Consider the following 139,367-nt stretch of genomic DNA (forward strand, 5'->3'; position numbering starts at 1 on the left):
CCTCCACTCACTCGCCCACCATCCCCTCCACTCCCCTCGCCCAACTTCCCCTCCACTCCCTCACCCACCATCCCCTCCATACCCTCGCCCACCATCCCCTGCACTCCCTCACACTCCATCCCCTCCCTCGCCCATCCTCCCCTCCACTCCCTCGCCCGCCATGCTCTCCACCCCCTCGACCACCATCCCCTCCACTCCCTCGCCCATCATCCCCTCCACTCCCTCGCCCACCATCCCCTCCACTCCCTCGCCCACCATCCCCTCCACTCTCTCGCCCTCCATTGCCTCACCCACCATCCACTCCACTCACTCGCCCACCATCCCCTCCAGTCCCTCGCCCATCCTCCCCTCCACTCGCTCGCCCACCATCCCCTCCACTCCCTCGCCCACTATCCCCCCTCCACTCCCCTCGCCCACCCATCCCCTCCACTTCCTCACCCACCATCCCCTCCACTCCCTCGCCCATCCTCCCCTCCACTCCCTCGCCCACCATCCCCTCCACTCCCTCGCCCACCATCCCCTCCACTCCGTCGGCCACCATCCCCTCCACTCCCTAGCCCATCCTCCCCTCCACTCCCTCGCCCACCATTCCCTCCACTCCCCCGCCCACCATCCCCTCCACTCCCTCGCCCATCATCCCCTCCACTCCCTCACCCACCATCCCCTCCACTCCCTTGCCCTCCATCCCCTCCACTCCCTCGCCCTCCATCCCCTCCACTCCCTCGCCCATCCTGTCCTCCACTCCCTCGCCCTCCATCCTCTCCACTCCCTCGCCCACCATCCCCTCCACTCCCTCACCCACCATCCCCTCCACTCCCTCACCCAGCATCCCCTCCACTCCCTCGCCCACCAAGCCCTCCACTCCCTCGCCCACCAACCCCTCCACTCCCTCACACACCAACCCCTCCACTCCCTCGCCCATCCTCCCCTCCACTCCCTCGCCCACAAACCCCTCCACTCCCTCGCCCATCCTCCCCTCCACTCCTTCGCCACCATCCCCTCCACTCCCTCGCCCACCAACCCCTCCACTCCCTCGCCCACCAACCCCTCCACTCCCTCGCCCACCAACCCCTCCACTCCCTCGCCCACCATCCCCCTCCACTCCCTCGCCCATCCTCCCCTCCACACCCTCACCCACCATCCCCTCCACTCCCTCACCCCACCTTCCCCTCCACTCCCTCGTCCTCCATCCCATCCACTCCCTCGCCCATCCTCCCCTCCACACCCCTCGCCCACCCTCCCCTCCACTCCCTCACCCACCGACCCCTCCATTCCCTCACCCACCAACCCCTCCACTCCCTCGCCCACCATCCCCTCCACTCCCTCGCCCATCCTCCCCCCCACTCCCCTCACCCACCATCCCCTCCACACACTCGCCCATCCTCCCCTCCACACCCTCGCCGACCATCCCCTCCACTCCCTCGCCCACCCTCCCCACCACTTCCCTCACCCACCATCCCCTCCACTCCCTCACCCACCATCCCCTCCACTCACTCACCCACCATCCCCTCCACTCCCTCGACCACCATCCCCTCCACTCCCTCGACCACCATCCCCTCCACTCCCTCACCCACCATCCCCTCCACTCCCTCACCCACCATCCCCTCCACTCCCTCTCCCACCATCCCCTCCTCTTCCTCGCCCATCCTCCCCTCCACTCCCTCACCCACCAACCCCTCCACTCCCTCACCCACCAACCCCTCCACTCCCTCGCCCATCCTCCCCTCCACACCCTCACCCACCATCCCCTCCACTCCCTCGCCCACCATCCCCTCCACTCCCTCACCCACCATCCCCTCCACTCCCTCGCCCATCCTCCCCTCCACTCCCTCACCCACCAAACCCTCCACTCCCTCACCCACCAACCCCTCCACTCCCTCGCCCATCCTCCCCTCCACACCCTCACCCACCATCCCCACCACTCCCTCGCCCATCCTCCCCTCCACTCCCTCACCCACCAAACCCTCCACTCCCTCACCCACCAACCCCTCCACTCCCTCGCCCATCCTCCCCTCCAAACCCTCACCCACCATCCCCACCACTCCCTCGCCCACCATCCCCTCCACTCCCTCACCCACCATCCCCTCCACTCCCTCGCCCATCCTCCCCTCCACTCCCTCACCCACCAACCCCTCCACTCCCTCGCCCATCCTTCCCTCCACTCCCTCGCCCACCATCCCCTCCACTCCCTCACCCACCAACTCCTCCACTCCCTCGCCCACCATCCCCTCCACTCCCTCGCCCACCAACCCCTCCACTCCCTCACCCACCATCCCCTCCACTCCCTCGCCCACCATCCCCTCCACTCCCTCGCCCATCATCCCCCTCCACTCCCTCGCCCACCATCCCCTCCACTCCCTCGCCCACCATCCCCTCCACTCCCTCGCCCATCCTCCCCTCCACTCCCTCGCCAACCCTCCCCTCCACTCCTTCGCCCACCATCCCCTCCACACTCCCTCGCCCACCATCCCCTCCACTCCCTCGCCCACCATCCCCTCCACTCCCTCGCCCACCATCCCCTCCACTCCCTCGCCCACCATCCCCTCCACTCCCTCGCCCACCATCCCCTCCACTCCCTCGCCCACTATCCCCACCACTCCCTTGCCCATCATCCCCTCCACTCCCTCGCCCACCCTCTCCTCCACTCCCTCACCCACCACCCCCCTCCCTCGGCCACCATCCCCCTCCACTCCCTCACCCACCACTCCCTCGCCGACCATCCCCTCCACACCCTCGCCCACCATCCCCTCCACTCCCTCGCCCACCACCCCCATCGCCCACCACCCCCTCCACTCCCTCGCCCACCATCCCCTCCACTCACACTCCCTCCACTCCCTCGCCCACCATCCCCTCCACTCCCTCGCCCTTCCATCCACTCCCTCGCCCTTCCATCCCCTCCACTCCCTCGCCCACCATCCCCTCCACTCCTTCGCCCACCATCCCCTCCACTCCTTCGCCCATCCTCCCCCTCGTCTCCCTCGCCCATCCACCCCTCCACTCCCTCGCCCACCATCCTCTCCACTCCCTCGCCCATCCTCCCCTCCACTCCCTCGCCCATCCTCCCCTCCACTCCCTCGCCCACCATCCCCTCCACTCCCTCGCCAATCCACCCCTCCACTCCCTCACCCACCTTCCCCTCCGCTCCCTCACCCTCCATCCCCTCCACTCCCTCACCCACCATCCCCTCCCTCGGCCACCATCCCTTCCCTCGGCCACCATCCCCTCCACTCCCTCGCCGACCATCCCCCACCACTCCCTTGCCCACCATCACCCTCCACTCCCTCGCCCACCCTCCCCTCCGCTCCCTCACCCTCCATCCCCTCCACTCCCTCACCCACCATCCCCTCCCTCGGCCACCATCCCCTCCACTCCCTCACCCACCATCCCCTTCCTCGCCCATCCTCCCCCCCACTCCCTCAGCCACCATCCCCTCCACTCCCTCGCCGACCATCCCCACCACTCCCTCGCACACCATCCCCTCCACTCCCTCGCCCACCCTCCCCTCCACTCCCTCACCCACCACCCCCTCCCTCGGCCACCATCCCCTCCACTCACTCGCCCACCATCCCCTCCACTCCCTCGCCCAACTTCCCCTCCACTCCCTCACCCACCATCCCCTCCATACCCTCGCCCACCATCCCCTGCACTCCCTCACACTCCATCCCCTCCCTCGGCCACCATCCCCTCCACTCCCTCGCCCATCCTCCCCTCCACTCCCTCGCCCGCCATGCTCTCCACCCCCTCGACCACCATCCCCTCCACTCCCTCGACCACCATCCCCTCCACTCCCTCGCCCATCATCCCCTCCACTCCCTCGCCCACCATCCCCTCCACTCCCTCGCCCACCATCCCCTCCACTCTCTCGCCCTCCATTCCCTCACCCACCATCCACTCCACTCACTCGCCCACCATCCCCTCCAGTCCCTCGCCCATCCTCCCCTCCACTCGCTCGCCCACCATCCCCTCCACTCCCTCGCCCACTATCCCCTCCACTCCCTCGCCCACCATCCCCTCCACTCCCTCGCCCACGAGCCCCTCCAGTCCCTAGCAAATCCTCCCCTCCACTTCCTCACCCACCATCCCCTCCACTGCCTCGCCCATCCTCCCCTCCACTCCCTCGCCCACCATCCCCTCCACTCCCTCGCCCACCATCCCCTCCACTCCGTCGCCCACCATCCCCTCCACTCCCTAGCCCATCCTCCCCTCCACTCCCTCGCCCACCATTCCCTCCACTCCCTCGCCCACCATCCCCTCCACTCCCTCGCCCATCATCCCCTCCACTCCCTCACCCACCATCCCCTCCACTCCCTCGCCCTCCATCCCCTCCACTCCCTCGCCCTCCATCCCCTCCACTCCCTCGCCCATCCTGTCCTCCACTCCCTCGCCCTCCATCCTCTCCACTCCCTCGCCCACCATCCCCTCCACTCCCTCACCCACCATCCCCCTCCACTCCCTCGCCCTCCATCCCCTCCACTCCCTCGCCCTCCATCCCCTCCACTCCCTCGCCCATCCTGTCCTCCACTCCCTCGCCCCTCCATCCTCTCCACTCCCTCGCCCATCCTCCCCTCCACTCCCTCGCCCTCCATCCCATCATCCCCTCCACTCCCTCGCCTACCATGCCCTCCACCCCCTCGCCCACCATCCCCTCCACTCCCTCGCCCATCATCCCCTCCACTCCCTCGCCCATCATCCCCTCCACTCACTCGCCCTCAATCCCCTCAACTCCCTCACCCTCCATCCCCTCCACTCCCTCACCCACCATCCCCTCCACTCCCTCGCCCATCGTGTCCTCCACTCCCTCACCCCACCATCCCCTCCACTCCGTCGCCCATCCTCCCCTCCACTCCCTCGCCCATCATCCCCTCCACTCCCTCGCCCACCATCCCCTCCACTCCCTCGCCCTCCATCCCCTCCACTCCCTCACCCTCCACTCCCTCGTCCATCATCCCCTCCACTCCCTCGCCCACCATGCCCTCCACCCCCTCGCCCACCATGCCCTCCACCCCCTCGCCCACCATCCCCTCCACTCCCTCGCCCATCATCCCCTCCACTCCCTCGCCCATCATCCCCTCCACTCCCTCGCCCATCATCCCCTCCACTCCCTCACCCATCAGCCCCTCCATTCCCTCGCCTATCATGCTCATAATCATTATTCTCCCCTCCACTTTCTCCCCTGCAATCCCCTCCCCACTCCCTCACTATCTTTGAATGAGATGGGAGAGAGAGAGAGACACCAGTCAGTGTACAGATATCTCCCTGAGAGAGAGGGGACTGAGAGACACCAGTCAGTGTACAGATATCTCCCTGAGAGAGAGGGGGGACTGAGAGACACCAGTCTGTACAGATATCCCCCTGAGAGAGAGAGAGGGGACTGAGAGACACCAGTCAGTGTACAGATATCTCCGAGAGAGAGGGGGGACTGAGAGACACCAGTCAGTGTACAGGTATCTCCCTGAGAGAGAGAGGACTGAGAGACACCAGTCAGTGTACAGATATCTCCCTGAGAGAGAGAGGGGACTGAGAGAGACCAGTCAGTGTACAGATATCTCCCTGAGAGAGAGAGGACTGAGAGACACCAGTCAGTGTACAGATATCTCCCTGAGAGAGAGAGGGGACTGAGAGACACCAGTCAGTGTACAGATATCTCCCTGAGAGAGAGAGGGGACTGAGAGACGCCAGTCAGTGTACAGCTAACTCTCTGAGAGAGAGAGGGGACTGAGAGACACCAGTCAGTGTACAGATATCTCCCTGAGAGAGAGGGAACTGAGTGACACCAGTCAGTGTACAGATATCTCCCTGAGAGAGAGAGGACTGAGAGACACCAGTCAGTGTACAGATATGTCCCTGAGAGAGAGAGGGGACTGACAGACACCAGTCAGTGTACAGCTATCTCCCTGAGAGAGAGAGGGGACTGAGAGACATTAGTCAGTACAGATATCTCCCTGAGAGAGAGGGGACTGAGAGACACCAGTCAGTGTACAGATATCTCCCTGAGAGAGAGGGGACTGAGAGACACCAGTCAGTGTACAGATATCTCCCTGAGAGAGAGGGGACTGAGAGACACCAGTCAGTGCACAGATGCCTCCCTGAGAGAGAGAGGACTGAGAGAGACCAGTCAGTGTACAGATATCTCCCTGAGAGAGAGATGGGACTGAGAGACACCAGTCAGTGTACAGATATCTCCCTGAGAGAGAGAGGGGACTGAGAGACATTAGTCAGTACAGATATCTCCCTGAGAGAGAGAGGACTGAGAGACACCAGTCAGTGTACAGATATCTCCCTGAGAGAGAGGGGACTGAGAGACACCAGTCAATGTACAGATAGCTCCCTGAGAGAGAGGGGGACTGAGAGACACCAGTCAGTGTACAGATATCTCCCTGAGAGAGAGAGGGGACTGAGAGACACCAGTCAGTGTACAGATATCTCCCTGAGAGAGAGGGGACTGAGAGACACCAGTCAGTGTACAGATATCTCCGAGAGAGAGGGGGGACTGAGAGACACCAGTCAGTGTACAGATATCTCCCTTAGAGAGAGGGGACTGAGAGACACCAGTCAGTGTACAGATATCTCCCTGAGAGAGAGGGGACTGAGAGACACCAGTCAGTGTACAGATATCTCCCTGAGAGAGAGGGGACTGAGAGACACCAGTCAGTGTACAGATATCTCCCTTAGAGAGAGGGGACTGAGAGACACCAGTCAGTGTACAGATATCTCCCTGAGAGAGAGGGGACTGAGAGACACCAGTCAGTGTACAGATATCTCCCTGAGAGAGAGGGGACTGAGAGACACCAGTCAGTGTACAGATTTCTCCCTGAGAGAGAGGGGGGACTGAGAGACACCAGTCAATGTACAGATATCTCCCTGAGAGAGAGATGGGACTGAGAGACACCAGTCAGTGTACAGATATCTCCCTGAGAGAGAGAGGACTGAGAGACACCAGTCAGTGTACAGATATCTCCCTGAGAGAGAGGGGACTGAGAGACACCAGTCAGTGTACAGATATCTCCCTGAGAGAGAGATGGGACTGAGAGACACCAGTCAGTGTACAGATATCTCCCTGAGAGAGAGGGGACTGAGAGACACCAGTCAATGTACAGATATCTCCCTGAGAGAGAGAGGGGACTGAGAGACACCAGTCAGTGTACAGATATCTCCCTGAGAGAGAGAGGGGACTGAGAGACATTAGTCAGTACAGATATCTCACTGAGAGAGAGGGGACTGAGAGACACCAGTCAATGTACAGATATCTCCGAGAGAGAGAGGGGACTGAGAGACACCAGTCAGTGTACAGGTATCTCCCTGAGAGAGAAGGGACTGACAGAGACCAGTCAGTGTACAGATATCTCCCTGAGAGAGAGAGAGGGGACTGAGAGACACCAGTCAGTGTACAGATATCTGCCTGAGAGAGAAGGGACTGACAGAGACCAGTCAGTGTACAGATATCTCCCTGAGAGAGAGAGAGGGGACTGAGAGACACCAGTCAGTGTACATATATCTCCCTGAGAGAGAGGGGACTGAGAGACACCAGTCAGTGTACAGATATCTCACTGAGAGAGAGGGGACTGAGAGACACCAGTCAGTGTACAGATATCTCCCTGAGAGAGAGAGGGGACTGAGAGACACCAGTCAGTGTACAGCTATCTGCCTGAGAGAGAAGGGACTGACAGAGACCAGTCAGTGTACAGATATCTCCCTGAGAGAGAGAGAGGGGACTGAGAGACACCAGTCCGTGTACATATATCTCCCTGAGAGAGAGGGGACTGAGAGGAGACACCAGTCAGTGAACAGATATCTCCCTGAGAGAGAGGGGACTGAGAGACACCAGTCAGTGTACAGATATCTCCCTGAGAGAGAGAGGGGACTGAGAGACACCAGTCAGTGTACAGATATCTCCCTGAGAGAGAGGGGACTGAGAGACACCAGTCAGTGTACAGATATCTCCCTGAGAGAGAGAGGGGGGACTGAGAGACACCAGTCAGTGTACAGATATCTCCCTGAGAGAGAGATGGGACTGAGAGACACCAGTCAGTGTACAGATATCTCCCTGAGAGAGAGAGGGGACTGAGAGACACCAGTCAATGTACAGATATCTCCCTGAGAGAGAGAGGACTGAGAGACACCAGTCAGTGTACAGATATCTCCCTGAGAGAGAGGGGACTGAGAGACACCAGTCAGTGTACAGATATCTCCCTGAGAGAGAGGGGACTGAGAGACACCAGTCTGTACATATATCCCCCTGAGAGAGAGAGAGGGGACTGAGAGACACCAGTCAGTGTACAGATATCTCCCTGAGAGAGAGGGGACTGAGAGACACCAGTCAGTGTACAGATATCTCCCTGAGAGAGGGGACTGAGAGACACCAGTCAGTGTACAGATATCTCCCTGAGAGAGGGGACTGAGAGACACCAGTCAGTGTACAGATATCGCCCTGAGAGAGAGAGGGGACTGAGAGACACCAGTCAGTGTACAGATATCCCCCTGAGAGAGAGATGGGACTGAGAGACACCAGTCAGTGTACAGATATCTCCCTGAGAGAGAGAGGACTGAGAGACACCAGTCAGTGTACAGATATCTCCCTGAGAGAGAGGGGACTGAGAGACACCAGTCAATGTACAGATATCTCCCTGAGAGAGAGATGGGACTGAGAGACACCAGTCAGTGTACAGATATCTGCCTGAGAGAGAAGGGACTGACAGAGACCAGTCAGTGTACAGATATGTCCCTGAGAGAGAGGGGACTGAGAGACACCAGTCAGTGTACAGATATCTCCCTGAGAGAGAGGGGACTGAGAGACACCAGTCAGTGTACAGATATGTCCCTGAGAGAGAGGGGACTGAGAGACACCAGTCAGTGTACAGATATCTCCCTGAGAGAGAGGGGACTGAGAGACGCCAGTCTGTGTACCGATATCTCGTTGGGAGTAAATGGGAGATTACGGTGCGTGCACATTTAAATATAATTGTTTCACTCTCCCCCCGTACACTGGGACTGCACGGGAGCTCAGTCCTGTTACTCGGATACTCACAGTGAAGTCACATCCAGTACTTTTCTGGATATCTTCAACAGTCACTCCTTCGAATAGTTCAATCAGTGTCAACCCTTTCTTCCGATCAACATCAAAGACTGCCTGTAAATGTTTAAACAGATGTTACATAATCACACCTCCTGTAGTCTGACAATGTTAGGCAGCAAGCGTATCGACAGGACAGAATCAAACAGGCTCCAAGCTTCCGTAATCCTGTCACACATCCCATAATTTGACAATTAACTGCTTCATAGAACCATGTACAATTGAAGCAAAGCCCAAACTGTCTGCATTCTCTCGGGACGTTTCCACACTCACTGACCGCCCAGGTGTCATTTCCAACAATCCTTCACAATCCGCTCTCCCCCCTGACTTTTCAATATTCTTGATGTGGGTGTCGCTGGCTAGCCCAGCATTTATTGCCCATCCCTAGTTGCCCTTCAGAAGGTGGGGGTGAGCTGCCTTCTTGAACCGCTGCAGTCCCTGAGGTGTAGGTACACCCACTGTGATGTTAGGGAGTGAGTTCCAGGGTGTTGCCCCAGCGACAGTGAAGGAACGGCCGATATATTTCCCACTCAGGGTGGTGAGTGACTCGGAGGGGAATCTCCAGGTGGTGGGGTTCCCAGGTATCTGCTGCTCTTGTCCTTCTAGATGGGAGTGGTCGTGGGTTTGGGAGGTGCTGACTAAGGAACCTTGGTGAGTTGCTGCAGTGCATCTTGTTGATGGTGCACACGGCTGTCACTGTGCGTCGGGGGTGGAGGGAGTGAATGTCTGTGGAAGGGGAGCAATCAAACGGGGCTGCTTTGTCCTGGATGGTGTCGAGCTTCTTGAGTGTTGTTGGAGCTGCGCTCACCCAGGCAAATGGAGAGTATTCCATCACACTCCTGACTTGTGCCTTGTCGATGGTGGACAGGCTTTGGGGGGTCAGGAGGTGAGTTACTCGCAGTAGGAGTTCTAGCCTTTGACCTGCCCAGGTAGCCACAGTATTAATGTGGCTGGGTCCGGTTCAGTTTCTGATCAATGGTAACCCCCAGGGTGTTGATCGTGGGGGATTCAGCGATGGTAATGCCATTGAATGTCAAGGGGCGGTGGTTAGATCCTCTCTTGCCTGGAACTTGTAAAGTAAATAATCTTTATTGTCACAAGTACGCTTACATTAACACTGCAATGAAGTTACTGTGAAAAGCCCCTAGTCGTCACACTCCGGCGCCTGTTCGGGTACACAGAGGGAGAATTCAGAATGTCCAATTCACCTAATAAACACATCTTTGGATTGTGGGAGGAAACCGGAGCACCCGGAGGAAACCCACGCAGACACGGGGAGAACGTGCAGACTCCGCACAGACAGTGACCCAGCGGGGAATCAAACTCATGTTTCTGATCAAGCACCGGCGGCGAGCACCAGCAGCAGTGCCGGGCAGGGGAGTGCCGGGTATGGAGTGCCGGGTATGGAGTGCCGGGTATGGAGTGCCGGGTATGGAGTGCAGGGGATGGAGTGCCGGGGATGGGAGTGCCGGGGAGGAGTGCCGGGGATGGGAGCGCCGGGGGTGGAGTGCCGGGGAGGGGAGTGCCGGGGAGGGGAGTGCCGGGATGGAGTGTCGGAATGGTAGTGCTGTGGAGGGGAGTGCAGGGGATGGAGTGCCGGGGAGGGGAGTGCCGGGGAGGGGAGTGCCGGGGAGGGGAGTGCCGGGGATGGAGTGCCGGGGATGGAGTGCCAGGGATGGAGTGCCGGGGATGGAGTGCCGGGATGGAGTGTCGGAATGGTAGTGCCGGGGAGGGGAGTGCCGGGGAGGGGAGTGCCGGGGATGGGAGTGCAGGGGATGGAGTGCCGGGAAGGGGAGTGCCGAGGAGGGGAGTGCCGGGGAGGGGGCGCTGGGATGGAGTGCCGGGGAAGGAGCGCCGGGGAAGGAGCACCGGGGATGGAGTGCCGGGGAAGGAGCGCCGGGGAAGGAGCACCGGGGATGGAGTGCCGGGGAGGGGAGTGCCGGGGATGGAGTGCCGGGGATGGAGTGCCGGGGAGGGGAGTGCCGGGGAGGGGAGTGCCGGGGAGGGGAGTGCCGGGGATGGAGTGCCGGGAATGGAGTGCCGGGGATGGGAGTGCCGGGGATGGGAGTGCCAGGGATGGGAGTGCCGGGGATGAAGTACCGGGGATGGAGTGCCGGGATGGAGTACCGGGGATGGGAGTACCGGGGATGGGAGTGCAGGGGATGGAGTGCCGGGGAGGGGAGTGCCGGGATGGAGTGCCGGGGATGGAGTGCCGGGGAGGGGAGTGCCGGGGAGGGGAGTACCGGGATGGAGTGCCGGGGATGTAGTGCCAGGGAGGGGAGTGCCGGGGAGGGGAGTGCCGGGGAGGGGGCGCTGGGACGGAGTGCCGGGGATGGGGCACCGGGGATAGAGTGCCGGGGATGGAGTGCCGGGATGGAGTGCCGGGGAAGGAGCGCCGGGGAAGGAGCGCCGGGGATGGAGTGCCGGGGAGGGGAGTGCCGGGGATGGAGTGCCGGGGAGGGGAGTGCCGAGATGGAGTGCCGGGGAGGGGAGTGCCGGGATGGAGTGCCGGGTATGGAGTGCCGGGGATGGAGTGCCGGGGATGGAGTGCCGTGGAGGGGAGTGCCGGGGATGGAGTGCCGGGGATGAAGTACCGGGGATGGAGTGCCGGGATGGAGTGCCGGGGATGGAGTACCGGGGATGGGAGTACCGGGGATGGGAGTGCAGGGGATGGAGTGCCGGGGAGGGGAGTGCCGGGGAGGAGAGTGCCGGGATGGAGTGACGGGGATGGAGTGCCGTGGAGGGGAGTGCCGGGGATGGAGTGCCGGGGAGGGGAGTGCCGGGGAGGGGAGTGCCGGGGAGGGGAGTGCCGGGGAGGGGAGTGCAGGGGAGGGGAGTGCTGGGAATGGAGTGCCGGGGATGGGAGTGCCGAGGAGGGGAGTGCCGGGGATGGGGAGTGCCGGGGAGGGGAGTGCCGGGGAGGGGAGTGCCGGGGATGGAGTGCCGGGGAGGGGAGTGCCGGGGAGGGGAGTGCCGGGGAGGGGAGTGCAGGGGAGAGGAGTGCTGGGAATGGAGTGCCGGGGATGGGAGTGCCGAGGAGGGGAGTGCCGGGGAGGGGAGTGCAGGGGAGGGGAGTGCTGGGAATGGAGTGCCGGGGATGGGAGTGCCGAGGAGGGGAGTGCCGGGGATGGGGAGTGCCGGGGAGGGGAGTGCCGGGGAGGGGAGTGCCGGGGAGGGGAGTGCCGGGGAGGGGAGTGCCGGGGAGGGGAGTGCCGGGGAGGGGAGTGCCGGGGAGGGGAGTGCCGGGGAGGGGAGTGCCGGGGAGGGGAGTGCCGGGGAGGGGAGTGCCGGGGAGGGGAGTGCCGGGGATGGGAGTGCCGGGGATGGAGTGCCGGGGAGGGGAGTGCTGGGAATGGAGTGCCGAGGAGGGGAGTGCCGGGGATGGAGTGCCGGGGATGGAGTGCCGGGGAGGGGAGTGCTGGGAATGGAGTGCCGAGGAGGGGAGTGCCGGGGATGGAGTGCCGGGGATGGAGTGCCAGGGATGGAGTGCCGGGGATGGAGTGCCGGGGATGGAGTGCCGGGATGGAGTGTCGGAATGGTAGTGCCGGGGAGGGGAGTGCCGGGGAGGGGAGTGCCGGGGATGGGAGTGCAGGGGATGGAGTGCCGGGAAGGGGAGTGCCGAGGAGGGGAGTGCCGGGATGGAGTGCCGGGGAAGGAGCGCCGGGGAAGGAGCACCGGGGATGGAGTGCCGGGGAGGGGAGTGCCGGGGATGGAGTGCCGGGGATGGAGTGCCGGGGAGGGGAGTGCCGGGGATGGAGTGCCGGGGATGGAGTGCCGGGAATGGAGTGCCGGGGATGGGAGTGCCGGGGATGGGAGTGCCAGGGATGGGAGTGCCAGGGATGGGAGTGCCGGGGATGAAGTACCGGGGATGGAGTGCCGGGATGGAGTACCGGGGATGGGAGTACCGGGGATGGGAGTGCAGGGGATGGAGTGCCGGGGAGGGGAGTGCCGGGATGGAGTGCCGGGGATGGAGTGCCGGGGAGGGGAGTGCCGGGGAGGGGAGTACCGGGATGGAGTGCCAGGGAGGGGAGTGCCGGGGAGGGGAGTGCCGGGGAGGGGAGTGCCGGGGAGGGGGCGCTGGTACGGAGTGCCGGGGATGGGGCACCGGGGATGGAGTGCCGGGATGGAGTGCCGGGGAAGGAGCGCCGGGGAAGGAGCGCCGGGGATGGAGTGCCGGGGAGGGGAGTGCCGGGGATGGAGTGCCGGGGATGGAGTGCCGGGGATGGAGTGCCGGGGAGGGGAGTGCCGAGATGGAGTGCCGGGGAGGGGAGTGCCGGGATGGAGTGCCGGGTATGGAGTGCCGGGGATGGAGTGCCGGGGATGGAGTGCCGGGGATGGAGTGCCGTGGAGGGGAGTGCCGGGGATGGAGTGCCGGGGATGAAGTACCGGGGATGGAGTGCCGGGATGGAGTGCCGGGGATGGAGTACCGGGGATGGGAGTACCGGGGATGGGAGTGCAGGGGATGGAGTGCCGGGGATGGAGTGCCGGGGAGGGGAGTGCCGGGGAGGAGAGTGCCGGGATGGAGTGACGGGGATGGAGTGCCGGGGAGGGGAGTGCCGGGGATGGAGTGCCGGGGAGGGGAGTGCCGGGGAGGGGAGTGCCGGGGAGGGGAGTGCCGGGGAGGGGAGTGCAGGGGAGGGGAGTGCTGGGAATGGAGTGCCGGGGATGGGAGTGCCGAGGAGGGGAGTGCCGGGGATGGGGCACCGGGGATAGAGTGCCGGGGATGGAGTGCCGGGATAGAGTGCCGGGGAAGGAGCGCCGGGGATGGAGTGCCGGGGATGGAGTGCCGGGTATGGAGTGCCGTGGAGGGGAGTGCCGGGGAGGGAGTGCCGGGGATGGAGTGCCGGGGATGGAGTGCCGGGGAGGGGAGTGCCGGGATGGAGTGCCGGGGATGGAGTAGCGGGGAGGGGAGTGCCGGGGAGAGGAGTGCCGGGATGTAGCGCCAGGGATGGAATGTCGGAATGGTAGTGCTGTGGAGGGGAGTGCAGGGGATGGAGTGCCGGGGAGGGGAGTGCCGGGATGGAGTGCCGGGGATGGAGTGCCGGGGAGGGGAGTGCCGGGGAGGGGAGTACCGGGATGGAGTGCCAGGGAGGGGAGTGCCGGGGAGGGGAGTGCCGGGGAGGCGAGTGCCGGGGAGGGGGCGCTGGTACGGAGTGCCGGGGATGGGGCACCGGGGATGGAGTGCCGGGATGGAGTGCCGGGGAAGGAGCGCCGGGGAAGGAGCGCCGGGGATGGGAGTGCCGGGGATGGAGTGCCGGGGATGGAGTGCCGGGGATGGAGTGCCGGGGAGGGGAGTGCCGAGATGGAGTGCCGGGGAGGGGAGTGCCGGGATGGAGTGCCGGGTATGGAGTGCCGGGGATGGAGTGCCGTGGAGGGGAGTGCCGGGGATGGAGTGCCGGGGATGAAGTACCGGGGATGGAGTGCCGGGATGGAGTGCCGGGGATGGAGTACCGGGGATGGGAGTACCGGGGATGGGAGTGCAGGGGATGGAGTGCCGGGGATGGAGTGCCGGGGAGGGGAGTGCCGGGGAGGAGAGTGCCGGGATGGAGTGACGGGGATGGAGTGCCGGGGAGGGGAGTGCCGGGGATGGAGTGCCGGGGAGGGGAGTGCCGGGGAGGGGAGTGCCGGGGAGGGGAGTGCCGGGGAGGGGAGTGCCGGGGAGGGGAGTGCAGGGGAGGGGAGTGCTGGGAATGGAGTGCCGGGGATGGGAGTGCCGAGGAGGGGAGTGCCGGGGATGGGGCACCGGGGATAGAGTGCCGGGGATGGAGTGCCGGGATAGAGTGCCGGGGAAGGAGCGCCGGGGATGGAGTGCCGGGGATGGAGTGCCGGGTATGGAGTGCCGTGGAGGGGAGTGCCGGGGAGGGAGTGCCGGGGATGGAGTGCCGGGGATGGAGTGCCGGGGAGGGGAGTGCCGGGATGGAGTGCCGGGGATGGAGTAGCGGGGAGGGGAGTGCCGGGGAGAGGAGTGCCGGGATGTAGCGCCAGGGATGGAATGTCGGAATGGTAGTGCTGTGGAGGGGAGTGCAGGGGATGGAGTGCCGGGGAGGGGAGTGCCGGGATGGAGTGTCGGAATGGTAGTGCTGTGGAGGGGAGTGCAGGGGATGGAGTGCCGGGGAGGGGAGTGCCGGGGAGGGGAGTGCCGGGATGGAGTGTCAGAATGGTAGTGCTGTGGAGGGGAGTGCTGGGAATGGAGTGCCGGGGATGGGAGTGCTGAGGAGGGGAGTGCCGGGGAGGGGGCACCGGGATGGAGTGCCGGGGAATGGAGCGCCGGGGAGGGGAGTGCCGGGGATGGGAGTGCCGGGGATGGGAGTGCCGGGGATGGGAGTGCCGGGGATGGGAGTGCCGGGGATGGGAGTGCCGGGGATGGGAGTGCCGGGGATGGGAGTGCCGGGGATGGGAGTGCCGGGGATGGGAGTGCCGGGGATGGGAGTGCCGGGGATGGGAGTGCCGGCGAGTGGAGTGCCGGGGAGTGGAGTGCCGGGGAGGGGAGTGCCGGGGAGGGGAGGGCCGGGGAGGGGAGGGCCGGTGAGGGGAGTGCCGGGGAGGGGAGTGCCGGGGAGGGGAGTGCCGGGGAGGGGAGTGCCGGGGAGGGGAGTGCCGGGGAGGGGAGTGCCGGGGAGGGGAGTGCCGGGGAGGGGAGTGCCGGGGAGGGGAGTGGCGGGGAGGGGAGTGCCGGGGATGGGAGTGCCGGGGATGGAGTGCCGGGGATGGAGTGCCGGGGAGGGGAGTGCTGGGAATGGAGTGCCGGTGATGGGAGTGCTGAGGAGGGGAGTGCCGGGGAGGGGGCGCCGGGATGGAGTGCCGGGGATGGGGCGCCGGAGATAGAGTGCCGGGGAATGGAGCGCCGGGGATGGAGCGCCGAGGAGGGGAGTGCCGGGGATGGAGTGCCGGGGATGGAGTGCCGGGGAGGGGAGTGCCGGGTATGGAGTGCCGGGTATGGAGTGCCGGGTATGGAGGGCCGGGGAGGGGAGTGCCGCGATGGAGTGCCGGGTATGGAGGGCCGGGGAGGGGAGTGCCGGGGATGGGGTGCCGGGGAGGGGAGTGCCGGGGAGGGGAGTGCCGGGGAGGGGAGTGCCGAGGAGGGGAGTGCCGGGGAGGGGAGTGCCGGGGAGGGGAGTGCCGGGGAGGGGAGTGCCGGGGAGGGGAGTGCCGGGGAGGGGAGTGCCGGCGAGGGGAGTACCGGGGGTGGGAGTGCCGGGGGTGGGAGTGCCGGGGGTGGGAGTGCCGGGGGTGGGAGTGCCGGGGGTGGGAGTGCCGGGGATGGGAGTGCCGGGGATGGGAGTGCCGGGGAGGGGAGTGCCGGGGAGGGGAGTGCCGGGGAGGGGAGTGCCGGGGAGGGGAGTGCCGGGGAGGGGAGTGCCGGGGAGGGGAGTGCCGGGGAGGGGAGTGCCGGGGAGGGGAGTGCCGGGGAGGGGAGTGCCGGGGAGGGGAGTGCCGGGGATGGGAGTGCCGGGGATGGAGTGCCGGGGAGGGGAGTGCTGGGAATGGAGTGCCGAGGAGGGGAGTGCCGGGGATGGAGTGCCGGGGATGGAGTGCCGGGGATGGAGTGCCGGGGATGGAGTGCCGGGATGGAGTGTCGGAATGGTAGTGCCGGGGAGGGGAGTGCCGGGGAGGGGAGTGCCGGGGAGGGGAGTGCCGGGTATGGGAGTGCAGGGGATGGAGTGCCGGGAAGGGGAGTGCCGAGGAGGGGAGTGCCGGGGAGGGGGCGCTGGGATGGAGTGCCGGGGAAGGAGCGCCGGGGAAGGAGCACCGGGGATGGAGTGCCGGGGAGGGGAGTGCCGGGGATGGAGTGCCGGGGATGGAGTGCCGGGGAGGGGAGTGCCGGGGATGGAGTGCCGGGAATGGAGTGCCGGGGATGGAGTGCCGGGAATGGAGTGCCGGGGAGGGGAGTGCCGGGGATGGAGTGCCGGGGATGGAGTGCCGGGAATGGGAGTGCCGGGAATGGGAGTGCCGGGGATGGGAGTGCCAGGGATGGGAGTGCCAGGGATGGGAGTACCGGGGATGAAGTACCGGGGATGGAGTGCCGGGGATGGAGTGCCGGGGATGGAGTACCGGGGATGGGAGTACCGGGGATGGGAGTGCAGGGGATGGAGTGCCGGGGAGGGGAGTGCCGGGATGGAGTGCCGGGGATGGAGTGCCGGGGAGGGGAGTGCCGGGGAGGGGAGTGCCGGGATGGAGTGCCGGGGATGGAGTGCCAGGGAGGGGAGTGCCGGGGAGGGGAGTGCCGGGGAGGGGAGTGCCGGGGATGGGAGTGCCGAGGAGGGGAGTGCCGGGGAGGGGGCGCTGGGACGGAGTGCCGGGGATGGGGCACCGGGGATAGAGTGCCGGGGATGGAGTGCCGGGGAAGGAGCGCCGGGGAATGAGCGCCGGGGATGGAGTGCCGGGGAGGGGAGTGCCGGGGATGGAGTACCGGGGATGGAGTGCCGGGGAGGGGAGTGCCGAGATGGAGTGCCGGGGAGGGGAGTGCCGGGATGGAGTGCCGGGTATGGAGTGCCGGGGATGGAGTGCCGGGGATGGAGTGCCGTGGAGGGGAGTGCCGGGGATGGAGTGCCGGGGATGAAGTACCGGGGATGGAGTGCCGGGATGGAGTGCCGGGGATGGAGTACCGGGGATGGAGTACCGGGGATGGGAGTACCGGGGATGGGAGTGCAGGGGATGGAGTGCCGGGGAGGGGAGTGCCGGGGAGGAGAGTGCTGGGATGGAGTGACGGGGATGGAGTGCCGGGGAGGGGAGTGCCGGGGATGGAGTGCCGGGGAGGGGAGTGCCGGGGAGGGGAGTGCAGGGGAGGGGAGTGCTGGGAATGGGAGTGCCGGGGATGGGAGTGCCGAGGAGGGGAGTGCCGGGGATGGGGCACCGGGGATAGAGTGCCGGGGATGGAGTGCCGGGATGGAGTGCCGGGGAAGGAGCGCCGGGGAAGGAGCGCCGGGTATGGAGTGCCGGGGATGGAGTGCCGGGGATGGAGTGCCGTGGAGGGGAGTGCCGGGGAGGGAGTACCGGGGATGGAGTACCGGGGATGGAGTACCGGGGATGGAGTGCCGGGGAGGGGAGTGCCGGGATGGAGTGCCGGGGATGGAGTAGCGGGGAGGGGAGTGCCGGGGAGAGGAGTGCCGGGATGAAGCGCCAGGGATGGAGTGTCGGAATGGTAGTGCTGTGGAGGGGAGTGCAGGGGATGGAGTGCCGGGGAGGGGTGTCCCGGGATGGAGTGCCGGGGAAGGAGCGCCGGGGATGGAGTGCCGGGGATGGAGTGCCGGGGATGGAGTGCCGGGTATGGAGTGCCGGGTATGGAGTGCCGGGGATGGAGTGCCGTGGAGGGGAGTGCCGGGGAGGGAGTGCCGGGGATGAAGTACCGGGGATGGAGTGCCGGGGATGGAGTGCCGGGGAGGGGAGTGCCGGGATGGAGTGCCGGGGATGGAGTAGCGGGGAGGGGAGTGCCGGGGAGTGGAGTGCCGGGATGTAGCGCCAGGGATGGAGTGTCGGAATGGTAGTGCTGTGGAGGGGAGTGCAGGGGATGGAGTGCCGGGGAGGGGAGTGCCGGGGAGGGGAGTGCCGGGATGGAGTGTCAGAATGGTAGTGCTGTGGAGGGGAGTGCTGGGAATGGAGTGCCGGGGATGGGAGTGCTGAGGAGGGGAGTGCCGGGGAGGGGGCACCGGGATGGAGTGCCGGGGAATGGAGCGCCGGGGAGGGGAGTGCCGGGGATGGGAGTGCCGGGGATGGGAGTGCCGGGGATGGGAGTGCCGGGGATGGGAGTGCCGGGGATGGGAGTGCCGGGGATGGGAGTGCCGGGGATGGGAGTGCCGGGGATGGGAGTGCCGGGGATGGGAGTGCCGGGGATGGGAGTGCCGGGGATGGGAGTGCCGGGGATGGGAGTGCCGGGGATGGGAGTGCCGGGGATGGGAGTGCCGGGGATGGGAGTGCCGGGGAGTGGAGGGCCGGGGAGGGGAGGGCCGGGGAGGGGAGGGCCGGGGAGGGGAGGGCCGGTGATGGGAGTGCCGGGGAGGGGAGTGCCGGGGAGGGGAGTGCCGGGGAGGGGAGTGCCGGGGAGGGGAGTGCCGGGGAGGGGAGTGCCGGGGAGGGGAGTGCCGGGGAGGGGAGTGCCGGGGAGGGGAGTGCCGGGGAGGGGAGTGCCGGGGAGGGGAGTGCCGGGGAGGGGAGTGGCGGGGAGGGGAGTGCATGGGAGGGGAGTGCCGGGGATGGAGTGCCGGGGAGGGGAGTGCTGGGAATGGAGTGCCGGCGATGGGAGTGCTGAGGAGGGGAGTGCCGGGGAGGGGGCGCCGGGATGGAGTGCCGGGGATGGGGCGCCGGAGATAGAGTGCCGGGGAATGGAGCGCCGGGGATGAAGCGCCGAGGAGGGGAGTGCCGGGGATGGAGTGCCGGGGATGGAGTGCCGGGGAGGGGAGTGCCGGGTATGGAGTGCCGGGTATGGAGTGCCGTGTATGGAGGGCCGGGGAGGGGAGTGCCGCGATGGAGTGCCGGGTATGGAGGGCCGGGGAGGGGAGTGCCGGGGATGGGGTGCCGGGGAGGGGAGTGCCGGGGAGGGGAGTGCCGGGGAGGGGAGTGCCGGGGAGGGGAGTGCCGGGGAGGGGAGTGCCGGGGAGGGGAGTGCCGGGGAGGGGAGTGCCGGGGAGGGGAGTGCCGGGGAGGGGAGTGCCGGGGAGGGGAGTGCCGGGGAGGGGAGTGCCGGGGAGGGGAGTGCCGGGGAGGGGAGTGCCGGGGAGGGGAGTGCCGGGGAGGGGAGTGCCGGGGAGGGGAGTGCCGGGGAGGGGAGTGCCGGGGAGGGGAGTGCCGGGGAGGGGAGTACCGGGGGTGGGAGTGCAGGGGATGGGAGTGCCGGGGATGGGAGTGCCGGGGATGGGAGTGCCGGGGATGGGAGTGCCGGGGATGGGAGTGCCGGGGAAGGAGCGCCGGGGATGGAGTGCCGGGGAGGGGAGTGCCGGGGAGGGGGCGCCGGGATGGAGTGCCGGGGATGGGGCGCCGGAGATAGAGTGCCGGGGAATGGAGCGCCGGGGATGGAGCGCCGAGGAGGGGAGTGCCGGGGATGGAGTGCCGGGGATGGAGTGCCGGGGAGGGGAGTGCCGGGTATGGAGTGCCGGGTATGGAGTGCCGGGTATGGAGGGCCGGGGAGGGGAGTGCCGGGTATGGAGTGCCGGGTATGGAGTGCCGGGTATGGAGTGCCGCGATGGAGTGCCGGGTATGGAGGGCCGGGGAGGGGAGTGCCGGGGATGGGGTGCCGGGGAGGGGAGTGCCGGGGAGGGGAGTGCCGGGGAGGGGAGTGCCGGGGAGGGGAGTGCCGGGGAGGGGAGTGCCGGGGAGGGGAGTGCCGGGGAGGGGAGTGCCGGGGAGGGGAGTGCCGGGGAGGGGAGTGCCGGGGAGGGGAGTGCCGGGGAGGGGAGTGCCGGGGAGGGGAGTGCCGGGGAGGGGAGTGCCGGGGAGGGGAGTGCCGGGGAGGGGAGTGCCGGGGAGGGGAGTACCGGGGGTGGGAGTGCAGGGGATGGGAGTGCCGGGGATGGGAGTGCCGGGGATGGGAGTGCCGGGGATGGGAGTGCCGGGGATGGGAGTGCCGGGGATGGGAGTGCCGGGGATGGGAGTGCCGGGGATGGGAGTGCCGGGGAAGGAGCGCCGGGGATGGAGTGCCGGGGAGGGGAGTGCCGGGGAGGGGAGTGCCGGGGATGGAGTGCCGGGGATGGAGTGCCGGGGAGGGGAGTGCCGGGGATGGGAGTACCGGGGATGGGAGTGCAGGGGATGGAGTGCCGGGGAGGGGAGTGCCGGGGAGGAGAGTGCCGGGATGGAGTGACGGGGATGGAGTGCCGGGGAGGGGAGTGCCGGGGCTGGAGTGCCAGGGAGGGGAGTGCCGGGGAGGGGAGTGCAGGGGAGGGGAGTGCTGGGAATGGAGTGCCGGGGATGGGAGTGCCGAGGAGGGGAGTGCCGGGGATGGGGCACCGGGGATAGAGTGCCGGGGATGGAGTGCCGGGATGGAGTGCCGGGGAAGGAGCGCAGGGGAAGGAGCGCCGGGGATGGAGTGCCGGGTATGGAGTGCCGGGGATGGAGTGCCGGGGATGGAGTGCCGTGGAGGGGAGTGCCGGGGAGGGAGTGCCGGGGATGAAGTACCGGGGATGGAGTGCCGGGGATGGAGTGCAGGGGAGGGGAGTGCCGGGATGGAGTGCCGGGGATGGAGTAGCGGGGAGGGGAGTGCCGGGGAGAGGAGTGCCGGGATGTAGCGCCAGGGATGGAGTGTCGGAATGGTAGTGCTGTGGAGGGGAGTGCAGGGGATGGAGTGCCGGGGAGGGGTGTGCCGGGATGGAGTGTCGGAATGGTAGTGCTGTGGAGGGGAGTGCAGGGGATGGAGTGCCGGGGAGGGGAGTGCCGGGGAGGGGAGTGCCGGGATGGAGTGTCAGAATGGTAGTGCTGTGGAGGGGAGTGCTGGGAATGGAGTGCCGGGGATGGGAGTGCTGAGGAGGGGAGTGCCGGGGAGGGGGTACCGGGATGGAGTGCCGGGGAATGGAGCGCCGGGGAGGGGAGTGCTGGGGATGGGAGTGCTGGGGATGGGAGTGCCGGGGATGGGAGTGCCGGGGATGGGAGTGCCGGGGATGGGAGTGCCGGGGATGGGAGTGCCGGGGATGGGAGTGCCGGGGATGGGAGTGCCGGGGATGGGAGTGCCGGGGATGGGAGTGCCGGGGATGGGAGTGCCGGGGATGGGAGTGCCGGGGAGTGGAGTGCCGGGGAGTGGAGTGCCGGGGAGTGGAGTGCCGGGGAGTGGAGTGCCGGGGAGGGGAGGGCCGGGGATGGGAGTGCCGGTGATGGGAGTGCTGGGGATGGGAGTGCCGGGGAGAGGAGTGCCGGGGATTGGAGCGCCGGGGATGGAGTACCGGGGATGGGAGTGCAGGGGATGGAGTAGCGGGGAGGGGAGTGCCGGGGAGAGGAGTGCCGGGATGTAGCGCCAGGGATGGAGTGCCGGGGATGGGAGCGCCGGGGGTGGAGTGCCGGGGAGGGGAGTGCCGGGATGGAGTGTCGGAATGGTAGTGCTGTGGAGGGGAGTGCAGGGGATGGAGTGCCGGGGAGGGGAGTGCCGGGATGGAGTGTCGGGGAGGGGAGTGCCGGGGAGGGGAGTGCCGGGGATGGGAGTGCCGGGGATGGGAGTGCCGGGGATGGGAGTGCCGGGGATGGGAGTGCCGGGGATGGGAGTGCCGGGGATGGGAGTGCCGGGGATGGGAGTGCCGGGGATGGGAGTGCCGGGGATGGGAGTGCCGGGGATGGAGTGCCGGGGATGGAGTGCCGGGGAGGGGAGTGCTGGGAATGGAGTGCCGGGGATGGGAGTGCCGAGGAGGGGAGTGCCGGGGAGGGGTGTGCCGGGGATGGAGTGCCGGGATGGAGTGCCGGGGATGGAGTGCCGGGGAGGGGAGAGCCGGGGAGGGGAGTGCCGGGGAGGGGAGTGCCGGGAAGGGGAGTGCCGGGATGGAGTGCCGGGGAGGGGAACGCTGGCGATGGAGTGCCGGGGAGGGAAGTGCCGGGGAGGGGAGTGCCGGGGATGGAGTGCCGGGGAGGGGAGTACCGGGGAGGGGAGTGCCGGGGAGGGGAGTGCCGGGGATGGAGTGTCGGGGATGGGAGTGCTGGGGATGGGAGCGCTGGCAATGGAGTGACGGGGAGGGGAGTACCGGGATGGAGTGCCAGGGATGGAGCGCCGGGGATGGAGCGCCTGGGATGGAGCGCCGGGGATGGGAGTGCTGGGGATGGGAGTGCCGGGGATGGGAGTGCCGGGGATGGACTGCCGGGGAGGGGAGTGCCGGGGAGGGGAGCGCTGGCGATGGAGTGCCGGGGAGGGGAGTTCCGGGGATGGAGTGCCGGGGAGGGGAGTGCAGGGGAGGGGAGTGCTGGGGATGGAGTGCCGGGGGGGGGGAGTGCCGGGGAGGGGAGTGCCGGGGAGGGGAGTGCCGGGGAGGGGAGTGCCGGGGATGGAGTGCCGGTGATGGAGCGCCGGGGATGGGAGTGCCGGGGATGGGAGTGCCGGAGATGGGAGTGCCGGGGATGGAGTGCCGGGGAGGGGAGTGCCGGGGAGGGGAGCGCTGGCGATGGAGTGCCGGGGAGGGGAGTTCCGGAGATGGAGTGCCGGGGAGGGGAGTGCTGGGGATGGGAATGCCGGGCAGGGGAGTGCCGGGGATGGAGTGCCGGGGATGGAGTGCCGGGGAGGGGAGTGCTGGGAATGGAGTGCCGGGGATGGGAGTGCTGAGGAGGGGAGTGCCGGGGAGGGGGTACCGGGATGGAGTGCCGGGGAATGGAGCGCCGGGGAGGGGAGTGCTGGGGATGGCAGTGCCGGGGATGGGAGTGCCGGGGATGGGAGTGCCGGGGATGGGAGTGCCGGGGATGGGAGTGCCGGGGATGGGAGTGCCGGGGATGGGAGTGCCGGGGATGGGAGTGCCGGGGATGGGAGTGCCGGGGATGGGAGTGCCGGGGAGTGGAGTGCCGGGGAGTGGAGTGCCGGGGAGGGGAGGGCCGGGGAGGGGAGGGCCGGGGATGGGAGTGCCGGTGATGGGAGTGCTGGGGATGGGAGTGCCGGGGAGAGGAGTGCCGGGGATTGGAGCGCCGGGGATGGAGTACCGGGGATGGGAGTGCAGGGGATGGAGTAGCGGGGAGGGGAGTGCCGGGGAGAGGAGTGCCGGGATGTAGCGCCAGGGATGGAGTGCCGGGGATGGGAGCGCCGGGGGTGGAGTGCCGGGGAGGGGAGTGCCGGGATGGAGTGTCGGAATGGTAGTGCTGTGGAGGGGAGTGCAGGGGATGGAGTGCCGGGGAGGGGAGTGCCGGGATGGAGTGCCGGGGATGGGAGTGTCGGGGAGGGGAGTGCCGGGGAGGGGAGTGCCGGGGATGGGAGTGCCGGGGATGGGAGTGCCGGGGATGGGAGTGCCGGGGATGGGAGTGCCGGGGATGGGAGTGCCGGGGATGGGAGTGCCGGGGATGGGAGTGCCGGGGATGGGAGTGCCGGGGATGGGAGTGCCGGGGATGGGAGTGCCGGGGATGGGAGTGCCGGGGATGGGAGTGCCGGGGATGGGAGTGCCGGGGATGGAGTGCCGGGGATGGAGTGCCGGGGAGGGGAGTGCTGGGAATGGAGTGCCGGGGATGGGAGTGCCGAGGAGGGGAGTGCCGGGGAGGGGTGTGCCGGGGATGGAGTGCCGGGGATGGAGTGCCGGGGAGGGGAGAGCCGGGGAGGGGAGAGCCGGGGAGGGGAGTGCCGGGCAGGGGAGTGCCGGGAAGGGGAGTGCCGGGATGGAGTGCCGGGGAGGGGAACGCTGGCGATGGAGTGCCGGGGAGGGAAGTGCCGGGGAGGGGAGTGCCGCGGATGGAGTGCCGGGGAGGGGAGTACCGGGGAGGGGAGTGCCGGGGAGGGGAGTGCCGGGGATGGAGTGTCGGGGATGGGAGTGCTGGGGATGGGAGCGCTGGCAATGGAGTGACGGGGAGGGGAGTACCGGGATGGAGTGCCAGGGATGGAGCGCCGGGGATGGAGCGCCTGGGATGGAGCGCCGGGGATGGGAGTGCCGGGGATGGGAGTGCCGGGGATGGGAGTGCCGGGGATGGACTGCCGGGGAGGGGAGTGCCGGGGAGGGGAGCGCTGGCGATGGAGTGCCGGGGAGGGGAGTTCCGGGGATGGAGTGCCGGGGAGGGGAGTGCAGGGGAGGGGAGTGCTGGGGATGGAGTGCCGGGGGGGGGGAGGGCCGGGGAGGGGAGTGCCGGGGAGGGGAGTGCCGGGGAGGGGAGTGCCGGGGATGGAGTGCCGGTGATGGAGCGCCGGGGATGGGAGTGCTGGGGATGGGAGTGCCGGAGATGGGAGTGCCGGGGATGGAGTGCCGGGGAGGGGAGTGCCGGGGAGGGGAGCGCTGGCGATGGAGTGCCGGGGAGGGGAGTTCCGGAGATGGAGTGCCGGGGAGGGGAGTGCTGGGGATGGGAATGCCGGGGAGGGGAGTGCCGGGGATGGAGTGCCGGGGAGGGGAGTGCTGGGGATGGAGTGCCGGGGGGGGGGGGGGGGAGGGCTGGGGATGGAATGCCGGGGGGTGGGGGGGAGTGCCGGGGAGGGGAGTGCCGGGGAGGGGAGTGCCGGGGAGGGGAGTGCCGGGGAGGGGAGTGCCGGGGAGGGGAGCGCTGGCGATGGAGTGCCGGGGAGGGGAGTGCCGGGGAGGGGAGTTCCGGGGAGGGGAGTGCGGGGGATGGAGTGCCGGGGGGTGGGGGGGGGGGGAGGGCCGGGGAGGGGAGTGCCGGGGAGGGGAGTGTCGGGGAGGGGAGTGCCGGGGAGGGGAGTGCCGGGGAGGGGAGTGCCGGGGAGGGGAGTGCCGGGGACGGAGTGCCGGGGACGGAGTGCCGGGGAGGGGAGTGCCGGGGAGGGGAGTGCCGGGGAGGGGAGTGCCGGGGAGGGGAGTGCCGGGGAGTGGAGTGCCGGGGAGAGGAGTGCCGGGATGGTGTGCCGGGGAGAGGAGTGCCGGCGATGGGAGTGCCGGGGATGGGAGTGCCGGGGATGGGAGTGCCGGGGAGGGGAGTGCCGGGGATGGAGTGCCGGGGATGGAGTGCCGGGATGGAATGCCGGGGAGGGGAGTGCCGGGGATAGGGCGCCGGGGATAGAGTGCCGGGGATGGAGTGCCGGGGATGGAGTGCCGGGGATGGAATGCCGGGGATGGAATGCCGGGGAGGGGAGTGCCGGGGAGGGGAGTGCCGGGGAGGGGAGTGCCGGGGAGGGGAGTGCCGGGGAGGGGAGTGCCGGGGAGGGAAGTGCCGGGGAGGGGTGTGCCGGGGAGGGGAGTGCCGGGGAGGGGAGTGCCGAGGAGGGGAGTGCCGGGGAGGGGAGTGCCGGGGAGGGGAGTGCCGGGGAGGGGAGTGCCGGGGAGGGGAGTGCCGGGGAGGGGAGTGCCGGGGATGGAGTGCCGGGGATGGAGTGCCGGGGATGGAGTGCCGGGGATGGAGTGCCGGGGATGGAGTGCCGGGGATGGAGTGCCGGGGAGGGGAGTGCCGGGGAGGGGAGTGCCGGGGAGGGGAATGCAGGGGAGGGGAGTGCTGGGCATGGAGTGCCGGGGATGGAATGCCGGGGATGGAGTGCCGGGGATGGAATGCCGGGGAGGGTGTGCCGGGGATGGAGAGCCGTGGAGGAGAGTGCCGGGGATGGAATGCCGGGGATGGAGTGCCGGGGAGGGGAGTGCCGGGGATGGGGAGTGCCGGGATGGGGAGTGCCGGGATGAGGAGTGCCGGGATGGGGAGTGCCGTGATGGAGTGTCGGAATGGGAGTGCCGGGGATGGGAGTGCCGGGGATGGAGTGCCGGTGATGGAGTGCCGGGGAGGGGAGTGCCGGGGAGGGGAGTGCCGGGGAGGGGAGTGCCGGGGAGGGGAGTGCCGGGGAGTGGAGTGCCGGGGAGAGGAGTGCCGGGATGGTGTGCCGGGGAGAGGAGTGCCGGCGATGGGAGTGCCGGGGATGGGCGTGCCGGGGATGGGAGTGCCGGGGAGGGGAGTGCCGGGGATGGAGTGCCGGGGATGGAGTGCCGGGATGGAATGCCGGGGAGGGGAGTGCCGGGGATAGGGCGCCGGGGATGGAGTGCCGGGGATGGAGTGCCGGGGATGGAATGCCGGGGATGGAATGCCGGGGAGGGGAGTGCCGGGGAGGGGAGTGCCGGGGAGGGGAGTGCCGGGGAGGGAAGTGCCGGGGAGGGGTGTGCCGGGGAGGGGAGTGCCGGGGAGGGGAGTGCCGAGGAGGGGAGTGCCGGGGAGGGGAGTGCCGGGGAGGGGAGTGCCGGGGGATGGAGTGCCGGGGAGGGGAGTGCCGGGGAGGGGAGTGCAGGGGAGGGGAATGCAGGGGAGGGGAGTGCTGGGCATGGAGTGCCGGGGATGGAATGCCGGGGATGGAGTGCCGGGGATGGAATGCCGGGGAGGGTGTGCCGGGAATGGAGTGCCGTGGAGGGGAGTGCCGGGGATGGAATGCCGGGGATGGAATGCCGGGGATGGAATGCCGGGGAGGGTGTGCCGGGAATGGAGTGCCGTGGAGGGGAGTGCCGGGGATGGAATGCCGGGGATGGAATGCCGGGGATGGAATGCCGGGGATGGAATGCCGGGGATGGAGTGCCGGGGAGGGGAGTGCCGGGGATGGGGAGTGCCGGGATGGGGAGTGCCGGGATGGGGAGTGCCGTGATGGAGTGCCGTGATGGGGAGTGCCGGGATGGGGAGTGCCGGGATGGGGAGTGCCGGGATGGGGAGTGCCGTGATGGGGAGTGCCGGGGAGGGAACTGCTGGGGACGGAGAGCCGGGATGGAGTGTCGGAATGGGAGTGCCGGGGAGGGGAGTGCCGAAAATGGAGTGCCGGGGATGGGAGTGCCGGGGATAGAGCGCCAGGGATGGGAGTGCCGGGAAGGGGAGTGCCCGGGAGGGGAGTGCCCGGGAGGGGATTGCCGGGGAGGGGAGTGCCGGGGAGGGGAGCGCCGGGGAGGGGAGTGCCGGGGATAGAGTGCCGGTGATGGAGTGCCGGGGATGGAGCGCCAGGGATGGGAGTGCCGGGGATGGGAGTGCCGGGGATGGACTGCCGGGGAGGGGAGCGCTGGCGATGGAGTGCCGGGGAGGGGAGTTCCGGGGATGGAGTGCCGGGGAGGGGAGTGCAGGGGAGGGGAGTGCCGGGGAGGGGAGTGCCGGGGATGGAGTGCCGGGGATGGAGCGCCGGGGATGGGAGTGCTGGGGATGGGAGTGCCGGAGATGGGAGTGCCGGGGATGGAGTGCCGGGGAGGGGAGTGCCGGGGAGGGGAGTGCCGGGGAGGGGAGCGCTGGCGATGGAGTGCCGGGGAGGGGAGTTCCGGAGATGGAGTGCCGGGGAAGGGAGTGCTGGGGATGGGAGTGCCGGGGATGGGAGTGCCGGGGAGGGGAGTGCCGGGGATGGAGTGCCGGGGAGGGGAGTGCTGGGGATGGAGTGCCGGGGGGGGGGGGGGGGGGGAGGGCTCGGGAAGGAATGCCGGGGGGGGGGGGAGGGCCGGGGAGGGGAGTGCCGGGGAGGGGAGTGCCGGGGAGGGGAGTGCCGGGGAGGGGAGCGCTGGCGATGGAGTGCCGGGGAGGGGAGTTCCGGGGATGGAGTGCCGGGGGGTGGGGGGGGGGGGGAGGGCCGGGGCGGGGAGTGCCGGGGAGGGGAGTGCCGGGGAGAGGAGTGCCGGGGAGAGGAGTGCCGGGGAGAGGAGTGCCGGCGATGGGAGTGCCGGGGATGGGAGTGCCGGGGATGGGAGTGCCGGGGATAGAGTGCCGGGGAGGGGAGTGCCGGGGATGGAGTGCCGGGGATGGAGTGCCGGGGATGGAGTGCCGGGGATGGAATGCCGGGGATGGAATGCCAGGGAGGGGAGTGCCGGGGAGGGGAGTGCCGGGGAGGGGAGTGCCGGGGAGGGGAGTGCCGGGGAGGGAAGTGCCGGGGAGGGAAGTGCCGGGGAGGGAAGTGCCGGGGAGGGGTGTGCCGGGGAGGGGAGTGCCGAGGAGGGGAGTGCCGAGGAGGGGAGTGCCGGGGAGGGGAGTGCCGGGGAGGGGAGTGCCGGGGATGGAGTGCCGGGGATGGAGTGCCGGGGATGGAGTGCCGGGGAGGGGAGTGCAGGGGAGGGGAATGCAGGGGAGGGGAGTGCTGGGCATGGAGTGCCGGGGATGGAATGCCGGGGATGGAGTGCCGGGGATGGAATGCCGGGGAGGGTGTGCCGGGAATGGAGTGCCGTGGAGGGGAGTGCCGTGGAGGGGAGTGCCGGGGTTGGAATGCCGGGGATGGAATGCCGGGGATGGAATGCCGGGGAGGGTGTGCCGGGGATGGAGAGCCGTGGAGGGGAGTGCCGGGGATGGGGAGTGCCGGGGATGGGGAGTGCCGGGATGGGGAGTGCCGGGGATGGGGAGTGCCGGGATGGGGAGTGCCGGGATGGGGAGTGCCGGGATGGGGAGTGCCGTGATGGAGTGCCGTGATGGAGTGCCGGGGAGGGAACTGCTGGGGACGGAGAGCCGGGATGGAGTGTCGGAATGGGAGTGCCGGGGAGGGGAGTGCCGAAAATGGAGTGCCGGGGATGGAGCGCCAGGGATGGGAGTGCCGGGAAGGGGAGTGCCCGGGAGGGGATTGCCGGGGAGGGGAGTGCCGGGGAGGGGAGCGCCGGGGAGGGGAGCGCCGGGGATGGAGCGCCGAGGATGGGAGTGCCGGGGAGGGGGGAGTGCCGGGGAGGGGAGTGCCGGGGAGGGGAGTGCCGAGGAGGGGGGAGTGCCGGGGAGGGGGGAGTGCCGGGGAGGGGGGAGTGCCGGGGAGGGGGGAGTGCCGGGGAGGGGGGAGTGCCGGGGAGGGGGGAGTGCCGGGGAGGGGGGAGTGCCGGGGAGGGGGGAGTGCCGGGGAGGGGAGTGCCGGGGAGGGGAGTGCCGAGGAGGGGAGTGCCGGGGAGGGGAGTGCCGGGGAGGGGAGTGCCGGGGATGGAGTGCTGGGGATGGAGTGCTGGGGATGGAGTGCCGGGGATGGGGCGCCGGGGATAGAGCGCCGGGGATGGGAGTGCCGGGGATGGAGTGCCGGGGATGGGAGCGCCGGGAAGGGGAGTGCCCGGGAGGGGATTGCCGGGGAGGGGAGTGCCGGGGAGGGGAGCGCCGGGGAGGGGAGCGCCGGGGAGGGGAGCGCCGGGGATGGAGCGCCGAGGATGGGAGTGCCGGGGAGGGGAGTGCCGGGGAGGGGAGTGCCGAGGAGGGGAGTGCCGGGGAGGGGAGTGCCGGGGATGGAGTGCTGGGAATGGAGTGCCGGGGATGGGGCGCCAGGGATAGAGCGCCGGGGATGGAGCGCCGGGGATGGAGCGCCGGGGATGGGAGTGCCGGGGATGGAGTGCCGGGGATGGAGTGCCGGGGAGGGGAGTGTCGGGGATGGAGTGCCGAGGAGGGGAGTGCCGGGATCGCGGAGTGCCAGGAGGCAGTACATTGCCGGGGGCAGTGCAGCAAAGTGTCCGGGGGGAGGGGGCAGCACGGTAGCATTGTGGATAGCACAATTGCTTCACAGCTCCAGGGTCCCAGGTTCGATTCCGGCTTGGGTCACTGTCTGTGCGGAGTCTGCACGTCCTCCCCGTGTCTGCGTGGGTTTCCTCCGGGTGCTCCGGTTTCCTCCCACATTCCAAAGATGTGCACGTTAGGTGGATTGGCCGTGATAAATTGCCCTTAGTGTTGGGTGGGGTTACTGGGTTATGGGGATAGGGTGGAGGTGTTGACCTTGGGTAGGGTGCTCTTTCCAAGAGTCGGTGCAGACTCGATGGGCCGAATGGCCTCCTGCGGCACTGTAAATTCTATGTTAAACAGGGTCCCAGTGGTATCTCAGTGAATGACTGGAGACTGTGTGAGAAAGTGTGTGAGAGAGGGGAGCTGAAGAGGCATGAGGGCAGGTGTGCGATGGAGGCCTTCTCTGCACTGTCCCCATCACTCCCAGGGCAGCTACAGCACGGGGTTGGATGTAGATTACAAGATGTTAAATTAAAATGTTAATGGCTGATTAAGAACAGTGGGCTAAACAGCTGGTTTGCAATGCACATCAAGGCAGCAGCACGGTTCAATACCCGTACCAGCCTCCCCGAACAGGCGCCGGAATGTGGCGACTAGGGGCTTTTCACAGTAACTTCATTGAAACCTACTTGTGACAATAAGCAATTATTATTATGAAAGAAATGAATTGTCGGCCTGTGTGGGATGTGTATTTCTGAGTGATTGTAAATTCTCAGCCAGCAGAAATGTTGGTTTAATTTGTGAGGGGAAAGAGGCAGTTAGAGTTTAAATCATTGCATCATCACCAGCAGGTCAGGCGATGGACAAAGTGACAGATTCTAAGAAATGGACAGAGAAAGGTGGAAAAATGGAAGATAAATATCTTGGAGCGCATGAGAACAATAGGAAAGAAAGAATGTTTCGGGAAAGGACGATATTCAGAGAGTGAGAGAGAGAGAGTGCCAATTAAACCAAAATGGAGAAAGTGGGCGTCATTCTCCGGCCCCCCGCCGGGTTGGAGAATCGCCGGGGGCCGCCGTGAATCCCGCCCCTTGCCGAATTCTCCGGTACCGGATATTCGGCGGGGGCGGGAATCGGGCCGCGCCGGTTGGCGGGCCCCCCCGCTCGATTCTCCGGCCCGGATGGGCCGAAGTCCCGCCGATAAATTGCCTGTCCCGCCGGCGTAAATTAAAGCTGGTATTTACCGGCGGGACAAGGCGGCGTGGGCGGGCTCCGGGGTCCTGGGGGGGGCGCGGGGCGATCTGACCCCGGGAGGTGCCCCCACGGTGGCCTGGCCCACGATCAGGGCCCACCGATCCGCGGGCGGGCCTGTGCCGTGGGGGCACTCTTTCCCTTCCGCCTCCGTCACGGCCTCCACCATGGCGGAGGCGGAAGAGACTCTCCCCACTGCGCATGTGCGGGAAACTGTCAGCGGCCGCTGACGCTTCCGCGCATGCGCCGCCCGGAGATGTCATTTCCGCGCCAGCTGGCGGGGCAACAAAGGCCGTTTCCGCCAGCTGGCGGGGCGGAAATTCCTCCGGCGTCGGCCTAGCCCCTCAATGTTGGGGCTCGGCCCCCAAAGACGCGGAGCATTCCGCACCTTTGGGGCGGCGCGATGCCCGTCTGATTGGCGCCGTTTGGGGCGCCAGTCGGCGGACATCGCACCGTTTGGGGAGAATTTCGCCCAGTGTTACTGGCAGAGAGATAAAACACAGAAAACGAGAGGACAACAGAGCGATACAGCAGATAAATGGATTTGGGTGCGGAGAAATGTGTGAAAGAGAGAGAATCAACAAGGAGACATAGGTGGACAAATGAAGTACAGGTCCAAACTAATTCTGGGACTTTCTCTTCAACCTTGAAATGTCCTTCAGCAGCACAGCCAGAATGCTTGGCGGCAGTCTCTGCTGTCACACCGTCAAAACAGCAGCTGGCAATGCCCATGCTGGCAAACTGCTTCACAAACCCACTCATTCAACACAGTGCTGACTCCCTCTGCACTTTTCTGCTCTTAAAGCAGACAGTCATTGCCCAGCCCCAGCTACACTTTATACAAATGGAGAGGGGGGAGGTGAGCCCAGCTGCTACACAGTGAGGGTATAGGAATGGGACAGGGGGTCATTCAGCGCTTCGCACCTGTCCATCAGGAGATTGGTTAAACATCGAGCATAATTCCACTGTTCCAATTATTTCGCCCTGATTAGGAGGGCGAGGAGGGGTCATGAAACGTCCTTGGCAATTAGGATTAAGGTGAATCCCAAAGCTTTTTCTTCAAATGTAAAAAGCAAGAGGGTGGCCAGGGAAAGGATTGGGCTAGTTAAAGACAGTGGGAGGAATCTATGTGTTGAGGCAGAGGAAATGGGCGAGGTACTAAATGAGTACTTCGCATCAGTGTTCACCAGGGAAAGGGACTTTGTGGAAGATGATTCTTGGGTCGGGTGTGTGGACAGTCTGGGTCGTGTTAACATCGAAAAGGAGGAGGTGTTGGGTTCTTTACAAGATATTAAGGTAGATAAGTCTCCTGGGCCGGATGGGATTTACCCCAGAATACTGAGGGAAGCAAGGGAGGAAATTGCTGGGGCTGGGGCCTTGACTGACATCTTTGTATCCTCATTGGTTACAGGTGAGATCCCAGAGGACTGGAGAATAGCTAATGTGGTACCACTGGTAAGGCCGGTGAGCCTTACTTCAGTGGTAGGGAAATTACTGGAGAGAATTCTTCGAGACAGGATCTACTCCCACTTGGAAGCAAATGGACGTATTAGTGAGAGGCAGCACGGTTTTGTGAAGGGGAGGTCGTGTCTCACTAACTTGATAGAGTTTTTCGAGGAGGTCACTAAGATGATTGATGCAGGTAGGGCAGTGGATGTTGTCTATATGGACTTCAGTAAGGCCTTTGACAAGGTCCCTCATGGTAGACTAGTACAAAAGGTGAAGTCACAAGGGATCAGGGGTGAGCTGGCAAGGTGGATACAGAACTGGCTAGGTCATAGAAGGCAGAGAGTAGCAATGGAAGGATGCTTTTCTCATTGGAGGGCTGTGACCAGTGGTGTTCCACAGGGATCAGTGCTGGGACCTTTGCTCTTTGTAGTATATATAAATGATTTGGAGGAAAATGTAACTGGTCTGTTTAGTAAGTTTGCAGACGACACAAAGGTTGGTGGAATTGCGGATAGCGATGAGGACTGTCAGAGGATACAGCAGGATTTAGATTGTCTGGAGACTTGGGCGGAGAGATGGCAGATGGAGTTTAATCCGGACAAATGTGAGGTAATGCATTTTGGAAGGTCTAATGCAGGTAGGGAATATACAGTGAATGGTAGAACCCTCAAGAGTATTGAAAGTCAAAGAGATCTAGGAGTACAGGTCCACAGGTCATTGAAAGGGGCAACACAGGTGGAGAAGGTAGTCAAGAAGGCATACGGCATGCTTGCCTTCATTGGCCGGGGCATTGAGTATAAGAATTGGCAAGTCATGTTGCAGCTGTATCGCACCTTAGTTATGCCACACTTGGAGTATAGTGTTCAATTCTGGTCGCCACACTACCAGAAGGATGTGGAGGCTTTAGAGAGGGTGCAGAAGAGATTTACCAGAATGTTGCCTGGTATGGAGGGCATTAGCTATGAGGAGCGGTTGAATAAACTTGGTTTGTTCTCACTGGAACGAAGGAGGTTGAGGGGAGACCTGATAGAGGTACACAAAATTATGAGGGGCATAGACAGAGTGGATAGTCAGAGGCTTTTCCCCAGGGTAGAGGGGTCAATTACTAGGGGGCATAGGTTTAAGGTGAGAGGGGCAAGGTTTAGAGTAGATGTACGAGGCAAGTTTTTTACGCAGAGGGTAGTGGGTGCCTGGAACTCGCTACCGGAGGAGGTGGTGGAAGCAGGGACGATAGTGACATTTAAGGGGCATCTTGACAAATACATGAATAGGATGGGAATAGAGGGATACGGACCCAGGAAGTGTAGAAGATTGTAGTTTAGTCGGGCAGCATGGTCGGCACGGGCTTGGAGGGCCGAAGGGCCTGTTCCTGTGCTGTACATTTCTTTGTTCTTTGTTTGTTTAAGAAAGGCAGCAGGGATAATCCTGGAAACTATAGGGCGGTGAGCCTCACGTCAGTAGTAGGTAAATTATTGGGGAGAATTCTCAGGGATAGGATTTATACCCATTTGGAAACAAATGGACGTATTAGTGAGAGGCAGCACGGTTTTGTGAAGGGGCGATCGTGTCTCACTAACTTGATAGAGTTTTTTGAGGAGGTGACAAAGATGATTGATACAGGTAGGTCAGTGGATGTTGTCTATATGGACTTCAGTAAGGCCTTTGACAAGGTCCCTCATGGTAGACTAGTACAAAAGGTGAAGTCACACGGGATCAGGGGTGAGCTGGCAAGGTGGATACAGAACTGGCTAGGTCATAGAAGGCAGTGGGTAGCAGCAGGAGGGTGGTTTTCTGAATGGAGGGTTGTGACTCGTGGAATTGAAGGCACTGTTGCTAAGTTTGCAGGGGGGGGATGAAGAAGGACTTGGACAGACTAGGAGAGTGGGCAAAGAAGTGGCAGGTTGAATACAGTGTGAAAAAGAATGAGGTTATGCACTTTGGAAAGAGGAATGGAGGCACAGACTATTTTATAAATGGGAAAATGCTTAGGAAAGCAGAAGCACAAAGGGACTTGGGAGTCCTTGTTCACGATTCTCTGAAGGTTAACGTGCAGGTTCAGTCAGCAGTTCGGAAGGCAAATGCAATGTGAGCATTCATGTCAAGAGGGCTAGAATACAAGACCAGGGATGTACTTCTGAGGCTGTATAAGGCTCTGGTCAGACCCCATTTGGAGTATTGTCATAGATTATCATAGAATTTACAGTGCAGGAGGACAACATTCGGCCCATCGAGTCTGCACTGGCTCTTGGAAAGAGCACCCTACCCAAGGTCAACACCTCCACCCTATCCCCATAACCCAGTAACCCCACCCAACACTAAGGGCAATTTGGTCACGAAGGGTAATTTATCATGACCAATCCACCTAACCTGCACATCTTTGGACTGTGGGAGGAAACCGGAGCACCCGGAAGAAACCAACGCACACACGGGGAGGATGTGCAGACTCCGCACAGACAGTGGCCCAGCGGGGAATCGAACCTGGGACCCTGGAGCTGTGAAGCAATTGTGCTAACCACTGTGCTACCGTGCTGCCCCGTATCTAAGGAAGGATGTGCTGCCCTTGGAAAGGGTCCAGAGGAGGTTCACAAGAATGATCCCTGGAATGAAGAGCTTGTTGTATGAGGAACGGTTGAGGACTCTGGGTCTGAACTCGTTGGAGTTTAGAGGGGCTCTTATTGAAACTTACAGGATACTGCGAGGCCTGGATAGAGTGGATGTGGAGAGGATGTTTCCACTTGTAGGAAAAACTAGAAGCAGAGGACACCATCTCAGACTAAAGGGACGATCCTTTAAAACTGAGATGAGGAGGAATTTCTTCAGCCAGAGGGTGGTGAATCTGTGGAACTCATTGCCGCAGAAGGCTGTGGAGGCCAAATCACTGAGTGCCTTTAAGACAGAGATAGATCGGTTCTTGATGAATAAGGGGATCAGGGGTTATGGGGAGAAGGCAGGAGAATGGGGATGAGAAAATATCAGCCATGATTGAATGGCGGAGCAGACTCGATGGGCCGAGTGGCCTAATCCTGCTCCTATGTCTTATGGTCTTAAGGGAGTACTTAACATCAAACTTTTATCAGTAAAAGTGGGCTCAATGAGACTAAATGCACCATGAAGATGCTCAGAGAAGGAAAGTCAAACTGCAAAAGATGCCCATAGACTTAGCTGATTTCAGTTCGCCGGGTTACTCACCCATATACATCAGGCAAGTACTTCAAATCTCCCAAAGCCTCTTCCCGGTGCATTAACTCTCACATAACAACTTTATTATCCCTTTTTTTGCATCCCTTTGGAAGCATTGGAAAGGGTGCAGAGGAGATTTACCAGAATGTTGCCTGGTATGGAGGGAAGATCTGATGAGGAAAGGCGGAGGGACTTGAGGCTGTTTTCGTTAGAGAGAATAAGGTTAAGAGGTGACTTAATTGAGGCATACAAGATGATCAGAGGATTGGATTTGGTGGACAGTGAGAGTCTTTTTCCTCGGATGGTGATGTCTAGCACGAGGGGACATAGCTTTAAATTGAGGGGAGATAGATATAGGACAGATGTCAGAGGTAGGTTCTATACTCAGAGAGTAGTAAGGGCGTGGAATGCCGTGCCTGCAACAGTAGTGGACTCGCCAACACTAAGGACATTCAAATGGTCATTGGATAGACATATGGACGATAAGGGAATAGTGTAGATGGGCTTTAGAGTGATTTCACAGGTCGGCGCAACATCGAGGGCCGAAGGGCCTGTACTGCGCTGTAATGTTCTATGTTTATCATTATTAATTACATCTTGATTGGTTAATCTTTTCAAATCTTCCATACATATTGAGTGAATTCTTCTTGGATATTTGTGTCGCTCCTATTTTACCGTCTCAGTTTCAAGGAGAAATTCAGAATATGTTCTGGATATTAATGATCCCTGCATGAGTCTTATTCCCCTCTCCTTTCAGCGTCCCGAAGGGGCTGGGGGACCCACAAACTCACGTAGAAATCGGGGCAACCTTTCAAAATGGTGGCTCGTTCTCGGAGTCCAGCTCCCCGGCGATGTGGGCTAAACTGGCGAGAAAGTGCCCAGGGCCCAGAAAAGTGACCAAGTGTCATTGAATAGCGATTGGGAACTCCCAGCAAAACCCACAACAAGTGACACTTAGACACTTTTTCTTAGATCGTGCCCAGAGTCTGGAGAAGGAGATGGCAGGTGAATTGAACAGGTATTTTGCGGCAATCTTCACCATAAAGGACACAAGTGAAATCCCAGAAATAGCTGAAAATCAGGCAATGGAAGGGAGGGAGGAACTCGGGGAAAGTACAGTCACCAGAGAAGTGGTACTGAGTAAATTGTTGGAGCTGCGAGCTGACAAGCCCCCAGGTCCTGGTGGACTTCATCTTCGGGTCTTGAAAGAAGTGTCTCGTGAGATAGTTGATGCACTGGTCTTAATTTTCCAAAACTCCCCAGATTGGACTGAAGGCTGGCAAATGTAACTCCATTATTCAATGGGAGAGGGAGGCAGAGAGTGGGAAACTACAGGCCAGTTGGTTTGGCATTTGTCACAGGGAAATTGTTCGAAGCTATTATAAAAATAAATTATCGCAGAGTGGTTGCATAAGCTTAAGGTAATCAGGCAGAGTCAACATGGTTTTGTGAAAGGGAAATTATGTTTAACCAATGTATTGGAGTTGTTTGAGGGAGTCACATGTGCTGTAAATAAAGGGGAACCGGTGGATATACTGTACTTAGATTTGATAAACTGATTAATGGTAATTAGGGAAAATAAAAACACATGTTATAAAGGCTAACATATTGGCGTGTATAGATAATTGGTTGGCTAACAGGAAGCAGAGAGTAGGCATAAATGGGTATTTTTCAGGTTGGCAAGATATAACGAGATGTAAAAAAAATATATTTTATTGAGGCATTTATATAATATACATCAAACCAAACCAAACCAAACCATCAAAAGCAAGCAAACAGGAATGTAAATAATCAACAACATAAAATATCTAACACCCCACCGCCCCACCTCCTTTTTTAGCCCCACGCCCCTACTGCTGACATCTTAACTGTTTTCTAAGGAGTCGATGAACGGCTGCTATCTCCTGGAACCCCCCCCCCCACAGACCCTCTCAAGGTGAACTTTATCTTCTCCGGCCTGGCAGGTCGCTCACCCACACCCCCGGTTTCGGGCCCCCCAGTCCCTCCATTCCAATAAGATCCATCTCCGGGCTACCAGGCAGGCAAAGGCCAGGACATCAATCAGCCTCTCTCGCCCCTGGACCTCCGGGTCTGCCGACACTCCAAAGATCTCCACCTCCAGACTCGGGACCACCTTCACCTTCAGAGCCTCTGACATAATGTCAGCAAACCCCTGGCAGACTCCCCCAAGCTTCGGACACGCCCAAAACCTGTGCAAAAGGTTCAGTGCCCCCCCCCTGCTCACCGCTCACACCTATCCTCCATCCCTTCAAAAAACCTGCTCCTCCTGACCACAGTCATGTCGTGCCCTGTGGACCGCCTGGAACTGAACAAGGCTGAGCCTCGCCATGAAGAGGATGCATTCACTCTCCTCAGAGCCTCCTCCCACACCCCAGCCTCCACCTCCCTCCCCAACTCTTCCTCCCACCGCCGCTTCACTCCCCTATCGGGGCTCCCTCCCAACCCATCAGCTCTTTATGGATTATGGTGCGACCTCCCTAGGAGCACTCTGGGTGTACCTACACGACATGGACTACAGCGGCTCTAGAAGGCAGCAGTATCTTCTCATGGGAAATAAACCCTGTCCTCGCCAGCAAAGCTTACATTATAAAGGAGTGAGTATATTGTTAAATGTCTGAGGTAGGGACCTTTACCTTTTCGGTGATGATGCGATTCACACATTGTTTCCCAGTCAGGGGTAAATTACACTTCTCCAGGATCTTGTGGGCCCCGCTCTGTGGTACAGACATAGTGCTTCATTTAAGTCTCTGTACAGTTAGCAGGTCACTGTTGCCTGTTACATTTCGCATTGACCTCCGGTTGCTTAGCTGTAATTCCAGGGCCGGGATTCTCCCCTACCCGGCGGGGTGGGGGGGGTTCCCGGCGGGACGAAGTGGCGGGAACCACTCCGGCGTCGGGCCGCCCCAAAGGTGCGGAAGTCTCCGCACCTTTAGGGGCCAACCCCCACCTTGAGGGGCTAGGCCCGCGCCGGAGTGATTTCCGCTCCACCGGCTGGCGGGAAAGGCCTTTGGCGCCACTCCAGCCGGGGCCGAAAGGTCTTCGCCGGGCGACACATGCGCGGGAGCATCAGCGGACGCTCACGGCTTCCCCGCGCATGCGCAGGGGAGGGGGTCTCTTCCGCCTCCGCCATAGTGAAGACCATGGCGGAGGCGGAAGAAAAAGAGTGGCCCCACGGCACAGGCCCGCGGATCGGTGGGCCCCCCATCGCGGGCCAGGCCACCGTGGGGGAATCCCCCGGGGCCAGATCACCCCGCGGCCCCCCACCCCAGGACCCCGGAGCCTGCCCGCGCCGCCTTGTCCCGCCGTTCAAAAGGAGGTTTAATCCACGCCGGCGGGCGAGGGTTGACAGCGGCGGGACTTCGGCCCATCGCGGGCCGGAGAATCGCCGGGGGTGGGCCCGCCGACCGGCGCAATTCCCGCCCCCGCCGAATCTCTGGTGGCGGTGAATTCGGGACACGGCGGGGGCGGGATTCACGCCAGCCCCCGGCGATTCTCCGACCCGGTGGGGGGTCGGAGAAACGCGCCCCAGGTCCCTGGAGGCTGTGACAAGGTGCGAGCACTCAGGGACACATTGTCATCGAGGAGGACAACAGGTGCTGAATACCGTTCAGGAAACCTCTGTCAAGAAGATACGGTTCTGGGGATAAGGCGGGAAAGTGGAGTTGAGGATTGTCACATCAGATCAGTCATGATCTCATTGAACGATGGAGCAGACTCGATGGGCCGAATGGCCCACTTCTGCTCCTACCTTATGCTCTGTTATGACTCCTTGTCAAGGTTCTGCCACAGACGGCCCCTCATGGCCTCTTCCCTCAGGATTCCAATGAAGACACTGTCCCCAGTTCAGTTTCCACAGGAGAGATGTGGATGGCGAGATGGCCTTGATCAAAGTTTCGATTGCATCATTTCATCTTTCAATTAAAGACGCTCCGTGCAGGGCGGCGTAGTGGTTAGCACCGCGGCCTCACGCCGCCAATCACCCGGGTTCGATCTCAGCCACGGGTCACTGTCCGTGTGGAGTTTGCACATTCTCCCCGCGTCTGCGTGGGTCTCACCCCCACAACCCAGAGATGTGCAGGGGAGGTGGATTGACCACGCTAAATTGCCCCTCAATTGGAAAAAAAAAGATGCTCTGTTCACGTCCCAGTTGCTGCAGAGAACTCCTCAGCCACAGTCACCAGGACAGGGAAGCAAACATCAGTAAAAGTGACATTAAAAACCTCACGGCCTCACTAAGGTCCTTTAGGGAAGGAGAGTTGCTTTCTTTACAAAGTCTGAGCTACATCTGGGGCGGGATTCTCCGACCCCACGCCGGGTCGGAGAATCGCCGGGGGCTGGCGTGAATCCCGCCCCCGCCGTGTCCCGAGGTCACCGCCACCAGAGATTCGGCGGGGGCGGAAATCACTCCGGCGCGGGCCTAGCCCCTCAAGGTGAGGCCTTGGGGGGCGGCCCGATGCCGGAGTGGTTCCCGCCGCTCCATCCCGCCGGGACCCCCCCCCCCCCGCCCCGCCGGGTAGGGGAGAATCCCGCCCATGATTCCAGACCTACATCTGAAACCGCTCTCAGAGCTGGCCCAGGCAGCATTGCGACTAAACACGAGGAACGCTCGCTCGCGTTGCCCACAACCAGAACCTTCGTTTCAGCCTATCTGGAGAATATCCGGCCGATTTCAATGTAACGTCGCTGCGGGTGTGAGACAAGATGTGAGCAGCACCCAGGAAGGGCATCCTCGCGCTCTCCCCCATCCCCCCTGCCGTCCCCCAGGCAAACGTTACCTTAGCAGAGTGCTCCATGGTAACCACTACTTTTGTGTCAGCGCTCGCCACCAGGTCCATGGCTCCACCCATTCCCTTGACCATCTTCCCCTGCAACAGGAAACAGATCATGGCCGACACAGCAATGGGAAAATAAAACAAACTCCTAAAAATAAATTTGTGATGCAGGATGTCTAAAAAAAAAAAAGATGTGACCTTGAGAAGGCTGCCAGCTAATTGCGTGCATGAGGTACACGCCCCAGGGAGCGAGACCGTCTGATACAGAGAGCAGCCTCTTACCAAATGGAAATAAAGCTTCCGGCCCCGCCTGCAAACCTCACTGTCACTGGATAATTGCTGATACATTCGAGAATAACAAGTGACTCAAATCATCGCCTGAACCCAAACACATCTAAAAGCAGCTATCTGGGCAGCACGGTTCCGCAGTGGGTTAGCACTGCTGCCTCACGGCGCCGAGGTCCCGGGTTCGATCCCGGCCCCGGGTCACTGTCCGTGTGGAGTTTGCACATTCTCCCCGTGTCTGCGTGGGTTTCGCCCCCACAACCCAAAGATGTGCAGGGCAGGTGGGTTGGCCACACTAAATTGCCCCTTAATTGGAAAGGAATAATTGGGTACTCGAAATGTATTAAAAATATAAAAATTAAAACAGCTTTCTTCCCAATGACTAGTATCTCCCTGTCCCCTCGGGGGGTGTCTGCCCATGACGGGTATCTCCCTGTCCCCTCGGGGGGTGTCTGCCCATGACGGGTATCTCCCTGTCCCCTCGGGGGGTGTCTGCCCATGACGGGTATCTCCCTGTCCCCTCGGGGGGTGTCTGCCCATGACGGGTATCTCCCTGTCCCCTCGGGGGGTGTCTGCCCATGACGGGTATCTCCCTGTCCCCTCGGGGGGGTCTGCCCATGACGGGTATCTCCCTGTCCCCTCGGGGGGTGTCTGCCCATGACGGGTATCTCCCTGTCCCCTCGGGGGGTGTCTGCCCATGACGGGTATCTCCCTGTCCCCTCGGGGGGGTCTGCCCATGACGGGTATCTCCCTGTCCCCTCGGGGGGTGTCTGCCCATGACGGGTATCTCCCTGTCCCCTCGGGGGGTGTCTGCCCATGACGGGTATCTCCCTGTCCCCTCGGGGGGTGTCTGCCCATGACGGGTATCTCCCTGTCCCCTCGGGGGGTGTCTGCCCATGACGGGTATCTCCCTGTCCCCTCGGGGGGTGTCTGCCCATGACGGGTATCTCCCTGTCCCCTCGGGGGGTGTCTGCCCATGACGGGTATCTCCCTGTCCCCTCGGGGGGTGTCTGCCCATGACGGGTATCTCCCTGTCCCCTCGGGGGGTGTCTGCCCATGACGGGTATCTCCCTGTCCCCTCGGGGGGTGTCTGCCCATGACGGGTATCTCCCTGTCCCCTCGGGGGGTGTCTGCCCATGACAGGTATCTCCCTGTCCCCTCGGGGGGTGTCTGCCCATGACGGGTATCTCCCTGTCCCCTCGGGGGGTGTCTGCCCATGACGGGTATCTCCCTGTCCCCTCGGGGGGTGTCTGCCCATGACGGGTATCTCCCTGTCCCCTCGGGGGGTGTCTGCCCATGACGGGTATCTCCCTGTCCCCTCGGGGGGTGTCTGCCCATGACGGGTATCTCCCTGTCCCCTCGGGGGGTGTCTGCCCATGACAGGTATCTCCCTGTCCCCTCGGGGGGTGTCTGCCCATGACGGGTATCTCCCTGTCCCCTCGGGGGGTGTCTGCCCATGACGGGTATCTCCCTGTCCCCTCGGGGACTATAAAAACGTGCAGGTATATGAAACGTCCCATGGTGCTTCAGAAAGGTGCGACAAAGCGAAACATGACACTGAGCTGCGGGAAGATATTTTAGGGCAGGTTTGGTGAAGGGGCAGGCTCCAAGCATCATCTTAAAAGACGCAAACAAAGGAGGCCGAGATTTTAAGCTTGTGAACCTGGAGGATAAGGGACCTCGGCAGCTGGAGGTGGAGCAATTAAACCTCAAAGTCTCATACGGTCAGAATTAGAGGAACGTAGCTATCGCGAGAGGAAGGCAGCGCAGGCGGAGATTAGACAGATAGGGACGGATGAGGCCATGGAGGCATTTGAAAATGAAGCACTGTTTAACCAGGACCCCACATAGATCAACAACCACATTGGATAATGGGGGGGCACGGCACTGTCGCTTCACAGCTCCAGGGTCCCAGGTTCGATTCCCGGCTTGGGTCACTGTCTGTGCGGAGTCTGCACGTTCTCCCCGCGACTGCGTGGGTTTCCTCCGGGTGCTCCGCTTTCCTCCCACAAGTCCCGAAAGACGTGCTGTTAGGTGAATTGGACATTCTGGATTCTCCCTCTGTGTACCCGAACAGGCGCCGGAATGTGGCGACGAGGGGCTTTTCACAGTCACTTCATTGCAGGGTTAATGTATTGAAGCCACACTGCGGGCCCTGCTCTGCATCACAAACCAGCCAAACCGGCTCCCGTGTCTCGAATGACCGAAGGAATGAGTGGGGGTTTCAGCAATAGATGAGGTGGGACTGGAAAATCCATCCCAGTTAAATAAAATGAGATAACACACCCCCATGTGTCACATGGCCAGCTCCTGGTTTACCCAAGTCACGGATTAATGGCGCCTCACCATTGGATGGTTTAGCAAAGTGGGCTAAATACCTGGCTTGTAACGCAGACCAAGGCCAGCAGCGCGGGTTCAATTCCCGTACCAGCCTCCCCGAACAGGCGCCGGAATGTGGCGACTAGGGGCTTTTCACAGTAACCTCATTTGAAGCCTACTCGTGAGAAAAAGCGATTTTCATTTCATCATTGCTCTATCAGTATGACAATTACATCTGGGATACCACTAACTAGTTTACCGGACAGCGGACTATCAGAGAATCTCGGAGTATGTTCAACAACAGCGAATATGACATCGAAAGGAATTTACCGGAATCATCCAATTGGCCAAATCCCCAAACTTCGAAACCTGCATCCCGCCAAGCATCGTCATATCCACATGGCCCCTGCAGCAAAAAATTCACAGATAATCACTTCATTGAGAAAAGCATATTTCAAAATAGCCCTTCACACACACTCTCCAGACAAAGACAGCACGGGGTTAGATACAGAGTAAAGCTCCCTCTACACTGTCCCCATCACACACTCCCAGGACAGGTACAGCACGGGGTTAGATACAGAGTAAAGCTCCCTCTACACTGTCCCCATCAAACACTCCCAGGACAGGTACAGCACGGGGTTAGATACAGAGTAAAGCTCCCTCTACACTGTCCCCTTCAAACACTCCCAGGACAGGTACAGCACGGGATTAGATACAGAGTAAAGCTCCCTTTACACTGTCCCCATCAAACACTCCCAGGACAGGTACAGCACGGGGTTAGATACAGAGTAAAGCTCCCTCTACACTGTCCCCATCAAACACTCCCAGGACAGGTACAGCACGGGGGTTAGATACAGAGTAAAGCTCCCTCGACACTGTCCCCATCAAACACTCCCAGGACAGGTACAGCACGGGGTTAGATACAGAGTAAAGCTCCCTCTACACTGTCCCCATCAAACACTCCCAGGACAGGTACAGCACGGAGTTAGATATAGAGTAAAGCTCCCTCTACACTGTCCCCATCAAACACTCCCAGGACAGATACAGCACGGGATTAGATACAGAGTAAAGCTCCATCCACACTGTCCCCATCAAACACTCCCAGGACAGGTACAGCACGGGGTTAGATATAGAGTAATGCTCCGTCTACACTGTCCCCATCAAACATTCCCAGGACAGGTACAGCACGCGGTTAGATACAGAGTAAAGCTCCCTCTACACTGTCCCCATCAAACACTCCCAGGAGAGGTACAGCACAGGGTTATATACAGAGCGAAACTCCTTCTACACTGTCCCCATCAAACACTCCCAGGATAGGTACAGCACGGCGTTAGATACAGAGTAAAGCTCCCTCTGCACTGTCCCCATCAAACACTCCCAGGACAGGTACAGCACGGGGTTAGATACAGAGTAAAGCTCCCTCTACACTGTCCCCATCAAACACTCCCAGGACAGGTACAGCACGGGGTTAGATACAGAGTAAAGCTCCCTCTGCACTGTCCCCATCAAACACTCCCAGGGCAGGTACTGCACGGGGATTAATATAGAGTAAAGCTCCCTCTACACCGTCCCCATCAAACACTCCCAGGACAGGTACAGCACAGGGTTTGATACAGAGTAAAGCTCCCTCTACACTGTCCCCATCAAACACTCCCAGGACAGGTACAGCACGGGGATAGATACAGAGTAAAGCTCCCTCTGCACTGTCCCCATCAAACACTCCCAGGACAGGTACAGCACGGAGTTAGATATAGAGTAAAGCTCCCTCTACACTGTCCCCATCAAACACTCCCAGGACAGGTACAGCACGGGGTTAGATATAGTGTAAAGCTCCCTCTACACTGTCCCCATCAAACACTCCCAGGACAGGTACAGCACGGAGTTAGATATAGAGTAAAGCTCCCTCTACACTGTCCCCATCAAACACTCCCAGGATAGGTACAGCACGGGGTTAGATACAGAGTAAAGCTCCCTCTACACTGTCCCCATCAAACACTCCCAGGACAGGTACAGCATAGGATTATATCAGAGTAAAGCTCCCTCTACACTGTCCCCATCAAACACTCCCAGGACAGATACAGCACGGGGTTAGATACAGAGTAAAGCTCCCTCTACACTGTCCCCATCAAACACTCCCAGGACAGGTACAGCACGGGGGTTAGATACAGAGTAAAGCTCCCTCGACACTGTCCCCATCAAACACTCCCAGGACAGGTACAGCACGGGGTTAGATACAGAGTAAAGCTCCCTCGACACTGTCCCCATCAAACACTCCCAGGACAGGTACAGCACGGAGTTAGATATAGAGTAAAGCTCCCTCTACACTGTCCCCATCAAACACTCCCAGGACAGATACAGCACGGGATTAGATACAGAGTAAAGCTCCATCCACACTGTCCCCATCAAACACTCCCAGGACAGGTACAGCACGGGGTTAGATATAGAGTAATGCTCCGTCTACACTGTCCCCATCAAACATTCCCAGGACAGGTACAGCACGCGGTTAGATACAGAGTAAAGCTCCCTCTACACTGTCCCCATCAAACACTCCCAGGAGAGGTACAGCACAGGGTTATATACAGAGCGAAACTCCTTCTACACTGTCCCCATCAAACACTCCCAGGATAGGTACAGCACGGTGTTAGATACAGAGTAAAGCTCCCTCTGCACTGTCCCCATCAAACACTCCCAGGACAGGTACAGCACGGGGTTAGATACAGAGTAAAGCTCCCTCTACACTGTCCCCATCAAACACTCCCAGGACAGGTACAGCATGGGGTTAGATACAGAGTAAAGCTCCCTCTGCACTGTCCCCATCAAACACTCCCAGGGCAGGTACTGCACGGGGATTAATACAGAGTAAAGCTCCCTCTACACCGTCCCCATCAAACACTCCCAGGACAGGTACAGCACAGGGTTTGATACAGAGTAAAGCTCCCTCTACACTGTCCCCATCAAACACTCCCAGGACAGGTACAGCACGGGGATAGATACAGAGTAAAGCTCCCTCTGCACTGTCCCCATCAAACACTCCCAGGACAGGTACAGCACGGAGTTAGATATAGAGTAAAGCTCCCTCTACACTGTCCCCATCAAACACTCCCAGGACAGGTACAGCACGGGGTTAGATATAGAGTAAAGCTCCCTCTACACTGTCCCCATCAAACACTCCCAGGACAGGTACAGCACGGAGTTAGATATAGAGTAAAGCTCCCTCTACACTGTCCCCATCAAACACTCCCAGGACAGGTACAGCACGGGGTTAGATACAGAGTAAAGCTCCCTCTACACTGTCCCCATCAAACACTCCCAGGACAGGTACAGCATAGGATTAGATCAGAGTAAAGCTCCCTCTACACTGTCCCCATCAAACACTCCCAGGACAGGTACAGCATGGGGTTAGATACAGAGTAAAGCTCCCTCTACACTGTCCCCATCAAACACTCCCAGGACAGGTACAGCACGGGGTTAGATACAGAGTAAAGCTCCCTCTACACTGTCCCCATCAAACACTCCCAGGACAGGTACAGCACGGGGTTAGATACAGAGTAAAGCTCCCTCTACACTGTCCCCATCAAACACTCCCAGGACAGGTACAGCACGGGGTTAGATACAGAGTAAAGCTCCCTCTACACTGTCCCCATCAAACACTCCCAGGACAGGTACAGCACGGGGTTAGATACAGAGTAAAGCTCCCTCTACACTGTCCCCATCAAACACTCCCAGGACAGGTACAGCACGGGGTTAGATACAGAGTAAAGCTCCCTCTACACTGTCCCCATCAAACACTCCCAGGACAGGTACAGCACGGGGTTAGATACAGAGTATAGCTCCCTCTACACTGTCCCCATCAAACACTCCCAGGACAGGTACAGCACAGGGTTAGATACAGAGTAAAGCTCCCTCTACACTGTCCCCATCAAACACTCCCAGGACAGGTACAGCACGGGGTTAGATACAGAGTATAGCTCCCTCTACACTGTCCCCATCAAACACTCCCAGGACAGATACAGCACGGTGTTAGATGCAGTAAAACTTCCTCAAACATTCCAACGACATGTATGATGATGGGTGTGTTTGAAATTGACTAAAATGCATTATTTTTAATTCCAAGCGCTACATTATTTCCAGGGGAAAATGGGCCCTTGACCACCCCAGAAATCCCTGGTCAGTCTGGCATTTCCCGGTTGGACTTCCAGCTCCGGTTTTATATCATCCAGCGAAGCTTGTTGTCTGTGAAAGGCTGCGGAAGTGAACTTGTCCAGGCCGCTCTGCATGTTTGCACTTTGGAAGCTATTGCTCAGCTCTGGTGAGATTTCCCAGCTGGGTCTCGATGCCTTCAGCCCCCCTCATTCCCAGAACCTTAAACTCTCCTTCGTTCCACAGAGTGAGGCGTCCGGCACAGCCGCCTGGACTCGAGTGTCAGAGCGGAACCCGCTCCATAAACCCAGGGCTTAGACGTGACTCCCAGCATCTGAGCAAAGCTCGGAGAAACCCACAGCCGTGTACCACCGACCACACACTGAACTGGACTCGTTGTGTAAGGACTCCGCACCGAGTTGTAAAGAGAAACAACATTTATTTTATTTTGCACGTTAACTATTATGTCCAGCTCCAGTAGTTGCAGTCAGAGTGTTCTGTCGTCGGTGCTGGACTGGCAGTCTCTGTTTCTCCAAAGCACATGGACAACGTTCAGGGTCCACAGGGTCATGGGTCATCCCTACCCTGTGAAACCAGTGTGAGTTATAACAACTAACCATGTTAATACTGTGGCTATAAGAGCAGATAAGAGGCGAGGGATCCTACTGCGAGTAACTCACCTCCTGACCCCCCAAACCCTGTCCACCATCTACAAGGCACAAGTCAGGAGTGTGATGGAACACTCTCCACTTGCCTGGATGAGCGCAGCTCCAACAACACTCAAGAAGCTCGACACCATCCAGGACAAAGCAGCCCCGCTTGATTGCTCCCCTTCCACAAACATTCACTCCCTCCGCCACCGACGCACAGTGGCAGCCATGTGTACCGTCTACAAGATGCACTGCAGTAACTCACCAAGTTTCCTGAGGCAGCACCTTCCAAACCCACGACCACTCCCATCTAGAAGGACAAGAGCAGCAGATACCTGGGAACCCCACCACCTGGAGGTTCCCCTCCAAGTCACTCACCACCCTGACTGGGAAATATATCGGCCGTTCCTTCACTGTCGCCGGGACAACATCCTGGAGTTCCCTCCCTGACAGCACAGTGGGTGTATCTACACCGCCGGGACTGCAGCGGTTTGTTCTCAGTGTCTATTGTGGATTATGTTCAGGGTTGAGAACGTCTCCTTTTGATTTCAGTGCAAGGTGAGTGCGGGGAAGGTCTCACCTCGGTTTCGTGCCAGTCTGCGCGTAAAAGCCATGCTGCAGATTTTCACTCAGCCGGGAGGGGCGGCGAGGAAACAAGAAAGCCCTGACTGAGGTTGCGATGGAGAAGATTGCTGAGGGTGGCGCTTTGCTAACACTCGCTGGTCTGGAGGCTGCTGACACACAGTGAGTTGTGTTTACGCAGATAACTCCGTTCTGGATGTGGATGATAAGGGGGATCTCTGGGGAAGTGAGAGGAGAGGTCGAGCAATGGAATAGACACTCGGGGAGTGTCTCCGTGCGTCTGCTGGGCTGGGCTGTGTGACCTTTCACTTGGAACAGGAGGTACACAGACAGAGAAAAAGGGAACTGCCGCCCGAGTACATTTAAAAGTCTATCAGACTGAAGGCCACAGCAGGATTAGGCTGGGCCGAGACTGTGCGATTCAATTTGAGATCGATGCTGTCATTGTTTAAAGCGGTTATCTTAGTTTCAATCATTATTGGCCTGTGTTTGTTCAGTTCAGGTTTGTAAAGATTAATTTGGTGTCTAATCTTGGGAGTATTTCTGACTCCTTGCTTCTTGTATTTTATTCTTTGAGTGGTTCTGGTCGATCGAGCCAGTTCCCAACACGTGTCCAGCATGTGCAGCATTCACATAACTGGGATGACAACAGGGCGAAGGAAGGTGGCGAGGGCCCTCCTCAAGGGCAGTTAGGGGTGGGCAATAAATGGTGGGCCTAGCCAGCGACGGGGCAAGGTGAGACAGCAGCACTGTCGCGGTGATCAGCACCTACCCGCGGATCATGGCGAACGACTCGTCACTGGAGAAGAAGGAAGCGCCGGGGAGTACCGTGACCGTCTCTTTCCCTGATGGAGGCAAAACAGACAGAGTCAACATCAGCTCAGGCTCTGAACCATCAGAAAAGAGAATCACAACAGTGCTCAAGAGGCCCTTCGGCCCATCGAGTCTGCACCGACACGTGAAAAACACCTGACCTGCCCACCTAATCCCATTTACCAGTACCATGGCTGGCGAGGGATGTCAAGGACAGCACAAAAGCAAAAGAAAAAGCATACAAAGTGGCGAGGATTAGTGGGAAGCCAGAGGATTGGGAAGCCTTTAAAAGCGAGCAGAGGACAACTAAAAAAGCGATAAGGGGGGAGAAGATGAAGTATGAGTGCAAGCTAGCTAGTAATATAAAGGAAGATAGGAAGAGTTTCTTTCAATATATAAAAGGTAAGAGAGAGGCAAAAATAGACATTGGACCACTGGGAAACGTGGCTGGAGAAGTAATAATAGGAAACAAAGAAATGGCAGAGGAACTGAATAGTTACTTTGCATCAGTCTTCACGGTGGAAGACACCAGTGGGATGCCAGAGCTCCAGGAGAATCAGGGGGCAGAGGTGAGTGCAGTGACCATCACTAAGGAGAAGGTTCTGGGGGAACTGAAAGGTCTGAAGGTGGATAAGTCACCTGGACCGGACGGACTACACCCCAGGGTCCTAAAAGAGATAGCTGAGGAAATTGTGGAGGCATTAGTGATGATCTTTCAGGAATCACTGGAGGCAGGAAGGGTCTCAAAGGACTGGAAAGTGGCTAATGTAACACCCCTGTTTAAGAAGGGAGGGAGGCAGAAGACGGGAAATTATAGGCCGGTTAGCCTGACTTTGGTCATGGGTAAGATTTTAGAGTCTGTTATTAAAGATGAGATCGAGGAGTACTTGGAAGTGCATGGTAAAATAGGACTGAGTCAGCACGGCTTCGTCAAGGGGAGGTCGTGTCTGACAAATCTGTTAGAGTTCTTTGAGGAAGTAACAAGGAAGTTAGACAAAGGAGAACCAGTGGACGTGATTTATTTAGATTCCCAGAAGGCCTTTGACAAGGTGCCGCACAGGAGACTGTTAAATAAGTTAAGAGCCCATGGTGTTCAGGGTAAGATCCTGGCATGGATAGAGGATTGGCTGACTGGCAGAAGGCAGAGAGTGGGGTTAAAGGGGTCTTTTTCAGGGTGGCAGCCGGGGACTAGTGGTGTGCTTCAGGGGTCGGTGCTGGGACCACAACTTTTCACAATATACATTAATGATCTGGAAGAAGGAACTGAAGGCACAGTTGCTAAGTTTGTAGATGATACAAAGATCTGTAGAGGGACAGGTAATATTGAGGAAGCAGGTGGGCTGCAGAAGGATTTGGACAAGCTAGGAGAGTGGGCAAAGAAGTGGCAGATGGAATACAATGTGGAAAAGTGTGAGGTTATGCACTTTGGAAGGAGGAATTTAGGCACAGACTGTTTTCTAAATAGGGAAACGCTTCGGAAATCAGAAGCACAAAGAGGATCAGGGGTTATGGGGAGAAGGCAGGAGAATGGGGATGAGAAAAATATCAGCCATGATTGAATGGCGGAGTAGACTCGATGGGCCGAGTGGCCTAATTCTGCTCCTATGTCTTATGGTCTTATAGGCCACCTAGCCTGTGGAGCTAAGTGACCCCAACATAGGGTTCGACAGTGACTCTGAGGCGAATGTGCTTCAATTATGGATCAGCTCCGTTGACAGGGATATGTTGGAGCTCAATACACCCAACATCCCCTCATCCCTCCCTCCTCCAATCACCTCACTATTCCACACCGCTTACCAGCATTAATCAGGTCCGCATCTTGCTCTCCCTCGAGTGGATATGGACCCTGCAACGATGGTGACAGTCAGCCAGTGAATACAAATATTGAAATCACAGGCTCCACATTCAAGTCCCTATCAGTCAGATTTCCCCGTTATCCATTGTACTGATGCCCCAATACAGACTCGGCCTCTCCTGCACAGCGACTGATATTTACTCAAATTCCCCAATCACCTCCTGCAGTGAACTGTCTCCTCTTTCATTCTCATCATTTCACACATCTGGTTCACTAATGTCCCTTCGGGAAGGAAATCTGCCATCCTTATCCGGCCTGGCCTACACGTGACTCCAGACCCACAGCGATGTGGCTGGCTCTTCAGAGCCAGTGGGGAGAGGGAGCTGGGAGAGAGGTAGCTGGGGGAGAGGGAGCGGGGGGAGAGAGAGCGGGGGGAGAGAGAGCGGGGGGAGAGGGAGCGGGGGGAGAGAGAGAGGGGGCAGAGGGTGCTGGGGGAGAGAGAACGGGCGCAGAGGGAACGGGGGGAGATGGAGCGGGAGCTGGGAGAGAAGTAGCTGGGGGAGAGAGAGCGGGGGGAGAGGGAGCGGGGGGAGAGAGAGGGGGCAGAGGGTGCTGGGGGAGAGAGAACGGGCGCAGAGGGAACGGGGGGAGAGGGAGCGGGAGCTGGGAGAGAAGTAGCTGGGGGAGAGAGAGCGGGGGGAGAGAGAGCCGGGGAGGGGGAGAGGGTGCTGGAGAGATGGAGCGGGGGGAGGGGGAGAGAGAGCTGGGGGAGAGGGAGCAGGGGGAGAGGGAGCGGGGGGAGAGGGAGCGGGGGGAGAGGGAGCGGGGGTAGAGGGAGCGGGCAGAGATGGAGCGGGGAGAGAGGGAGGAGAGATAGTGGGGGAAGAGGGAGCGGGCGGAGAGAGAGAGGGGAGAGAGAAAGTGGGGGGAGAGGGAGCGGGGGGAGAGGGAGCGGGGGCTAGGGAGGGGGGAGAGGGAGCGGGGGGCTCGGGAGGGGGGAGAGGGAGCGGGGGGCTAGGGAGGGGGGAGAGGGAGCGGGGGGAGGGAGCGGGGGAGAGGCGAGGGAGCAGGGGAGAGGCGAGGGAGCGGGGGAGAGGAGAGGGAGCGGGGAGAGGGAGCGGGGGAGAGGGAGCGGGGGAGAGGGAGCGGGGGAGAGGGAGCGGGGGAGAGGGAGCGGGAGAGAGGGAGCGGGAGAGAGGGAGCGGGGGAGAGGGAGCGGGGGAGAGGGAGCGGGGGAGAGGGAGCGGGGGAGAGGGAGCGGGGGAGAGGGAGCGGGGGAGAGGGAGCGGGGGAGAGGGAGCGGGGGAGAGGGAGCGGGGGAGAGGGAGCGGGGGAGAGGGTGCGGGGGAGAGGAGAGGGAGCGGGGGAGAGGAGAGGGAGCGGGGGAGAGGAGAGGGAGCGGGGGAGAGGAGAGGGAGCGGGGGAGAGGAGAGGGAGCGGGGAGAGGAGAGGGAGCGGGGGAGAGTAGAGGGAGCGGGGAAGAGGAGAGGGAGCGGGGGAGAGGAGAGGGAGCGGGGGAGAGGAGAGGGAGCGGGGGAGAGGGAGCGGGGGAGAGGGAGCGGGGGAGAGGGAGCGGGGTAGAGGGAGCGGGGTAGAGGGAGCGGGGTAGAGGGAGCGGGGTAGAGGGAGCGGGGGAGAGGGAGCGGGGGAGAGGGAGCGGGGAGAGGGAGCGGGGGAGAGGGAGCGGGGTAGAGGGAGCGGGGTAGAGGGAGCGGGGGAGAGGGAGCGGGGTAGAGGGAGCGGGGAGAGGGAGCGGGGGAGAGGGAGCGGGGGAGAGGGAGGGGGGGAGTGGGGGGGGGAGTGGGAGAGGGAGCGGGGAGAGAGGGAGCGGGGGGAGTGGGAAAGGGAGCGGGGGTGAGAGGGAGCGGGGGGAGAGGGAGCGGCGGGAGAGGGAGCGGGGGGAGAGGGAGCGGGGGGAGGACCGAGGGGAGAGGGAGCTGGGGGAGAGGGAGCAGGGGGAGAGGGAGCAGGGGGGGGAGGGCGGAGAGGAAGCGGGGGTAGAGGGAGCGGGGGTAGAGGGAGCTGGGGGAGAGGGAGCGGGGAGAGAGGGAGGGGGGGAGTGGGAGCGGGGGGGGAGGGAGCGGGGGGAGAGGGAGCGGGGGGAGAGGGAGCGGGGGGAGAGGGAGCGGGGGGAGAGGGAGCGGGGGGAGAGGGAGCGGGGGAAGAGGGAGCGGGGGGAGAGGGAGCGGGGGGAGAGGGAGCGGGGGGAGAGGGAGCGGGGGGAGAGGGAGCGGGGGAGAGGGAGCGGGGGGAGAGTGAGCGGGGGGAGAGGGAGCGGGGGGAGAGGGAGCGGGGGAGAGGGAGCGGGGTGGGGGAGGAGGGAGCGGGGGGAGAGGGAGCGGGGGAGAGGGAGCGGGGGGAGAGGAAGCAGGGTGGGGGAGGAGGGAGCGGGGGGAGAGGGAGCGGGGGGAGAGGGAGCGGGGGGAGAGGGAGCGGGGGGAGAGGGAGCGGGGTGGGGGAGGAGGGAGCGGGGGGAGAGGGAGCGGGGGAGAGGGAGCGGGGGGAGAGGAAGCAGGGTGGGGGAGGAGGGAGCGGGGGGAGAGGGAGCGGGGGGAGAGGGAGCGGGGGGAGAGGGAGCGGGGGGAGAGGGAGCGGGGGAGAGGGAGCGGGGGGAGAGGGAGCAGGGTGGGGGAGGAGGGAGCGGGGGGGAGACGGAGCGGGGGGAGAGGAAGCAGGGTGGGGGAGGAGGGAGCGGGGGAGAAGGAGCGGGGGAGAGGGAGCGGGGGAGAGGGAGCGGGAGAGAGGGAGCGGGGGAGAGGGAGCGGGGGAGAGGGAGCGGGGGAGAGGGAGCGGGGAGAGGGAGCGGGGGAGAGGGAGCGGGGGAGAGTGAGCGGGGGAGAGGGAGCGGGGGAGAGGGAGCGGGGGAGAGGGAGCGGGGGAGAGGGAGCGGGGGAGAGGGAGCGGGGGAGAGGGAGCGGGGGAGAGGGAGCGGGGGAGAGGGAGCGGGGGAGAGGGAGCGGGGAGAGAGGGAGGGGGAGAGTGGGAGAGGGAGCGGAGCGAGAGGAAGCAGGGTGGGGGAGAGGGAGCGGGGGAGGAGGGAGCGGGGGAGAGGGAGCGGGAGAGAGGGAGCGGGAGAGAGGGAGCAGGAGAGAGGGAGCGGGAGAGAGGGAGCGGGAGAGAGGGAGCGGGAGAGAGGGAGCGGGGGAGAGGGAGCGGGGGAGAGGGAGCGGGGAGAGGAGAGGGAGCGGGGAGCGGGGGAGAGGGAGCGGGGGAGAGGAGAGGGAGCGGGGGAGAGAAGAGGGAGCGGGGGAGAGGAGAGGGAGCGGGGGAGAGGAGAGGGAGCGGGGGAGAGGAGAGGGAGCGGGGGAGAGGAGAGGGAGCGGGGGAGAGGAGAGGGAGCGGGGGAGAGGAGAGGGAGCGGGGAAGAGGAGAGGGAGCGGGGGAGAGGAGAGGGAGCGGGGGAGAGGAGAGGGAGCGGGGGAGAGGAGAGGGAGCGGGGGAGAGGAGAGGGAGCGGGGGAGAGGAGAGGGAGCGGGGAAGAGGAGAGGGAGCGGGGGAGAGGAGAGGGAGCGCGGGAGAGGAGAGGGAGCGGGGGAGAGGAGAGGGAGCGGGGGAGAGGGAGCGGGGGAGAGGGAGCGGGGTAGAGGGAGCGGGTAGAGGGAGCGGGGTAGAGGGAGCGGGGTAGAGGGAGCGGGGGAGAGGGAGCGGGGAGAGGGAGCGGGGGAGAGGGAGCGGGGTAGAGGGAGCGGGGTAGAGGGAGTGGGGGAGAGGGAGCGGGGGAGAGGGACCGGGGTAGAGGGAGCGGGAGTGGGAGCGGGGGAGAGGGAGCGGGGGAGAGGGAGGGGGGGGAGTGGGGGGGGGAGTGGGAGAGGGAGCGGGGAGAGAGGGAGCGGGGGGAGTGGGAAAGGGAGCGGGGGTGAGAGGGAGCGGGGGGAGAGGGAGCGGGGGGAGAGGGAGCGGGGGGAGGACCGAGGGGAGAGGGAGCTGGGGGAGAGGGAGCAGGGGGGGGAGGGCGGAGAGGAAGCGGGGGTAGAGGGAGCGGGGGTAGAGGGAGCTGGGGTAGAGGGAGCAGGGGAGAGGGAGCGGGGAGAGAGGGAGGGGGGGAGTGGGAGCGGGGGGGGAGGGAGCGGGGGGAGAGGGAGCGGGGGGAGAAGGAGCGGGGGGAGAGGGAGCGGGGGGAGAGGGAGCGGGGGGAGAGGGAGCGGGTGGAGAGGGAGCGGGGGGAGAGGGAGCGGGGGAGAGGAGAGGGAGCGGGGGAGAGGAGAGGGAGCGGGGGAGAGGAGAGGGAGCGGGGGAGAGGAGAGGGAGCGGGGGAGAGGAGAGGGAGCGGGGGAGAGGAGAGGGAGCAGGGGAGAGGAGAGGGAGCGGGGGAGAGGAGAGGGAGCGGGGGAGAGGAGAGGGAGCGGGGGAGAGGAGAGGGAGCGGGGGAGAGGAGAGGGAGCGGGGGGAGAGGGAGCGGGGGGAGAGGAAGCGGAGGGAGAGGGAGCGGGGGGAGAGGGAGCGGGGGGAGAGGGAGCGGGGGGAGAGGGAGCGGGGGGAGAGGGAGCGGGGGAGAGGGAGCGGGGGGAGAGGGAGTGGGGGGAGAGGGAGCGGGGGGAGAGGGAGCGGGGGGGAGAAGACGGAGCGGGGTGGAGAGGGAGCGGGGGGGGAGAGGGAGCGGGGTGGGGGAGAAGGGAGCGGGGTGGGGGAGGAGGGAGCGGGGTGGGGGAGGAGGGAGCGGGGGGAGAGGGAGCGGGGGAGAGGGAGCGGGGGGAGAGGGAGCGGGGGAGAGGGTGCGGGGGGAGAGGAAGCAGGGTGGGGGAGGGAGCGGGGGGGAGAGGGAGCGGGGGGAGAGGGAGCGGGGGGATAGGAAGCAGGGGGAGAGGGAGCAGGCTGGGGGAGGAGGGAGCGGGGGAGAGGGAGCGGGGGGAGGAGGGAGCGGGGGAGAGGGAGCGGGGGGAGAGGGAGCGGGGGGAGAGGAAGCAGGTTGGGGGAGGAGGGAGCGGGGGGAGAGGGAGCGGGGGGAGGGGGAGCGGGGGGAGAGGGAGCGGGGGAGAGGGAGCGGGGAGAGGAGAGGGAGCGGGGGAGAGGGAGCGGGGGAGAGGAGAGGGAGCGGGGGAGAGGAGAGGGAGCGGTGGAGAGGAGAGGGAGCGGGGAAGAGGAGAGGGAGCGGGGGAGAGGAGAGGGAGCGGGGGAGAGGAGAGGGAGCGGGGGAGAGGGAGCGGGGGAGAGGGAGCGGGGTAGAGGGAGCGGGGTAGAGGGAGCGGGGTAGAGGGAGCGGGGTAGAGGGAGCGGGGGAGAGGGAGCGGGGGAGAGGGAGCGGGGAGAGGGAGCGGGGTAGAGGGAGCGGGGTAGAGGGAGCGGGGGAGAGGGAGCGGGGTAGAGGGAGCGGGGAGAGGGAGCGGGGGAGAGGGAGCGGGGGAGAGGGAGGGGGGGAGTGGGGGGGGGAGTGGGAGAGGGAGCGGGGAGAGAGGGAGCGGGGGGAGTGGGAAAGGGAGCGGGGGTGAGAGGGAGCGGGGGGAGAGGGAGCGGGGGGAGAGGGAGCGGGGGGAGAGGGAGCGGGGGGAGAGGGAGCGGGGGGAGGACCGAGGGGAGAGGGAGCTGGGGGAGAGGGAGCAGGGGGAGAGGGAGCAGGGGGGGGAGGGCGGAGAGGAAGCGGGGGTAGAGGGAGCGGGGGTAGAGGGAGCTGGGGTAGAGGGAGCAGGGGAGAGGGAGCGGGGAGAGAGGGAGGGGGGGAGTGGGAGCGGGGGGGGAGGGAGCGGGGGGAGAGGGAGCGGGGGGAGAGGGAGCGGGGGGAGAGGGAGCGGGGGGAGAGGGAGCGGGGGGAGAGGGAGCGGGGGGAGAGGGAGCGGGGGGAGAGGGAGCGGGGGAGAGGGAGCGGGGGGAGAGGGAGCGGGGGGAGAGGGAGCGGGGGAGAGGGAGCGGGGGGAGAGTGAGCGGGGGGAGAGGGAGCGGGGGGAGAGGGAGCGGGGGGAGAGGGAGCGGGGTGGGGGAGGAGGGAGCGGGGGGAGAGGGAGCGGGGGAGAGGGAGCGGGGGGAGAGGAAGCAGGGTGGGGGAGGAGGGAGCGGGGGGAGAGGGAGCGGGGGGAGAGGGAGCGGGGGGAGAGGGAGCGGGGGGAGAGGGAGCGGGGGGAGAGGGAGCGGGGGGAGAGGGAGCGGGGGGAGAGGGAGCGGGGGGAGAGGGAGCGGGGGGAGAGGGAGCGGGGGAGAGGAGAGGGAGCGGGGGAGAGGAGAGGGAGCGGGGGAGAGGAGAGGGAGCGGGGGAGAGGAGAGGGAGCGGGGGAGAGGAGAGGGAGCGGGGGAGAGGAGAGGGAGCAGGGGAGAGGAGAGGGAGCGGGGGAGAGGAGAGGGAGCGGGGGAGTGGAGAGGGAGCGGGGGAGAGGAGAGGGAGCGGGGGAGAGGAGAGGGAGCGGGGGGAGAGGGAGCGGGGGGAGAGGAAGCGGAGGGAGAGGGAGCGGGGGGAGAGGGAGCGGGGGGAGAGGGAGCGGGGGGAGAGGGAGCGGGGGGAGAGGGAGCGGGGGAGAGGGAGCGGGGGGAGAGGGAGAGGGGGGAGAGGGAGCGGGGGGAGAGGGAGCGGGGGGGAGAAGACGGAGCGGGGGGGAGAGGGAGCGGGGGGGGAGAGGGAGCGGGGTGGGGGAGAAGGGAGCGGGGTGGGGGAGGAGGGAGCGGGGTGGGGGAGGAGGGAGCGGGGGGAGAGGGAGCGGGGGAGAGGGAGCGGGGGGAGAGGGAGCGGGGGAGAGGGTGCGGGGGGAGAGGAAGCAGGGTGGGGGAGGGAGCGGGGGGGAGAGGGAGCGGGGGGAGAGGGAGCGGGGGGAGAGCGAGCGGGGGGATAGGAAGCAGGGGGAGAGGGAGCAGGCTGGGGGAGGAGGGAGCGGGGGAGAGGGAGCGGGGGGAGGAGGGAGCGGGGGAGAGGGAGCGGGGGGAGAGGGAGCGGGGGGAGAGGAAGCAGGTTGGGGGAGGAGGGAGCGGGGGGAGATGGAGCGGGGGGAGGGGGAGCGGGGGGAGAGGGAGCGGGGGAGAGGGAGCGGGGAGAGGAGAGGGAGCGGGGGAGAGGGAGCGGGGGAGAGGAGAGGGAGCGGGGGAGAGGAGAGGGAGCGGGGGAGAGGAGAGGGAGCGGGGAAGAGGAGAGGGAGCGGGGGAGAGGAGAGGGAGCGGGGGAGAGGAGAGGGAGCGGGGGAGAGGGAGCGGGGGAGAGGGAGCGGGGGAGAGGGAGCGGGGTAGAGGGAGCGGGGTAGAGGGAGCGGGGTAGAGGGAGCGGGGTAGAGGGAGCGGGGGAGAGGGAGCGGGGGAGAGGGAGCGGGGAGAGGGAGCGGGGTAGAGGGAGCGGGGTAGAGGGAGCGGGGGAGAGGGAGCGCGGTAGAGGGAGCGGGGAGAGGGAGCGGGGAGAGGGAGCGGGGGAGAGGGAGGGGGGGAGTGGGGGGGGGAGTGGGAGAGGGAGCGGGGAGAGAGGGAGCGGGGGGAGTGGGAAAGGGAGCGGGGGTGAGAGGGAGCGGGGGGAGAGGGAGCGGGGGGAGAGGGAGCGGGGGGAGAGGGAGCGGGGGGAGAGGGAGCGGGGGGAGGACCGAGGGGAGAGGGAGCTGGGGGAGAGGGAGCAGGGGGAGAGGGAGCAGGGGGGGGAGGGCGGAGAGGAAGCGGGGGTAGAGGGAGCGGGGGTAGAGGGAGCTGGGGTAGAGGGAGCAGGGGAGAGGGAGCGGGGAGAGAGGGAGGGGGGGAGTGGGAGCGGGGGGGGAGGGAGCGGGGGGAGAGGGAGCGGGGGGAGAGGGAGCGGGGGGAGAGGGAGCGGGGGGAGAGGGAGCGGGGGGAGAGGGAGCGGGGGGAGAGGGAGCGGGGGAGAGGGAGCGGGGGAGAGGGAGCGGGGGGAGAGGGAGCGGGGGGAGAGGGAGCGGGGGAGAGGGAGCGGGGGGAGAGTGAGCGGGGGGAGAGGGAGCGGGGGGAGAGGGAGCGGGGGGAGAGGGAGCGGGGTGGGGGAGGAGGGAGCGGGGGGAGAGGGAGCGGGGGAGAGGGAGCGGGGGAGAGGAAGCAGGGTGGGGGAGGAGGGAGCGGGGGGAGAGGGAGCGGGGGGAGAGGGAGCGGGGGGAGAGGGAGCGGGGGGAGAGGGAGCGGGGGAGAGGGAGCGGGGGGAGAGGGAGCAGGGTGGGGGAGGAGGGAGCGGGGGGGAGAGGGAGCGGGGGGAGAGGAAGCAGGGTGGGGGAGGAGGGAGCGGGGGAGAGGGAGCGGGGGAGAGGGAGCGGGGGAGAGGGAGCGGGGGTGAGGGAGCGGGAGAGAGGGAGCGGGGGAGAGGGAGCGGGGGAGAGGGAGCGGGGAGAGGGAGCGGGGGAGAGGAAGCGGGGTAGAGGGAGCGGGGGAGAGGGAGCGGGGAGAGGGAGCGGGGGAGAGGGAGCGGGGTAGAGGGAGCGGGGTAGAGGGAGTGGGGGAGAGGGAGCGGGGGAGAGGGACCGGGGTAGAGGGAGCGGGAGTGGGAGCGGGGGAGAGGGAGCGGGGGAGAGGGAGGGGGGGGAGTGGGGGGGGGAGTGGGAGAGGGAGCGGGGAGAGAGGGAGCGGGGGGAGTGGGAAAGGGAGCGGGGGTGAGAGGGAGCGGGGGGAGAGGGAGCGGGGGGAGAGGGAGCGGGGGGAGGACCGAGGGGAGAGGGAGCTGGGGGAGAGGGAGCAGGGGGGGGAGGGCGGAGAGGAAGCGGGGGTAGAGGGAGCGGGGGTAGAGGGAGCTGGGGTAGAGGGAGCAGGGGAGAGGGAGCGGGGAGAGAGGGAGGGGGGGAGTGGGAGCGGGGGGGGAGGGAGCGGGGGGAGAGGGAGCGGGGGGAGAAGGAGCGGGGGGAGAGGGAGCGGGGGGAGAGGGAGCGGGGGGAGAGGGAGCGGGTGGAGAGGGAGCGGGGGGAGAGGGAGCGGGGGAGAGGAGAGGGAGCGGGGGAGAGGAGAGGGAGCGGGGGAGAGGAGAGGGAGCGGGGGAGAGGAGAGGGAGCGGGGGAGAGGAGAGGGAGCGGGGGAGAGGAGAGGGAGCAGGGGAGAGGAGAGGGAGCGGGGGAGAGGAGAGGGAGCGGGGGAGAGGAGAGGGAGCGGGGGAGAGGAGAGGGAGCGGGGGAGAGGAGAGGGAGCGGGGGGAGAGGGAGCGGGGGGAGAGGAAGCGGAGGGAGAGGGAGCGGGGGGAGAGGGAGCGGGGGGAGAGGGAGCGGGGGGAGAGGGAGCGGGGGGAGAGGGAGCGGGGGAGAGGGAGCGGGGGGAGAGGGAGCGGGGGGGGAGAGGGAGCGGGGTGGGGGAGAAGGGAGCGGGGTGGGGGAGGAGGGAGCGGGGTGGGGGAGGAGGGAGCGGGGGGAGAGGGAGCGGGGGAGAGGGAGCGGGGGGAGAGGGAGCGGGGGAGAGGGTGCGGGGGGAGAGGAAGCAGGGTGGGGGAGGGAGCGGGGGGGAGAGGGAGCGGGGGGAGAGGGAGCGGGGGGAGAGCGAGCGGGGGGATAGGAAGCAGGGGGAGAGGGAGCAGGCTGGGGGAGGAGGGAGCGGGGGAGAGGGAGCGGGGGGAGGAGGGAGCGGGGGAGAGGGAGCGGGGGGAGAGGGAGCGGGGGGAGAGGAAGCAGGTTGGGGGAGGAGGGAGCGGGGGGAGAGGGAGCGGGGGGAGGGGGAGCGGGGGGAGAGGGAGCGGGGGAGAGGGAGCGGGGAGAGGAGAGGGAGCGGGGGAGAGGGAGCGGGGGAGAGGAGAGGGAGCGGGGGAGAGGAGAGGGAGCGGTGGAGAGGAGAGGGAGCGGGGAAGAGGAGAGGGAGCGGGGGAGAGGAGAGGGAGCGGGGGAGAGGAGAGGGAGCGGGGGAGAGGGAGCGGGGGAGAGGGAGCGGGGTAGAGGGAGCGGGGTAGAGGGAGCGGGGTAGAGGGAGCGGGGTAGAGGGAGCGGGGGAGAGGGAGCGGGGGAGAGGGAGCGGGGAGAGGGAGCGGGGTAGAGGGAGCGGGGTAGAGGGAGCGGGGGAGAGGGAGCGGGGTAGAGGGAGCGGGGAGAGGGAGCGGGGGAGAGGGAGCGGGGGAGAGGGAGGGGGGGAGTGGGGGGGGGAGTGGGAGAGGGAGCGGGGAGAGAGGGAGCGGGGGGAGTGGGAAAGGGAGCGGGGGTGAGAGGGAGCGGGGGGAGAGGGAGCGGGGGGAGAGGGAGCGGGGGGAGAGGGAGCGGGGGGAGAGGGAGCGGGGGGAGGACCGAGGGGAGAGGGAGCTGGGGGAGAGGGAGCAGGGGGAGAGGGAGCAGGGGGGGGAGGGCGGAGAGGAAGCGGGGGTAGAGGGAGCGGGGGTAGAGGGAGCTGGGGTAGAGGGAGCAGGGGAGAGGGAGCGGGGAGAGAGGGAGGGGGGGGAGTGGGAGCGGGGGGGGAGGGAGCGGGGGGAGAGGGAGCGGGGGGAGAGGGAGCGGGGGGAGAGGGAGCGGGGGGAGAGGGAGCGGGGGGAGAGGGAGCGGGGGGAGAGGGAGCGGGGGAGAGGGAGCGGGGGGAGAGGGAGCGGGGGGAGAGGGAGCGGGGGAGAGGGAGCGGGGGGAGAGTGAGCGGGGGGAGAGGGAGCGGGGGGAGAGGGAGCGGGGGGAGAGGGAGCGGGGTGGGGGAGGAGGGAGCGGGGGGAGAGGGAGCGGGGGAGAGGGAGCGGGGGGAGAGGAAGCAGGGTGGGGGAGGAGGGAGCGGGGGGAGAGGGAGCGGGGGGAGAGGGAGCGGGGGGAGAGGGAGCGGGGGGAGAGGGAGCGGGGGGAGAGGGAGCGGGGGGAGAGGGAGCGGGGGGAGAGGGAGCGGGGGGAGAGGGAGCGGGGGGAGAGGGAGCGGGGGAGAGGAGAGGGAGCGGGGGAGAGGAGAGGGAGCGGGGGAGAGGAGAGGGAGCGGGGGAGAGGAGAGGGAGCGGGGGAGAGGAGAGGGAGCGGGGGAGAGGAGAGGGAGCAGGGGAGAGGAGAGGGAGCGGGGGAGAGGAGAGGGAGCGGGGGAGTGGAGAGGGAGCGGGGGAGAGGAGAGGGAGCGGGGGAGAGGAGAGGGAGCGGGGGGAGAGGGAGCGGGGGGGAGAGGAAGCGGAGGGAGAGGGAGCGGGGGGAGAGGGAGCGGGGGGAGAGGGAGCGGGGGGAGAGGGAGCGGGGGGAGAGGGAGCGGGGGAGAGGGAGCGGGGGGGAGAGGGAGAGGGGGGAGAGGGAGCGGGGGGAGAGGGAGCGGGGGGGAGAAGACGGAGCGGGGGGGAGAGGGAGCGGGGGGGGAGAGGGAGCGGGGTGGGGGAGAAGGGAGCGGGGTGGGGGAGGAGGGAGCGGGGTGGGGGAGGAGGGAGCGGGGGGAGAGGGAGCGGGGGAGAGGGAGCGGGGGGAGAGGGAGCGGGGGAGAGGGTGCGGGGGGAGAGGAAGCAGGGTGGGGGAGGGAGCGGGGGGGAGAGGGAGCGGGGGGAGAGGGAGCGGGGGGAGAGCGAGCGGGGGGATAGGAAGCAGGGGGAGAGGGAGCAGGCTGGGGGAGGAGGGAGCGGGGGAGAGGGAGCGGGGGGAGGAGGGAGCGGGGGAGAGGGAGCGGGGGGAGAGGGAGCGGGGGGAGAGGAAGCAGGTTGGGGGAGGAGGGAGCGGGGGGAGATGGAGCGGGGGGAGGGGGAGCGGGGGGAGAGGGAGCGGGGGAGAGGGAGCGGGGAGAGGAGAGGGAGCGGGGGAGAGGGAGCGGGGGAGAGGAGAGGGAGCGGGGGAGAGGAGAGGGAGCGGGGGAGAGGAGAGGGAGCGGGGAAGAGGAGAGGGAGCGGGGGAGAGGAGAGGGAGCGGGGGAGAGGAGAGGGAGCGGGGGAGAGGGAGCGGGGGAGAGGGAGCGGGGGAGAGGGAGCGGGGTAGAGGGAGCGGGGTAGAGGGAGCGGGGTAGAGGGAGCGGGGTAGAGGGAGCGGGGGAGAGGGAGCGGGGGAGAGGGAGCGGGGAGAGGGAGCGGGGTAGAGGGAGCGGGGTAGAGGGAGCGGGGGAGAGGGAGCGCGGTAGAGGGAGCGGGGAGAGGGAGCGGGGAGAGGGAGCGGGGGAGAGGGAGGGGGGGAGTGGGGGGGGGGAGTGGGAGAGGGAGCGGGGAGAGAGGGAGCGGGGGGAGTGGGAAAGGGAGCGGGGGTGAGAGGGAGCGGGGGGAGAGGGAGCGGGGGGAGAGGGAGCGGGGGGAGAGGGAGCGGGGGGAGAGGGAGCGGGGGGAGGACCGAGGGGAGAGGGAGCTGGGGGAGAGGGAGCAGGGGGAGAGGGAGCAGGGGGGGGAGGGCGGAGAGGAAGCGGGGGTAGAGGGAGCGGGGGTAGAGGGAGCTGGGGTAGAGGGAGCAGGGGAGAGGGAGCGGGGAGAGAGGGAGGGGGGGAGTGGGAGCGGGGGGGGAGGGAGCGGGGGGAGAGGGAGCGGGGGGAGAGGGAGCGGGGGGAGAGGGAGCGGGGGGAGAGGGAGCGGGGGGAGAGGGAGCGGGGGGAGAGGGAGCGGGGGAGAGGGAGCGGGGGAGAGGGAGCGGGGGGAGAGGGAGCGGGGGGGAGAGGGAGCGGGGGAGAGGGAGCGGGGGGAGAGTGAGCGGGGGGAGAGGGAGCGGGGGGAGAGGGAGCGGGGGGAGAGGGAGCGGGGTGGGGGAGGAGGGAGCGGGGGGAGAGGGAGCGGGGGAGAGGGAGCGGGGGAGAGGAAGCAGGGTGGGGGAGGAGGGAGCGGGGGGAGAGGGAGCGGGGGGAGAGGGAGCGGGGGGAGAGGGAGCGGGGGGAGAGGGAGCGGGGGAGAGGGAGCGGGGGGAGAGGGAGCAGGGTGGGGGAGGAGGGAGCGGGGGGGAGAGGGAGCGGGGGGAGAGGAAGCAGGGTGGGGGAGGAGGGAGCGGGGGAGAGGGAGCGGGGGAGAGGGAGCGGGGGAGAGGGAGCGGGGGTGAGGGAGCGGGAGAGAGGGAGCGGGGGAGAGGGAGCGGGGGAGAGGGAGCGGGGAGAGGGAGCGGGGGAGAGGGAGCGGGGGAGAGGGAGCGGGGGAGAGGGAGCGGGGGAGAGGGAGCGGGGGAGAGGGAGCGGGGGAGAGGGAGCGGGGGAGAGGGAGCGGGGGAGAGGGAGCGGGGGAGAGGGAGCGGGGGAGAGGGAGCGGGGGAGAGGGAGCGGGGGAGAGGGAGCGGGGGAGAGGGAGCGGGGGAGAGGGAGCGGGGGAGAGGGAGCGGGGAGAGAGGGAGGGGGGGGAGTGGGAGAGGGAGCGGGGCGAGAGGAAGCAGGGTGGGGGAGAGGGAGCGGGGGAGGAGGGAGCGGGGGAGAGGGAGCGGGAGAGAGGGAGCGGGAGAGAGGGAGCAGGAGAGAGGGAGCGGGAGAGAGGGAGCGGGAGAGAGGGAGCGGGAGAGAGGGAGCGGGGGAGAGGGAGCGGGGAGAGGAGTGGGAGCGGGGAGCGGGGGAGAGGGAGCGGGGGAGAGGAGAGGGAGCGGGGGAGAGGAGAGGGAGCGGGGGAAAGGAGAGGGAGCGGGGGAGAGGAGTGGGAGCGGGGGAGAGGAGAGGGAGCGGGGGAGAGGAGAGGGAGCGGGGGAGAGGAGAGGGAGCGGGGGGAGAGGAGAGGGAGCGGGGGAGAGGAGCGGGAGCGGGGGAGAGGAGAGGGAGCGGGGGAGAGGAGAGGGAGCGGGGGAGAGGAGAGGGAGCGGGGGAGAGGAGAGGGAGCGGGGGAGAGGAGAGGGAGCGGGGGAGAGGAGAGGGAGCGGGGGAGAGGAGAGGGAGCGGGGGAGAGGGAGCGGGGGAGAGGGAGCGGGGTAGAGGGAGCGGGTAGAGGGAGCGGGGTAGAGGGAGCGGGGTAGAGGGAGCGGGGGAGAGGGAGCGGGGGAGAGGGAGCGGGGAGAGGGAGCGGGGGAGAGGGAGCGGGGTAGAGGGAGCGGGGTAGAGGGAGTGGGGGAGAGGGAGCGGGGGAGAGGGAGCGGGGTAGAGGGAGCGGGGAGAGGGAGCGGGGGAGAGGGAGCGGGGGAGAGGGAGGGGGGGGAGTGGGGGGGGGAGTGGGAGAGGGAGCGGGGAGAGAGGGAGCGGGGGGAGTGGGAAAGGGAGCGGGGGTGAGAGGGAGCGGGGGGAGAGGGAGCGGGGGGAGAGGGAGCGGGGCGAGAGGGAGCGGGGGGAGAGGGAGCGGGGGGAGGACAGAGGGGAGAGGGAGCTGGGGGAGAGGGAGCAGGGGGGGGAGGGCGGAGAGGAAGCGGGGGTAGAGGGAGCGGGGATAGAGGGAGCTGGGGTAGAGGGAGCAGGGGAGAGGGAGCGGGGAGAGAGGGAGGGGGGGAGTGGGAGCGGGGGGGGAGGGAGCGGGGGGAGAGGGAGCGGGGGGAGAGGGAGCGGGGGGAGAGGGAGCGGGGGGAGAGGGAGCGGGGGGAGAGGGAGCGGGGGGAGAGGGAGCGGGGGAGAGGGAGCGGGGGAGAGGAGAGGGAGCGGGGGAGAGGAGAGGGAGCGGGGGAGAGGAGAGGGAGCGGGGGAGAGGAGAGGGAGCGGGGGAGAGGAGAGGGAGCAGGGGAGAGGAGAGGGAGCGGGGGAGAGGAGAGGGAGCGGGGGAGAGGAGAGGGAGCGGGGGAGAGGAGAGGGAGCGGGGGAGAGGAGAGGGAGCGGGGGGAGAGGGAGCGGGGGGAGAGGAAGCGGGGGGAGAGGGAGCGGGGGGAGAGGGAGCGGGGGGAGAGGGAGCGGGGGAGAGGGAGCGGGGGGAGAGGGAGCGGGGGGAGAGGGAGCGGGGGGAGAGGGAGCGGGGGGGAGAGGGAGCGGGGGGGAGAGGGAGCGGGGGGGAGAGGGAGCGGGGTGGGGGAGAAGGGAGCGGGGTGGGGGAGGAGGGAGCGGGGTGGGGGAGGAGGGAGCGGGGGGAGAGGGAGCGGGGGAGAGGGAGCGGGGGGAGAGGGAGCGGGGGGAGAGGGTGCGGGGGGAGAGGAAGCAGGGTGGGGGAGGGAGCGGGGGGGAGAGGGAGCGGGGGGAGAGGGAGCGGGGGGAGAGCGAGCGGGGGGATAGGAAGCAGGGGGAGAGGGAGCAGGCTGGGGGAGGAGGGAGCGGGGGAGAGGGAGCGGGGGGAGGAGGGAGCGGGGGAGAAGGAGCGGGGGGAGAGGGAGCGGGGGGAGAGGAAGCAGGTTGGGGGAGGAGGGAGCGGGGGGAGAGGGAGCGGGGGGAGGGGGAGCGGGGGGAGAGGGAGCGGGGGGAGAGGGAGCGGGGGGAGAGGGAGCGGGGGGGAGAGGGAGGGGGGAGAGAAGGAGCGGGGGGAGAGGGAGCAGGGGGAGAGGGAGTAGGGGGATAGGGAGCGGGGGGGGAGGAGGGAGCGGGAGAGGGAGCGGGGGGAGAGGGAGCGGGGGGAGAGGGAGCGGGGGGAGAGGGAGCGGGGGGAGAGGGAGCGGGGGGAGTGGGATGAGGGAGCGGGGGGAGGAGGGAGCGGGGGAGGGGGAGCGGGGGGAGAGGGAGCGGGGGAGGGGGAGCGGGGGGAGAGGGAGCGGGGGGAGAGGGAGCGGGGGGGAGAGGGAGCGGGGGGGAGAGGGAGGGGGGAGAGAAGGAGCGGGGGGAGAGGGAGCAGGGGGAGAGGGAGCAGGGGGATAGGGAGCGGGGGGGGAGGAGGGAGCGGGAGAGGGAGCGGGGGGAGAGGGAGCGGGGGGAGAGGGAGCGGGGGGAGAGGGAGCGGGGGGAGAGGGAGCGGGGGGAGTGGGATGAGGGAGCGGGGGGAGGAGGGAGCGGGGGAGGGGGAGCGGGGGGAGAGGGAGCGGGGGGGAGAGGGAGCGGGGGGGAGAGGGAGCGGGGGGGAGAGGGAGGGGGGAGAGAAGGAGCGGGGGGAGAGGGAGCAGGGGGAGAGGGAGCAGGGGGATAGGGAGCGGGGGGGGAGGAGGGAGCGGGAGAGGGAGCGGGGGGAGAGGGAGCGGGGGGAGAGGGAGCGGGGGGAGAGGGAGGAGGGAGTGGGAGAGGGAGCGGGGGGAGAGGGAGCGGGGGGAGAGGGAGCGGAGGGAGTGGGAGGAGGGAGTGGGAGAGGGAGCGGGGGGAGAGGGAGCGGGGGGAGAGGGAGCGGGGTGAGTAGGAGGAGGGAGTGGGAGAGGGGGGAGCTGATAGGATGGACGTCTTCCTTCACTCCCATGACCGCCGGAACTCCGGTTTCTGGATTGGGGTTCCCGGTGTGGGAATCGTGAGCTTCCTTTGGGATTCCCGCAACAGGAGGGATGGTTGTGCCGAGAGGGTGCACAAATCCCAGCCTCATCCCTTAGTGATAGAAGCTGGGCGGCATGGACAGGCTGGGCCGAAGGGCCTGTTTCCATGCTGTAGACATCGAGGACTCGAACAGGAGGGAATGCCGCCATTCGTGTCCTGGTGGGAATAGAGCATTCCCAGACAGCACGGACACTGGGCGGACAATGAGAGAACAGTGGCCCCTGCACCAATCTGCTCAACCGCAGGGGAGATTTCCAAACAGAATCTGACTGAATAAACCCGAGTGGTTAACTGAAAGGTCGAATTGAATTGCACATGGAGCAGTCCAGGGACAAGCTCTCTTTTACCATTAACAAATAGTCAAAGAGCAGCACGGTGGCGCAGTGGTTAGCACAGCTGCCTCACGGCGCCGAGGTCCCAGGTTCGATCCCGGCTCTGGGTCACTGTCCGTGTGGAGTTTGCACATTCTCCCCGTGTCTGCGTGGGTTTCGCCCCCACAGCCCAAAAGGTGTGTCGGGTAGGTGGATTGGCCATGCTAAATTGCCCCTTAATTGGAAAAAATTAAGTGGGTACTCTAAATTTATTTAAAAATAAAGTGTTGAAAAACTCAACAAGTCTGGCAGCATTGCTGGGCCAGAAACTGACTGGAGAGTCAGCGTGAACTGGGATCATCGCATCACTCTCCACCATCTGCAGCATTTCCAGCACTGTTTTTGTTTCAGGTTTGCAGCACCTGCGGTATTTTTGCTTTACTTGATTATTTTATGGGATGGATTGTCACATATTGCCTAGGCCTACTTACCCTTACGCTGAGTTGTTCGGAGCCTGTTTCGCCGACTTGTGAGTCGTCACACAGCAATGTGGTGAACCCTTACCCATCCTGCGAAATGGCAGCCAGTCACTCTGTCATCACTGCCACGTTGAGGAGCTGGGAAATAGCGACCATGCCAGCAATCTCCACATCCCATAATATTTCCTGACAGTCACACAGTGGCTTTGATTTACATCCTCCGACCAGTCTGCCCAGTCAGGTTAGTATTTGAAACACAAAGCTCACACTGTGACCCCCATTCTCCCCGCTGCCACTGCAGTTCTTACCAAACCCAGAACGCCATTCTCGCTCTGTAAGTGTACGGTGATGTCACGTCGGATGAAGTTGCTCGCCAACATTGGCATTCCAATGCCCAGGTTTGCTGGAATGTTGCAGTTAAGTCTAATACACAAAAATATCAGAACACGCACAGTAATCAACTCTAATCTGGTACCGTACAGTTCATGTATGAGTGAGTGAGTGTCATTACCAATGTGTGTGTGAGTGTCGTTACCAATGTGTGTGTGAGTGAGTGTCATTACCAATGTGTGTGTGAGTGTCGTTACCAATGTGTGTGTGAGTGAGTGTCATTACCAATGTGTGAGTGAGTGTCATTACCAATGTGTGAGTGAGTGTCGTTACCAATGTGAGTGTGAGTGTCGTTACCAATGTGTGAGTGAGTGAGTGTCGTTACCAATGTATGAGTGAGTGAGTGTCGTTACCAATGTGTGTGTGAGTGTCGTTACCAATGTGTGAGTGAGTGTCGTTACCAATGTGTGTGTGAGTGATTGTCGTTACCAATGTGTGAGTGAGTGTCATTACCAATGTGTGAGTGAGTGTTGTTACCAATGTGAGTGTGAGTGTCGTTACCAATGTGTGAGTGAGTGAGTGTCGTTACCAATGTATGAGTGAGTGAGTGTCGTTACCAATGTGTGTGTGAGTGTCGTTACCAATGTGTGAGTGAGTGTCGTTACCAATGTGAGTGTGAGTGTCGTTACCAATGTGTGTGTGAGTGATTGTCGTTACCAATGTGTGTGTGAGTGTCGTTACCAATGTGTGTGTGTCATTACCAATGTGTGTGTGAGTGAGTGTCGTTACCAATGTGTGGGTGAGTGAGTGTCGTTACCAATGTGTGTGTGATTGTCGTTACCAATGTGTGAGTGAGTGAGTGTCGTTACCAATGTGTGTGTGATTGTCGTTACCAATGTGTGTGTGAGTGTCGTTACCAATGTGTGAGTGAGTGTCGTTACAAATGTGTGTGTGATTGTCGTTACCAATGTGTGTGTGTGTCGTTACCAATGTGTGAGTGAGTGAGTGTCGTTACCAATGTGTGTGTGATTGTCGTTACCAATGTGTGTGTGAGTGTCGTTACCAATGTGTGTGTGAGTGTCGTTACCAATGTGTGAGTGAGTGAGTGTCGTTACCAATGTGTGTGTGATTGTCGTTACCAATGTGTGTGTGTGTCGTTACCAATGTGTGTGTGAGTGTCGTTACCAATGTGTGAGTGAGTGTCGTTACCAATGTGTGAGTGAGTGTCATTACCAATGTGTGTGTGAGTGAGTGTCATTACCAATGTGTGAGTGAGTGTCATTACCAATGTGTGTGTGTGTGAGTGTCGTTACCAATGTGTGTGTGTGTCGTTACCAATGTGTGTGTGATTGTCGTTACCAATGTGTGTGTGTGTCGTTACCAATGTGTGAGTGAGTGTCGTTACCAATGTGTGAGTGAGTGTCATTACCAATGTGTGTGTGAGTGTCGTTACCAATGTGTGAGTGAGTGTGTGTCGTTACCAATGTGTGAGTGAGTGTCGTTACCAATGTGTGAGTGAGTGTCATTACCAATGTGTGTGTGAGTGTGTGTCGTTACCAATGTGTGAGTGAGTGTCATTACCAATGTGTGTGTGAGTGAGTGTCGTTACCAATGTGTGAGTGAGTGTCATTACCAATGTGTGTGTGTGTGAGTGTCGTTACCAATGTGTGTGTGTGTCGTTACCAATGTGTGTGTGATTGTCGTTACCAATGTGTGTGTGTGTCGTTACCAATGTGTGTGTGAGTGTCGTTACCAATGTGTGAGTGAGTGTCGTTACCAATGTGTGAGTGAGTGTCATTACCAATGTGTGTGTGAGTGTGTGTCGTTACCAATGTGTGAGTGAGTGTCGTTACCAATGTGTGAGTGAGTGTCATTACCAATGTGTGTGTGAGTGTGTGTCGTTACCAATGTGTGAGTGAGTGTCATTACCAATGTGTGTGTGAGTGAGTGTCGTTACCAATGTGTGTGTGTGTGAGTGTCGTTACCAATGTGTGTGTGTGTGAGTGTCGTTACCAATGTGTGTGTGTGTGAGTGTCGTTACCAATGTGTGAGTGAGTGTCGTTACCAATGTGTGAGTGAGTGTCATTACCAATGTGTGTGTGAGTGTCGTTACCAATGTGTGAGTGAGTGTGTGTCGTTACCAATGTGTGAGTGAGTGTCGTTACCAATGTGTGAGTGAGTGTCATTACCAATGTGTGTGTGAGTGTGTGTCGTTACCAATGTGTGAGTGAGTGTCATTACCAATGTGTGTGTGAGTGAGTGTCGTTACCAATGTGTGAGTGAGTGTCATTACCAATGTGTGTGTGTGTGAGTGTCGTTACCAATGTGTGTGTGTGTCGTTACCAATGTGTGTGTGATTGTCGTTACCAATGTGTGTGTGTGTCGTTACCAATGTGTGTGTGAGTGTCGTTACCAATGTGTGAGTGAGTGTCGTTACCAATGTGTGAGTGAGTGTCATTACCAATGTGTGTGTGAGTGAGTGTCATTACCAATGTGTGAGTGATTGTCGTTACCAATGTGTGTGTGAGTGAGTGTCGTTACCAATGTGTGAGTGATTGTCGTTACCAATGTGTGTGTGAGTGAGTGTCGTTACCAATGTGTGTGTGAGTGAGTGTCGTTACCAATGTGTGTGTGTGTGAGTGTCGTTACCAATGTGTGTGTGATTGTCGTTACCAATGTGTGAGTGAGTGTCGTTGCCAATGTGTGTGTGAGTGAGTGTCGTTACCAATGTGTGTGTGATTGTCGTTACCAATGTGTGTGTGATTGTCGTTACCAATGTGTGTGTGAGTGTCGTTACCAATGTGTGTGTGAGTGTCGTTACCAATGTGTGAGTGAGTGTCGTTGCCAATGTGTGAGTGAGTGTCGTTACCAATGTGTGAGTGAGTGTCGTTACCAATGTGTGAGTGAGTGTCGTTACCAATGTGTGAGTGAGTGTCGTTGCCAATGTGTGTGTGAGTGTCGTTACCAATGTGTGAGTGAGTGTCGTTACCAATGTGTGTGTGAGTGAGTGTCGTTACCAATGTGTGTGTGAGTGTCGTTACCAATGTGTGAGTGAGTGAGTGTCGTTACCAATGTGTGTGTGTGTGTCGTTACCAATGTGTGTGTGAGTGTCGTTACCAATGTGTGAGTGAGTGAGTGTCGTTACCAATGTGTGTGTGAGTGTCGTTACCAATGTGTGAGTGAGTGTGTGTCGTTACCAATGTGTGTGTGTGTGTCGTTACCAATGTGTGAGTGAGTGTCGTTACCAATGTGTGTGTGAGTGAGTGTCGTTACCAATGTGTGTGTGAGTGTCGTTACCAATGTGTGTGTGAGTGTCGTTACCAATGTGTGTGTGAGTGAGTGTCATTACCAATGTGTGAGTGAGTGAGTGTCGTTACCAATGTGTGTGTGAGTGAGTGTCGTTACCAATGTGTGAGTGTGTGTCGTTACCAATGTGTGAGTGAGTGAGTGTCGTTACCAATGTGTGAGTGAGTGAGTGTCGTTACCAATGTGTGTGTGAGTGTCGTTACCAATGTGTGAGTGAGTGTCGTTACCAATGTGTGAGTGAGTGTCGTTACCAATGTGTGAGTGAGTGTCGTTACCAATGTGTGAGTGTGTGTCGTTACCAATGTGTGAGTGAGTGAGTGTCGTTACCAATGTGTGAGTGAGTGTGTGTCGTTACCAATGTGTGAGTGAGTGTCGTTACCAATGTGTGAGTGAGTGTCGTTACCAATGTGTGAGTGAGTGAGTGTCGTTACCAATGTGTGGGTGAGTGAGTGTCGTTACCAATGTGTGAGTGAGTGTCGTTACCAATGTGTGAGTGAGTGAGTGTCGATACCAATGTGTGAGTGAGTGTCGTTACCAATGTGTGTGTGAGTGTCGTTACCAATGTGTGTGTGAGTGTCGTTACCAATGTGTGAGTGAGTGAGTGTCGATACCAATGTGTGAGTGAGTGTCGTTACCAATGTGTGAGTGAGTGTCGTTACCAATGTGTGAGTGAGTGTCGTTACCAATGTGTGAGTGAGTGTCGTTACCAATGTGTGAGTGAGTGTCGTTACCAATGTGTGAGTGAGTGAGTGTCGTTACCAATGTGTGAGTGAGTGAGTGTCGTTACCAATGTGTGAGTGAGTGTCGTTACCAATGTGTGAGTGAGTGAGTGTCGATACCAATGTGTGAGTGAGTGAGTGTCGTTACCAATGTGTGTGTGAGTGAGTGTCGTTACCAATGTGTGAGTGAGTGTCGTTACCAATGTGTGAGTGAGTGTCGTTACCAATGTGTGTGTGTGTGAGTGTCGTTACCAATGTGTGAGTGAGTGAGTGTCGTTACCAATGTGTGTGTGAGTGTCGTTACCAATGTGTGTGTGAGTGAGTGTCGTTACCAATGTGTGAGTGAGTGTTGTTACCAATGTGTGTGTGAGTGAGTGTCGTTACCAATGTGTGTGTGAGTGTCGTTACCAATGTGTGAGTGAGTGAGTGTCGTTACCAATGTGTGAGTGAGTGTCGTTACCAATGTGTGTGTGAGTGTCGTTACCAATGTGTGTGTGAGTGTCGTTACCAATGTGTGAGTGAGTGTCGTTACCAATGTGTGTGTGAGTGTCGTTACCAATGTGTGTGTGAGTGAGTGTCGTTACCAATGTGTGAGTGAGTGTCGTTACCAATGTGTGAGTGAGTGAGTGTCGTTACCAATGTCTGAGTGAGTGTCGTTACCAATGTGTGTGAGTGAGTGTCGTTACCAATGTGTGAGTGAGTGAGTGTCGTTACCAATGTGTGAGTGAGTGTCGTTACCAATGTGTGTGTGAGTGAGTGTCGTTACCAATGTGTGTGTGAGTGTCGTTACCAATGTGTGTGTGAGTGTCGTTACCAATGTGTGTGTGAGTGAGTGTCGTTACCAATGTGTGAGTGAGTGTTGTTACCAATGTGTGTGTGAGTGAGTGTCGTTACCAATGTGTGAGTGTGTGTCGTTACCAATGTGTGAGTGAGTGAGTGTCGTTACCAATGTGTGAGTGAGTGTCGTTACCAATGTGTGTGTGAGTGTCGTTACCAATGTGTGTGTGAGTGTCGTTACCAATGTGTGAGTGAGTGTCGTTACCAATGTGTGTGTGAGTGTCGTTACCAATGTGTGTGTGAGTGAGTGTCGTTACCAATGTGTGAGTGAGTGTCGTTACCAATGTGTGAGTGAGTGAGTGTCGTTACCAATGTCTGAGTGAGTGTCGTTACCAATGTGTGAGTGAGTGTCGTTACCAATGTGTGAGTGAGTGTCGTTACCAATGTGTGTGTGAGTGTCGTTACCAATGTGTGAGTGAGTGAGTGTCGTTACCAATGTCTGAGTGAGTGTCGTTACCAATGTGTGAGTGAGTGAGTGTCGTTACCAATGTGTGAGTGTGTGTCGTTACCAATGTGTGAGTGAGTGAGTGTCGTTACCAATGTGTGAGTGAGTGTGTGTCGTTACCAATGTGTGAGTGAGTGTCGTTACCAATGTGTGGGTGAGTGAGTGTCGTTACCAATGTGTGAGTGAGTGTCGTTACCAATGTGTGTGTGATTGTCGTTACCAATGTGTGAGTGAGTGAGTGTCGTTACCAATGTGTGAGTGAGTGTCGTTACCAATGTGTGTGTGTGTGAGTGTCGTTACCAATGTGTGTGTGAGTGAGTGTCGTTACCAATGTGTGAGTGTGTGTCGTTACCAATGTGTGAGTGAGTGAGTGTCGTTACCAATGTGTGAGTGAGTGTGTGTCGTTACCAATGTGTGAGTGAGTGTCGTTACCAATGTGTGGGTGAGTGAGTGTCGTTACCAATGTGTGAGTGAGTGTCGTTACCAATGTGTGTGTGATTGTCGTTACCAATGTGTGAGTGAGTGAGTGTCGTTACCAATGTGTGAGTGAGTGTCGTTACCAATGTGTGAGTGTGTGAGTGTCGTTACCAATGTGTGTGTGAGTGAGTGTCGTTACCAATGTGTGAGTGAGTGAGTGTCATTACCAATGTGTGTGTGAGTGAGTGTCGTTACCAATGTGTGAGTGAGTGTCATTACCAATGTGTGTGTGAGTGTCGTTACCAATGTGTGAGTGAGTGTCATTACCAATGTGTGAGTGAGTGTCATTACCAATGTGTGAGTGAGTGTCGTTACCAATGTGTGAGTGAGTGAGTGTCGTTACCAATGTGTGAGTGAGTGTCGTTACCAATGTGTGAGTGTGTGAGTGTCGTTACCAATGTGTGTGTGAGTGAGTGTCGTTACCAATGTGTGAGTGAGTGAGTGTCATTACCAATGTGTGTGTGAGTGAGTGTCGTTACCAATGTGTGTGTGAGTGTCGTTACCAATGTGTGAGTGAGTGAGTGTCATTACCAATGTGTGTGTGAGTGAGTGTCGTTACCAATGTGTGTGTGAGTGAGTGTCGTTACCAATGTGTGAGTGAGTGTCGTTCCCAATGTGTGAGTGAGTGTCGTTGCCAATGTGTGAGTGAGTGAGTGTCGTTACCAATGTGTGTGTGAGTGTCGTTACCAATGTGTGTGTGAGTGTCGTTACCAATGTGTGTGTGATTGTCGTTACCAATGTGTGTGTGAGTGTCGTTACCAATGTGTGTGTGAGTGTCGTTACCAATGTGTGAGTGAGTGTCATTACCAATGTGTGAGTGAGTGAGTGTCGTTACCAATGTGTGTGTGATTGTCGTTACCAATGTGTGAGTGAGTGTCATTACCAATGTGTGAGTGAGTGAGTGTCGTTACCAATGTGTGTGTGAGTGTCGTTACCAATGTGTGAGTGAGTGTCGTTACCAATGTGTGAGTGAGTGAGTGTCGTTACCAATGTGTGTGTGAGTGTCGTTACCAATGTGTGTGTGAGTGTCGTTACCAATGTGTGTGTGATTGTCGTTACCAATGTGTGTGTGATTGTCGTTACCAATGTGTGTGTGAGTGTCGTTACCAATGTGTGAGTGAGTGAGTGTCGTTACCAATGTGTGAGTGAGTGTCGTTACCAATGTGTGTGTGAGTGTCGTTACCAATGTGTGTGTGAGTGTCGTTACCAATGTGTGTGTGATTGTCGTTACCAATGTGTGTGTGATTGTCGTTACCAATGTGTGTGTGAGTGTCGTTACCAATGTGTGAGTGAGTGAGTGTCGTTACCAATGTGTGAGTGAGTGTCGTTACCAATGTGTGAGTGAGTGAGTGTCGTTACCAATGTGTGAGTGAGTGTCGTTACCAATGTGTGTGTGAGTGTCGTTACCAATGTGTGTGTGAGTGAGTGTCGTTACCAATGTGTGAGTGAGTGAGTGTCGTTACCAATGTGTGAGTGAGTGTCGTTACCAATGTGTGAGTGAGTGTCGTTACCAATGTGTGAGTGAGTGAGTGTCGTTACCAATGTGTGTGTGAGTGTCGTTACCAATGTGTGAGTGAGTGTCATTACCAATGTGTGAGTGAGTGAGTGTCGTTACCAATGTGTGAGTGAGTGTCGTTACCAATGTGTGAGTGAGTGTCGTTACCAATGTGTGAGTGAGTGAGTGTCGTTACCAATGTGTGTGTGAGTGTCGTTACCAATGTGTGTGTGAGTGTCGTTACCAATGTGTGTGTGATTGTCGTTACCAATGTGTGTGTGATTGTCGTTACCAATGTGTGTGTGAGTGTCGTTACCAATGTGTGTGTGAGTGTCGTTACCAATGTGTGAGTGAGTGTCATTACCAATGTGTGAGTGAGTGAGTGTCGTTACCAATGTGTGTGTGATTGTCGTTACCAATGTGTGAGTGAGTGTCATTACCAATGTGTGAGTGAGTGAGTGTCGTTACCAATGTGTGTGTGAGTGTCGTTAATAATGTGTGAGTGAGTGAGTGTCGTTACCAATGTGTGGGTGAGTGAGTGTCGTTACCAATGTGTGAGTGAGTGTCGTTACCAATGTGTGAGTGAGTGTCGTTACCAATGTGTGTGTGATTGTCGTTACCAATGTGTGAGTGAGTGAGTGTCGTTACCAATGTGTGAGTGAGTGTCGTTACCAATGTGTGTGTGAGTGTCGTTACCAATGTGTGAGTGAGTGAGTGTCGTTACCAATGTGTGTGTGATTGTCGTTACCAATGTGTGAGTGAGTGTCATTACCAATGTGTGAGTGAGTGAGTGTCGTTACCAATGTGTGTGTGAGTGTCGTTAATAATGTGTGAGTGAGTGAGTGTCGTTACCAATGTGTGGGTGAGTGAGTGTCGTTACCAATGTGTGAGTGAGTGTCGTTACCAATGTGTGTGTGATTGTCGTTACCAATGTGTGAGTGAGTGAGTGTCGTTACCAATGTGTGAGTGAGTGTCGTTACCAATGTGTGAGTGAGTGTCGTTACCAATGTGTGAGTGAGTGAGTGTCGTTACCAATGTGTGAGTGAGTGTCGTTACCAATGTGTGTGTGAGTGTCGTTACCAATGTGTGAGTGAGTGTCGTTACCAATGTGTGAGTGAGTGAGTGTCGTTACCAATGTGTGAGTGTGTGTCGTTACCAATGTGTGTGTGAGTGAGTGTCGTTACCAATGTGTGAGTGTGTGTCGTTACCAATGTGTGAGTGAGTGTCGTTACCAATGTGTGAGTGAGTGAGTGTCGTTACCAATGTGTGAGTGAGTGAGTGTCGTTACCAATGTGTGAGTGAGTGAGTGTCGTTACCAATGTGTGAGTGAGTGTCGTTACCAATGTGTGTGTGATTGTCGTTACCAATGTGTGAGTGAGTGAGTGTCGTTACCAATGTGTGAGTGAGTGTCGTTACCAATGTGTGAGTGAGTGAGTGTCGTTACCAATGTGTGAGTGAGTGTCGTTACCAATGTGTGAGTGAGTGTCGTTACCAATGTGTGAGTGAGTGTCGTTACCAATGTGTGAGTGAGTGTCGTTACCAATGTGTGAGTGATTGTCGTTACCAATGTGTGAGTGAGTGAGTGTCGTTACCAATGTGTGAGTGAGTGTCGTTACCAATGTGTGAGTGAGTGTCGTTACCAATGTGTGAGTGAGTGTCGTTACCAATGTGTGTGTGAGTGAGTGTCGTTACCAATGTGTGAGTGAGTGTCGTTACCAATGTGTGAGTGAGTGTCGTTACCAATGTGTGAGTGAGTGTCGTTACCAATGTGTGAGTGAGTGTCGTTACCAATGTGTGTGTGAGTGTCGTTACCAATGTGTGAGTGAGTGTCGTTACCAATGTGTGTGTGAGTGTCGTTACCAATGTGTGTGTGAGTGTCGTTACCAATGTGTGAGTGAGTGTCGTTACCAATGTGTGTGTGAGTGTCGTTACCAATGTGTGAGTGAGTGTCGTTACCAATGTGTGAGTGAGTGTCGTTACCAATGTGTGAGTGAGTGTCGTTACCAATGTGTGTGTGAGTGTCGTTACCAATGTGTGAGTGAGTGTTGTTACCAATGTGTGTGTGAGTGAGTGTCGTTACCAATGTGTGTGTGAGTGTCGTTACCAATGTGTGTGTGAGTGTCGTTGCCAATGTGTGAGTGAGTGAGTGTCATTACTAATGTGTGTGTGTGTGTCGTTAGCAATGTGTGAGTGAGTGAGTGTCGTTACCAATGTGTGTGTGAGTGAGTGTCGTTACCAATGTGTGAGTGAGTGTCGTTACCAATGTGTGAGTGAGTGTCGTTACCAATGTGTGAGTGAGTGTCGTTACCAATGTGTGAGTGATTGTCGTTACCAATGTGTGAGTGAGTGTCGTTACCAATGTGTGTGTGAGTGAGTGTCGTTACCAATGTGTGAGTGAGTGTCGTTACCAATGTGTGAGTGAGTGTCGTTACCAATGTGTGAGTGAGTGAGTGTCGTTACCAATGTGTGTGTGTGTGAGTGTCGTTACCAATGTGTGAGTGAGTGTCGTTACCAATGTGTGAGTGAGTGAGTGTCGTTACCAATGTGTGAGTGAGTGTCGTTACCAATGTGTGAGTGAGTGTCGTTACCAATGTGTGAGTGAGTGTCGTTACCAATGTGTGAGTGAGTGTCGTTACCAATGTGTGAGTGAGTGTCGTTACCAATGTGTGTGTGAGTGAGTGTCGTTACCAATGTGTGTGTGAGTGAGTGTCGTTACCAATGTGTGAGTGAGTGAGTGTCGTTACCAATGTGTGAGTGAGTGAGTGTCGTTACCAATGTGTGAGTGAGTGTCGTTACCAATGTGTGAGTGAGTGTCGTTACCAATGTGTGAGTGAGTGTCGTTACCAATGTGTGAGTGAGTGTCGTTACCAATGTGTGAGTGAGTGAGTGTCGTTACCAATGAGTGAGTGAGTGTCGTTACCAATGTGTGAGTGAGTGTCGTTACCAATGTGTGAGTGAGTGTCGTTACCAATGTGTGAGTGAGTGTCGTTACCAATGTGTGAGTGAGTGTCGTTACCAATGTGTGAGTGAGTGTCGTTACCAATGTGTGAGTGAGTGTCGTTACCAATGTGTGAGTGAGTGAGTGTCGTTACCAATGAGTGAGTGAGTGTCGTTACCAATGTGTGAGTGAGTGTCGTTACCAATGTGTGAGTGAGTGTCGTTACCAATGTGTGAGTGAGTGTCGTTACCAATGTGTGAGTGAGTGTCGTTACCAATGTGTGAGTGAGTGTCGTTACCAATGTGTGAGTGAGTGTCGTTACCAATGTGTGTGTGAGTGTCGTTACCAATGTGTGAGTGAGTGTCATTACCAATGTGTGAGTGAGTGTCGTTACCAATGTGTGAGTGAGTGTCGTTACCAATGTGTGAGTGAGTGTCGTTACCAATGTGTGAGTGAGTGTCGTTACCAATGTGTGAGTGAGTGTCGTTACCAATGTGTGTGTGAGTGTCGTTACCAATGTGTGTGTGTGTGATTGTCGTTACCAATGTGTGAGTGAGTGTCGTTACCAATGTGTGTGTGAGTGAGTGTCGTTACCAATGTGTGAGTGAGTGTCGTTACCAATGTGTGAGTGAGTGTCGTTACCAATGTGTGAGTGAGTGAGTGTCGTTACCAATGTGTGTGTGTGTGAGTGTCGTTACCAATGTGTGAGTGAGTGTCGTTACCAATGTGTGAGTGAGTGAGTGTCGTTACCAATGTGTGAGTGAGTGTCGTTACCAATGTGTGAGTGAGTGTCGTTACCAATGTGTGAGTGAGTGTCGTTACCAATGTGTGAGTGAGTGTCGTTACCAATGTGTGTGTGAGTGAGTGTCGTTACCAATGTGTGTGTGAGTGAGTGTCGTTACCAATGTGTGTGTGAGTGTCGTTACCAATGTGTGAGTGAGTGTCGTTACCAATGTGTGAGTGAGTGTCGTTACCAATGTGTGAGTGAGTGTCGTTACCAATGTGTGTGTGAGTGTCGTTACCAATGTGTGAGTGAGTGTCATTACCAATGTGTGAGTGAGTGTCGTTACCAATGTGTGTGTGAGTGTCGTTACCAATGTGTGAGTGAGTGTCGTTACCAATGTGTGTGAGTGAGTGTCGTTACCAATGTGTGAGTGAGTGTCGTTACCAATGTGTGTGAGTGAGTGTCGTTACCAATGTGTGAGTGAGTGTCGTTACCAATGTGTGAGTGAGTGTCATTACCAATGTGTGAGTGAGTGTCGTTACCAATGTGTGTGTGAGTGAGTGTCGTTACCAATGTGTGTGTGAGTGAGTGTCGTTACCAATGTGTGAGTGTGTGTCGTTACCAATGTGTGAGTGAGTGTCGTTACCAATGTGTGAGTGAGTGTCGTTACCAATGTGTGTGTGAGTGTCGTTACCAATGTGTGTGTGAGTGTCGTTACCAATGTGTGTGTGAGTGTCGTTACCAATGTGTGAGTGAGTGTCGTTACCAATGTGTGTGTGAGTGTCGTTACCAATGTGTGAGTGAGTGTCGTTACCAATGTGTGAGTGAGTGTCGTTACCAATGTGTGAGTGAGTGTCGTTACCAATGTGTGTGTGAGTGAGTGTCGTTACCAATGTGTGAGTGTGTGTCGTTACCAATGTGTGAGTGAGTGTCGTTACCAATGTGTGAGTGAGTGTCGTTACCAATGTGTGTGTGAGTGTCGTTACCAATGTGTGTGTGAGTGTCGTTACCAATGTGTGTGTGAGTGTCGTTACCAATGTGTGAGTGAGTGTCGTTACCAATGTGTGTGTGAGTGTCGTTACCAATGTGTGAGTGAGTGTCGTTACCAATGTGTGAGTGAGTGTCGTTACCAATGTGTGAGTGAGTGTCGTTACCAATGTGTGTGTGAGTGTCGTTACCAATGTGTGAGTGAGTGTCATTACCAATGTGTGAGTGAGTGTCGTTACCAATGTGTGTGTGAGTGTCGTTACCAATGTGTGAGTGAGTGTCGTTACCAATGTGTGAGTGAGTGTCGTTACCAATGTGTGAGTGAGTGAGTGTCGTTACCAATGTGTGTGTGAGTGTCGTTACCAATGTGTGAGTGAGTGTCGTTACCAATGTGTGAGTGAGTGAGTGTCGTTACCAATGTGTGGGTGAGTGAGTGTCGTTACCAATGTGTGAGTGAGTGTCGTTACCAATGTGTGAGTGAGTGAGTGTCGATACCAATGTGTGAGTGAGTGTCGTTACCAATGTGTGTGTGAGTGTCGTTACCAATGTGTGTGTGAGTGTCGTTACCAATGTGTGAGTGAGTGAGTGTCGATACCAATGTGTGAGTGAGTGTCGTTACCAATGTGTGAGTGAGTGTCGTTACCAATGTGTGAGTGAGTGTCGTTACCAATGTGTGAGTGAGTGTCGTTACCAATGTGTGAGTGAGTGTCGTTACCAATGTGTGAGTGAGTGAGTGTCGTTACCAATGTGTGAGTGAGTGAGTGTCGTTACCAATGTGTGAGTGAGTGTCGTTACCAATGTGTGAGTGAGTGAGTGTCGATACCAATGTGTGAGTGAGTGAGTGTCGTTACCAATGTGTGTGTGAGTGAGTGTCGTTACCAATGTGTGAGTGAGTGTCGTTACCAATGTGTGAGTGAGTGTCGTTACCAATGTGTGTGTGTGTGAGTGTCGTTACCAATGTGTGAGTGAGTGAGTGTCGTTACCAATGTGTGTGTGAGTGTCGTTACCAATGTGTGTGTGAGTGAGTGTCGTTACCAATGTGTGAGTGAGTGTTGTTACCAATGTGTGTGTGAGTGAGTGTCGTTACCAATGTGTGTGTGAGTGTCGTTACCAATGTGTGAGTGAGTGAGTGTCGTTACCAATGTGTGAGTGAGTGTCGTTACCAATGTGTGTGTGAGTGTCGTTACCAATGTGTGTGTGAGTGTCGTTACCAATGTGTGAGTGAGTGTCGTTACCAATGTGTGTGTGAGTGTCGTTACCAATGTGTGTGTGAGTGAGTGTCGTTACCAATGTGTGAGTGAGTGTCGTTACCAATGTGTGAGTGAGTGAGTGTCGTTACCAATGTCTGAGTGAGTGTCGTTACCAATGTGTGTGAGTGAGTGTCGTTACCAATGTGTGAGTGAGTGAGTGTCGTTACCAATGTGTGAGTGAGTGTCGTTACCAATGTGTGTGTGAGTGAGTGTCGTTACCAATGTGTGTGTGAGTGTCGTTACCAATGTGTGTGTGAGTGTCGTTACCAATGTGTGTGTGAGTGAGTGTCGTTACCAATGTGTGAGTGAGTGTTGTTACCAATGTGTGTGTGAGTGAGTGTCGTTACCAATGTGTGAGTGTGTGTCGTTACCAATGTGTGAGTGAGTGAGTGTCGTTACCAATGTGTGAGTGAGTGTCGTTACCAATGTGTGTGTGAGTGTCGTTACCAATGTGTGTGTGAGTGTCGTTACCAATGTGTGAGTGAGTGTCGTTACCAATGTGTGTGTGAGTGTCGTTACCAATGTGTGTGTGAGTGAGTGTCGTTACCAATGTGTGAGTGAGTGTCGTTACCAATGTGTGAGTGAGTGAGTGTCGTTACCAATGTCTGAGTGAGTGTCGTTACCAATGTGTGAGTGAGTGTCGTTACCAATGTGTGAGTGAGTGTCGTTACCAATGTGTGTGTGAGTGTCGTTACCAATGTGTGAGTGAGTGAGTGTCGTTACCAATGTCTGAGTGAGTGTCGTTACCAATGTGTGAGTGAGTGAGTGTCGTTACCAATGTGTGAGTGTGTGTCGTTACCAATGTGTGAGTGAGTGAGTGTCGTTACCAATGTGTGAGTGAGTGTGTGTCGTTACCAATGTGTGAGTGAGTGTCGTTACCAATGTGTGGGTGAGTGAGTGTCGTTACCAATGTGTGAGTGAGTGTCGTTACCAATGTGTGTGTGATTGTCGTTACCAATGTGTGAGTGAGTGAGTGTCGTTACCAATGTGTGAGTGAGTGTCGTTACCAATGTGTGTGTGTGTGAGTGTCGTTACCAATGTGTGTGTGAGTGAGTGTCGTTACCAATGTGTGAGTGTGTGTCGTTACCAATGTGTGAGTGAGTGAGTGTCGTTACCAATGTGTGAGTGAGTGTGTGTCGTTACCAATGTGTGAGTGAGTGTCGTTACCAATGTGTGGGTGAGTGAGTGTCGTTACCAATGTGTGAGTGAGTGTCGTTACCAATGTGTGTGTGATTGTCGTTACCAATGTGTGAGTGAGTGAGTGTCGTTACCAATGTGTGAGTGAGTGTCGTTACCAATGTGTGAGTGTGTGAGTGTCGTTACCAATGTGTGTGTGAGTGAGTGTCGTTACCAATGTGTGAGTGAGTGAGTGTCATTACCAATGTGTGTGTGAGTGAGTGTCGTTACCAATGTGTGAGTGAGTGTCATTACCAATGTGTGTGTGAGTGTCGTTACCAATGTGTGAGTGAGTGTCATTACCAATGTGTGAGTGAGTGTCATTACCAATGTGTGAGTGAGTGTCGTTACCAATGTGTGAGTGAGTGAGTGTCGTTACCAATGTGTGAGTGAGTGTCGTTACCAATGTGTGAGTGTGTGAGTGTCGTTACCAATGTGTGTGTGAGTGAGTGTCGTTACCAATGTGTGAGTGAGTGAGTGTCATTACCAATGTGTGTGTGAGTGAGTGTCGTTACCAATGTGTGTGTGAGTGTCGTTACCAATGTGTGAGTGAGTGAGTGTCATTACCAATGTGTGTGTGAGTGAGTGTCGTTACCAATGTGTGTGTGAGTGAGTGTCGTTACCAATGTGTGAGTGAGTGTCGTTCCCAATGTGTGAGTGAGTGTCGTTGCCAATGTGTGAGTGAGTGAGTGTCGTTACCAATGTGTGTGTGAGTGTCGTTACCAATGTGTGTGTGAGTGTCGTTACCAATGTGTGTGTGATTGTCGTTACCAATGTGTGTGTGAGTGTCGTTACCAATGTGTGTGTGAGTGTCGTTACCAATGTGTGAGTGAGTGTCATTACCAATGTGTGAGTGAGTGAGTGTCGTTACCAATGTGTGTGTGATTGTCGTTACCAATGTGTGAGTGAGTGTCATTACCAATGTGTGAGTGAGTGAGTGTCGTTACCAATGTGTGTGTGAGTGTCGTTACCAATGTGTGAGTGAGTGTCGTTACCAATGTGTGAGTGAGTGAGTGTCGTTACCAATGTGTGTGTGAGTGTCGTTACCAATGTGTGTGTGAGTGTCGTTACCAATGTGTGTGTGATTGTCGTTACCAATGTGTGTGTGATTGTCGTTACCAATGTGTGTGTGAGTGTCGTTACCAATGTGTGAGTGAGTGAGTGTCGTTACCAATGTGTGAGTGAGTGTCGTTACCAATGTGTGTGTGAGTGTCGTTACCAATGTGTGTGTGAGTGTCGTTACCAATGTGTGTGTGATTGTCGTTACCAATGTGTGTGTGATTGTCGTTACCAATGTGTGTGTGAGTGTCGTTACCAATGTGTGAGTGAGTGAGTGTCGTTACCAATGTGTGAGTGAGTGTCGTTACCAATGTGTGAGTGAGTGAGTGTCGTTACCAATGTGTGAGTGAGTGTCGTTACCAATGTGTGTGTGAGTGTCGTTACCAATGTGTGTGTGAGTGAGTGTCGTTACCAATGTGTGAGTGAGTGAGTGTCGTTACCAATGTGTGAGTGAGTGTCGTTACCAATGTGTGAGTGAGTGTCGTTACCAATGTGTGAGTGAGTGAGTGTCGTTACCAATGTGTGTGTGAGTGTCGTTACCAATGTGTGAGTGAGTGTCATTACCAATGTGTGAGTGAGTGAGTGTCGTTACCAATGTGTGAGTGAGTGTCGTTACCAATGTGTGAGTGAGTGTCGTTACCAATGTGTGAGTGAGTGAGTGTCGTTACCAATGTGTGTGTGAGTGTCGTTACCAATGTGTGTGTGAGTGTCGTTACCAATGTGTGTGTGATTGTCGTTACCAATGTGTGTGTGATTGTCGTTACCAATGTGTGTGTGAGTGTCGTTACCAATGTGTGTGTGAGTGTCGTTACCAATGTGTGAGTGAGTGTCATTACCAATGTGTGAGTGAGTGAGTGTCGTTACCAATGTGTGTGTGATTGTCGTTACCAATGTGTGAGTGAGTGTCATTACCAATGTGTGAGTGAGTGAGTGTCGTTACCAATGTGTGTGTGAGTGTCGTTAATAATGTGTGAGTGAGTGAGTGTCGTTACCAATGTGTGGGTGAGTGAGTGTCGTTACCAATGTGTGAGTGAGTGTCGTTACCAATGTGTGAGTGAGTGTCGTTACCAATGTGTGTGTGATTGTCGTTACCAATGTGTGAGTGAGTGAGTGTCGTTACCAATGTGTGAGTGAGTGTCGTTACCAATGTGTGTGTGAGTGTCGTTACCAATGTGTGAGTGAGTGAGTGTCGTTACCAATGTGTGTGTGATTGTCGTTACCAATGTGTGAGTGAGTGTCATTACCAATGTGTGAGTGAGTGAGTGTCGTTACCAATGTGTGTGTGAGTGTCGTTAATAATGTGTGAGTGAGTGAGTGTCGTTACCAATGTGTGGGTGAGTGAGTGTCGTTACCAATGTGTGAGTGAGTGTCGTTACCAATGTGTGTGTGATTGTCGTTACCAATGTGTGAGTGAGTGAGTGTCGTTACCAATGTGTGAGTGAGTGTCGTTACCAATGTGTGAGTGAGTGTCGTTACCAATGTGTGAGTGAGTGAGTGTCGTTACCAATGTGTGAGTGAGTGTCGTTACCAATGTGTGTGTGAGTGTCGTTACCAATGTGTGAGTGAGTGTCGTTACCAATGTGTGAGTGAGTGAGTGTCGTTACCAATGTGTGAGTGTGTGTCGTTACCAATGTGTGTGTGAGTGAGTGTCGTTACCAATGTGTGAGTGTGTGTCGTTACCAATGTGTGAGTGAGTGTCGTTACCAATGTGTGAGTGAGTGAGTGTCGTTACCAATGTGTGAGTGAGTGAGTGTCGTTACCAATGTGTGAGTGAGTGAGTGTCGTTACCAATGTGTGAGTGAGTGTCGTTACCAATGTGTGTGTGATTGTCGTTACCAATGTGTGAGTGAGTGAGTGTCGTTACCAATGTGTGAGTGAGTGTCGTTACCAATGTGTGAGTGAGTGAGTGTCGTTACCAATGTGTGAGTGAGTGTCGTTACCAATGTGTGAGTGAGTGTCGTTACCAATGTGTGAGTGAGTGTCGTTACCAATGTGTGAGTGAGTGTCGTTACCAATGTGTGAGTGATTGTCGTTACCAATGTGTGAGTGAGTGAGTGTCGTTACCAATGTGTGAGTGAGTGTCGTTACCAATGTGTGAGTGAGTGTCGTTACCAATGTGTGAGTGAGTGTCGTTACCAATGTGTGTGTGAGTGAGTGTCGTTACCAATGTGTGAGTGAGTGTCGTTACCAATGTGTGAGTGAGTGTCGTTACCAATGTGTGAGTGAGTGTCGTTACCAATGTGTGAGTGAGTGTCGTTACCAATGTGTGTGTGAGTGTCGTTACCAATGTGTGAGTGAGTGTCGTTACCAATGTGTGTGTGAGTGTCGTTACCAATGTGTGTGTGAGTGTCGTTACCAATGTGTGAGTGAGTGTCGTTACCAATGTGTGTGTGAGTGTCGTTACCAATGTGTGAGTGAGTGTCGTTACCAATGTGTGAGTGAGTGTCGTTACCAATGTGTGAGTGAGTGTCGTTACCAATGTGTGTGTGAGTGTCGTTACCAATGTGTGAGTGAGTGTTGTTACCAATGTGTGTGTGAGTGAGTGTCGTTACCAATGTGTGTGTGAGTGTCGTTACCAATGTGTGTGTGAGTGTCGTTGCCAATGTGTGAGTGAGTGAGTGTCATTACTAATGTGTGTGTGTGTGTCGTTAGCAATGTGTGAGTGAGTGAGTGTCGTTACCAATGTGTGTGTGAGTGAGTGTCGTTACCAATGTGTGAGTGAGTGTCGTTACCAATGTGTGAGTGAGTGTCGTTACCAATGTGTGAGTGAGTGTCGTTACCAATGTGTGAGTGATTGTCGTTACCAATGTGTGAGTGAGTGTCGTTACCAATGTGTGTGTGAGTGAGTGTCGTTACCAATGTGTGAGTGAGTGTCGTTACCAATGTGTGAGTGAGTGTCGTTACCAATGTGTGAGTGAGTGAGTGTCGTTACCAATGTGTGTGTGTGTGAGTGTCGTTACCAATGTGTGAGTGAGTGTCGTTACCAATGTGTGAGTGAGTGAGTGTCGTTACCAATGTGTGAGTGAGTGTCGTTACCAATGTGTGAGTGAGTGTCGTTACCAATGTGTGAGTGAGTGTCGTTACCAATGTGTGAGTGAGTGTCGTTACCAATGTGTGAGTGAGTGTCGTTACCAATGTGTGTGTGAGTGAGTGTCGTTACCAATGTGTGTGTGAGTGAGTGTCGTTACCAATGTGTGAGTGAGTGAGTGTCGTTACCAATGTGTGAGTGAGTGAGTGTCGTTACCAATGTGTGAGTGAGTGTCGTTACCAATGTGTGAGTGAGTGTCGTTACCAATGTGTGAGTGAGTGTCGTTACCAATGTGTGAGTGAGTGTCGTTACCAATGTGTGAGTGAGTGAGTGTCGTTACCAATGAGTGAGTGAGTGTCGTTACCAATGTGTGAGTGAGTGTCGTTACCAATGTGTGAGTGAGTGTCGTTACCAATGTGTGAGTGAGTGTCGTTACCAATGTGTGAGTGAGTGTCGTTACCAATGTGTGAGTGAGTGTCGTTACCAATGTGTGAGTGAGTGTCGTTACCAATGTGTGAGTGAGTGAGTGTCGTTACCAATGAGTGAGTGAGTGTCGTTACCAATGTGTGAGTGAGTGTCGTTACCAATGTGTGAGTGAGTGTCGTTACCAATGTGTGAGTGAGTGTCGTTACCAATGTGTGAGTGAGTGTCGTTACCAATGTGTGAGTGAGTGTCGTTACCAATGTGTGAGTGAGTGTCGTTACCAATGTGTGTGTGAGTGTCGTTACCAATGTGTGAGTGAGTGTCATTACCAATGTGTGAGTGAGTGTCGTTACCAATGTGTGAGTGAGTGTCGTTACCAATGTGTGAGTGAGTGTCGTTACCAATGTGTGAGTGAGTGTCGTTACCAATGTGTGAGTGAGTGTCGTTACCAATGTGTGTGTGAGTGTCGTTACCAATGTGTGTGTGTGTGATTGTCGTTACCAATGTGTGAGTGAGTGTCGTTACCAATGTGTGTGTGAGTGAGTGTCGTTACCAATGTGTGAGTGAGTGTCGTTACCAATGTGTGAGTGAGTGTCGTTACCAATGTGTGAGTGAGTGAGTGTCGTTACCAATGTGTGTGTGTGTGAGTGTCGTTACCAATGTGTGAGTGAGTGTCGTTACCAATGTGTGAGTGAGTGAGTGTCGTTACCAATGTGTGAGTGAGTGTCGTTACCAATGTGTGAGTGAGTGTCGTTACCAATGTGTGAGTGAGTGTCGTTACCAATGTGTGAGTGAGTGTCGTTACCAATGTGTGTGTGAGTGAGTGTCGTTACCAATGTGTGTGTGAGTGAGTGTCGTTACCAATGTGTGTGTGAGTGTCGTTACCAATGTGTGAGTGAGTGTCGTTACCAATGTGTGAGTGAGTGTCGTTACCAATGTGTGAGTGAGTGTCGTTACCAATGTGTGTGTGAGTGTCGTTACCAATGTGTGAGTGAGTGTCATTACCAATGTGTGAGTGAGTGTCGTTACCAATGTGTGTGTGAGTGTCGTTACCAATGTGTGAGTGAGTGTCGTTACCAATGTGTGTGAGTGAGTGTCGTTACCAATGTGTGAGTGAGTGTCGTTACCAATGTGTGTGAGTGAGTGTCGTTACCAATGTGTGAGTGAGTGTCGTTACCAATGTGTGAGTGAGTGTCATTACCAATGTGTGAGTGAGTGTCGTTACCAATGTGTGTGTGAGTGAGTGTCGTTACCAATGTGTGTGTGAGTGAGTGTCGTTACCAATGTGTGAGTGTGTGTCGTTACCAATGTGTGAGTGAGTGTCGTTACCAATGTGTGAGTGAGTGTCGTTACCAATGTGTGTGTGAGTGTCGTTACCAATGTGTGTGTGAGTGTCGTTACCAATGTGTGTGTGAGTGTCGTTACCAATGTGTGAGTGAGTGTCGTTACCAATGTGTGTGTGAGTGTCGTTACCAATGTGTGAGTGAGTGTCGTTACCAATGTGTGAGTGAGTGTCGTTACCAATGTGTGAGTGAGTGTCGTTACCAATGTGTGTGTGAGTGAGTGTCGTTACCAATGTGTGAGTGTGTGTCGTTACCAATGTGTGAGTGAGTGTCGTTACCAATGTGTGAGTGAGTGTCGTTACCAATGTGTGTGTGAGTGTCGTTACCAATGTGTGTGTGAGTGTCGTTACCAATGTGTGTGTGAGTGTCGTTACCAATGTGTGAGTGAGTGTCGTTACCAATGTGTGTGTGAGTGTCGTTACCAATGTGTGAGTGAGTGTCGTTACCAATGTGTGAGTGAGTGTCGTTACCAATGTGTGAGTGAGTGTCGTTACCAATGTGTGTGTGAGTGTCGTTACCAATGTGTGAGTGAGTGTCATTACCAATGTGTGAGTGAGTGTCGTTACCAATGTGTGTGTGAGTGTCGTTACCAATGTGTGAGTGAGTGTCGTTACCAATGTGTGAGTGAGTGTCGTTACCAATGTGTGAGTGAGTGAGTGTCGTTACCAATGTGTGTGTGAGTGTCGTTACCAATGTGTGAGTGAGTGTCGTTACCAATGTGTGTGTGATTGTCATTACCAATGTGTGTGTGAGTGTGTGTCGTTAGCAATGTGTGAGTGTGTGTCGTTAGCAATGTGTGAGTGAGTGTCGTTACCAATGTGTGAGTGAGTGAGTGTCGTTACCAATGTGTGTGTGAGTGTCGTTACCAATGTGTGAGTGAGTGTCGTTACCAATGTGTGTGTGAGTGTCGTTACCAATGTGTGAGTGAGTGTCGTTACCAATGTGTGAGTGAGTGTCGTTACCAATGTGTGTGTGAGTGTCGTTACCAATGTGTGAGTGAGTGTCGTTACCAATGTGTGTGTGAGTGTCGTTACCAATGTGTGAGTGAGTGTCGTTACCAATGTGTGTGTGAGTGTCGTTACCAATGTGTGAGTGAGTGTCGTTACCAATGTGTGAGTGAGTGTCGTTACCAATGTGTGAGTGAGTGAGTGTCGTTACCAATGTGTGAGTGAGTGTCGTTACCAATGTGTGAGTGAGTGAGTGTCGTTACCAATGTGTGAGTGAGTGTCGTTCCCAATGTGTGAGTGAGTGAGTGTCGTTACCAATGTGTGAGTGAGTGTCGTTACCAATGTGTGTGTGAGTGTCGTTACCAATGTGTGAGTGAGTGTCGTTACCAATGTGTGAGTGAGTGTCGTTACCAATGTGTGTGTGAGTGAGTGTCGTTACCAATGTGTGTGTGAGTGTCGTTACCAATGTGTGAGTGAGTGTCGTTACCAATGTGTGAGTGAGTGAGTGTCGTTACCAATGTGTGTGTGAGTGTCGTTACCAATGTGTGTGTGATTGTCATTACCAATGTGTGTGTGAGTGTCGTTACCAATGTGTGAGTGAGTGAGTGTCGTTACCAATGTGTGTGTGAGTGTCGTTACCAATGTGTGTGTGATTGTCATTACCAATGTGTGTGTGAGTGTCGTTACCAATGTGTGAGTGAGTGAGTGTCATTACTAATGTGTGTGTGAGTGTCGTTACCAATGTGTGAGTGAGTGAGTGTCGTTACCAATGTGTGAGTGAGTGTCGTTACCAATGTGTGAGTGAGTGAGTGTCATTACTAATGTGTGAGTGAGTGAGTGTCGTTACCAATGTGTGAGTGAGTGTCGTTACCAATGTGTGTGTGAGTGTCGTTACCAATGTGTGAGTGAGTGTCGTTACCAATGTGTGTGTGAGTGAGTGTCGTTACCAATGTGTGTGTGAGTGTCGTTACCAATGTGTGTGTGAGTGTCGTTACCAATGTGTGTGTGAGTGTCGTTACCAATGTGTGAGTGAGTGTCGTTACCAATGTGTGTGTGAGTGTCGTTACCAATGTGTGTGTGAGTGTCGTTACCAATGTGTGTGTGAGTGTCGTTACCAATGTGTGAGTGTGTGTCGTTACCAATGTGTGAGTGAGTGTCGTTACCAATGTGTGTGTGAGTGTCGTTACCAATGTGTGTGTGAGTGTCGTTACCAATGTGTGTGTGAGTGTCGTTACCAATGTGTGTGTGAGTGTCGTTACCAATGTGTGTGTGAGTGTCGTTACCAATGTGTGAGTGAGTGTCGTTACCAATGTGTGTGTGAGTGTCGTTACCAATGTGTGAGTGAGTGTCGTTACCAATGTGTGTGTGAGTGTCGTTACCAATGTGTGTGTGAGTGTCGTTCCCAATGTGTGAGTGAGTGTCGTTACCAATGTGTGTGTGAGTGTCGTTACCAATGTGTGAGTGAGTGTCGTTACCAATGTGTGTGTGATTGTCGTTACCAATGTGTGAGTGAGTGAGTGTCATTACTAATGTGTGAGTGTGTGTCGTTACCAATGTGTGTGTGAGTGTCGTTACCAATGTGTGTGTGAGTGTCGTTACCAATGTGTGAGTGAGTGTCGTTACCAATGTGTGAGTGTGTGTCGTTACCAATGTGTGAGTGATTGTCGTTACCAATGTGTGAGTGAGTGAGTGTCATTACTAATGTGTGAGTGTGTGTCGTTACCAATGTGTGTGTGTGTGTCGTTACCAATGTGTGTGTGAGTGTCGTTACCAATGTGTGTGTGAGTGTCGTTAGCAATGTGTGAGTGAGTGTCGTTACCAATGTGTGAGTGAGTGTCGTTACCAATGTGTGTGTGAGTGTCGTTACCAATGTGTGTGTGAGTGTCGTTACCAATGTGTGTGTGAGTGTCGTTACCAATGTGTGAGTGAGTGTCGTTACCAATGTGTGAGTGAGTGTCGTTACCAATGTGTGTGTGAGTGTCGTTAGCAATGTGTGAGTGAGTGTCGTTACCAATGTGTGAGTGAGTGTCGTTACCAATGTGTGTGTGAGTGTCGTTACCAATGTGTGTGTGAGTGTCGTTACCAATGTGTGTGTGAGTGTCGTTACCAATGTGTGAGTGAGTGTCGTTACCAATGTGTGAGTGAGTGTCGTTACCAATGTGTGTGTGAGTGTCGTTACCAATGTGTGTGTGAGTGTCGTTACCAATGTGTGTGTGAGTGTCGTTACCAATGTGTGAGTGAGTGTCGTTACCAATGTGTGTGTGATTGTCATTACCAATGTGTGTGTGAGTGTCGTTACCAATGTGTGAGTGAGTGAGTGTCGTTACCAATGTGTGTGTGAGTGTCGTTACCAATGTGTGTGTGAGTGTCGTTACCAATGTGTGAGTGAGTGTCGTTACCAATGTGTGAGTGAGTGTCGTTACCAATGTGTGTGTGATTGTCATTACCAATGTGTGTGTGAGTGTCGTTACCAATGTGTGAGTGAGTGAGTGTCATTACTAATGTGTGAGTGTGTGTCGTTAGCAATGTGTGAGTGAGTGTCGTTACCAATGTGTGAGTGAGTGTCGTTACCAATGTGTGAGTGAGTGTCGTTACCAACGTGTGAGTGAGTGAGTGTCGTTACCAATGTGTGTGTGAGTGAGTGTCGTTACCAATGTGTGAGTGAGTGTCGTTACCAATGTGTGAGTGAGTGAGTGTCGTTACCAATGTGTGAGTGAGTGTCGTTACCAATGTGTGAGTGAGTGAGTGTCGTTACCAATGTGTGAGTGAGTGTCGTTACCAATGTGTGAGTGAGTGAGTGTCGTTACCAATGTGTGAGTGAGTGAGTGTCGTTACCAATGTGTGAGTGAGTGTCGTTACCAATGTGTGAGTGAGTGAGTGTCGTTACCAATGTGTGAGTGAGTGTCGTTAGCAATGTGTGAGTGAGTGTCGTTACCAATGTGTGAGTGAGTGAGTGTCGTTACCAATGTGTGAGTGAGTGAGTGTCGTTACCAATGTGTGTGTGAGTGTCGTTACCAATGTGTGAGTGAGTGTCGTTACCAATGTGTGTGTGAGTGTCGTTACCAATGTGTGAGTGAGTGAGTGTCGTTACCAATGTGTGGGTGAGTGAGTGTCGTTACCAATGTGTGTGTGAGTGTCGTTACCAATGTGTGAGTGAGTGTCGGTACCAATGTGTGTGTGAGTGTCATTACCAATGTGTGAGTGAGTGTCGGTACCAATGTGTGTGTGAGTGTCGTTACCAATGTGTGAGTGAGTGAGTGTCGTTACCAATGTGTGAGTGAGTGAGTGTCGTTACCAATGTGTGTGTGGGTGAGTGTCGTTACCAATGTGTGAGTGAGTGAGTGTCGTTACCAATGTGTGTGTGGGTGAGTGTCGTTACCAATGTGTGAGTGAGTGAGTGTCGTTACCAATGTGTGAGTGAGTGTCGGTACCAATGTGTGTGTGAGTGAGTGTCGTTACCAATGTGTGTGTGAGTGTGTGTCGTTACCAATGTGTGAGTGAGTGAGTGTCGTTACCAATGTGTGTGTGAGTGTGTGTCGTTACCAATGTGTGAGTGAGTGTGTGTCGTTACCAATGTGTGTGTGTGTGTCGTTACCAATGTGTGAGTGAGTGAGTGTCGTTACCAATGTGTGTGTGTGTGTCGTTACCAATGTGTGTGTGAGTGAGTGTCATTACCAATGTGTGAGTGAGTGAGTGTCGTTACCAATGTGTGTGTGAGTGAGTGTCGTTACCAACGTGTGAGTGAGTGAGTGTCGTTACCAATGTGTGAGTGAGTGAGTGTCGTTACCAATGTGTGTGTGAGTGTCGTTACCAATGTGTGTGAGTGAGTGTCGTTACCAATGTGTGTGTGAGTGTCGTTACCAATGTGTGAGTGAGTGTCGTTACCAATGTGTGAGTGAGTGTCGTTACCAATGTGTGTGTGAGTGAGTGTCGTTACCAATGTGTGAGTGAGTGAGTGTCGTTACCAATGTGTGAGTGAGTGTCGTTACCAACGTGTGAGTGAGTGTCGTTACCAATGTGTGTGTGAGTGAGTGTCGTTCCCAATGTGTGAGTGAGTGTCGTTCCCAATGTGTGAGTGTGTGAGTGTCGTTACCAATGTGTGAGTGAGTGAGTGTCGTTACCAATGTGTGAGTGAGTGTCGTTACCAATGTGTGTGTGAGTGTCGTTACCAATGTGTGAGTGAGTGTCGTTACCAATGTGTGTGTGAGTGTCGTTACCAATGTGTGAGTGAGTGTCGTTACCAATGTGTGAGTGAGTGTCGTTACCAATGTGTGAGTGAGTGTGTGTCGTTACCAATGTGTGAGTGAGTGTCGTTACCAATGTGTGTGTGAGTGTCGTTACCAATGTGTGAGTGAGTGTCGTTACCAATGTGTGAGTGAGTGAGTGTCGTTACCAATGTGTGAGTGAGTGTCGTTACCAATGTGTGAGTGAGTGAGTGTCGTTACCAATGTGTGAGTGAGTGTCGTTACCAATGTGTGAGTGAGTGTCGTTACCAATGTGTGTGTGAGTGTCGTTACCAATGTGTGAGTGAGTGAGTGTCGTTACCAATGTGTGAGTGAGTGTCGTTACCAATGTGTGAGTGAGTGAGTGTCGTTACCAATGTGTGAGTGAGTGTCGTTACCAATGTGTGTGTGAGTGTCGTTACCAATGTGTGAGTGAGTGTCGTTACCAATGTGTGAGTGAGTGAGTGTCGTTACCAATGTGTGAGTGAGTGTCGTTACCAATGTGTGAGTGAGTGTCGTTACCAATGTGTGAGTGAGTGAGTGTCGTTACCAATGTGTGTGAGTGAGTGAGTGTCGTTACCAATGTGTGTGTGAGTGAGTGTCGTTACCAATGTGTGTGTGAGTGAGTGTCGTTACCAATGTGTGAGTGAGTGAGTGTCGTTACCAATGTGTGAGTGAGTGTCGTTACCAATGTGTGAGTGAGTGAGTGTCGTTACCAATGTGTGTGTGAGTGTCGTTACCAATGTGTGTGTGAGTGTCGTTACCAATGTGTGAGTGAGTGAGTGTCGTTACCAATGTGTGTGTGAGTGTCGTTACCAATGTGTGAGTGAGTGAGTGTCGTTACCAATGTGTGAGTGAGTGAGTGTCGTTACCAATGTGTGAGTGAGTGTCGTTACCAATGTGTGAGTGAGTGTCGTTACCAATGTGTGAGTGAGTGAGTGTTGTTACCAATGTGTGAGTGAGTGAGTGTTGTTACCAATGTGTGTGTGAGTGAGTGTCGTTACCAATGTGTGAGTGAGTGTTGTTACCAATGTGTGTGTGAGTGAGTGTCGTTACCAATGTGTGAGTGAGTGTCGTTACCAATGTGTGAGTGAGTGAGTGTTGTTACCAATGTGTGTGTGAGTGAGTGTCGTTACCAATGTGTGAGTGAGTGTCGTTACCAATGTGTGTGTGAGTGTCGTTACCAATGTGTGAGTGAGTGTCGTTACCAATGTGTGTGTGAGTGTCATTACCAATGTGTGAGTGAGTGTCGTTACCAATGTGTGAGTGAGTGTCGTTACCAATGTGTGAGTGAGTGTCGTTACCAATGTGTGAGTGAGTGTCGTTACCAATGTGTGAGTGAGTGTCGTTACCAATGTGTGAGTGAGTGAGTGTCGTTACCAATGTGTGTGTGAGTGTCGTTACCAATGTGTGAGTGAGTGTCGTTACCAATGTGTGAGTGAGTGAGTGTCGTTACCAATGTGTGAGTGAGTGAGTGTCGTTACCAATGTGTGTGTGAGTGTCGTTACCAATGTGTGAGTGAGTGAGTGTCGTTACCAATGTGTGAGTGAGTGTCGTTACCAATGTGTGAGTGAGTGTCGTTACCAATGTGTGTGTGAGTGTCGTTCCCAATGTGTGTGTGAGTGTCGTTACCAATGTGTGAGTGAGTGAGTGTCGTTACCAATGTGTGTGTGAGTGTCGTTACCAATGTGTGAGTGAGTGTCGTTACCAATGTGTGTGTGATTGTCGTTACCAATGTGTGAGTGAGTGAGTGTCATTACTAATGTGTGAGTGTGTGTCATTACCAATGTGTGTGTGAGTGTCGTTCCCAATGTGTGTGTGAGTGTCGTTACCAATGTGTGAGTGAGTGAGTGTCGTTACCAATGTGTGTGTGAGTGTCGTTACCAATGTGTGAGTGAGTGTCGTTACCAATGTGTGTGTGATTGTCGTTACCAATGTGTGAGTGAGTGAGTGTCGTTACCAATGTGTGAGTGAGTGTCATTACCAATGTGTGAGTGAGTGAGTGTCGTTACCAATGAGTGAGTGAGTGTCGTTACCAATGTGTGTGTGAGTGAGTGTCGTTACCAATGTGTGAGTGAGTGTCGTTACCAATGTGTGTGTGTGTGAGTGTCGTTACCAATGTGTGAGTGAGTGTCATTACCAATGTGTGAGTGAGTGAGTGTCGTTACCAATGAGTGAGTGAGTGTCGTTACCAATGTGTGAGTGAGTGTCGTTACCAATGTGTGAGTGAGTGAGTGTCGTTACCAATGTGTGAGTGAGTGTCGTTACCAATGTGTGAGTGAGTGTCGTTAGCAATGTGTGAGTGAGTGTCGTTACCAATGTGTGAGTGAGTGTCGTTACCAATGTGTGTGTGAGTGTCGTTACCAATGTGTGTGTGAGTGTCGTTACCAATGTGTGAGTGAGTGTCGTTACCAATGTGTGAGTGAGTGTCGTTACCAATGTGTGAGTGAGTGTCGTTACCAATGTGTGAGTGAGTGTCGTTACCAATGTGTGTGTGAGTGTCGTTACCAATGTGTGTGTGAGTGTCGTTACCAATGTGTGTGTGAGTGTCGTTACCAATGTGTGTGTGAGTGTCGTTACCAATGTGTGAGTGAGTGTCGTTACCAATGTGTGTGTGATTGTCATTACCAATGTGTGTGTGAGTGTCGTTACCAATGTGTGAGTGAGTGTCATTACTAATGTGTGAGTGTGTGTCGTTAGCAATGTGTGAGTGAGTGTCGTTACCAATGTGTGAGTGAGTGTCGTTACCAATGTGTGAGTGAGTGTCGTTACCAATGTGTGAGTGAGTGTCGTTACCAACGTGTGAGTGAGTGAGTGTCGTTACCAATGTGTGAGTGAGTGTCGTTACCAATGTGTGAGTGAGTGTCGTTACCAATGTGTGTGTGTGTGAGTGTCGTTACCAATGTGTGAGTGAGTGTCGTTACCAATGTGTGAGTGAGTGAGTGTCGTTACCAATGTGTGAGTGAGTGTCGTTAGCAATGTGTGAGTGAGTGTCGTTACCAATGTGTGAGTGAGTGAGTGTCGTTACCAATGTGTGAGTGAGTGTCGTTACCAATGTGTGAGTGAGTGAGTGTCGTTACCAATGTGTGAGTGAGTGTCGTTACCAATGTGTGAGTGAGTGAGTGTCGTTACCAATGTGTGAGTGAGTGAGTGTCGTTACCAATGTGTGAGTGAGTGTCGTTACCAATGTGTGAGTGAGTGAGTGTCGTTACCAATGTGTGAGTGAGTGTCGTTAGCAATGTGTGAGTGAGTGTCGTTACCAATGTGTGAGTGAGTGAGTGTCGTTACCAATGTGTGAGTGAGTGTCGTTACCAATGTGTGTGTGAGTGTCGTTACCAATGTGTGAGTGAGTGAGTGTCGTTACCAATGTGTGGGTGAGTGAGTGTCGTTACCAATGTGTGTGTGAGTGTCGTTACCAATGTGTGAGTGAGTGTCGGTACCAATGTGTGTGTGAGTGTCATTACCAATGTGTGAGTGAGTGTCGGTACCAATGTGTGTGTGAGTGTCGTTACCAATGTGTGAGTGAGTGAGTGTCGTTACCAATGTGTGAGTGAGTGAGTGTCGTTACCAATGTGTGTGTGGGTGAGTGTCGTTACCAATGTGTGAGTGAGTGAGTGTCGTTACCAATGTGTGTGTGGGTGAGTGTCGTTACCAATGTGTGAGTGAGTGAGTGTCGTTACCAATGTGTGAGTGAGTGTCGGTACCAATGTGTGTGTGAGTGAGTGTCGTTACCAATGTGTGTGTGAGTGTGTGTCGTTACCAATGTGTGAGTGAGTGAGTGTCGTTACCAATGTGTGTGTGAGTGTGTGTCGTTACCAATGTGTGAGTGAGTGTGTGTCGTTACCAATGTGTGTGTGTGTGTCGTTACCAATGTGTGAGTGAGTGAGTGTCGTTACCAATGTGTGTGTGTGTGTCGTTACCAATGTGTGTGTGAGTGAGTGTCATTACCAATGTGTGAGTGAGTGAGTGTCGTTACCAATGTGTGAGTGAGTGAGTGTCGTTACCAATGTGTGAGTGAGTGTCGTTACCAACGTGTGAGTGAGTGAGTGTCGTTACCAATGTGTGAGTGAGTGTCGTTACCAACGTGTGAGTGAGTGTCGTTACCAATGTGTGTGTGAGTGAGTGTCGTTCCCAATGTGTGAGTGAGTGTCGTTCCCAATGTGTGAGTGTGTGAGTGTCGTTACCAATGTGTGAGTGAGTGAGTGTCGTTACCAATGTGTGAGTGAGTGTCGTTACCAATGTGTGTGTGAGTGAGTGTCGTTACCAATGTGTGTGTGAGTGTCGTTACCAATGTGTGAGTGAGTGAGTGTCGTTACCAATGTGTGTGTGAGTGAGTGTCGTTACCAATGTGTGAGTGAGTGTCGTTACCAATGTGTGAGTGAGTGTCGTTACCAATGTGTGAGTGAGTGAGTGTCGTTACCAATGTGTGTGTGAGTGTCGTTACCAATGTGTGAGTGAGTGTCGTTACCAATGTGTGTGTGAGTGAGTGTTGTTACCAATGTGTGAGTGAGTGAGTGTCGTTACCAATGTGTGAGTGAGTGAGTGTCGTTACCAATGTGTGAGTGAGTGAGTGTTGTTACCAATGTGTGAGTGAGTGAGTGTCGTTACCAATGTGTGAGTGAGTGAGTGTCGTTACCAATGTGTGAGTGAGTGAGTGTCGTTACCAATGTGTGAGTGAGTGAGTGTTGTTACCAATGTGTGAGTGAGTGAGTGTCGTTACCAATGTGTGAGTGAGTGTCGTTACCAATGTGTGAGTGAGTGTCGTTACCAATGTGTGTGTGAGTGAGTGTCGTTACCAATGTGTGTGTGAGTGTCGTTACCAATGTGTGAGTGAGTGTCGTTACCAATGTGTGAGTGAGTGTCGTTACCAATGTGTGTGTGAGTGTCGTTACCAATGTGTGAGTGAGTGTCGTTACCAATGTGTGAGTGAGTGTCGTTACCAATGTGTGAGTGAGTGAGTGTCGTTACCAATGTGTGTGTGAGTGAGTGTCGTTACCAATGTGTGTGTGAGTGTCGTTACCAATGTGTGAGTGAGTGTCGTTACCAATGTGTGAGTGAGTGAGTGTCGTTACCAATGTGTGTGTGAGTGAGTGTCGTTACCAATGTGTGAGTGAGTGTCGTTACCAATGTGTGAGTGAGTGTCGTTACCAATGTGTGTGTGAGTGAGTGTCGTTACCAATGTGTGAGTGAGTGAGTGTCGTTACCAATGTGTGTGTGAGTGAGTGTCGTTACCAATGTGTGAGTGAGTGTCGTTACCAATGTGTGAGTGAGTGAGTGTCGTTACCAATGTGTGAGTGAGTGAGTGTCGTTACCAATGTGTGAGTGAGTGAGTGTCGTTACCAATGTGTGTGTGAGTGAGTGTCGTTACCAATGTGTGAGTGAGTGAGTGTCGTTACCAATGTGTGAGTGAGTGAGTGTCGTTACCAATGTGTGTGTGAGTGAGTGTCGTTACCAATGTGTGTGTGAGTGAGTGTCGTTACCAATGTGTGAGTGAGTGAGTGTCGTTACCAATGTGTGAGTGAGTGAGTGTCGTTACCAATGTGTGAGTGAGTGAGTGTCGTTACCAATGTGTGTGTGAGTGAGTGTCGTTACCAATGTGTGAGTGAGTGTCGTTACCAATGTGTGAGTGAGTGTCGTTACCAATGTGTGAGTGAGTGAGTGTCGTTACCAATGTGTGAGTGAGTGTCGTTACCAATGAGTGAGTGAGTGTCGTTACCAATGTGTGAGTGAGTGTCGTTACCAATGTGTGTGTGAGTGAGTGTCGTTACCAATGTGTGTGTGAGTGAGTGTCGTTACCAATGTGTGAGTGAGTGAGTGTCGTTACCAATGTGTGAGTGAGTGAGTGTCGTTACCAATGTGTGAGTGAGTGAGTGTCGTTACCAATGTGTGAGTGAGTGAGTGTCGTTACCAATGTGTGAGTGAGTGAGTGTCGTTACCAATGTGTGTGTGAGTGAGTGTCGTTACCAATGTGTGAGTGAGTGTCGTTACCAATGTGTGAGTGAGTGAGTGTCGTTACCAATGTGTGAGTGAGTGTCGTTACCAATGTGTGTGTGAGTGAGTGTCGTTACCAATGTGTGAGTGAGTGTCGTTACCAATGTGTGAGTGAGTGTCGTTACCAATGTGTGAGTGAGTGAGTGTCGTTACCAATGTGTGAGTGAGTGTCGTTACCAATGAGTGAGTGAGTGTCGTTACCAATGTGTGAGTGAGTGTCGTTACCAATGTGTGAGTGAGTGAGTGTCGTTACCAATGTGTGTGTGAGTGTCGTTACCAATGTGTGAGTGAGTGAGTGTCGTTACCAATGTGTGTGTGAGTGAGTGTCGTTACCAATGTGTGAGTGAGTGTCGTTACCAATGTGTGAGTGAGTGAGTGTCGTTACCAATGTGTGTGTGAGTGTCGTTACCAATGTGTGAGTGAGTGAGTGTCGTTACCAATGTGTGTGTGAGTGAGTGTCGTTACCAATGTGTGAGTGAGTGTCGTTACCAATGTGTGAGTGAGTGTCGTTACCAATGTGTGAGTGAGTGTCGTTACCAATGTGTGAGTGAGTGAGTGTCGTTACCAATGTGTGAGTGAGTGAGTGTCGTTACCAATGTGTGAGTGAGTGAGTGTCGTTACCAATGTGTGTGTGAGTGAGTGTCGTTACCAATGTGTGAGTGAGTGTCGTTACCAATGTGTGAGTGAGTGTCGTTACCAATGTGTGAGTGAGTGAGTGTCGTTACCAATGTGTGAGTGAGTGTCGTTACCAATGAGTGAGTGAGTGTCGTTACCAATGTGTGAGTGAGTGTCGTTACCAATGTGTGAGTGAGTGTCGTTACCAATGTGTGAGTGAGTGAGTGTCGTTACCAATGTGTGTGTGAGTGTCGTTACCAATGTGTGAGTGAGTGAGTGTCGTTACCAATGTGTGTGTGAGTGAGTGTCGTTACCAATGTGTGAGTGAGTGTCGTTACCAATGTGTGAGTGAGTGTCGTTACCAATGTGTGTGTGAGTGTGTCGTTACCAATGTGTGAGTGAGTGAGTGTCGTTACCAATGTGTGAGTGAGTGAGTGTCGTTACCAATGTGTGAGTGAGTGTCGTTACCAATGTGTGAGTGAGTGTCGTTACCAATGTGTGTGTGAGTGTCGTTACCAATGTGTGAGTGAGTGAGTGTCGTTACCAATGTGTGAGTGAGTGTCGTTACCAATGTGTGAGTGAGTGTCGTTACCAATGTGTGAGTGAGTGAGTGTTGTTACCAATGTGTGAGTGAGTGAGTGTTGTTACCAATGTGTGTGTGAGTGAGTGTCGTTACCAATGTGTGAGTGAGTGTTGTTACCAATGTGTGTGTGAGTGAGTGTCGTTACCAATGTGTGAGTGAGTGTCGTTACCAATGTGTGAGTGAGTGAGTGTTGTTACCAATGTGTGTGTGAGTGAGTGTCGTTACCAATGTGTGAGTGAGTGTCGTTACCAATGTGTGAGTGAGTGTCGTTACCAATGTGTGAGTGAGTGAGTGTCGTTACCAATGTGTGTGTGAGTGAGTGTCGTTACCAATGTGTGTGTGAGTGTCGTTACCAATGTGTGAGTGAGTGTCGTTACCAATGTGTGAGTGAGTGAGTGTCGTTACCAATGTGTGTGTGAGTGAGTGTCGTTACCAATGTGTGAGTGAGTGTCGTTACCAATGTGTGAGTGAGTGTCGTTACCAATGTGTGTGTGAGTGAGTGTCGTTACCAATGTGTGAGTGAGTGAGTGTCGTTACCAATGTGTGTGTGAGTGAGTGTCGTTACCAATGTGTGAGTGAGTGTCGTTACCAATGTGTGAGTGAGTGAGTGTCGTTACCAATGTGTGAGTGAGTGAGTGTCGTTACCAATGTGTGAGTGAGTGAGTGTCGTTACCAATGTGTGTGTGAGTGAGTGTCGTTACCAATGTGTGAGTGAGTGAGTGTCGTTACCAATGTGTGAGTGAGTGAGTGTCGTTACCAATGTGTGTGTGAGTGAGTGTCGTTACCAATGTGTGTGTGAGTGAGTGTCGTTACCAATGTGTGAGTGAGTGAGTGTCGTTACCAATGTGTGAGTGAGTGAGTGTCGTTACCAATGTGTGAGTGAGTGAGTGTCGTTACCAATGTGTGTGTGAGTGAGTGTCGTTACCAATGTGTGAGTGAGTGTCGTTACCAATGTGTGAGTGAGTGTCGTTACCAATGTGTGAGTGAGTGAGTGTCGTTACCAATGTGTGAGTGAGTGTCGTTACCAATGAGTGAGTGAGTGTCGTTACCAATGTGTGAGTGAGTGAGTGTCGTTACCAATGTGTGTGTGAGTGAGTGTCGTTACCAATGTGTGTGTGAGTGAGTGTCGTTACCAATGTGTGAGTGAGTGAGTGTCGTTACCAATGTGTGAGTGAGTGAGTGTCGTTACCAATGTGTGAGTGAGTGAGTGTCGTTACCAATGTGTGAGTGAGTGAGTGTCGTTACCAATGTGTGAGTGAGTGAGTGTCGTTACCAATGTGTGTGTGAGTGAGTGTCGTTACCAATGTGTGAGTGAGTGTCGTTACCAATGTGTGAGTGAGTGAGTGTCGTTACCAATGTGTGAGTGAGTGTCGTTACCAATGTGTGTGTGAGTGAGTGTCGTTACCAATGTGTGAGTGAGTGTCGTTACCAATGTGTGAGTGAGTGTCGTTACCAATGTGTGAGTGAGTGAGTGTCGTTACCAATGTGTGAGTGAGTGTCGTTACCAATGAGTGAGTGAGTGTCGTTACCAATGTGTGAGTGAGTGTCGTTACCAATGTGTGAGTGAGTGAGTGTCGTTACCAATGTGTGTGTGAGTGTCGTTACCAATGTGTGAGTGAGTGAGTGTCGTTACCAATGTGTGTGTGAGTGAGTGTCGTTACCAATGTGTGAGTGAGTGTCGTTACCAATGTGTGAGTGAGTGAGTGTCGTTACCAATGTGTGTGTGAGTGTCGTTACCAATGTGTGAGTGAGTGAGTGTCGTTACCAATGTGTGTGTGAGTGAGTGTCGTTACCAATGTGTGAGTGAGTGTCGTTACCAATGTGTGAGTGAGTGTCGTTACCAATGTGTGAGTGAGTGTCGTTACCAATGTGTGAGTGAGTGAGTGTCGTTACCAATGTGTGAGTGAGTGAGTGTCGTTACCAATGTGTGAGTGAGTGAGTGTCGTTACCAATGTGTGTGTGAGTGAGTGTCGTTACCAATGTGTGAGTGAGTGTCGTTACCAATGTGTGAGTGAGTGTCGTTACCAATGTGTGAGTGAGTGAGTGTCGTTACCAATGTGTGAGTGAGTGTCGTTACCAATGAGTGAGTGAGTGTCGTTACCAATGTGTGAGTGAGTGTCGTTACCAATGTGTGAGTGAGTGTCGTTACCAATGTGTGAGTGAGTGAGTGTCGTTACCAATGTGTGTGTGAGTGTCGTTACCAATGTGTGAGTGAGTGAGTGTCGTTACCAATGTGTGTGTGAGTGAGTGTCGTTACCAATGTGTGAGTGAGTGTCGTTACCAATGTGTGAGTGAGTGTCGTTACCAATGTGTGTGTGAGTGTGTCGTTACCAATGTGTGAGTGAGTGAGTGTCGTTACCAATGTGTGAGTGAGTGAGTGTCGTTACCAATGTGTGAGTGAGTGTCGTTACCAATGTGTGAGTGAGTGTCGTTACCAATGTGTGTGTGAGTGTCGTTACCAATGTGTGAGTGAGTGAGTGTCGTTACCAATGTGTGAGTGAGTGTCGTTACCAATGTGTGAGTGAGTGTCGTTACCAATGTGTGAGTGAGTGAGTGTTGTTACCAATGTGTGAGTGAGTGAGTGTTGTTACCAATGTGTGTGTGAGTGAGTGTCGTTACCAATGTGTGAGTGAGTGTTGTTACCAATGTGTGTGTGAGTGAGTGTCGTTACCAATGTGTGAGTGAGTGTCGTTACCAATGTGTGAGTGAGTGAGTGTTGTTACCAATGTGTGTGTGAGTGAGTGTCGTTACCAATGTGTGAGTGAGTGTCGTTACCAATGTGTGTGTGAGTGAGTGTCGTTACCAATGTGTGAGTGAGTGTCATTACCAATGTGTGAGTGAGTGTTGTTACCAATGTGTGAGTGAGTGTTGTTACCAATGTGTGTGTGAGTGAGTGTCGTTACCAATGTGTGAGTGAGTGTTGTTACCAATGTGTGTGTGAGTGTTGTTACCAATGTGTGTGTGAGTGAGTGTCGTTACCAATGTGTGAGTGAGTGAGTGTCGTTACCAATGTGTGAGTGAGTGAGTGTCGTTACCAATGTGTGAGTGAGTGTCGTTACCAATGTGTGTGTGAGTGAGTGTTGTTACCAATGTGTGTGTGAGTGAGTGTCGTTACCAATGTGTGAGTGAGTGAGTGTCGTTACCAATGTGTGAGTGAGTGTCGTTACCAATGTGTGAGTGAGTGTCGTTACCAATGTGTGAGTGAGTGTCGTTACCAATGTGTGAGTGAGTGAGTGTCGTTACCAATGTGTGAGTGAGTGAGTGTCGTTACCAATGTGTGAGTGAGTGTCGTTACCAATGTGTGAGTGAGTGTCGTTACCAATGTGTGAGTGAGTGTCGTTACCAATGTGTGAGTGAGTGTCGTTACCAATGTGTGTGTGTGTGTCGTTACCAATGTGTGAGTGAGTGAGTGTCGTTACCAATGTGTGTGTGAGTGAGTGTCGTTACCAATGTGTGAGTGAGTGAGTGTCGTTACCAATGTGTGAGTGAGTGTCGTTACCAATGTGTGAGTGAGTGTCGTTACCAATGTGTGTGTGAGTGTCGTTACCAATGTGTGTGTGAGTGTCGTTACCAATGTGTGTGTGAGTGTCGTTACCAATGTGTGTGTGAGTGTCGTTACCAATGTGTGAGTGAGTGAGTGTCGTTACCAATGTGTGAGTGAGTGTCGTTACCAATGTGTGTGTGAGTGTCGTTACCAATGTGTGAGTGAGTGAGTGTCGTTACCAATGTGTGAGTGAGTGTCGTTACCAATGTGTGAGTGAGTGAGTGTCGTTACCAATGTGTGTGTGAGTGAGTGTCGTTACCAATGTGTGAGTGAGTGAGTGTCGTTACCAATGTGTGAGTGAGTGTCGTTACCAATGTGTGAGTGAGTGTCGTTACCAATGTGTGTGTGAGTGTCGTTACCAATGTGTGTGTGAGTGTCGTTACCAATGTGTGTGTGAGTGTCGTTACCAATGTGTGAGTGAGTGAGTGTCGTTACCAATGTGTGAGTGAGTGTCGTTACCAATGTGTGTGTGAGTGTCGTTACCAATGTGTGAGTGAGTGAGTGTCGTTACCAATGTGTGAGTGAGTGTCGTTACCAATGTGTGAGTGAGTGTCGTTACCAATGTGTGTGTGAGTGAGTGTCGTTACCAATGTGTGTGTGAGTGTCGTTACCAATGTGTGAGTGAGTGAGTGTCGTTACCAATGTGTGAGTGAGTGAGTGTCGTTACCAATGTGTGAGTGAGTGTCGTTACCAATGTGTGAGTGAGTGAGTGTTGTTACCAATGTGTGAGTGAGTGAGTGTTGTTACCAATGTGTGAGTGAGTGTCGTTACCAATGTGTGAGTGAGTGTCGTTACCAATGTGTGAGTGAGTGTCGTTACCAATGTGTGAGTGAGTGAGTGTTGTTACCAATGTGTGAGTGAGTGAGTGTTGTTACCAATGTGTGAGTGAGTGTCGTTACCAATGTGTGAGTGAGTGTCGTTACCAATGTGTGAGTGAGTGTCGTTACCAATGTGTGAGTGAGTGTCGTTACCAATGTGTGTGTGAGTGTCGTTACCAATGTGTGAGTGAGTGTCGTTACCAATGTGTGTGTGAGTGTCGTTACCAATGAGTGAGTGAGTGAGTGTCGTTACCAATGTGTGAGTGAGTGTCGTTACCAATGTGTGAGTGAGTGTCGTTACCAATGTGTGAGTGAGTGAGTGTCATTACCAATGTGTGTGTGAGTGAGTGTCGTTACCAATGTGTGTGTGAGTGAGTGTCGTTACCAATGTGTGAGTGAGTGTCGTTACCAATGTGTGAGTGAGTGAGTGTTGTTACCAATGTGTGTGTGAGTGAGTGTCGTTACCAATGTGTGTGTGAGTGTCGTTACCAATGTGTGAGTGAGTGAGTGTCGTTACCAATGTGTGTGTGAGTGAGTGTCGTTACCAATGTGTGAGTGAGTGAGTGTCGTTACCAATGTGTGTGTGAGTGTCGTTACCAATGTGTGAGTGAGTGTCGTTACCAATGTGTGAGTGAGTGAGTGTTGTTACCAATGTGTGTGTGAGTGAGTGTCGTTACCAATGTGTGAGTGAGTGTCGTTACCAATGTGTGAGTGAGTGTCGTTACCAATGTGTGTGTGAGTGTCGTTACCAATGTGTGAGTGAGTGAGTGTCGTTACCAATGTGTGTGTGAGTGAGTGTCGTTACCAATGTGTGAGTGAGTGTCGTTACCAATGTGTGAGTGAGTGAGTGTCGTTACCAATGTGTGAGTGAGTGAGTGTCGTTACCAATGTGTGAGTGAGTGTCGTTACCAATGTGTGAGTGAGTGTCGTTACCAATGTGTGAGTGAGTGTCGTTACCAATGTGTGAGTGAGTGTCGTTACCAATGTGTGAGTGAGTGAGTGTCGTTACCAATGTGTGAGTGAGTGTCGTTACCAATGTGTGAGTGAGTGAGTGTCGTTACCAATGTGTGTGTGAGTGAGTGTCGTTACCAATGTGTGAGTGAGTGAGTGTCGTTACCAATGTGTGTGTGAGTGAGTGTCGTTACCAATGTGTGTGTGAGTGTCGTTACCAATGTGTGAGTGAGTGTCGTTACCAATGTGTGTGTGAGTGTCGTTACCAATGTGTGTGTGAGTGTCGTTACCAATGTGTGTGTGAGTGTCGTTACCAATGTGTGTGTGAGTGTCGTTACCAATGTGTGTGTGAGTGTCGTTACCAATGTGTGAGTGAGTGAGTGTCGTTACCAATGTGTGAGTGAGTGTCGTTACCAATGTGTGTGTGAGTGTCGTTACCAATGTGTGAGTGAGTGAGTGTCGTTACCAATGTGTGTGTGAGTGAGTGTCGTTACCAATGTGTGTGTGAGTGTCGTTACCAATGTGTGTGTGAGTGAGTGTCGTTACCAATGTGTGTGTGAGTGAGTGTCGTTACCAATGTGTGAGTGAGTGAGTGTCGTTACCAATGTGTGAGTGAGTGAGTGTCGTTACCAATGTGTGTGTGAGTGTCGTTACCAATGTGTGAGTGAGTGAGTGTCGTTACCAATGTGTGTGTGAGTGAGTGTCGTTACCAATGTGTGTGTGAGTGTCGTTACCAATGTGTGTGTGAGTGAGTGTCGTTACCAATGTGTGAGTGAGTGAGTGTCGTTACCAATGTGTGAGTGAGTGTCGTTACCAATGTGTGTGTGAGTGTCGTTACCAATGTGTGAGTGAGTGTCGTTACCAATGTGTGAGTGAGTGTCGTTACCAATGTGTGTGTGAGTGTCGTTACCAATGTGTGTGTGAGTGAGTGTCGTTACCAATGTGTGAGTGAGTGTCGTTACCAATGTGTGTGTGAGTGTCGTTACCAATGTGTGAGTGAGTGAGTGTCGTTACCAATGTGTGTGTGAGTGAGTGTCGTTACCAATGTGTGAGTGAGTGTCGTTACCAATGTGTGAGTGAGTGAGTGTCGTTACCAATGTGTGAGTGAGTGTCGTTACCAATGTGTGAGTGAGTGTCGTTACCAATGTGTGAGTGAGTGTCGTTACCAATGTGTGAGTGAGTGTCGTTACCAATGTGTGAGTGAGTGTCGTTACCAATGTGTGTGTGAGTGAGTGTCGTTACCAATGTGTGTGTGAGTGAGTGTCGTTACCAATGTGTGAGTGAGTGTCGTTACCAATGTGTGAGTGAGTGTCGTTACCAATGTGTGTGTGAGTGAGTGTCGTTACCAATGTGTGAGTGAGTGAGTGTCGTTACCAATGTGTGAGTGAGTGTCATTACCAATGTGTGAGTGAGTGAGTGTCGTTACCAATGTGTGTGTGAGTGTCGTTACCAATGTGTGAGTGAGTGTCGTTACCAATGTGTGAGTGAGTGTCGTTACCAATGTGTGTGTGAGTGAGTGTTGTTACCAATGTGTGAGTGAGTGTCGTTACCAATGTGTGAGTGAGTGTCGTTACCAATGTGTGTGTGAGTGAGTGTCGTTACCAATGTGTGAGTGAGTGAGTGTCGTTACCAATGTGTGAGTGAGTGTCGTTACCAATGTGTGTGTGAGTGAGTGTCGTTACCAATGTGTGTGTGAGTGAGTGTCGTTACCAATGTGTGTGTGAGTGAGTGTCGTTACCAATGTGTGAGTGAGTGTCGTTACCAATGTGTGAGTGAGTGAGTGTCGTTACCAATGTGTGTGTGAGTGAGTGTCGTTACCAATGTGTGAGTGAGTGAGTGTCGTTACCAATGTGTGAGTGAGTGTCGTTACCAATGTGTGAGTGAGTGAGTGTCGTTACCAATGTGTGAGTGAGTGTCGTTACCAATGTGTGTGTGAGTGTCGTTACCAATGTGTGTGTGAGTGTCGTTACCAATGTGTGAGTGAGTGTCGTTACCAATGTGTGAGTGAGTGTCGTTACCAATGTGTGTGTGAGTGTCGTTACCAATGTGTGAGTGAGTGTCGTTACCAATGTGTGTGTGAGTGTCATTACCAATGTGTGTGTGAGTGTCGTTACCAATGTGTGAGTGAGTGTCGTTCCCAATGTGTGTGTGAGTGAGTGTCGTTACCAATGTGTGAGTGAGTGTCGTTACCAATGTGTGAGTGAGTGTCGTTACCAATGTGTGTGTGAGTGAGTGTCGTTACCAATGTGTGTGTGAGTGTCGTTACCAATGTGTGAGTGAGTGTCGTTCCCAATGTGTGTGTGAGTGAGTGTCGTTACCAATGTGTGTGTGAGTGTCGTTACCAATGTGTGAGTGAGTGTCGTTCCCAATGTGTGTGTGAGTGAGTGTCGTTACCAATGTGTGTGTGAGTGTCGTTACCAATGTGTGTGTGAGTGAGTGTTGTTACCAATGTGTGTGTGAGTGTCGTTACCAATGTGTGAGTGAGTGAGTGTCGTTACCAATGTGTGAGTGAGTGAGTGTCGTTACCAATGTGTGAGTGAGTGTCGTTACCAATGTGTGAGTGAGTGTCGTTACCAATGTGTGTGTGAGTGAGTGTCGTTACCAATGTGTGAGTGAGTGTCGTTACCAATGTGTGAGTGAGTGTCGTTCCCAATGTGTGAGTGAGTGTCGTTACCAATGTGTGTGTGAGTGTCGTTACCAATGTGTGTGTGAGTGAGTGTCGTTACCAATGTGTGAGTGAGTGAGTGTCGTTACCAATGTGTGAGTGAGTGTGTGTCATTACCAATGTGTGAGTGTGTGTCGTTACCAATGTGTGTGTGAGTGTCGTTACCAATGTGTGAGTGAGTGTCGTTACCAATGTGTGAGTGAGTGAGTGTCGTTACCAATGTGTGAGTGAGTGTCGTTACCAATGTGTGAGTGAGTGAGTGTCGTTACCAATGTGTGAGTGAGTGTCGTTACCAATGTGTGAGTGAGTGTCGTTACCAATGTGTGTGTGAGTGAGTGTCGTTACCAATGTGTGAGTGAGTGAGTGTCGTTACCAATGTGTGAGTGTGTGTCGTTACCAATGTGTGAGTGTGTGTCGTTACCAATGTGTGAGTGAGTGTCGTTACCAATGTGTGAGTGAGTGTCGTTACCAATGTGTGTGTGAGTGAGTGTCGTTACCAATGTGTGAGTGAGTGAGTGTCGTTACCAATGTGTGAGTGAGTGTCGTTACCAATGTGTGAGTGAGTGTCGTTACCAATGTGTGTGTGAGTGTCGTTACCAATGTGTGTGTGAGTGTCGTTACCAATGTGTGAGTGAGTGTCGTTACCAATGTGTGTGTGAGTGTCGTTACCAATGTGTGAGTGAGTGAGTGTCGTTACCAATGTGTGTGTGAGTGAGTGTCGTTACCAATGTGTGAGTGAGTGTCGTTACCAATGTGTGAGTGAGTGTCGTTACCAATGTGTGAGTGAGTGAGTGTCATTACCAATGTGTGTGTGAGTGAGTGTCGTTACCAATGTGTGAGTGAGTGTCGTTACCAATGTGTGAGTAAGTGTCGTTACCAATGTGTGAGTGAGTGTCGTTACCAATGTGTGAGTGAGTGAGTGTCGTTACCAATGTGTGAGTGAGTGTCGTTACCAATGTGTGTGTGAGTGAGTGTCGTTACCAATGTGTGAGTGAGTGAGTGTCGTTACCAATGTGTGAGTGAGTGTCGTTACCAATGTGTGAGTGAGTGTCATTACCAATGTGTGTGTGAGTGTCGTTACCAATGTGTGTGTGAGTGTCGTTACCAATGTGTGAGTGAGTGTCGTTACCAATGTGTGTGTGAGTGTCGTTACCAATGTGTGTGTGAGTGTCGTTACCAATGTGTGTGTGAGTGTCGTTACCAATGTGTGAGTGAGTGTCGTTACCAATGTGTGTGTGAGTGTCGTTACCAATGTGTGAGTGAGTGTCGTTACCAATGTGTGTGTGAGTGTCGTTACCAATGTGTGAGTGAGTGTCGTTACCAATGTGTGAGTGAGTGTCGTTACCAATGTGTGTGTGAGTGTCGTTACCAATGTGTGTGTGAGTGTCGTTACCAATGTGAGTGTGAGTGTCGTTACCAATGTGTGAGTGAGTGTCGTTACCAATGTGTGAGTGAGTGTCGTTCCCAATGTGTGTGTGAGTGTCGTTACCAATGTGTGTGTGAGTGTGTGTCGTTACCAATGTGTGTGTGAGTGTCGTTACCAATGTGTGAGTGAGTGAGTGTCGTTACCAATGTGTGTGTGAGTGTCATTACCAATGTGTGTGTGAGTGTCGTTACCAATGTGTGAGTGAGTGTCGTTCCCAATGTGTGAGTGTGTGTCGTTACCAATGTGTGAGTGAGTGTCATTACCAATGTGTGAGTGAGTGTCGTTACCAATGTGTGGGTGAGTGTCGTTACCAATGTGTGAGTGAGTGAGTGTCATTACCAATGTGTGTGTGAGTGAGTGTCGTTACCAATGTATGAGTGAGTGTCGTTACCAACGTGTGAGTGAGTGTCATTACCAATGTGTGAGTGAGTGTCGTTACCAACGTGTGAGTGAGTGTCGTTACCAACGTGTGAGTGAGTGTCATTACCAATGTGTGAGTGAGTGTCGTTACCAATGTGTGTGTGTGTGAGTGTCGTTACCAATGTGTGAGTGAGTGAGTGTCATTACTAATGTGTGTGTGTGTGTCGTTAGCAATGTGTGAGTGAGTGAGTGTCGTTACCAATGTGTGTGTGAGTGAGTGTCATTACTAATGTGTGTGTGTGTGTCGTTACCAATGTGTGTGTGAGTGAGTGTCGTTACCAATGTGTGAGTGAGTGAGTGTCATTACTAATGTGTGTGTGTGTGTCGTTACCAATGTGTGAGTGAGTGTCGTTACCAATGTGTGAGTGAGTGTCGTTACCAATGTGTGAGTGAGTGTCGTTACCAATGTGTGAGTGAGTGTCGTTACCAATGTGTGTGTGAGTGTCGTTACCAATGTGTGAGTGAGTGTCGTTACCAATGTGTGTGTGAGTGTCGTTACCAATGTGTGAGTGAGTGTCATTACCAATGTGTGAGTGAGTGTCGTTACCAATGTGTGTGTGAGTGTCGTTACCAATGTGTGAGTGAGTGTCGTTACCAATGTGTGAGTGAGTGTCGTTACCAATGTGTGAGTGAGTGAGTGTCGTTACCAATGTGTGTGTGAGTGTCGTTACCAATGTGTGAGTGAGTGTCGTTACCAATGTGTGTGTGATTGTCATTACCAATGTGTGTGTGAGTGTGTGTCGTTAGCAATGTGTGAGTGTGTGTCGTTAGCAATGTGTGAGTGAGTGTCGTTACCAATGTGTGAGTGAGTGAGTGTCGTTACCAATGTGTGAGTGAGTGTCGTTACCAATGTGTGAGTGAGTGTCGTTACCAATGTGTGTGTGAGTGTCGTTACCAATGTGTGTGTGATTGTCATTACCAATGTGTGTGTGAGTGTCGTTACCAATGTGTGAGTGAGTGAGTGTCATTACTAATGTGTGAGTGAGTGAGTGTCGTTACCAATGTGTGAGTGAGTGTCGTTACCAATGTGTGTGTGAGTGAGTGTCGTTACCAATGTGTGTGTGAGTGTCGTTACCAATGTGTGAGTGAGTGTCGTTACCAATGTGTGAGTGAGTGAGTGTCGTTACCAATGTGTGTGTGAGTGTCGTTACCAATGTGTGTGTGATTGTCATTACCAATGTGTGTGTGAGTGTCGTTACCAATGTGTGAGTGAGTGAGTGTCGTTACCAATGTGTGTGTGAGTGTCGTTACCAATGTGTGTGTGATTGTCATTACCAATGTGTGTGTGAGTGTCGTTACCAATGTGTGAGTGAGTGAGTGTCATTACTAATGTGTGAGTGAGTGAGTGTCGTTACCAATGTGTGAGTGAGTGTCGTTACCAATGTGTGAGTGAGTGTCATTACCAATGTGTGTGTGATTGTCATTACCAATGTGTGTGTGAGTGTCGTTACCAATGTGTGAGTGAGTGTCGTTACCAATGTGTGTGTGATTGTCATTACCAATGTGTGTGTGAGTGTCGTTACCAATGTGTGAGTGAGTGAGTGTCATTACTAATGTGTGAGTGAGTGAGTGTCGTTACCAATGTGTGAGTGAGTGTCGTTACCAATGTGTGTGTGAGTGAGTGTCGTTACCAATGTGTGTGTGAGTGTCGTTACCAATGTGTGTGTGAGTGTCGTTACCAATGTGTGTGTGAGTGTCGTTACCAATGTGTGTGTGAGTGTCGTTACCAATGTGTGAGTGAGTGTCGTTACCAATGTGTGTGTGAGTGTCGTTACCAATGTGTGTGTGAGTGTCGTTACCAATGTGTGTGTGAGTGTCGTTACCAATGTGTGTGTGAGTGTCGTTACCAATGTGTGAGTGTGTGTCGTTACCAATGTGTGAGTGAGTGTCGTTACCAATGTGTGTGTGAGTGTCGTTACCAATGTGTGTGTGAGTGTCGTTACCAATGTGTGTGTGAGTGTCGTTACCAATGTGTGTGTGAGTGTCGTTACCAATGTGTGTGTGAGTGTCGTTACCAATGTGTGTGTGAGTGTCGTTACCAATGTGTGAGTGAGTGTCGTTACCAATGTGTGTGTGAGTGTCGTTACCAATGTGTGTGTGAGTGTCGTTACCAATGTGTGAGTGAGTGTCGTTACCAATGTGTGAGTGAGTGTCGTTACCAATGTGTGTGTGAGTGTCGTTCCCAATGTGTGTGTGAGTGTCGTTACCAATGTGTGAGTGAGTGAGTGTCGTTACCAATGTGTGTGTGAGTGTCGTTACCAATGTGTGAGTGAGTGTCGTTACCAATGTGTGTGTGATTGTCGTTACCAATGTGTGAGTGAGTGAGTGTCATTACTAATGTGTGAGTGTGTGTCGTTAGCAATGTGTGAGTGAGTGTCGTTACCAATGTGTGAGTGAGTGTCGTTACCAATGTGTGTGTGAGTGTCGTTACCAATGTGTGTGTGAGTGTCGTTACCAATGTGTGTGTGAGTGTCGTTACCAATGTGTGAGTGAGTGAGTGTCGTTACCAATGTGTGTGTGAGTGTCGTTACCAATGTGTGTGTGAGTGTCGTTACCAATGTGTGTGTGAGTGAGTGTCGTTACCAATGTGTGTGTGAGTGTCGTTACCAATGTGTGTGTGAGTGTCGTTCCCAATGTGTGTGTGAGTGTCGTTACCAATGTGTGAGTGAGTGAGTGTCGTTACCAATGTGTGTGTGTGTCGTTACCAATGTGTGAGTGAGTGTCGTTACCAATGTGTGTGTGATTGTCGTTACCAATGTGTGAGTGAGTGAGTGTCATTACTAATGTGTGAGTGTGTGTCGTTAGCAATGTGTGAGTGAGTGTCGTTACCAATGTGTGAGTGAGTGTCGTTACCAATGTGTGTGTGAGTGTCGTTACCAATGTGTGAGTGAGTGTCGTTACCAATGTGTGAGTGAGTGTCGTTACCAATGTGTGAGTGAGTGAGTGTCGTTACCAATGTGTGTGTGAGTGTCGTTACCAATGTGTGTGTGAGTGTCGTTACCAATGTGTGAGTGAGTGTCGTTACCAATGTGTGTGTGATTGTCATTACCAATGTGTGTGTGAGTGTCGTTACCAATGTGTGAGTGAGTGAGTGTCATTACTAATGTGTGAGTGTGTGTCGTTAGCAATGTGTGAGTGAGTGTCGTTACCAATGTGTGAGTGAGTGTCGTTACCAATGTGTGTGTGAGTGTCGTTACCAATGTGTGAGTGAGTGTCGTTACCAATGTGTGAGTGTGTGTCGTTACCAATGTGTGTGTGAGTGTCGTTACCAATGTGTGTGTGAGTGTCGTTACCAATGTGTGAGTGAGTGTCGTTACCAATGTGTGTGTGATTGTCATTACCAATGTGTGTGTGAGTGTCGTTACCAATGTGTGAGTGAGTGAGTGTCATTACTAATGTGTGAGTGTGTGTCGTTACCAATGTGTGAGTGAGTGTCGTTACCAATGTGTGAGTGAGTGTCGTTACCAACGTGTGAGTGAGTGAGTGTCGTTACCAATGTGTGAGTGAGTGTCGTTACCAATGTGTGAGTGAGTGTCGTTACCAATGTGTGAGTGAGTGAGTGTCGTTACCAATGTGTGAGTGAGTGTCGTTACCAATGTGTGAGTGAGTGAGTGTCGTTACCAATGTGTGAGTGAGTGTCGTTACCAATGTGTGAGTGAGTGAGTGTCGTTACCAATGTGTGAGTGAGTGAGTGTCGTTACCAATGTGTGAGTGAGTGTCGTTACCAATGTGTGAGTGAGTGAGTGTCGTTACCAATGTGTGAGTGAGTGTCGTTAGCAATGTGTGAGTGAGTGTCGTTACCAATGTGTGAGTGAGTGAGTGTCGTTACCAATGTGTGAGTGAGTGTCGTTACCAATGTGTGTGTGAGTGTCGTTACCAATGTGTGAGTGAGTGAGTGTCGTTACCAATGTGTGGGTGAGTGAGTGTCGTTACCAATGTGTGTGTGAGTGTCGTTACCAATGTGTGAGTGAGTGTCGGTACCAATGTGTGTGTGAGTGTCATTACCAATGTGTGAGTGAGTGTCGGTACCAATGTGTGTGTGAGTGTCGTTACCAATGTGTGAGTGAGTGAGTGTCGTTACCAATGTGTGAGTGAGTGAGTGTCGTTACCAATGTGTGTGTGGGTGAGTGTCGTTACCAATGTGTGAGTGAGTGAGTGTCGTTACCAATGTGTGAGTGAGTGTCGGTACCAATGTGTGTGTGAGTGAGTGTCGTTACCAATGTGTGTGTGAGTGTGTGTCGTTACCAATGTGTGTGTGAGTGTCGTTACCAATGTGTGTGTGAGTGAGTGTCGTTACCAATGTGTGTGTGGGTGAGTGTCATTACCAATGTGTGTGTGAGTGTGTGTCGTTACCAATGTGTGAGTGAGTGTCGTTACCAATGTGTGTGTGAGTGAGTGTCGTTACCAATGTGTGTGTGAGTGTGTGTCGTTACCAATGTGTGAGTGAGTGTCGTTACCAATGTGTGAGTGAGTGAGTGTCGTTACCAATGTGTGTGTGGGTGAGTGTCGTTACCAATGTGTGAGTGAGTGAGTGTCGTTACCAATGTGTGAGTGAGTGTCGGTACCAATGTGTGTGTGAGTGAGTGTCGTTACCAATGTGTGTGTGAGTGTGTGTCGTTACCAATGTGTGTGTGAGTGTGTGTCGTTACCAATGTGTGTGTGAGTGTGTGTCGTTACCAATGTGTGAGTGAGTGTGTGTCGTTACCAATGTGTGTGTGTGTGTCGTTACCAATGTGTGAGTGAGTGAGTGTCGTTACCAATGTGTGTGTGTGTGTCGTTACCAATGTGTGTGTGAGTGAGTGTCATTACCAATGTGTGAGTGAGTGAGTGTCGTTACCAATGTGTGTGTGAGTGAGTGTCGTTACCAATGTGTGAGTGAGTGTCGTTACCAATGTGTGAGTGAGTGAGTGTCGTTACCAATGTGTGAGTGAGTGTCGTTACCAACGTGTGAGTGAGTGTCGTTACCAATGTGTGTGTGAGTGAGTGTCGTTCCCAATGTGTGAGTGAGTGTCGTTCCCAATGTGTGAGTGTGTGAGTGTCGTTACCAATGTGTGAGTGAGTGAGTGTCGTTACCAATGTGTGAGTGAGTGTCGTTACCAATGTGTGTGTGAGTGTCGTTACCAATGTGTGAGTGAGTGTCGTTACCAATGTGTGAGTGAGTGTCGTTACCAATGTGTGAGTGAGTGTGTGTCGTTACCAATGTGTGAGTGAGTGTCGTTACCAATGTGTGAGTGAGTGTCGTTACCAATGTGTGAGTGAGTGTCGTTACCAATGTGTGTGTGAGTGAGTGTCGTTACCAATGTGTGAGTGAGTGTCGTTACCAATGTGTGTGTGAGTGTCGTTACCAATGTGTGAGTGAGTGTCGTTACCAATGTGTGAGTGAGTGTCGTTACCAATGTGTGAGTGAGTGTGTGTCGTTACCAATGTGTGAGTGAGTGTCGTTACCAATGTGTGAGTGAGTGTCGTTACCAATGTGTGAGTGAGTGTCGTTACCAATGTGTGAGTGAGTGAGTGTCGTTACCAATGTGTGAGTGAGTGTCGTTACCAATGTGTGAGTGAGTGAGTGTCGTTACCAATGTGTGAGTGAGTGAGTGTCGTTACCAATGTGTGTGTGAGTGTCGTTACCAATGTGTGTGTGAGTGTCGTTACCAATGTGTGAGTGAGTGAGTGTCGTTACCAATGTGTGAGTGAGTGTCGTTACCAATGTGTGAGTGAGTGAGTGTTGTTACCAATGTGTGTGTGAGTGTCGTTACCAATGTGTGAGTGAGTGAGTGTCGTTACCAATGTGTGAGTGAGTGAGTGTCGTTACCAATGTGTGAGTGAGTGTCGTTACCAATGTGTGAGTGAGTGAGTGTTGTTACCAATGTGTGAGTGAGTGAGTGTTGTTACCAATGTGTGTGTGAGTGAGTGTCGTTACCAATGTGTGAGTGAGTGTTGTTACCAATGTGTGTGTGAGTGAGTGTCGTTACCAATGTGTGAGTGAGTGTCGTTACCAATGTGTGAGTGAGTGAGTGTTGTTACCAATGTGTGTGTGAGTGAGTGTCGTTACCAATGTGTGAGTGAGTGTCGTTACCAATGTGTGAGTGAGTGTCGTTACCAATGTGTGAGTGAGTGTCGTTACCAATGTGTGAGTGAGTGTCGTTACCAATGTGTGAGTGAGTGAGTGTCGTTACCAATGTGTGAGTGAGTGTCGTTACCAATGTGTGAGTGAGTGTCGTTACCAATGTGTGAGTGAGTGTCGTTACCAATGTGTGAGTGAGTGTCGTTACCAATGTGTGAGTGAGTGTCGTTACCAATGTGTGAGTGAGTGAGTGTCGTTACCAATGTGTGTGTGAGTGTCGTTACCAATGTGTGAGTGAGTGTCGTTACCAATGTGTGAGTGAGTGTCGTTACCAATGTGTGTGTGAGTGTCGTTCCCAATGTGTGTGTGAGTGTCGTTACCAATGTGTGAGTGAGTGAGTGTCGTTACCAATGTGTGTGTGAGTGTCGTTACCAATGTGTGAGTGAGTGTCGTTACCAATGTGTGTGTGATTGTCGTTACCAATGTGTGAGTGAGTGAGTGTCATTACTAATGTGTGAGTGTGTGTCGTTAGCAATGTGTGTGTGAGTGTCGTTACCAATGTGTGAGTGAGTGTCGTTACCAATGTGTGAGTGAGTGTCGTTACCAATGTGTGAGTGAGTGTCGTTACCAATGTGTGAGTGAGTGTCGTTACCAATGTGTGTGTGAGTGTCGTTACCAATGTGTGTGTGAGTGTCGTTACCAATGTGTGTGTGAGTGTCGTTACCAATGTGTGAGTGAGTGTCGTTACCAATGTGTGTGTGAGTGAGTGTCGTTACCAATGTGTGAGTGAGTGTCGTTACCAATGTGTGAGTGAGTGTCGTTACCAATGTGTGAGTGAGTGTCGTTACCAATGTGTGAGTGAGTGAGTGTCGTTACCAATGTGTGTGTGAGTGTCGTTACCAATGTGTGTGTGAGTGTCGTTACCAATGTGTGAGTGAGTGTCGTTACCAATGTGTGTGTGATTGTCATTACCAATGTGTGTGTGAGTGTCGTTACCAATGTGTGTGTGAGTGTCGTTACCAATGTGTGAGTGAGTGTCGTTACCAATGTGTGAGTGAGTGAGTGTCATTACTAATGTGTGAGTGTGTGTCGTTAGCAATGTGTGAGTGAGTGTCGTTACCAATGTGTGAGTGAGTGAGTGTCGTTACCAATGTGTGAGTGAGTGTCGTTACCAATGTGTGTGTGAGTGAGTGTCGTTACCAATGTGTGAGTGAGTGTCGTTACCAATGTGTGTGTGAGTGAGTGTCGTTACCAATGTGTGGGTGAGTGAGTGTCGTTACCAATGTGTGAGTGAGTGAGTGTCGTTACCAATGTGTGAGTGTGTGTCGTTACCAATGTGTGTGTGAGTGTCGTTACCAATGTGTGAGTGAGTGTCGTTACCAACGTGTGAGTGAGTGAGTGTCGTTACCAATGTGTGAGTGAGTGTCGTTACCAATGTGTGTGTGTGTGAGTGTCGTTACCAATGTGTGAGTGAGTGTCGTTACCAATGTGTGAGTGAGTGAGTGTCGTTACCAATGTGTGAGTGAGTGTCGTTAGCAATGTGTGAGTGAGTGTCGTTACCAATGTGTGAGTGAGTGAGTGTCGTTACCAATGTGTGAGTGAGTGTCGTTACCAATGTGTGAGTGAGTGAGTGTCGTTACCAATGTGTGAGTGAGTGTCGTTACCAATGTGTGAGTGAGTGAGTGTCGTTACCAATGTGTGAGTGAGTGAGTGTCGTTACCAATGTGTGAGTGAGTGTCGTTACCAATGTGTGAGTGAGTGAGTGTCGTTACCAATGTGTGAGTGAGTGTCGTTAGCAATGTGTGAGTGAGTGTCGTTACCAATGTGTGAGTGAGTGAGTGTCGTTACCAATGTGTGAGTGAGTGAGTGTCGTTACCAATGTGTGAGTGAGTGTCGTTACCAATGTGTGAGTGAGTGAGTGTCGTTACCAATGTGTGGGTGAGTGAGTGTCGTTACCAATGTGTGTGTGAGTGTCGTTACCAATGTGTGAGTGAGTGTCGGTACCAATGTGTGTGTGAGTGTCATTACCAATGTGTGAGTGAGTGTCGGTACCAATGTGTGTGTGAGTGTCGTTACCAATGTGTGAGTGAGTGAGTGTCGTTACCAATGTGTGAGTGAGTGAGTGTCGTTACCAATGTGTGTGTGGGTGAGTGTCGTTACCAATGTGTGAGTGAGTGAGTGTCGTTACCAATGTGTGTGTGGGTGAGTGTCGTTACCAATGTGTGAGTGAGTGAGTGTCGTTACCAATGTGTGAGTGAGTGTCGGTACCAATGTGTGTGTGAGTGAGTGTCGTTACCAATGTGTGTGTGAGTGTGTGTCGTTACCAATGTGTGAGTGAGTGAGTGTCGTTACCAATGTGTGTGTGAGTGTGTGTCGTTACCAATGTGTGAGTGAGTGTGTGTCGTTACCAATGTGTGTGTGTGTGTCGTTACCAATGTGTGAGTGAGTGAGTGTCGTTACCAATGTGTGTGTGTGTGTCGTTACCAATGTGTGTGTGAGTGAGTGTCGTTACCAATGTGTGTGTGAGTGAGTGTCGTTACCAATGTGTGTGTGAGTGTCGTTACCAATGTGTGTGTGTCATTACCAATGTGTGAGTGAGTGAGTGTCGTTACCAATGTGTGTGTGAGTGAGTGTCGTTACCAATGTGTGTGTGTGTGTCGTTACCAATGTGTGAGTGAGTGAGTGTCGTTACCAATGTGTGTGTGAGTGTCGTTACCAATGTGTGTGTGTCATTACCAATGTGTGAGTGAGTGAGTGTCGTTACCAATGTGTGTGTGAGTGAGTGTCGTTACCAATGTGTGAGTGAGTGTCGTTACCAATGTGTGAGTGAGTGAGTGTCGTTACCAATGTGTGAGTGAGTGTCGTTACCAATGTGTGAGTGAGTGTCGTTACCAATGTGTGAGTGAGTGTCGTTACCAATGTGTGAGTGAGTGTCGTTACCAATGTGTGAGTGAGTGTCGTTACCAATGTGTGAGTGTGTGTCGTTACCAATGTGTGTGTGAGTGTCGTTACCAATGTGTGAGTGAGTGAGTGTCGTTACCAATGTGTGTGTGAGTGTGTGTCGTTACCAATGTGTGAGTGAGTGAGTGTCGTTCCCAATGTGTGAGTGTGTGAGTGTCGTTACCAATGTGTGAGTGAGTGAGTGTCGTTACCAATGTGTGAGTGAGTGTCGTTACCAATGTGTGAGTGAGTGTCATTACCAATGTGTGTGTGTGTGTCGTTACCAATGTGTGTGTGAGTGTCGTTACCAATGTGTGAGTGAGTGTCGTTACCAATGTGTGAGTGAGTGTCGTTACCAATGTGTGTGTGAGTGAGTGTCGTTACCAATGTGTGTGTGAGTGTCGTTACCAATGTGTGAGTGAGTGTCGTTACCAATGTGTGAGTGAGTGTCGTTACCAATGTGTGTGTGAGTGTCGTTACCAATGTGTGAGTGAGTGAGTGTCGTTACCAATGTGTGTGTGAGTGAGTGTCGTTACCAATGTGTGTGTGAGTGTCGTTACCAATGTGTGAGTGAGTGTCGTTACCAATGTGTGAGTGAGTGTCGTTACCAATGTGTGTGTGAGTGAGTGTCGTTACCAATGTGTGAGTGAGTGAGTGTCGTTACCAATGTGTGAGTGAGTGAGTGTCGTTACCAATGTGTGAGTGAGTGAGTGTCGTTACCAATGTGTGAGTGAGTGTCGTTACCAATGTGTGAGTGAGTGAGTGTCGTTACCAATGTGTGAGTGAGTGAGTGTCGTTACCAATGTGTGAGTGAGTGTCGTTACCAATGTGTGAGTGAGTGTCGTTACCAATGTGTGAGTGAGTGAGTGTCGTTACCAATGTGTGTGTGTGTGAGTGTCGTTACCAATGTGTGAGTGAGTGTCGTTACCAATGTGTGAGTGAGTGTCGTTACCAATGTGTGAGTGAGTGTCGTTACCAATGTGTGAGTGAGTGAGTGTCGTTACCAATGTGTGAGTGAGTGAGTGTCGTTACCAATGTGTGAGTGAGTGAGTGTCGTTACCAATGTGTGTGTGAGTGTCGTTACCAATGTGTGAGTGAGTGAGTGTCGTTACCAATGTGTGAGTGAGTGAGTGTCGTTACCAATGTGTGAGTGAGTGTCGTTACCAATGTGTGTGTGAGTGTCGTTACCAATGTGTGTGTGAGTGTCGTTACCAATGTGTGAGTGAGTGAGTGTCGTTACCAATGTGTGAGTGAGTGTCGTTACCAATGTGTGAGTGAGTGTCGTTACCAATGTGTGTGTGAGTGAGTGTCGTTACCAATGTGTGTGTGAGTGTCGTTACCAATGTGTGAGTGAGTGAGTGTCGTTACCAATGTGTGAGTGAGTGTCGTTACCAATGTGTGAGTGAGTGTCGTTACCAATGTGTGAGTGAGTGAGTGTCGTTACCAATGTGTGTGTGAGTGTTGTTACCAATGTGTGAGTGAGTGAGTGTCGTTACCAATGTGTGTGTGAGTGTCGTTACCAATGTGTGAGTGAGTGAGTGTCGTTACCAATGTGTGAGTGAGTGAGTGTCGTTACCAATGTGTGAGTGAGTGTCGTTACCAATGTGTGTGTGAGTGTCGTTACCAATGTGTGTGTGAGTGTCGTTACCAATGTGTGAGTGAGTGAGTGTCGTTACCAATGTGTGAGTGAGTGTCGTTACCAATGTGTGAGTGAGTGTCGTTACCAATGTGTGTGTGAGTGAGTGTCGTTACCAATGTGTGTGTGAGTGTCGTTACCAATGTGTGAGTGAGTGAGTGTCGTTACCAATGTGTGAGTGAGTGTCGTTACCAATGTGTGAGTGAGTGTCGTTACCAATGTGTGAGTGAGTGAGTGTCGTTACCAATGTGTGTGTGAGTGTTGTTACCAATGTGTGTGTGAGTGTCGTTACCAATGTGTGAGTGAGTGTTGTTACCAATGTGTGTGTGAGTGAGTGTCGTTACCAATGTGTGTGTGAGTGTCGTTACCAATGTGTGAGTGAGTGTCGTTACCAATGTGTGAGTGAGTGTCGTTACCAATGTGTGAGTGAGTGAGTGTCGTTACCAATGTGTGTGTGAGTGTTGTTACCAATGTGTGTGTGAGTGTCGTTACCAATGTGTGAGTGAGTGTTGTTACCAATGTGTGAGTGAGTGAGTGTCGTTACCAATGTGTGAGTGTGTGAGTGTCGTTACCAATGTGTGAGTGAGTGTTGTTACCAATGTGTGTGTGAGTGAGTGTCGTTACCAATGTGTGAGTGAGTGTCGTTACCAATGTGTGAGTGAGTGTTGTTACCAATGTGTGTGTGAGTGAGTGTCGTTACCAATGTGTGAGTGAGTGAGTGTCGTTACCAATGTGTGAGTGAGTGAGTGTCGTTACCAATGTGTGAGTGAGTGTTGTTACCAATGTGTGAGTGAGTGTTGTTACCAATGTGTGAGTGAGTGTCGTTACCAATGTGTGTGTGAGTGTCGTTACCAATGTGTGAGTGAGTGTCGTTACCAATGTGTGAGTGAGTGAGTGTCGTTACCAATGTGTGAGTGAGTGAGTGTCGTTACCAATGTGTGAGTGAGTGTCGTTACCAATGTGTGAGTGAGTGAGTGTTGTTACCAATGTGTGTGTGAGTGAGTGTCGTTACCAATGTGTGAGTGAGTGAGTGTCGTTACCAATGTGTGAGTGAGTGTCGTTACCAATGTGTGAGTGAGTGTCGTTACCAATGTGTGAGTGAGTGAGTGTCGTTACCAATGTGTGTGTGAGTGAGTGTCGTTACCAATGTGTGAGTGAGTGTCGTTACCAATGTGTGAGTGAGTGTCGTTACCAATGTGTGAGTGAGTGAGTGTCGTTACCAATGTGTGAGTGAGTGAGTGTCGTTACCAATGTGTGAGTGAGTGTCGTTACCAATGTGTGAGTGAGTGTCGTTACCAATGTGTGAGTGAGTGTCGTTACCAATGTGTGAGTGAGTGTCGTTACCAATGTGTGAGTGAGTGAGTGTCGTTACCAATGTGTGAGTGAGTGTCGTTACCAATGTGTGAGTGAGTGTCGTTACCAATGTGTGAGTGAGTGAGTGTCGTTACCAATGTGTGTGTGAGTGAGTGTCGTTACCAATGTGTGAGTGAGTGAGTGTCGTTACCAATGTGTGAGTGAGTGTCGTTACCAATGTGTGAGTGAGTGTCGTTACCAATGTGTGTGTGAGTGTCGTTACCAATGTGTGTGTGAGTGTCGTTACCAATGTGTGTGTGAGTGTCGTTACCAATGTGTGAGTGAGTGAGTGTCGTTACCAATGTGTGAGTGAGTGTCGTTACCAATGTGTGTGTGAGTGTCGTTACCAATGTGTGAGTGAGTGAGTGTCGTTACCAATGTGTGTGTGAGTGAGTGTCGTTACCAATGTGTGTGTGAGTGTCGTTACCAATGTGTGAGTGAGTGTCGTTACCAATGTGTGAGTGAGTGAGTGTCGTTACCAATGTGTGAGTGAGTGTCGTTACCAATGTGTGTGTGAGTGAGTGTCGTTACCAATGTGTGTGTGAGTGAGTGTCGTTACCAATGTGTGAGTGAGTGAGTGTCGTTACCAATGTGTGAGTGAGTGTCGTTACCAATGTGTGAGTGAGTGTCGTTACCAATGTGTGTGTGAGTGTCGTTACCAATGTGTGTGTGAGTGTCGTTACCAATGTGTGAGTGAGTGTCGTTACCAATGTGTGAGTGAGTGTCGTTACCAATGTGTGTGTGAGTGTCGTTACCAATGTGTGTGTGAGTGTCGTTACCAATGTGTGTGTGAGTGTCGTTACCAATGTGTGTGTGAGTGTCGTTACCAATGTGTGAGTGAGTGTCGTTACCAATGTGTGAGTGAGTGTCGTTACCAATGTGTGAGTGAGTGTCGTTACCAATGTGTGTGTGAGTGTCGTTACCAATGTGTGTGTGAGTGTCGTTACCAATGTGTGTGTGAGTGTCGTTACCAATGTGTGAGTGAGTGTCGTTACCAATGTGTGAGTGAGTGTCGTTACCAATGTGTGAGTGAGTGTCGTTACCAATGTGTGTGTGAGTGTCGTTACCAATGTGTGTGTGAGTGTCGTTACCAATGTGTGAGTGAGTGTCGTTACCAATGTGTGTGTGAGTGTCGTTACCAATGTGTGAGTGAGTGAGTGTCGTTACCAATGTGTGAGTGAGTGTCGTTACCAATGTGTGAGTGAGTGTCGTTACCAATGTGTGTGTGAGTGTCGTTACCAATGTGTGAGTGAGTGAGTGTCGTTACCAATGTGTGTGTGAGTGAGTGTCGTTACCAATGTGTGAGTGAGTGTCGTTACCAATGTGTGAGTGAGTGAGTGTCGTTACCAATGTGTGAGTGAGTGTCGTTACCAATGTGTGAGTGAGTGTCGTTACCAATGTGTGAGTGAGTGTCGTTACCAATGTGTGAGTGAGTGTCGTTACCAATGTGTGAGTGAGTGTCGTTACCAATGTGTGAGTGAGTGAGTGTCGTTACCAATGTGTGTGTGAGTGAGTGTCGTTACCAATGTGTGAGTGAGTGAGTGTTGTTACCAATGTGTGAGTGAGTGAGTGTCGTTACCAATGTGTGAGTGAGTGTCGTTACCAATGTGTGTGTGAGTGTCGTTACCAATGTGTGAGTGAGTGAGTGTCGTTACCAATGTGTGTGTGAGTGTCGTTACCAATGTGTGTGTGAGTGAGTGTCGTTACCAATGTGTGAGTGAGTGAGTGTCGTTACCAATGTGTGAGTGAGTGTCGTTACCAATGTGTGAGTGAGTGAGTGTTGTTACCAATGTGTGTGTGAGTGTCGTTACCAATGTGTGAGTGAGTGAGTGTTGTTACCAATGTGTGTGTGAGTGTCGTTACCAATGTGTGAGTGAGTGAGTGTTGTTACCAATGTGTGTGTGAGTGTCGTTACCAATGTGTGTGTGAGTGTCGTTACCAATGTGTGTGTGAGTGTCGTTACCAATGTGTGAGTGAGTGTCGTTACCAATGTGTGAGTGAGTGTCGTTACCAATGTGTGAGTGAGTGTCGTTACCAATGTGTGAGTGAGTGTCGTTACCAATGTGTGAGTGAGTGTCGTTACCAATGTGTGAGTGAGTGTCGTTACCAATGTGTGAGTGAGTGAGTGTCGTTACCAATGTGTGTGTGAGTGTCGTTACCAATGTGTGTGTGAGTGTCGTTACCAATGTGTGTGTGAGTGTCGTTACCAATGTGTGAGTGAGTGTCGTTACCAATGTGTGTGTGATTGTCATTACCAATGTGTGTGTGAGTGTCGTTACCAATGTGTGAGTGAGTGTCATTACTAATGTGTGAGTGTGTGTCGTTAGCAATGTGTGAGTGAGTGTCGTTACCAATGTGTGAGTGAGTGTCGTTACCAATGTGTGAGTGAGTGTCGTTACCAATGTGTGAGTGAGTGTCGTTACCAACGTGTGAGTGAGTGAGTGTCGTTACCAATGTGTGAGTGAGTGTCGTTACCAATGTGTGAGTGAGTGTCGTTACCAATGTGTGTGTGTGTGAGTGTCGTTACCAATGTGTTAGTGAGTGTCGTTACCAATGTGTGAGTGAGTGAGTGTCGTTACCAATGTGTGAGTGAGTGTCGTTAGCAATGTGTGAGTGAGTGTCGTTACCAATGTGTGAGTGAGTGAGTGTCGTTACCAATGTGTGAGTGAGTGTCGTTACCAATGTGTGTGTGAGTGTCGTTACCAATGTGTGAGTGAGTGTCGTTACCAATGTGTGAGTGAGTGAGTGTCGTTACCAATGTGTGTGTGAGTGAGTGTCGTTACCAATGTGTGAGTGAGTGTCGTTACCAATGTGTGTGTGAGTGAGTGTTGTTACCAATGTGTGAGTGAGTGTCGTTACCAATGTGTGTGTGAGTGAGTGTCGTTACCAATGTGTGAGTGAGTGTCGTTACCAATGTGTGAGTGAGTGAGTGTTGTTACCAATGTGTGTGTGAGTGTCGTTACCAATGTGTGAGTGAGTGTCATTACTAATGTGTGAGTGTGTGTCGTTAGCAATGTGTGTGTGAGTGTCGTTACCAATGTGTGAGTGAGTGTCGTTACCAATGTGTGAGTGAGTGTCGTTACCAATGTGTGTGTGAGTGAGTGTCGTTACCAATGTGTGAGTGAGTGTCGTTACCAATGTGTGTGTGAGTGTCGTTACCAATGTGTGAGTGAGTGTCGTTACCAATGTGTGAGTGAGTGAGTGTCGTTACCAATGTGTGTGTGAGTGAGTGTCGTTACCAATGTGTGAGTGAGTGTCGTTACCAATGTGTGTGTGAGTGAGTGTTGTTACCAATGTGTGAGTGAGTGTCGTTACCAATGTGTGTGTGAGTGAGTGTCGTTACCAATGTGTGAGTGAGTGTCGTTACCAATGTGTGAGTGAGTGAGTGTTGTTACCAATGTGTGTGTGAGTGTCGTTACCAATGTGTGAGTGAGTGTTGTTACCAATGTGTGAGTGAGTGTCGTTACCAATGTGTGAGTGAGTGTCGTTACCAATGTGTGTGTGAGTGAGTGTCGTTACCAATGTGTGAGTGAGTGAGTGTCGTTACCAATGTGTGAGTGAGTGTCGTTACCAATGTGTGAGTGAGTGAGTGTTGTTACCAATGTGTGTGTGAGTGTCGTTACCAATGTGTGAGTGAGTGTCGTTACCAATGTGTGAGTGAGTGTCGTTACCAATGTGTGTGTGAGTGAGTGTTGTTACCAATGTGTGAGTGAGTGTCGTTACCAATGTGTGAGTGAGTGTCGTTACCAATGTGTGTGTGAGTGAGTGTCGTTACCAATGTGTGTGTGAGTGAGTGTCGTTACCAATGTGTGAGTGAGTGTCGTTACCAATGTGTGTGTGAGTGTCGTTACCAATGTGTGAGTGAGTGTCGTTACCAATGTGTGAGTGAGTGTCGTTACCAATGTGTGAGTGAGTGTCGTTACCAATGTGTGTGTGAGTGAGTGTTGTTACCAATGTGTGAGTGAGTGTCGTTACCAATGTGTGAGTGAGTGTCGTTACCAATGTGTGAGTGAGTGAGTGTCGTTACCAATGTGTGTGTGAGTGAGTGTCGTTACCAATGTGTGTGTGAGTGAGTGTCGTTACCAATGTGTGAGTGAGTGTCGTTACCAATGTGTGAGTGAGTGAGTGTCGTTACCAATGTGTGAGTGAGTGAGTGTCGTTACCAATGTGTGAGTGAGTGTCGTTACCAATGTGTGTGAGTGAGTGTCGTTACCAATGTGTGAGTGAGTGAGTGTCGTTACCAATGTGTGAGTGAGTGTCATTACCAATGTGTGAGTGAGTGAGTGTCGTTACCAATGTGTGAGTGAGTGTCATTACCAATGTGTGTGTGAGTGTCGTTACCAATGTGTGAGTGAGTGAGTGTCGTTACCAATGTGTGAGTGAGTGTCGTTACCAATGTGTGTGTGAGTGTCGTTACCAATGTGTGAGTGAGTGTCATTACCAATGTGTGTGTGAGTGTCGTTACCAATGTGTGAGTGAGTGTCGTTACCAATGTGTGAGTGAGTGTCGTTACCAATGTGTGTGTGAGTGTCGTTACCAATGTGTGAGTGAGTGTCGTTACCAATGTGTGAGTGAGTGTCGTTACCAATGTGTGTGTGAGTGTCGTTACCAATGTGTGTGTGAGTGTCGTTACCAATGTGTGAGTGAGTGTCGTTACCAATGTGTGAGTGAGTGTCGTTACCAATGTGTGAGTGAGTGAGTGTCGTTACCAATGTGTGAGTGAGTGAGTGTCATTACCAATGTGTGAGTGTGTGTCGTTACCAATGTGTGTGTGAGTGTCGTTACCAATGTGTGAGTGAGTGAGTGTCATTACCAATGTGTGTGTGAGTGTCGTTACCAATGTGTGTGTGAGTGTCGTTACCAATGTGTGAGTGAGTGTCGTTACCAATGTGTGAGTGAGTGTCGTTACCAATGTGTGTGTGAGTGAGTGTCGTTACCAATGTGTGAGTGAGTGAGTGTCGTTACCAATGTGTGAGTGAGTGTCGTTACCAATGTGTGAGTGAGTGTCGTTACCAATGTGTGTGTGAGTGTCGTTACCAATGTGTGTGTGAGTGAGTGTCGTTACCAATGTGTGAGTGAGTGAGTGTCGTTACCAATGTGTGAGTGAGTGTGTGTCATTACCAATGTGTGAGTGTGTGTCGTTGCCAATGTGTGAGTGAGTGTCGTTACCAATGTGTGAGTGAGTGAGTGTCGTTACCAATGTGTGAGTGAGTGTCGTTACCAATGTGTGAGTGAGTGTCGTTACCAATGTGTGTGTGAGTGAGTGTCGTTACCAATGTGTGAGTGAGTGAGTGTCGTTACCAATGTGTGAGTGTGTGTCGTTACCAATGTGTGAGTGTGTGTCGTTACCAATGTGTGAGTGAGTGTCGTTACCAATGTGTGAGTGAGTGTCGTTACCAATGTGTGTGTGAGTGAGTGTCGTTACCAATGTGTGAGTGAGTGAGTGTCGTTACCAATGTGTGAGTGAGTGTCGTTACCAATGTGTGAGTGAGTGTCGTTACCAATGTGTGTGTGAGTGTCGTTACCAATGTGTGTGTGAGTGTCGTTACCAATGTGTGAGTGAGTGTCGTTACCAATGTGTGAGTGAGTGTCGTTACCAATGTGTGTGTGAGTGTCGTTACCAATGTGTGAGTGAGTGAGTGTCGTTACCAATGTGTGTGTGAGTGAGTGTCGTTACCAATGTGTGTGTGAGTGAGTGTCGTTACCAATGTGTGAGTGAGTGAGTGTCGTTACCAATGTGTGGGTGAGTGTCGTTACCAATGTGTGAGTGAGTGAGTGTCGTTACCAATGTGTGAGTGAGTGAGTGTCGTTACCAATGTGTGTGTGAGTGTCGTTACCAATGTGTGAGTGAGTGTCGTTACCAATGTGTGTGTGAGTGTCGTTACCAATGTGTGAGTGAGTGTCGTTACCAATGTGTGTGTGAGTGAGTGTCGTTACCAATGTGTGAGTGAGTGAGTGTCGTTACCAATGTGTGTGTGAGTGTCGTTACCAATGTGTGAGTGAGTGTCGTTACCAATGTGTGTGTGAGTGTCGTTACCAATGTGTGAGTGAGTGAGTGTCGTTACCAATGTGTGTGTGAGTGAGTGTCGTTACCAATGTGTGTGTGAGTGAGTGTCGTTACCAATGTGTGAGTGAGTGAGTGTCGTTACCAATGTGTGTGTGAGTGTCGTTACCAATGTGTGAGTGAGTGTCGTTACCAATGTGTGAGTGAGTGAGTGTCGTTACCAATGTGTGTGTGAGTGAGTGTCGTTACCAATGTGTGAGTGAGTGAGTGTCGTTACCAATGTGTGAGTGAGTGAGTGTCGTTACCAATGTGTGGGTGAGTGTCGTTACCAATGTGTGAGTGAGTGAGTGTCGTTACCAATGTGTGAGTGAGTGAGTGTCGTTACCAATGTGTGAGTGAGTGAGTGTCGTTACCAATGTGTGTGTGAGTGAGTGTCGTTACCAATGTGTGAGTGAGTAAGTGTCGTTACCAATGTGTGAGTGAGTGTCGTTACCAATGTGTGAGTGAGTGAGTGTCGTTACCAATGTGTGTGTGAGTGAGTGTCGTTACCAATGTGTGAGTGAGTGAGTGTCGTTACCAATGTGTGAGTGAGTGTCGTTACCAATGTGTGAGTGAGTGTCATTACCAATGTGTGTGTGAGTGTCGTTACCAATGTGTGTGTGAGTGAGTGTCGTTACCAATGTGTGAGTGAGTGAGTGTCGTTACCAATGTGTGAGTGAGTGTCGTTACCAATGTGTGAGTGAGTGTCATTACCAATGTGTGTGTGAGTGTCGTTACCAATGTGTGTGTGAGTGTCGTTACCAATGTGTGAGTGAGTGTCGTTACCAATGTGTGTGTGAGTGTCGTTACCAATGTGTGTGTGAGTGTCGTTACCAATGTGTGTGTGAGTGTCGTTACCAATGTGTGAGTGAGTGTCGTTACCAATGTGTGAGTGAGTGTCGTTACCAATGTGTGTGTGAGTGTCATTACCAATGTGTGTGTGAGTGTCGTTACCAATGTGTGAGTGAGTGTCGTTCCCAATGTGTGTGTGAGTGTCATTACCAATGTGTGAGTGTGTGTCGTTACCAATGTGTGTGTGAGTGTCGTTACCAATGTGTGAGTGAGTGTCGTTACCAATGTGTGAGTGAGTGTCGTTACCAATGTGTGAGTGAGTGTCGTTACCAATGTGTGTGTGAGTGTCGTTACCAATGTGTGTGTGAGTGTCGTTACCAATGTGTGTGTGAGTGTCGTTACCAATGTGTGAGTGAGTGTCGTTACCAATGTGTGAGTGAGTGTCGTTACCAATGTGTGAGTGAGTGTCATTACCAATGTGTGTGTGAGTGTCGTTACCAATGTGTGAGTGAGTGTCGTTCCCAATGTGTGAGTGTGTGTCGTTACCAACGTGTGAGTGAGTGTCGTTACCAACGTGTGAGTGAGTGTCATTACCAATGTGTGAGTGAGTGTCGTTACCAACGTGTGAGTGAGTGTCATTACCAATGTGTGAGTGAGTGTCGTTACCAATGTGTGTGTGAGTGAGTGTCGTTACCAATGTGTGAGTGAGTGTCGTTACCAATGTGTGAGTGAGTGAGTGTCGTTACCAATGTGTGAGTGAGTGAGTGTCGTTACCAATGTGTGAGTGAGTGTCGTTACCAATGTGTGTGTGTGTGAGTGTCGTTACCAATGTGTGTGTGTGTCGTTACCAATGTGTGAGTGAGTGTCGTTACCAATGTGTGTGTGAGTGTCGTTACCAATGTGTGAGTGAGTGTCGTTACCAATGTGTGTGTGAGTGTCGTTACCAATGTGTGAGTGAGTGTTGTTACCAATGTGTGAGTGAGTGTTGTTACCAATGTGTGAGTGAGTGAGTGTCGTTACCAATGTGTGAGTGAGTGAGTGTCGTTACCAATGTGTGTGTGTGTGTCGTTACCAATGTGTGAGTGAGTGAGTGTCGTTACCAATGTGTGAGTGAGTGTCGTTACCAATGTGTGTGTGTGTGAGTGTCGTTACCAATGTGTGTGTGAGTGAGTGTCGTTACCAATGTGTGAGTGAGTGAGTGTCGTTACCAATGTGTGTGTGTGTCGTTACCAATGTGTGAGTGAGTGTCGTTACCAATGTGTGTGTGAGTGTCGTTACCAATGTGTGAGTGAGTGTCGTTACCAATGTGTGTGTGAGTGTCGTTACCAATGTGTGAGTGAGTGTCGTTACCAATGTGTGTGTGAGTGTCGTTACCAATGTGTGAGTGAGTGTTGTTACCAATGTGTGAGTGAGTGTTGTTACCAATGTGTGAGTGAGTGAGTGTCGTTACCAATGTGTGAGTGAGTGAGTGTCGTTACCAATGTGTGTGTGTGTGTCGTTACCAATGTGTGAGTGAGTGAGTGTCGTTACCAATGTGTGAGTGAGTGTCGTTACCAATGTGTGTGTGTGTGAGTGTCGTTACCAATGTGTGTGTGAGTGAGTGTCGTTACCAATGTGTGAGTGAGTGAGTGTCGTTACCAATGTGTGAGTGAGTGTCGTTACCAATGTGTGTGTGTGTGAGTGTCGTTACCAATGTGTGAGTGAGTGAGTGTCGTTACCAATGTGTGAGTGAGTGTCGTTACCAACGTGTGAGTGAGTGTCATTACCAATGTGTGAGTGAGTGTCGTTACCAATGTGTGTGTGAGTGAGTGTCGTTACCAATGTGTGAGTGAGTGTCGTTACCAATGTGTGAGTGAGTGAGTGTCGTTACCAATGTGTGAGTGAGTGAGTGTCGTTACCAATGTGTGTGTGAGTGTCGTTACCAACGTGTGAGTGAGTGTCATTACCAATGTGTGAGTGAGTGTCGTTACCAATGTGTGTGTGTGTGAGTGTCGTTACCAATGTGTGTGTGAGTGAGTGTCGTTACCAATGTGTGTGTGTGTGTCATTACCAATGTGTGAGTGAGTGTCGTTACCAACGTGTGAGTGAGTGTCATTACCAATGTGTGAGTGAGTGTCGTTACCAATGTGTGTGTGTGTGAGTGTCGTTACCAATGTGTGTGTGAGTGAGTGTCGTTACCAATGTGTGTGTGTGTGTCATTACCAATGTGTGAGTGAGTGTCGTTACCAATGTGTGAGTGAGTGTCGTTACCAATGTGTGTGTGAGTGTCGTTACCAATGTGTGAGTGAGTGAGTGTCGTTACCAATGTGTGTGTGAGTGTCGTTACCAATGTGTGAGTGAGTGAGTGTCGTTACCAATGTGTGAGTGAGTGTCGTTACCAATGTGTGTGTGAGTGAGTGTCGTTACCAATGTGTGTGTGAGTGAGTGTCGTTACCAATGTGTGAGTGAGTGTCGTTACCAATGTGTGTGTGAGTGTCGTTACCAACGTGTGAGTGAGTGTCATTACCAATGTGTGAGTGAGTGTCGTTACCAATGTGTGTGTGTGTGAGTGTCGTTACCAATGTGTGTGTGAGTGAGTGTCGTTACCAATGTGTGTGTGTGTGTCATTACCAATGTGTGTGTGAGTGTCGTTACCAATGTGTGTGTGTGTGTCATTACCAATGTGTGAGTGAGTGTCGTTACCAATGTGTGAGTGAGTGTCGTTACCAATGTGTGTGTGAGTGTCGTTACCAATGTGTGAGTGAGTGAGTGTCGTTACCAATGTGTGAGTGAGTGTCGTTACCAATGTGTGAGTGAGTGAGTGTCGTTACCAATGTGTGTGTGAGTGTCGTTACCAATGTGTGAGTGAGTGAGTGTCGTTACCAATGTGTGAGTGAGTGAGTGTCGTTACCAATGTGTGTGTGAGTGTCGTTACCAATGTGTGTGTGTGTGAGTGTCGTTACCAATGTGTGAGTGAGTGTCGTTACCAATGTGTGAGTGAGTGAGTGTCGTTACCAATGTGTGAGTGAGTGAGTGTCATTACCAATGTGTGAGTGAGTGTCGTTACCAATGTGTGTGTGAGTGAGTGTCGTTACCAATGTGTGAGTGAGTGTCGTTACCAATGTGTGAGTGAGTGAGTGTCGTTACCAATGTGTGAGTGAGTGAGTGTCGTTACCAATGTGTGAGTGAGTGAGTGTCGTTACCAATGTGTGTGTGTGTCGTTACCAATGTGTGTGTGAGTGTCGTTACCAATGTGTGAGTGAGTGTCGTTACCAATGTGTGTGTGATTGTCGTTACCAATGTGTGTGTGAGTGAGTGTCGTTACCAATGTGTGAGTGAGTGTTGTTACCAATGTGTGAGTGTGTGTCGTTACCAATGTGTGTGTGAGTGAGTGTCGTTACCAATGTGTGAGTGAGTGTTGTTACCAATGTGTGAGTGAGTGTTGTTACCAATGTGTGTGTGAGTGAGTGTCGTTACCAATGTGTGAGTGAGTGTCGTTACCAATGTGTGAGTGAGTGAGTGTCGTTACCAATGTGTGTGTGTGTCGTTACCAATGTGTGTGTGAGTGTCGTTACCAATGTGTGAGTGAGTGTCGTTACCAATGTGTGTGTGATTGTCGTTACCAATGTGTGTGTGAGTGTCGTTACCAATGTGTGAGTGAGTGTCGTTACCAATGTGTGAGTGAGTGTTGTTACCAATGTGTGAGTGAGTGTCGTTACCAATGTGTGAGTGAGTGTTGTTACCAATGTGTGAGTGTGTGTCGTTACCAATGTGTGTGTGAGTGAGTGTCGTTACCAATGTGTGAGTGAGTGTTGTTACCAATGTGTGAGTGAGTGTTGTTACCAATGTGTGTGTGAGTGAGTGTCGTTACCAATGTGTGAGTGAGTGTCGTTACCAATGTGTGAGTGAGTGAGTGTCGTTACCAATGTGTGTGTGAGTGTGTGTCGTTACCAATGTGTGAGTGTGTGTCGTTACCAATGTGTGTGTGAGTGAGTGTCGTTACCAATGTGTGAGTGAGTGTCGTTACCAATGTGTGAGTGAGTGTTGTTACCAATGTGTGAGTGTGTGTCGTTACCAATGTGTGTGTGAGTGAGTGTCGTTACCAATGTGTGAGTGAGTGTTGTTACCAATGTGTGAGTGAGTGTTGTTACCAATGTGTGTGTGAGTGAGTGTCGTTACCAATGTGTGAGTGAGTGTCGTTACCAATGTGTGAGTGAGTGAGTGTCGTTACCAATGTGTGTGTGAGTGTGTGTCGTTACCAATGTGTGAGTGAGTGAGTGTCGTTACCAATGTGTGAGTGAGTGAGTGTCGTTACCAATGTGTGTGTGTGTCGTTACCAATGTGTGAGTGAGTGTCGTTACCAATGTGTGTGTGAGTGTTGTTACCAATGTGTGTGTGAGTGAGTGTCGTTACCAATGTGTGAGTGAGTGTCGTTACCAATGTGTGAGTGAGTGAGTGTCGTTACCAATGTGTGAGTGAGTGAGTGTCGTTACCAATGTGTGAGTGAGTGTCGTTACCAATGTGTGTGTGAGTGTCGTTACCAATGTGTGAGTGAGTGAGTGTCGTTACCAATGTGTGTGTGTGTGAGTGTCGTTACCAACGTGTGAGTGAGTGTCATTACCAATGTGTGAGTGAGTGTCGTTACCAATGTGTGTGTGTGTGAGTGTCGTTACCAACGTGTGAGTGAGTGTCATTACCAATGTGTGAGTGAGTGTCGTTACCAATGTGTGTGTGAGTGAGTGTCGTTACCAACGTGTGAGTGAGTGTCATTACCAATGTGTGAGTGAGTGTCGTTACCAATGTGTGAGTGAGTGTCGTTACCAATGTGTGTGTGTGTGAGTGTCGTTACCAATGTGTGTGTGAGTGTCGTTACCAATGTGTGAGTGAGTGTCGTTACCAATGTGTGTGTGAGTGTTGTTACCAATGTGTGAGTGAGTGTCGTTACCAATGTGTGTGTGAGTGTTGTTACCAATGTGTGAGTGAGTGTCGTTACCAATGTGTGAGTGAGTGAGTGTCGTTACCAACGTGTGAGTGAGTGTCATTACCAATGTGTGAGTGAGTGTCGTTACCAATGTGTGTGTGTGTGAGTGTCGTTACCAATGTGTGTGTGAGTGTCGTTACCAATGTGTGTGTGAGTGAGTGTCGTTACCAATGTGTGAGTGAGTGTCGTTACCAATGTGTGTGTGAGTGTCGTTACCAATGTGTGAGTGAGTGAGTGTCGTTACCAATGTGTGAGTGAGTGAGTGTCGTTACCAATGTGTGTGAGTGTCGTTACCAATGTGTGAGTGAGTGTCGTTACCAATGTGTGAGTGAGTGTCGTTACCAATGTGTGAGTGAGTGTCGTTACCAATGTGTGTGTGAGTGTCGTTACCAATGTGTGTGTGAGTGAGTGTTGTTACCAATGTGTGAGTGAGTGTCGTTACCAATGTGTGTGTGAGTGAGTGTTGTTACCAATGTGTGGGTGAGTGTCGTTACCAATGTGTGAGTGAGTGTCGTTACCAATGTGTGTGTGAGTGAGTGTTGTTACCAATGTGTGGGTGAGTGTTGTTACCAATGTGTGAGTGAGTGTCGTTACCAATGTGTGAGTGAGTGTCGTTACCAATGTGTGAGTGAGTGTCGTTACCAATGTGTGAGTGAGTGAGTGTCATTACCAATGTGTGTGTGAGTGTCGTTACCAATGTGTGAGTGAGTGAGTGTCGTTACCAATGTGTGAGTGAGTGTCGTTACCAATGTGTGTGTGTGTGAGTGTCGTTACCAATGTGTGAGTGAGTGTCGTTACCAACGTGTGAGTGAGTGTCGTTACCAATGTGTGAGTGAGTGTCGTTACCAATGTGTGAGTGAGTGAGTGTCGTTACCAATGTGTGAGTGAGTGTCGTTACCAATGTGTGAGTGAGTGTCGTTACCAATGTGTGAGTGAGTGTCGTTACCAATGTGTGAGTGAGTGTCGTTACCAATGTGTGTGTGAGTGAGTGTCGTTACCAATGTGTGTGTGATTGTCGTTACCAATGTGTGTGTGAGTGAGTGTCGTTACCAATGTGTGTGTGATTGTCGTTACCAATGTGTGAGTGAGTGTCGTTACCAATGTGTGTGTGAGTGTCGTTACCAATGAGTGAGTGAGTGTCGTTACCAATGTGTGTGTGATTGTCGTTACCAATGTGTGAGTGAGTGTCGTTACCAATGTGTGTGTGAGTGAGTGTCGTTACCAATGTGTGTGTGAGTGTCGTTACCAATGTGTGAGTGAGTGTCGTTACCAATGTGTGTGTGAGTGAGTGTCGTTACCAATGTGTGTGTGAGTGTCGTTACCAATGTGTGTGTGAGTGTCGTTACCAATGTGTGAGTGAGTGTCGTTACCAATGTGTGAGTGAGTGTCGTTACCAATGTGTGAGTGAGTGTCGTTACCAATGTGTGTGTGAGTGAGTGTCGTTACCAATGTGTGTGTGAGTGTCGTTACCAATGTGTGTGTGAGTGAGTGTCGTTACCAATGTGTGAGTGAGTGTCGTTACCAATGTGTGTGTGAGTGAGTGTCGTTACCAATGTGTGAGTGAGTGTCGTTACCAATGTGTGAGTGAGTGTCGTTACCAATGTGTGAGTGAGTGAGTGTCGTTACCAATGTGTGAGTGAGTGAGTGTCGTTACCAATGTGTGTGTGAGTGTCGTTACCAATGTGTGAGTGAGTGAGTGTTGTTACCAATGTGTGTGTGAGTGAGTGTCGTTACCAATGTGTGTGTGTGTGTCATTACCAATGTGTGAGTGAGTGTCGTTACCAATGTGTGAGTGAGTGTCGTTACCAATGTGTGAGTGAGTGTCATTACCAATGTGTGAGTGTGTGTCGTTACCAATGTGTGAGTGAGTGTCGTTACCAATGTGTGAGTGAGTGTCGTTACCAATGTGTGAGTGAGTGTCGTTACCAATGTGTGAGTGAGTGAGTGTCGTTACCAATGTGTGAGTGAGTGTCGTTACCAATGTGTGAGTGAGTGAGTGTCGTTACCAATGTGTGAGTGTGTGTCGTTACCAATGTGTGAGTGAGTGTCGTTACCAATGTGTGAGTGAGTGTCGTTACCAATGTGTGAGTGAGTGAGTGTTGTTACCAATGTGTGAGTGAGTGTCGTTACCAATGTGTGAGTGAGTGTCGTTACCAATGTGTGAGTGAGTGTCATTACCAATGTGTGAGTGAGTGTCGTTACCAATGTGTGAGTGAGTGTCGTTACCAATGTGTGAGTGAGTGAGTGTTGTTACCAATGTGTGAGTGAGTGTCGTTACCAATGTGTGAGTGAGTGTCGTTACCAATGTGTGAGTGAGTGTCGTTACCAATGTGTGTGTGTGTGAGTGTCGTTACCAATGTGTGAGTGAGTGAGTGTTGTTACCAATGTGTGAGTGAGTGAGTGTCGTTACCAATGTGTGAGTGAGTGTCGTTACCAATGTGTGTGTGAGTGTCGTTACCAATGTGTGAGTGAGTGAGTGTTGTTACCAATGTGTGTGTGAGTGAGTGTCGTTACCAATGTGTGTGTGAGTGAGTGTCGTTACCAATGTGTGAGTGAGTGTCGTTACCAATGTGTGTGTGAGTGTCGTTACCAATGTGTGTGTGAGTGAGTGTCGTTACCAATGTGTGTGAGTGAGTGTCGTTACCAATGTGTGTGTGAGTGAGTGTCGTTACCAATGTGTGAGTGAGTGTCGTTACCAATGTGTGAGTGAGTGTCGTTACCAATGTGTGAGTGAGTGAGTGTTGTTACCAATGTGTGTGTGAGTGAGTGTCGTTACCAATGTGTGTGTGAGTGAGTGTCGTTACCAATGTGTGAGTGAGTGTCGTTACCAATGTGTGTGTGAGTGTCGTTACCAATGTGTGTGTGAGTGAGTGTCGTTACCAATGTGTGTGAGTGAGTGTCGTTACCAATGTGTGTGTGAGTGTCGTTACCAATGTGTGTGTGAGTGAGTGTCGTTACCAATGTGTGTGTGAGTGTCGTTACCAATGTGTGTGTGAGTGAGTGTCGTTACCAATGTGTGAGTGAGTGTCGTTACCAATGTGTGAGTGAGTGTCATTACCAATGTGTGTGTGATTGTCGTTACCAATGTGTGAGTGAGTGTCGTTACCAATGTGTGAGTGTCATTACCAACGTGTGAGTGAGTGTCGTTACCAATGTGTGAGTGAGTGTCATTACCAATGTGTGTGTGATTGTCATTACCAATGTGTGTGTGAGTGTCGTTACCAATGTGTGGGTGAGTGTCATTACCAATGAGTGAGTGAGTGTCGTTACCAATGTGTGTGAGTGAGTGTCGTTACCAATGTGTGTGTGAGTGTCGTTACCAATGTGTGTGTGAGTGAGTGTCGTTACCAATGTGTGTGTGAGTGTCGTTACCAATGTGTGTGTGAGTGAGTGTCGTTACCAATGTGTGAGTGAGTGTCGTTACCAATGTGTGAGTGAGTGTCATTACCAATGTGTGTGTGATTGTCGTTACCAATGTGTGTGTGAGTGTCGTTACCAATGTGTGTGTGAGTGAGTGTCGTTACCAATGTGTGTGTGAGTGTCGTTACCAATGTGTGTGTGAGTGAGTGTCGTTACCAATGTGTGAGTGAGTGTCGTTACCAATGTGTGTGTGAGTGAGTGTCGTTACCAATGTGTGTGTGAGTGTCGTTACCAATGTGTGTGTGAGTGAGTGTCGTTACCAATGTGTGTGTGAGTGTCGTTACCAATGTGTGAGTGAGTGTCGTTACCAATGTGTGTGTGAGTGTCGTTACCAATGTGTGAGTGAGTGTCGTTACCAATGTGTGAGTGAGTGTCGTTACCAATGTGTGTGTGAGTGTCGTTACCAATGTGTGTGTGAGTGTCGTTACCAACGTGTGTGTGAGTGTCGTTACCAATGTGTGAGTGAGTGTCGTTACCAATGTGTGTGTGAGTGTCGTTACCAATGTGTGAGTGAGTGAGTGTCGTTACCAATGTGTGTGTGAGTGTCGTTACCAATGTGTGAGTGAGTGTCGTTACCAATGTGTGTGTGAGTGTCGTTACCAATGTGTGAGTGAGTGTCGTTACCAATGTGTGTGTGAGTGTCGTTACCAATGTGTGTGTGAGTGTCGTTACCAATGTGTGTGTGAGTGTCGTTACCAATGTGTGTGTGAGTGTCGTTACCAATGTGTGTGTGAGTGTCGTTACCAATGTGTGTGTGAGTGTCGTTACCAACGTGTGTGTGAGTGTCGTTACCAATGTGTGAGTGAGTGTCGTTACCAATGTGTGTGTGAGTGTCGTTACCAATGTGTGTGTGATTGTCGTTACCAATGTGTGAGTGAGTGTCGTTACCAATGTGTGAGTGAGTGTCGTTACCAATGTGTGAGTGTGTGTCGTTACCAATGTGTGAGTGAGTGTCGTTACCAATGTGTGAGTGAGTGTCGTTACCAATGTGTGTGTGAGTGAGTGTCGTTACCAATGTGTGAGTGAGTGAGTGTCGTTACCAATGTGTGAGTGAGTGTCGTTACCAATGTGTGAGTGAGTGTCGTTACCAATGTGTGAGTGAGTGAGTGTCGTTACCAATGTGTGAGTGAGTGAGTGTCGTTACCAATGTGTGAGTGAGTGTCGTTACCAATGTGTGTGTGAGTGTCGTTACCAATGTGTGAGTGAGTGTCGTTACCAATGTGTGAGTGAGTGAGTGTCGTTACCAATGTGTGTGTGAGTGTCGTTACCAATGTGTGAGTGAGTGAGTGTCGTTACCAATGTGTGTGTGTGTGAGTGTCGTTACCAATGTGTGAGTGAGTGAGTGTCGTTACCAATGTGTGTGTGAGTGAGTGTCGTTACCAATGTGTGTGTGAGTGTCGTTACCAATGTGTGAGTGAGTGAGTGTCGTTACCAATGTGT

General features: G+C 55.1%; 1 protein-coding gene across 1 annotated transcript; it reads right to left on the minus strand.

Annotated features, from left to right (window-relative positions):
• Positions 1 to 9,013: 9,013 nt before the first annotated feature.
• LOC140406289 (succinyl-CoA:3-ketoacid coenzyme A transferase 1, mitochondrial-like) lies at positions 9,014 to 68,425 on the minus strand (the record flags this gene model as incomplete). Its single annotated transcript, XM_072494402.1, has 7 exons — positions 9,014 to 9,127; positions 38,524 to 38,604; positions 40,666 to 40,755; positions 43,597 to 43,672; positions 49,411 to 49,483; positions 51,249 to 51,297; positions 68,311 to 68,425. Coding segments are annotated over 7 exons (598 nt in total), but the record flags the coding sequence as incomplete, so codon positions are not given.
• Positions 68,426 to 139,367: the final 70,942 nt, after the last annotated feature.

The sequence above is a fragment of the Scyliorhinus torazame genome, unplaced genomic scaffold, assembly GCF_047496885.1.
Source record: "Scyliorhinus torazame isolate Kashiwa2021f unplaced genomic scaffold, sScyTor2.1 scaffold_433, whole genome shotgun sequence".
Taxonomy (NCBI): domain Eukaryota; kingdom Metazoa; phylum Chordata; class Chondrichthyes; order Carcharhiniformes; family Scyliorhinidae; genus Scyliorhinus; species Scyliorhinus torazame.